This window comes from Salmo trutta, chromosome 27 (assembly GCF_901001165.1).
Source record: "Salmo trutta chromosome 27, fSalTru1.1, whole genome shotgun sequence".
NCBI lineage: Eukaryota > Metazoa > Chordata > Actinopteri > Salmoniformes > Salmonidae > Salmo > Salmo trutta.
Window position 1 is genome coordinate 23,631,900 of NC_042983.1, and position 140,933 is coordinate 23,772,832.

Here is a 140,933-nt window from a genome sequence, read left to right on the forward strand (position 1 = left end):
TCCAGTGCTTGAAATAAGGGCGTCCTGTTGTCCCTGGGACGATAAATGTCTACGGTTCAAAACAGACTAAAAAAAGCAATGAGGCTGATACAACAGATCAGACCGTTTAGCTTAAAATTGACATTTTGTTTTTTTACATTTTAGTCATTTAGCAGACGCTCTTATCCAGAGCAACTTACAGTACTGAATGCATACATTTCATGCATTTATTTTTTTATTTTTTTGTACTGGCCCCCGTGGGAATCAAACCCACAACCCTGGCGTTGCACACACCATGCTGGCGTTGCAAACACAATGATGCTCTACCAACTGAGCCACAGGGAAGTGTTGATTAAGTATTATTTTTTTCATATTATCAGCTCAACAATGCGCACATGGCTATGCTATGTGTGAAGGTTCCAAAATGCAATTAGTGGGAAAACAGTTGCCAAAAGTGCACTGCACGTGTGAGTGGTTTCATGTGACAGAGAAAAAATATCTGTTAGAAATTAAGAGGGGAGATCTAAAGATGCATCAACTAGCATCGGTTACTTATATGACTAGGATTATGCCTTTCCTGCTCGACAATACAATTAAAATAATGTGAAAACCAATAGAACATTTGGCATGTTAGGTGTTTATAAAATAATGACTTCAACATTTCTATGGTTGTATTTTGGCTAGGCTACTTTTAAACAAGGTAAGCCATGCTTCATAAAATAACATAAAACATCCAGGTTTTAAACAAGTTTATGGTTAAATAGTTAAAATGCTGACCACCTCTGCTCAGATTCAAGGTGGGTGATGTGTGGTGCGCAACAGGCACTGTGCTTCACACTCCGGTCTTTTTTTATTTTATTTCACCTTTATTTAACTAGGTAGGCCAGTTGAGAACAAGTTCTCATTTGCAAGTACGACCTGGCCAAGATAAAGCATAGCAATTCAACACACAACAACACAGAGTTATACATGGAATAAACAAAACATACAGTAGAACAAAAGAAAAAAAGTCTATATACAGTGAGTGCAAATGAGGTAAGATAAGGGAGTTAAGGCAATAAATAGGCCATGGTGGCGAAGTAATTGCAATATAGAAATTAAACACTGGAATGTTAGATGTGCAGAAAATGAATGTGCAAGTAGGGATACTGGGGTGCAAAGGAGCAAGATAAATAAATACAGTATGGGGATGAGGTAGGTAGATAGATGGCCTATGTTCAGGTGCAGTGATCTGTCAGTCTCCAGCTTGTGACCATTTGATCTGAACAAACTGCGCCTCAAGCCTTTAAACGTTAATGTTAATTTTCCTTCATTATATTTGTCAAAAATGACTGGTGTTTGCCTATGTTTATGTAATTAACAGTCTCGTTAAGTTTGGCTACATTTTACGGAGCCTCCCTCTTGTCAGCATCGGTTTGGACATGAAGCTGCAGCCAATATGCATATCACCTAGACTTTGACATGTAGGCTTTTTTTATTTATGTACATGAAAAATAGATTAGAACGTTATTCCAATGTTGGCCCCTCTGATTTAATTCTGATCTGAGTAATTGTTTGATATTGTGCTAAAAAAAAACTATTTACTTGTCAATTCAGACAACTCCAAATCTATATTATTCTTCTCTGCCTTTTTTTTTTTTACTTTTTTTTTAAAAACTTGTCCCGGACAAGAGGATAAGCCTTAATGTTCGAGCCCTGGAGTGTTTTGAATCCTTTGAGGGTTTACATGGTATTCAATCACATTGTTTCTCTAACTTGTGTTTCCCACTTAACGGTACATAGCTTGGTTTGCATCTGGTGAAAGGACACCTCTGAAAGGTTATGTGAAATAGTACAGAGTGATTTAGTTAGTTAGTTTGCCAACACTGAGGGACCTGGTAATTAAACAAATTCTCAAACGAGTGGGACAGGTCCCGAATCAGGAACATGTCTGAATTGTCACAGAGATGCATGTAGTGTAGTCCTTTGTCATGGTCACTGCCTTTTCCATTCATGACTGTGCATGCCTTCTTTTGATTCACCAAAGTGTTTTGTGTTGTAGAATTTTGTTCTATAAAACTCCCAGCAATCCTCTGTTCATAACACTGTGATTGATATAATTTAGTTTTTTAACTCCCAGTGTTGGTGCTGGAGTGATTAAGTACTCGGTCAAGATATAACGTAAACATCAGAAGTTATCCCAATACAATGTGTCATTAGAATGAATAACCGGAAGGGCCTAAGCATTTTTTATTTACTATTTATGTAAAGTCCTCATGGAAAGACTGCTGGATTCTTTTAGTATATTGGAATATAAATGTAGGACTTACACGTGTGTGTGTGTCAGCTATCCATAGCTACACAGCTACCTAGAAGGTTAGAAAGTGAGGGGAGTTAGAAAGAACTAGTTATGTTACACATCTTTTGCTAAGGCCAACCAAGATTGTCAGTGGTAGCCTAAATTGAAACTGGCTTTGAGTAGAAACCTTAAGAGCAGCCTTAACAATTATTTTATTGCATTAAATTATGATTTTCCCAGAGAAAAGTGTTTCTAAAAGCCAGCTCCCCAAATTAGTTTGAAAAGTGTGCAATCAGTCAAATCAACATGATGTAAAAACAGTGGGCTTGCACCAGTCTTAATTATGATCTATATTTACTGTGCACATGTGAGTATCTATAGATGTGTGTACATGTTTCACTATTGGGAATATTTTTCCTCTTTCCCATCTCCCCATGAAATAATCTTTTTTTAAGTTGAGGCCTTTTTTTGTCTGATCCCTTTGATTTCCTTTCCAAAGCTGTTTAAAAAAAACTTGCCTTAAAGTGGACTGCAGCATTTTGTTATTACTAATCTCTAAGGTGTCCCACGGCCATATCCATATGTCCTTCAATACAGTTAGCCTGGAAGTCAGTAGCTGCATGTTTGCATTGTTTTTGTGTGTGTCTAACTGCCTCTGTATCAGGAACATAGCTCTTTCCATGAGGGACAAATCTTTTACCAAGCCTATTACTTGCCTCTCCACACTTGTCATTGGTTTTATACTTGCTGAATACTTGACAAATAGATGATCCTGGTGTTTTAAATTCTCTCTCACTCTTGTGGTTTCCCTCTCCATGTTCCATGCTGTTGTGGGAAAAAAACAGCAAGGGAGAGGTTACAATACTTGGTCAGCTGATAGTTGTTTGGCTTGTTTTGTATAAAAAATACATTTAAAAAAAGAAACAGTCCGTATCTAATAAGAAAGAAGCACCTTTGTTACTCATTTGAAAAAAATTTAAAAATATATTATTTAATTCAGTACCAAAGTTATAATCTTTTGTTGGCTAATTGAAATCGCTTCACAGTTGCGGGTGTATATACTGTAAGGTACAAAATCACATTTATTGTAGTGTGGCAGCGGTTATTTTCTAATCTAAATATTGTTATTATTGAGGTGTTTTTAATGGTTAATTTTAAAGAAGACTGGCATTTCTGCTGGGGATAACTTACAACGGTGGCACTGTAGAAAAGAAGAGGTCTTGACTGACTGTCAGGAAGAGAGGAGATTGGTGAAGCATGGAATTTTTTACATGTATTTGTATAGTTTAAGAAAGGGGTTTAATCTGAAATTTGCTTAATGACTAAAGGATTTGTAGCTTTATTTTTTTTCTCAGGACCTGTTTTGTTTTAGTGGTGTGACTACTTGGTTTATTTTCAAAGCATTTGTCTGTCATTTGTTGTGTGAAAATTTTATTTTAATTGAATCCCTGTTGCCTTGAATTTGAATACAGGTGTGCATTATCATTGTCAGCTTTGAGGTTCCTTTTTTTTGGTGTGCTTTTGATTTCTTCATTGGATGTTTCATTTTTTATTTTTTTTCCCCCACCAAAGTCCTAGTGTGCAAAAATCCTAACCTTACTTGAGCTCACCTAAGATAAGAACCAAATACTTGCTACACCACTCTCTCCCATTAGCCCTACTGAGGTGCAGACGGAACAACCATACACTCTTGTGCAGTCCACACACAATCTTATGAATCACAGAATGAGAGTATGAATTAATTAGTGTGAATGTGAGAGAAAGCGATCAATGTCAATAAGGAATTCTACTCTACTTATTGATTTCTCCCACCCCATGAGGGCTTCATGCAGCAGGTGGACTGATGGAGTCCTTTGAGATGCCCCCTCCATACTCAGTTGTGGCTCTACAAATAACATCTAAGTGGGAACTGCTGATAAATGCTGTCTCTTTTTTTAATAAATGTGCTATTTTATCTAACTGGTGTTCTGGCAAATGTTTTCCATATGATTCATCTCATGTTTTACTATCCTTGGGGTTATTGTAGTACCCCTCATGTAACTGAACTGTTCAACATGCTGTATATCGCTGAGATACTGTAGTCATAAGTAATGGGGAAACCCTAGAAGTAGAATGAGATTATGTTTATATTGGGGAGACATGTAGAGAGAAATGACAGTAATGGAGATGAGAGATGTAAGAAGAGACGTTAAATTTTATATAAATGTAGTGCATGGGCAAATTACATAAGTATGCTCAAATTGCTCAATATACTAATGAAGTTGGACCATACACAGCTGCGCGTTCAGCAGGACACAACGTTTTGGAACGTTAAGATAGAAATATGAGGAATCAAGGAATCATGTTGGCTCGATTAGTGGCATTTCTATCTGCAACGTTTGGCAACTGAACGTGACCGCTGGTGTTCTCTAATTGGAATTCAATTTACTCGCTACGTTTCTAAACAGTCCGCCCTACTGGTAACTATGGTAACCACCTAGCGTTTTAAGCCAATTACAATCGACTATTCTCAGCATATGTTCTCCGTAGAGACGCTTCGCCATCTTGAATTTAGTAAAAGTTGCAGACAGCCATCGACACAGTCGCCTTAATAAACACAAAACAACCAAGATATGAGTGGCTCTAACTCTCGAAACAAGACTGCAGCCACAGTCAAAGGACCGGACACCGATATCGGCCCAACTGCAAATTCCAGGGAGCGAAAGTCGGGTGGAGGTGTACTGAAGAGACTCAAATCGCGACGAAATCAAACTGATAAACAGCGGCCTGTTATTACAGAAGAAGAGCTAAGGGCGCTAGGAAGACACATCACACCGGACGAAGTCCTTGGTCTGCGTGCTGTTACACGGGGTATGTATGCCTTAGCTGATTGGAGTTGATGGGATTTGGATAAGATTCAAGTTAATGTATTCTAGCTAACGTTCCCTTTGGTGCAAATTTAGCTTGCTAGTTCACTAACAATGGTTTGAGGTAACCAAACAAAGAATCCTTCAACACACCAGATTCCCTGTCTGTATGTGCTTCTAACTACGAATTTCCTTCCAGATTATCTATGTAATCCTGAGGACAATGTCTACAATATTGACTTCACACGTTTCAAGATTAGAGATCTGGAGACTGGGACAGTGCTCTTTGAGATTGCTAAACCTCACAACTGTGGTAAACTCAAATGTCTTGCCCAGCATCAAGTTTCAACTTTTCCACCACACTTTGGCACACCATAAATAGCTTGGATAGGCCACATCTTAAAGGTAAACTCAGCAATATGACATCATTATACACATTGGAGCGTATTCCTACTTATAGAAATCAAGTCCAGGGCACCAGGCTCAATCTGTAAAACAGCCTAGTTGGAAAAACCACTGCTGACGGTGCACTCATGTTGTTAGGTTGGGGTGCAAAACTAATGCTCAAATCTGCCACTATATTTTCTCTTTCCAATGAGGACTTGCCTCATTAGAAGGTATAAATGAGAAACCCCATAGTCTTGGCAGATTTTAGCATTAGTTTAGTAAGCAGGAAGTTGCCCCGCTGTGTGTGATGTAGTATCGCTAAGTCTACTTAGAAGGGCCCAGACCAAATGAATTGGTCTATTATTTCAAGAAAGGCCTAACACACGCCAAGTTATTCCCTCTATGATAATTGATGTAGTCCTTACACAAATGTTGTAGATACAATTTTAGGTTGAAATCAGAGATGACATGTTGACACTTATTTGGATGTCAATCACAGTTGAATTTATGTTCTCTATCAGACCCTGAAGATGAGGAAGAAGAGAATGGAGACGTAGACACCAGTGCTGGACGCTTTGTGCGGTATCAGTTTACGCCGGCCTTCCTCAGACTGCGGACTGTTGGTGCAACGTAAATCAGTGGATTAAACAGGAAACACCACATGCATTATCATTATTAGAAATCATATAACTCGTAGTTGAAAAACCACATACTGTGGTTATACTTAAATGTTCCATAATATATGTGCTTTCTGCTTTCCAATATGGCAGGATTACCTCAAGCTCTAGTATGCTGTTAGCACCCTCAAATTCTGTTCAGGTCCATTGCTTATAACTCAGCAGTTACTTATGCAGACGAATCATGATCTCAGTTTCATGCTCAATTTTGTTTGCTGGTGTGGCTTTGCAGCTCTGGCAACCAATCCAACTGTGGTGACAGAGAGGATTTAGCAGAGCCCTGACACCACACTTAATGCTTTTCTCCTAAAGTTGTATCACATGGCTGGCAACAATACAATTGAAATAATCATCCTTCTATTTGACTTTTAGAAATATAGATGGTTAATGAATAAAGCTTCAATTCTAGTAGCTTAAGCCATTTCATGCAGTTATGTTCAGCATGTCCCTACTAGTATCTCAAGTGCCTCTCTTTCTTCCCCGCTTTCAGTGTCGAGTTCACCGTGGGGGATCGGCCTGTTAACAGCTTTCGCATGATAGAGAGGCATTATTTCCAGGATAAAGTTCTCAAGAACTTTGACTTTGACTTTGGATTCTGCATCCCAAACAGCTGCAACACTTGCGAACATATCTATGAGTTTCCCCAGCTCCCTGAGGACCTCAGTAAGTCTACTAGTAGTAGGAGCGTACCAACAATGACCCCTCTCACTTTGTTTATCATCTTTGTTTTAGCCTGTGTCCTACAAGCTAAAGTTCAGACTGGCCACAACATAGCTAGCCAAGTCTGTATACGAAACACATCCATACAGAGCCAGTCAGGCCACTCAAATTGTAAGATAAGTAATGTGGTACTAGACAGTCACATGGATCCCCTTCAGGAGTAATTTACTGTAAGCCAGGCTAATGTGCATTCTGCTGTTCCTTATGAAGTTATTTCCAAACTGAAATCCCTTGTTTGTTTGTTTTTTCCCTCTCTTTTGAAGTTTGCCTAATGGTTGAGCACCCATATGAGACCAGGTCAGACAGCTTCTACTTTGTGGACAACAAACTGATCATGCACAATAAGGCAGACTACGCCTACGATGGGGGCGAGTAGTGCCTGAATATTAGCCTCTTGTGTGCAATGCAACACAGCGGTCACATTGCCCCAGAACACAACCACAATATAGCCCTTTTGGGAACAGGAGTATACTTCTTCCACTTCAGACATTCCAACAAACTTTACCAGCCCCAGGTTTGGGAAAACAGGACCAGATCTGCCTTCAAAACAAGTTGCTCATTTATTTGATACCTCATACCCTTCTGTTGCTGGGACTCATAGGAAACTCTTGTCAATCACTCTTTTGTAATGTTGAACATGTTTTTCTTTTAATCTTTTAAAATGTTTTCATGTTTAAATGGTTACTTTTAATGCGTATTATTTTAATCTGCCTTGAGTTAGTTAGTTTGGTATTTGTTGCAATATCCTTGTTTTCTGTTGGAATACATTTAGGCATGTCTTGTGGGTTTGTGTAACTCTTATCAGCCTAATGATCTAATACACTCGTTGAAATTGAATAATATTAGTTTCAATTTCTCAAGTTGTCAATTTTTTCAGGGTTGCCATCTCCCTGGTGAAAGGCCACTCTGTTACCAAACGGCTCTACAGAGGAAATCTTGAACTTTACATGATCCCAAAGTGAATCTTGAATATTGGATATTTTTTGCCCGTAAGATGGACACTGGTTGAAGTTGATCATGTTTTGTGTTATTTTGTCTATACAACAATCGTTGACAGATGGCAAGCCAATTACAACTGTTTGATACCACCTAATTTGATTGAACAAGTAAATACATTTTCGCTACTCATTGCGCTCTAGTAACAATCATTATCCTTTGCTGTGTCTTCCCTCCTCAGATAGTCTCAAAGCTGAATATTTAGCCCACTAACAAATGCTCCATGACTTAGAAATCTTGCCTTGATAGAAGCTGTATTATTCATATTGGGTGTCCCATGTCACCTCTAGCAGTATATTCAACCAATAACCCCTGTTGACTATGAGACATTTTTGTATTAACTGCCATTGGTAGTAAGTCACAGACAGCACCCCTGGCCTTTAAGTTGTTAGCATTTGTGACAGTGCTGTAAATTTACTTATAGTGTGTTTGTGCCTGCTGGAGCCTCCCAACACTAAATTAAACCTCCCCATGGGCCTTTGTATTCAGACTGTTAAACTCGAGGCTTTGTGTGTGTGAGAGAAATCCCTGTCAAGTCCAGCTGTCGATCAGCTATGCTCCGCTACACATCTCTCCAACAACACTCATCAACAGTTGTCAAAAGCAGGCTGGAAGAGATTTTGTGAAGTAAATATTTTTCAACTATGAAATGATAACTACAGGTCAATGCTCAGTGGAAGGTGTGATGTTAATCACTTTCTAGACTTGTGATATGTGTATAATTTTTTTTTTTTTACAGTTACTGATGGAAAGTTGTGATGGCATCTACCACTTTAAATTCTGTATTTCTAATAGCGCCCTCAAATGGCGCCGAAGAGAATAGCTGACGTTTTACATGCCCGTAACCAATTGTGCTGTTTTTTTGGCGTTTAACTTCAGTAAAAAATTATTTTGTACATAATGTTGCTGCTACTGTCTCTTGTGACCGAAAATAACTTCAGGACATCAGAACTGGGATTACTCACCACGAACTGGAAGAAGCTTTTTCCTTTAACGGGTCCGACGAGAAGGATATATACTGCTCTCCCGGGAACAGGCCCAGATCTCCGTCATTTGCGTGAAGAAAAGACAGAGGAAGCAGATCGGTCTGTCATTTGAGAATCTGTAGGCGAATGAGTAAACTCCCATTGCCATCAATTCTACTTGCTAACATGCAATCACTGGAAAATAAAATTGAAGACTTACGATATTCCTACCAAAAGGAAATTAAGAACTGTAATATCTTACGCTTCACCGAGTCATGGCTGAACGACGAAACGGATAATATCGAGCTGGGGGATTTTCAATACACCGGCAGAACAGAGAAGCTACGTCTGGTAAGACAAGGGTTGGGGGTGTGTCTTTCTGTCAATAATAGCTGCTGCGCAATGTCTAATATTAAAGAAGTCTTGAGGTATTGCTCGCATGAGGTAGAGTACCTTATGATGAGCTGTAGACGGCAATATCTACCAAGAGAGTTCTCATCTATTATTTGTAGCCGTCTATTTACCACCATAGACCGATGCTGGCACTAAGACAGCACTCAATGAGCTGTATACCGCCATAAGCAAACAAGAAAATGCTCACCCAGAAGTGGTGCTCCTAGTGGCCGGGGACTTTAATGCAGGCAAACAAATCAGTTTTACCACATTTTTACCAGCATGTCACATATGCACCAGAGGGGGGAAAAAAACTCTAGACCACCTTTACTCCACACACAGAGATGCATACAAAGCTCTCCCCGCCCTCCATTTGGCAAATCTGACCATAATTATATCCTCCTGATTCCTGCTTACAAGCAAAAACTAAAGGAGGAAGTACCAGTGACTCGCTCAATACGGAAGTGGTCAGATGATGCGGATGCTACGCTACAGGACTGTTTTGTTAGCACAGACTGGAATATGTTCCGGGATTCATCCAATGGCACTGAGGAGTATACCACCTCAGTCATCGGCTTCATCAATAAGTGCATTGATGACATCGTCCCCACAGTGACCATACGTACATATCCCAACCAGAAGCCATGGATTACAGGCAACATCCGTATCAAGCTAAAGGTTAAAGCTGCCGGTTTCAAGGAGCGGGACACTACAGTCGTGGCCAAGGTTTTGAGAATGACACAAATATTAATTTCCACAATGTTTGCTGCTTCAGTGTCTTTAGATATTTTTGTCAGATGTTACTATGGAATACTGAAGTATAATTACAAGCATTTCATAAGTGTCAAAAGCTTTTATTGACAATTACATGAAGTTGATGCAAAGAGTCAATATTTGCAGTGTTGACCCTTCTTTTTCAAGACCTCTGCAATCCGCCCTGGCATGCTGTCAATTAACTTCTGGGCCACATCCTGACTGATGGCAGCCCATTGTTGTATAATCAATCCTTGGAGTTTGTCAGAATTTGTGGGTTTTTGTTTGTCCACCCGCCTCTTGAGGATTGACCACAAGTTCTCAATGGGATTAAGGTCTGGGGAGTTTCCTGACCATGGACCCAAAATATTGATGTTTTGTTCCCCGAGCCACTTATCACTTTTGCCTTATGGCAAGGTGCTCCATCATGCTGGAAAAGGCAGTGTTCGTCACCAAACTGTTCCTGGCTGGTTGGAAGAAGTTGCTCTTGGAGGATGTGTTGGTACCATTCTTTATTCATGGCTGTGTTCTTAGGCAAAATTGTGAGTGAGCCCACTCCCTTGGCTGAGAAGCAACCCCACACATGAATGGTCTCAGTATGCTTTACTGTTGGCATGACACAGGACTGATGGTAGCGCTCACCTTGTCTTCTCCGGACAAGCTGTTTTCCGGATGCCCCAAACAATTGGAAAGGGGATTCATCAGAGAAAATGACTTTACCCCAGTCTTCAGCAGTCCAATCCCTGTACCTTTTGCAGAATATCAGTCTATCCCTGATGTTTTTCCTAGAGAGAAGTGGCTTCTTTGCTGCCCTTCTTGACACCAGGCCATCCTCCAAAAGTCTTCGCCTCACTGTGCGTGCAGATGCACTCACACCTGCCTGCTGCCATTCCTGAGCAAGCCCTGTACTGGTGGTGCCCCGATCCCGCAGCTGAATCAACTGTAGGAGACGGTCCTGGCGCTTGCTGGACTTTCTTGGGCGCCCTGAAGCCTTCTTCACAACAATTGAACCGCTCTCCTTGAACTTCTTGATGATCCGATAAATGGTTGATTTAGGTGCAATCTTACTGGCAGCAATATCCTTGCCTGTGAAGCCCTTTTTGTGCAAATCAATGATGACGGCACGTGTTTCCTTGCAGGTAACCATGTTTGGCAGAGGAAGAACAAGGATTCCATGCACCACCCTCCTTTTTGAAGCTTCCAGTCTGTTATTCGAACTCAATCAGCATTACAGAGTGATCTCCAGCCTTGTCCTCGTCAACACTCACACCTGTGTTAACGAGAGAATCACTGACATGATGTCAGCTGGTCCTTTTGTGGCAGGGCTGAAATGCAGTGGAAATGTTTTTGGGTGATTCAGTTCATTTGCATGGCAAAGAGGGACTTTGCAGTTAATTGCAATTCATCTGATCACTCTTCATAACATTCTGGAGTATATGCAAATTACCATCATACAAACTGAGGCAGCAGACTTTGAAAATTCATATTTGTGTCATTCTCAAAACTTTTGGCCACGGCTGTAATCCGGACGCCTATAAGAAATCCCGCTATGCCCTCAGACAAACCATCAAACAAGCAAAGCGTCAATACAGGATTAAGATCGAATCGTACTACACCGGCTCTGACGCTCGTCGGATGTAGCAGGGCTTGGAAACTATTACGGACTACAAAGGGAAACCCAGAGGTGAGCTGCCAAGTGACGCGAGCCTACCAGACGAGCTAAATACCTTTTTTATGCACGCTTCGAGGCATTCAATACTGAAGCATGCACGAGAGCACCAGCTGTTCTGGATGACTGTGTGATAATGCTCTCAATAGCCGATGTGAGCAAGACCTTTAAACAGGTCAACATTCACAAAGCCGCGGGGCAGGATGGATTACCAGGACGTGTACTCAAAGCATGTACAGACCAACTGGCAAATATCTTCACTGACATTTTCAATCTCTCCCTGACTGAGTCTGTAATACCTACATGTTTCAAGCAGACCACCATAGTCCCTGTGCCCAAGGAAGCAAAGGTAACCTGCCTAAATGATTACTGCCCCGTAGCCATGAAGTGCTTTGAAAGGCTGGTCATGGCTCACATCAACGGCATCCTCCCCGGATACCCTAGACCTACTCCAATTCGCATACCGCCTCAACAGATCCACAGATGATGCAATCTCTATTGCACTCCACACTTCCCTTTTCCGACCTGGACAAAAGGAACACCTATGTGAGAGTGCTGTTCATTGACTACAGCTCAGCATTCAACACCATTGTGCCCACGTAGCTCATCACTAAGCTAAGGACCCTGGGACTAAACACCTCCCTCTGCAACTGGGTCCTGGACTTCCTGAAGGGCCGCCCCCAGGTGGTAAAGGTAGGCAACAACACGTCTGCCACGTCTGATCCTCAACACTGGAGACCCTCAGGGGTGTGTACTTAGTCCCCTCCTGTACTCCCTGTTCACCCACGACTGCGTGGCCAAACACGACTCCAACACCATCATTAAGTTTGCTTATGACACAACAGTGGTAGGCCTGATCACCGACAACGATGAGACGGCTTATAGGGAGGAGGTCAGAGAACTGGCAGTGTGGTGCCAGGACAACAACCTCTCCCTTAATGTGAGCAAGACAAAGGAGCTGATTGTGGACTACAGGTTAAGGCGGGGCGAATAGGCCTCATTAACATCAACGGGGCTGTACTGGAGCGGGTTGAGAGTTTTAAGTTCCTTGGTGTCCACATCATCAACACACTATCATGGTCAAATCACACCAAGACAGTCGTGAAGAGGGCATGACAAAACCTTTTCCCTTTCAGGAGACTGAAAAGATTTGGCATGGGTCCCCAAATCCTCAAAGTTCTACAGCTGCACCATTGAAAGCATCCTGACCGGTACATCATCGCCTGGTATGGCAACTGCTCGGCATCTGACCGTAAGGCGCTACAGAGGGTAGTGCATACGGCCTAGTACATCACTGGGGCCAAGCTTCCTGCAATCCAGGACCTATATAATAGGCGGTGTCAGAGGAAAGGCCATAAAATTGTCAGACTCTCCAGTCATCCAAGTCATGGACTGACTGGAGAGTAAGGCTCCTTAACAGCTTCTACCCCCAAGCCATTAGAACAATTAATCAGATGGCCACTGAACTATTACATTGACACCCCCCCCCCCCCATTTGCTTTGTACACTGCTGCTACTCACTGTTTATTATCTATGCAAAGTCACTTCACCCCCACCTACATGTACAAATTACCTCTAACCTGTATCCCCGCACACTGACTCGATGCCTGTGCCACCTGTATATAGCCTCGTTATTGTGTTACTTTTATTTTTTACTTTCTTTTATTTGTTCAAAATTTTCTTAACTCTTCTTGAACTGCATTGTTGGTTAAGAGCTTGTAAGTAAGCACTTCACGGTAAGGTCTACACTTGTATTCGGCGCATGTGGCAAAGTTTGATTTGAAATTAACACTAATTATGGCTTTTACAACATGATCGCTACTGATATAATTTTTCAGTCTTATTTAGTTGGACCCACATACTGAGTAAATTGAAACCCCGTTGATTTTTATTGAACATATTGTACTTTTGCCTATAGATGAATGTGTTTTATGACAAGACATCTCAATGACTACAAAGTGTGGTGTCTTGAATGTTACATTTCAGGTATCATAGACTCTGTCAAATACTATTGTTTACATCTTTGGCTGTGTACTTGGTGAGTATCTGGTAAGAACTAGAAGCCCACCTAACATTGCCAATTATATTCTGCAGAAACAAAAGCAATTGAAGAAAAATGTTGACTTCACTCGTCAAACTCTGGTCTGCCCTTGTCGCCACTAGTTACCACAGTCACAAAGTCATAATTATGGCTATACCACGCCCATTTCTACAATTTATCATCTTAAAATAATATTTAAACCAAACCTTAACCACGCTGCAAACATTATGCCTAATCTTAAATTAAGACCAAAAAGTTAATTTGTGTTTTCATAAATGTTTACGATACATAGCCAATTTGGACTTTGTGGCTGGGGTATCTAGTGACAACCGTTTGCCCTGAAATAATTAATTACCCATAGTGCATTGCTTTGTAGCCACACGTGCTCGATCCAACATGTCAGCGCCTGTTGGGACGATGGCCGAAGACGCAAGCAGTGAAGATGAAGATCTAGAACATTTTAAGGAAGCAGCTTGGAGTTTTGGCACATATGGAACTAATGGTACACACAATGCCAACCCGGCAGGTAAATTCAGCCGAACTTTAAGTGTACCATTTGCTTTCGCTAAGACCCAGGGTGTAGTTAGTTAGCTAACAGTTAGTCATAACAAATGTGGGGTGGGAGATGGCTAGCTAAGTGTGTGAAATCTTGAGCCAACGAGCAAATCTATTATACCCCAAAACGACAGCAAAGTCCTAACAGTAACTAACGTTACTGTTGTTTTAGATGGGGTAAGCAATGTCAAGCAATCCCGTCGGTAAGTTTTAATTTACTCTGAAATCATGCTATCCCCTCTCTATTTTTGACTCATCATGAATAGAGGTTTTGTTTCAAGCTTGGCTTTACCAGCTACACTTATACTGTTTTATGGTATACCATGGTCAACAGTGTGGCTGTATCTAAACATGAACATGATGGGAACGAGTTGCAGACGACCCCGGAGTTCCGTGCGCACGTTGCAAAGAAATTAGGGGCTATGCTTGACAGGTATTTATTTTATATTTATTATATGTATATATTAATTTAGGGGGTGGATCAGCTTTAATATTGTGGATAGAGTTTTGCTTCCATCAATGTAATTGGTCATTTCCAATCCCCCATATATTTTTGGGGTATACAGTGGGGGGGGGGGGGGGGGGGGGGAGTATTTGATCCCCTGCTGATTTTGTACGTTTGCCCACTTACAAAGAAATTATCAGTCTATAATTTTAATGGTAGGTTTATATGAACAGTGAGAGACAAAATAACAACAATAAAATCCAGAAAAACGCATGTCAAAAATTAGAGGTTGACTGATTATGATTTTAACGCCGGTACCGGTTATTGGCGGGCCAAAAAAGCCGATGCCGATTAATCGGCCGATTTATTATTATGCTTTTTTTTAAATATGTGTATATATATATATATACACACACACACACACACACACACACACAGCTCTGAAGTGACAACGATACTGAAGAGTCTGCTTAGGAGACAAATACTCTCAACTGTTTGAATAATAAAAATAGAGTTTCAGTTACCTGTGATGAATGCTGAAAACAAAAACTGTAATTTCTATATGCCGGAAATCCTATTTTAATAATGGGCATGGTAAGAAATGACTGCCAAAGCGCGAGTCACAATTCCCATGACACCTTCTAGCAAAATCTGAAAAGCGGTTCCTTCATTTATTTCATAGGATATTTTTAGATTAACTTAAAATAAGGTCTGTGTTTGGTTTAGGCTTACACCACCTTGCCAATTTTATAACTGTGTAGATATCCATAGGATATAACTCTGATCAATATAAGCGAAGCTCATTTTTTTGTAGAGTGGATTTATGAAAATGTGTTGACAAACGTTACCTAGTGAAATTTACACGGGTATCAAAACGCCGAGGCGGTTTAAGCACAAAACACAGACCTTATTTTAAGTAGATCAAGACATTCTCTATGGAAGACATGAACGGTAAAATAACGAAGGAACCCCTTGCAAGTTATAACAGGAATTATGACGCGTCCACTATTTCTCTCTAAACCATATATCTTTGACTATTACGAGCCTGCTGCTGCCTACCACCGCTCAGTCAGACTGCTCTATCAAATATCAAATCATAAACTAAACTATAATATAATAAACCTTAGGTCATTAATATGGTCAAATCCGGAAACTATCATCTCGAATACATTATTCTTTCAGTGACATATGGAACCATTCCGTATTTTATCTAAATATTTTATCTAAATGTTCCTGTTACATCGCACAACCTACAATGTTATTTCATAGTTCCGTAAAATTCTGGCAAATTAGTTCGCAACGAGCCAGATTCTGTATACCCTGATTCTGCGTGCAACGAACGCAAGAGAACTGACACAATTTCACCTGGTTAATATTGCCTGCTAACCTGGATTTCTTTTAGCTAAATATGCAGGTTTAAAAATATATACTTCTGTGTATTGATTTTAATAAAGGCATTGATGTTTATGGTTAGGTATAGTCGTGCAACGATTGTGCTTTTTTTTGCAAATGCGCTTTTGTTAAATCATCCCCGTTTGGCGAAGTCTGCTGTCTTTCTTAGGAAGAAATAGTCTTCACAGTTCGCAACAAGCCAGGCGGCCCAAACTGATGCATATACCATGACTCTGTTTGCAAGAGAAGTGACACATTTTTCCTAGTTAAAAGAAATTCATGTTAGCAGGCAATATTAACTAAATATGCAGGTTTATAAATATATACTTGTGTATTGATTTTAAGAAAGGCATTGATGTTTATGGTTAGGTACACATTGGTGCAACGACAGTGCTTTTTTTCGCGAATGCGCTTGTTAAATCATCAGCCGTTTGGCAAAGTAGGCTGTGATTCGATGAGAAATTAACACGCACCGCATCGATTATATGCAATGCAGGATACGCTAGATAACTACACATGGTTGATGATATTACTAGTTTAACGATTGATTGTTTTTTATAAGATAAGTTTAATGCTAGCTAGCAACTTACCTTGGCTTCTTGCTGCCCTCGCGTAACAGGTAGTCAGCCTGCCATGCAGGCTCCTCGGGGAGTGCAATGTAAGGCAGGTGGTTAGAGCGTTGGACTAGTAACCGGAAGGTTGCAAAAATGAACCCCCGAGCTGACAAGGTAAAAATCTGTCGTTCTGCCCCTGAACAAGGCAGTTAACCCACCGTTCCTAGGCCGTCATTGAAAATAATGTGTTCTTAACTGACTTGCCTAGTTAAATAAAGGAGTAAAAAAAATAACGATTGTTATGAAAACTTGAAATCTGACCTAATTAATCAGCCATTCTGATTAATCGGTCGACCTCTAATTAATATATATATATATATATATATATCACACACACACACACACACACACACACACACTTAGAATATAATTTAGAATATACCTTTATTATTCTCTGCAAACCCTACCCGCCCTTCCCACAATTGGAGTAAACTAATAAACAATAACACTTAGGCTTACCTTCAGTTTATACATGCTATACACATTTTACAGACACAATCTATTTTACAATAGTTATATTTTGTTTGTTTTTAGTCATGGCCTTCCTCTATTTCTGATGTCCATCCAGTTTGATTTCTATTGTAACTGTGCTATTTCACAAAAGTTCTGAACCTATATACTTTTTACAGACCCCATATCTTTTACATTTGTTTTCTTGTTGTTATTAGTCCCACCCTTTAGCTCCATTCAAGCTCTCCCATCTATCCCTTAACACTATCCATTTTGGATTTCTATTTGCCATATATTTTTCAACTGTGCTGTGATGCTTCACAAAAGTACTGAACCTTTCTATTCTCATCGTTTCTACAGATTGTAAATTAAGGAAACATTTTTTCTAAAATAATTATTATATTATTGGTCGATTGACTATGACTTTTCAAATCACCCAGTATTGCTATCTGCAGCGTTAGTTCTAGGTAAATGTTGCAATTCTTCAGCCATTCCTGGACCTGACAGGTATTTCTTATATGTCATGGGAAAATGTTAATAAACATCAGTTTTGCTATTTTAGCTAGCTACATCAAACTGTTATAGCCTTTGCCTCATGTTACCATCACCTGTCTACTTTTCAGTCGCCTACTTTAATCCAACTATGAAATTTGATGTTCAGTTGTATTTCAGTGATCTCTGCAGAAACATCAAGACCCTGCACAGAGTCAACCAAATGTGAAGATGGTAAGGGTTTATCCATAAATTGGTTTGCATTGAAACTGATACAGGAATTACAAAATGTGTGATGTGTTGTCAGATGTGATGTAGATGCTGGATGTGGTCTTGATCTTATTTCTTGGTTTTGAAGGTTTCCGGCTGTTCACCACATCTGTCCCAGGAGAGTTTACTATTGAGCCCCCTCCTCCTGTAAGGCGCAGGCCCATCCCCAGCTCAAGGTGATGCTTGTTCTATTTAGGCCTGGCCTTTTAACCATTGGGATGTGTGAGGTGGTTTGATGTCACCTTCATTTCTACATTGGGAGGAATCCTTATACAGTAGCATTGCATACTGTAATAAATGTTTGTTTCTGCAATGTTATTCTAGTGACAGTGACAGTGAAATGGAAATGAGACTGAGAGAGGCAGCAGTGTCAGTCACAGACCTCCTATCAGCAGCTCTCCCCAGCGCGGTTACACATTCCCTGCCGGAATCCCCCAGCTCAGAGAAAATGATGATGAAGAACAACAACAACAAAGGAGATGAGGCAGAAAGAGAGGACCATAATAACAGCCCTGTCCCAAAGAAAAATAAGAAAAGGAAAGCTCTCCAGGGGGAGTGTGGAGAGGTAGAGCACTGTGGAGAATCCTCACCTAATGCTAAGACCGATGAGGAGCAGAAGAGGCCAGAAGAGGACATTCTACCCCTGAAGAAGAAGAAGAAGAAGAAAAAGAAAAAGGCACAGATGATAGATGGAGTATAAAAGCACTGAGAGACTTGTGGGCTGTGATTTGGGATGTTGGCTGTTTGTTCTGTACTTGTGAGACCTGTTGTACTTGGGAATCTTATCACTGATTATAACATGGTCAGGTCATACACTCATATCACAGCAATGTTGTACTGCTTTGTAGATTGCATTCCAGAAAATAACAATGTGATCTTTCAGAAATGTGAAAGAAGTCTTTCACCAGATATTTGATGACCTTTTTCTCTACCCAATTTGTTCTATCCCTTGTTTTTCTTAAAGGAAGTAGTTTACACTGAATTCGACTTACATGTACATTTATGAGCAGAATGCTATACAAGAATTGAGAGCATTTTTATTAACACTTCTCCGTTGATAACGTACACATACTGGCAACTTTATTTGGTACAACACCCTGTTCACAAAAATGGATCGCTTGTACAGTGAGTCACTTGGCTGTGGCTTGGTATATAAGACGGGCATCAAGGCATTCAGTTACTGTTCAATTGAATGTTAGAATGGGCAAAACGAGTGACCTAAGTAACTTTGAGAGTGGTATGATCATCTGTGCCAGGTGCACCGGTTCCAGTATCTCAGAAACAGCCACTCTCCTGGGCTATTCACACGACAGTGTCTAGGGTTTACAGAGAATGGTGCAACAAACAAAAACATCCAGTCAGCGGTAGCCCTGTGGGCAAAAACAGCTTGTTGATGAGATCGGTCGAAGGAAAATGGCAAGAATCGTGCAAGCTAACAGGCGGGCCACAAACAGACATATAACGGCGCAGAAGGGCATCTCGGAACGCACAACTTGTCAATCCTTGCCACGAATGGGCTATTGCAACAGACGACTACACTGGGTTCCTTTCCTTATCAGCTAAAAACAAGAAGAAGCAGCTCCAGTGGGGATGCAATCACCGACAAATGCTGTTGTGTTATGCTGATGGCAGAGTCAGGATTTGGTGTAAGCAGCATGAATCCATGGACCCATCATGCCTGGTGCAGGGGCGGAAATCCCGGGGGGGACACGACCCCCCCATCCTTGGAAAAATATTTGTCCCCCCCAATATATCACTGAAACATAACTATGTAATTTAAATAATATTAATAATACGCAATGAAAGCAATTGTGCTGATTATAGACACTTAATAGCGCGTTTTTAAGTTTCAAAAGATTGCGACCCCCCCCCACCCTTTGCCTCACAATGTTTTGATCCACTGCCAGTTCCTTAGTTGGCAAGGTAACAGAGGGGTCGTATCTACTGTCTGAAAGGCACTCAATGAACGTAACTGAAGTGAGGTTAATCCAGTCAATCTCGCACACACACTAGCTGAATATGCAGAGCTAGCGCGCAAATATTAACTATTAAGCTAGCTAGTACCTATTCCATTTATGTGGCCTCGTCAAAGATGGAATCTTTGCTATCGTCAATTTATTCCAAGATCAGCATGCAGATGATGTAAGTTAGTGCTTCAAAGTCCCTGCGATAAGGTTAGCGATAAACTGAAGTCCAAACTGAACAGAACTACACTCTCTTCTACCATTGTCTTAAATATATTTAATGGTCTCGTTGCAAAAGCTAAATTGTCGCAAGGGAACTTTTATTTATTTATTTTATTTCACCTTTATTTAACCCGGGTAGCAAAGATTATAGCAAACACCACTGAAACGGAATTGGTGCTCGCTAGCTTTGCAAATTCAGCTATTGTTGGAAGCCAGCCAATATGAAACAAACTATTAAAATTACAAAAGGTTGCAGCATATGTTGTGTAAATGGTGAACTCATACAGCTGTCAACTCTTGTCAGTTTAATCTGTTTCACATTTGCTAGCTACCTTTTAGATCGAAGCCCAAATAGAATGATAAAAGATAAGATGATAGAAGCCCATCTCCTACTGTAAATAACCTACACACTGTGTGTGTGTGTGTGTGTGTGTAGCCAGCCAGCCAGGTAGAAAAATGGCAGAAAAATAAAAGACGGACATCAGAGTATTTTTCAGTACACCAAAACGCAAAGTAAGAACCCTAGTAGCCAAATATCTCAAAGACTAGTTGATAAAATGTTCATAAGAAAGAAATGAAATTCTAATGGAAATGTTTCACAATGATGTCATTAGGCAGAGCATGCAACAGATGGCACACAGACAGCAGAGTTGGGGACAGATATGCAGGGACAGACTGGCAGAGACAGGGAGTCTCAGGTAAGTTTGTTGAGTCTTTGTTTGGCAACATTATGAAAGGTTCTCAATTTTTTTGACTTGTAAAATAGGAACATAATTGGAAAATGCCATGGATACCCCCACTCTCAACTTAAACTGGTGACTGAACTAAGATTTGTTAAAGGCAATGGTTTTGCTGTTGTGATTAGTTGTGTAGTTTTGGGTACCGGTAGGAGTACGGCAAACATCTTATTTCTTTGGTTCCTCAATATACATTTACCATATTACAATGTAGGCTATGTGTTACAGCACTACTTTTGGTGTCCCCCTCAGGAATTGCTCTTGAGAAAATTTCATGTAATTGTCCCCTCCAAAGTTGATATCAGATTTTCGCCCCTGGCCTGGTGTCAACGGTACAGGCCGGTGGCGGTAGTGTACTGGTGTGGGGAATGTTTTCCTGGCACACGTTAGGTCTCTTGTTACCAATTGAGCAACCAAATATTCTGACACCTAATAGAATTAAAATTCAGTCTGTCCTGGAGGCAAAGGGGGTTTGAACCGGCACTAGATGGGTGCAGTGCTTAATTTGAGTCAGATCTTGCCAGAACAGGATCCGGCACCTCTCCGTTTTGGACTATTTCGCTGCGCAGCCTATTTGGCCGGATCCGGTACCTCTCATGGCATGAACAATTATTTATCTGATTTATTGAAATACATTTACCAAAGTTATAGAATTACTGTTGTCTGTTCAGAAAGAAATGAAATAATTCAGAATACTACACAATGAAAAGGACTACACTGCGTGCAGAATTATTAGGCAAGTGAGTATTCTGGTCTTATCATTATTTCTATGCACATTTTCCAATTCCAAACCATGTAAACTTGAATGCTTATTGGATTTAATCATTTTCAGGTGACATATTTGTGTAATGAGGGAGGGTGTGGCGAACGTGAATAACACCTTATATCAAGGTGTGCATAATTATTAGGCAGCTTCATTACCTCAGGTAAAATGGGCCAAAAAAGAGATTTAACTGACACTGAAAAGTCAAAAATTGTAAAATACCTTTCAGACGGAAGCAACACTCGAAATAGCTAAACTATTGAGGTGTGACCACCGGACAATCAAACGTTTTGTTTGCGAATAGTCAACTGGGGCGCAAAAAAACGCATTGGAGAAGAAAAGGCGCTAATTAACTGCAAAAGACTTGAGAAGAATTAAACGTCAAGCTACCAGGAACCCATTATCCTCCAGTGCCACCATATTCCAGAACTGCAACCTACCTGGAGTGTCCAGAAGTACAAGGTGTCAAGTGCTCAGAGACATGGCCAAGGTCGAGAAGGCTGAACCATGACCACCACTGAATAATATTCACAAGTTGAAGTGTCAAGATTGGGCAAAGAAATACCTGAAGACAGATTTGTCAAAGGTTTTATGGATAGATGAAATGAGAGTGACTCTTGATGGATGGGCCTGTGGCTGGATCAGTAACGGACACAGGGCACCACTTCGAGACAGGCGCCAGCAAGGTGGAGGAGGGTTACTGGTATAGGCTGCTCTCATTAAGGATGAGGTAGTTGGACCTTTTCGGGTTGAAGATGGAAACTGCATGTATCTGGCAGAGTGTGTCCACACTTTTGACTGGTACTGCATGTATCTGGCAGAATGGGAAATATGGCTTCTCTGGAAAATGTTACTGCAGAGGTAGTTTTTCAGCAAATTTCGTGAATTTGTGTTGCATCTTTATTACAGTTCTCTACCTACTGTAAAACATTTAGTTTCACCTCCTCTACCCCCACCCCTTCACATTACATAGTAGTTACATTCTGTTGCTACTGTGCAGTAGAGATCATATGTTCAGGAATGTAGGAGTTGATGTCTGCCGCCAGAGAGGAGGTGAGGTGGATGAGTTTCATGGAGGATACAACTCTAAGTTCCCAGAGGAAACTAGAAAAAAGCGATAGTAAGTTATTAGTTTCCAGTTTCTCTACTAACATTCCAATTACAAACCTGCATTTAAAATTCCCTATTTTCACTGCCACCTAGATAATATCATGGGCTATATTTACCCCTAAGTGATGTTAAACGACTTTGAAATATGTGTTACGCTAAGTTGTTTTTTTTATGTCTTGAATCTATGTCAAACTGCATCTTCACGGAAATGTGTGATATGTTTCTTACCTGGCACAGGTGAAGCGGATTGCAGGTGTAGGGAGTCATCCTGGATGGGTTGTTCTGTCTCCTCCTCGGGGTCTGTTGTCAGAATCTAACCAATGCAAAAGTCATTATCAGATTCAATCAACATTAATACTATTTCTGATCATTAGCTGGTGAGTCTAGACTTTTCTGTACCTTTATCCTATAACTTAGCCTATATGTAAGCGATTATTAATGGTATCACTTTTCATATTGGTAAATATTTGGCTTCACAGTACCTCTCCGACTGCGCTTAGACTGATCAGTGTTCCAAGGCTGCTGCTGTCAGTGACAACCATGGCTTGGGACAGTAGGCTGGACGGAGGGTAGGGAGACATATTGGACTTGCTGTACACTGCAATGGAGAAATTGAGAGCAGAGATACTTTATGAAACCCTTGTTAGTTCTAGCTGTTCTATTATGTCACTTATTCCTTGTTTAATACATGTATTTATGTCAACAGGGCAAATGAAGGAATAACATGCTGCCACTGTGGCCTTACTGTGACATGGAAGCCCTGTCATGGTTGCCATGAAAGGACTGTGGCCCATATGATTCTGAAACTGCTGTGTGAGTTGCTGCTGGAAAGAGATTGGTTGAAGGGTGGTGAACCCGCCTACCACGTTGTTGATGACAGGTTCTGTTTGACCTGTTGACCAACATAGGCCAGGAAAACATGGATTAGGCTACTTTGTAAATGTCAATTAAAGTTGATATCTGACAGCTTTCTGATCATCACTGAAAAAGTAAACGATACACTACAGTGGATATATTTTGAAATGATAATTTGATAATATGCACAGACTTTTAGCCATTTGAGAGGAGGGTACAATGTGTAGGATTTGTATTTACAGTTAAGTCGAAAGTTTACATACACCGTAGCCAAATACATTTAAACTCCGTTTTTCACAATTTCTGACATTTAATCCTAGTAAAAAATTTCAGTTAGGATCACCACTTCCTTTTAAGAATGTGAAATGTCAGAATAATAGAAGAGACAATGATTTATTTCAGCTTTTATTTCTTTCATCACATCCCCAGTGGGTCAGAAGTTTACATACACTCAATTAGTATTTGGTAGCATTGCCTTTAAATTGTTTAACATGGGTCAAACGTTTCAGGTAGCCTTCCACAAGCTTCCCACAATAAATTGGGTGAGTTTTGGCCCATTCCTCCTGACATAGCTGGTGTAACTGAGTCAGGTTTGTAGGCCTCCTTGCTCGCACACGCTTTTTCAGTTCTGCCCACAAATTTTCTACGGGACTGAGGTCAGGGCTTTGTGATGGCCACTCCAATACCTTGACTTTGTTGTCCTTAAGCCATTTTGCCAAAACTTTGGAAGTATGCTTGGGGTCATTGTCCATTTGGAAGACCCATTTGCGACCAAGCTTTAACTTCCTGACTGATGTCTTGACATGTTGCTTCAATATATCCACATCATTTTCTTTCCTCATGATGCCATCTATTTTGTGAAGTGCACCAGTCCCTCCTGCATCAAAGCACCCCCACAACATGATGCTGCAAGCCACCCCCCGTGCTTCACAGTTGGGATGGTGTTCTTCGGCTTGCAAGCATCCCCCTTTGTCCTCCAAATATAATGATGGTCATTATGGCCAAACAGTTCTATTTTTGTTTCATCAGACCAGAGGACATTTCTCCAAAAAGTATGATATTTTTCCCCATGTGCAGTTGCAAACCGTAGTCTGGCTTTTTTATGACGGTTTTGGAGCAGTGGCTTCTTCCTTGCTGAGAAGCCTTTCAGGTTATGTCGAAATAGGACTCGTTTTACTGTGGATAGAGATACTTTTGTACCGGTTTCCTCCAGCATCTTCACAAGGTCCTTTGCTGTTGTTCTAGGATTGATTTGCACTTCACACCAAAGTACGTTAATCTCTAGGAGACAGAACGCGCCTCCTTCCTGAGCGGTATGACGGCTGCGTGGTCCCATGGTGTTTATACTTGCATACTATTGTTTGTACAGATGAACGTGGTACCTTCATGCGTTTGGAAACTGCTCCCAAGGATGAACCAGACTTGTGGAGGTCTACCATTTTTTTCTGAGGTCTTGGCTGATTATTTTTGATTTTCCCATGATGTCAAGCAAAGAGGCACTGAGTTTGAAGGGAGGCCTTGAAATTCATCCACAGGTACACCTCCAATTGATTCAAATCATGTCAATTAGCCAATCAGAAGCTTCTAAAGCCATGACATAATTTTCTGGAATTTTCCAAGCTGTTTAAAGGCACAGTCAACTTAGTGTATGTAAACTTCTGACCCACTGGAATTGTGATGCAGTGAATTATAAGTGAAATAATCTGTCTGTAAACAATTGTTGGAAAAATTACTTGTGTCATGCACAAAGTAGATGTCCTAACCGACTTGCCAAAACTATAGTTTGTTAACAAGAAATGTGTGGAGTGGTTGAAAAATGAGTTTTAATGACTCCAACCTAAGTGTATGTAAACTACCGACTTCAACTGTATTAAGGATCCCCATTAGCTGCTACTAAGGCAGCAGCTACTCTTCCTGGGGTCCAGCAACATTAAGGCAGTAATGTTCTGAGCCAATTGTCATTTTCTGAGGTCCCTCTTTGTGGCATCTGACCACACGACTGAACAGTAGTCCATGTGTGACAAAACTAGGGCCTGTAGGACCTGCCTTGTTGATAGTGTTGTTAAAAAGGAAGAGCAGCGCTTTATTGACAGACTTCTCCCCATTTTAGCTACTGTTGTATCAACATGTTTTGACCATGACGGTTTACATTCCAGGGTTACTCCAAGCAGTTTAGTCACCTAAACTTGTTCAATTTCCACATTATTTAGTGCAAGATTAAGTTGAGGTTTAGTGAACGATTTGTCCCAAATACAATGCTTTTAGTTTTTGAAATATTTAGAACCAACTTATTTCTTGCCACCCATTCTGAAACTAACTGCAGGTCTTTGTTAAGTGTTGCAGTGATTTCACTCTCTGTAGTAGCTGATGTGTATAGTGTTGTGTCATCCGCATACATAGGGCACACTGGCTTTACTCAGAGCCAGTGGCATGTCAATAGTAAAGATTGAAAAAAGTAAAGGGCCTAGACAACTGCCCTGGGGAATTCCTGATTCTGGAGTGGCTTCCATTAAAGAACACCCTCTGTGTTCTGTTAGACAGGTAACTTTTTATCCACAATATAGCAGGGGGTGTAAAGCCATTGCACATATGTTTTTCCAGCAGCAGACTATGATCGATAATGTCATAAGTTACCTATGAGGAGAGAGAACTCTCCCAGACTCATGGCACTGGGCAAGGAGGCCATGTTAAGTCCCTGGGGGGGAGAAGGCGAGGCAGACAGACTGTGCAGTGAGGTCAGGGTGCTTACTGGGGGCAGTGAACCACCTCCTGATACCTGAGATGGGAAAGAGGGTGGTTGGCAGATAGTGACAGCCATAGATTATTGTGAGGATTGAGATGCTTTGTAAACTCAAAGGTTTATGATGGTGGGAAGTATTGTACAATCTTACTAGTTTGATGCGATATGGCTTTGTAATTTCACTGGCTTACATGATGATCTATCACTTGTGATGATATGGATTGCGATCTCATTGGCTTATATTATGATGTAATAAATATGGTTTGCGATCTCATTGGCTTATTATGATGTTATATGAGTTGTGATTGCATTTGCTTATTATGATATGTGGTTTGTGATATAATTGGCTTATTATGATATAATATTATTTGTGATCACACTGGTTTGCATGATGCAGTTAATAATCTCTGTATTGTGATTATGTGAACATATTTGCTGATCTCTGGTTTGTGAAAATGGGACGTTGTTTGTGATCTCACTGGTTGGTGACAATGTGTGTCGGTGTGAGATATGGTTAATGATTATACAGTGCATTCGGAAAGTATTCAGATCCCTTGATTTTTTTCCCCACATTTTATTACGTAACAGCCTTATTCTAAAATTGATTAAATCGTTTTTTTCCCTCATCAATTTACACACAATACCCCATATTGACAAAGCAAAAACATGTTTTTAGACATATTAGAAATGTAAATATCACATTTACGTAAGTATTCAGACCCTTTACTCAGTACTTTGTTGAAGCACCTTTGGCAGTGATTACAGCCTCGATTTTTCTTGGGTATGACACTTCAAGCTTGGCACACCTGTATTTGGGGAGTTTCTCCCATTTTTCTCTGCAGATCCTCTCAATCTCTGTCAGGTTGGATGGGGAGTATTGCTGCACAGCTATTTTTAGGTCTCACCAGAGATGTTTGATCGGGTTCAAGTCCGGGTTCTGGCTGGGCCACTCAAGGACATTCAGAGACTTTTCCCGAAGCCACTCCTGCGTTGGCTGTGTGCTTAGGGTCGATGTCCTGTTGGAAGGTCAACCTTCACCCCAGTCTGCGATCCTGAGTGCTCATTAGCAGGTTTTCATCAAGGATCTCTCTGTACATTGCTCCGTTCATCTTTCCCTCGATCCTGACTAGTCTCCCAGTCCCTACCAATGAAAAACATCCCCACAGCATGATGCTGCCACCACCATGCTTCACCGTAGGGATGGTGCCAGGTTTCCAGGTTTCCTCCAGACGTGACGCTTGGTTGAGTCTTGGTTTCATCAGACCAGAGAATCTTGTTTCTCATGGTCTGAGAGTTCTTTAGGTGCCTTTTGGCAAACTCCAAGCGGGCTGTCATGTGCCTTTTACTGAGGAGTGGCTTCCGTCTGGCCACTCTACCATAAAGGCCTGATTGGTGGAGTGCTGCAGAGATGGTTGTCCTTTTGGAAGGTTCTCCCATCTCCACAGAGGAACTCTAGAGCTCTGTCAGAGTGACCATCGGGTTCGTAACAAAATGTGGAAAAAGGGAAGGGGTCTGAATACTTTCCGAATGCACTGTATAATGGTAGGTGATCTCACTAGATAGTGTGTTTCCAGGAGTGTGTGGCTGGGCTCAAGTTGGATGGGGCTGGCCAGGCGGCCTCCCAAGCCTCGGTCTCCACTGTGCCCCTCTCGCTGATCCCAGACTGTCACATGGGATTTGCTGGCTGTACTTCATAACTGGAAGAGAGGAAGAGTGTTAGGATGAGTTAAGATCAGGTGTTTCCTGGTATAATGACATTTTGCACCCTGGCAGTCTTGGTTCTGTTGCTCTGTATCACGGTACTAATAATAGTACATAACAGAACATCTGAGGACAACATGAATGATTAATTATGCTGTTTGTGGATTCAATTCATTAATATTTTTATTCACTTTGGTCTTAGTGACTGATACCTTGCACAGGGCTGTGTGCGAGAGTGCGGTTGGTGGTGCTTGCTGATTGGCTGGTGTAAGGCGTATCGAGAGCCAGTTTATGGCGGAATGCCTCCTCCTTTCGGCGGTTAGCAAACCAGTTGTACACTCGTACATCTGTCACCAGGTTAGAGCCCAGTCCAGCCAGCTGGGACGAAGACACACCCCTCTGGAGACACTCAGCCCTGAGGGAGAGACAGAAAGGCCCCAGAGCAAGAAAAACGTGTTTAAAAGGGACACGCTAAAATGACAATGACAGCTCCTATAAGCCACAGTGTGTTATATGTGCAAAAGTACTATCTCACAACACAATGAAACCTTCACTCTTGCGCAGACATTTAGAAACAAAACAGGCCAATTTGGAAAATAAGCCACGGGAGTTTTTTGAGCGAGAATTAAGACTTTCAAGTTGTAAGACGTGTATAAAAGCAACAGATACCATTAATAAGAAGGGGCTAGAAGCGTCTTATATGGTGAACTACCGAGTGGCTAGGACAGGCAAGCCCCATACTATTGTGGAGGACCTAATTCTTCCTGCTGCCGCGGATATGGCAGGGACAATGCTGGGGGAAAAGGCCCAAAAAACTATACAGACAATGACTTCATCAAACAATACTGTTTCAGGACGCATCAGTGACATGGCAGGAGATGTTTTGAAACAATTACTCCTTTGCATACAAGCCAGTGAATTTTGTGCGTTACAGCTGGATGAGTCAACAGACGTGGCGGGCCTGGCACAGCTCCTGGTATATGTCCGTTACATTTATGGGAGGTTAATTAAGGAAGACGTCTTCTGCAAACCACTGGAAACCAGGACAACAGGAGAGGATATTTTTAAAGTACATAAACAGCTTTGTGACATCAAATGGACTTTGGTGGTCAAGATGTGTTGGTGTCTGTACTGATGGCGCAAAAGCCATTACAGGGAGACATAGTGGAGTGGTAACGCGCATGCAAGCAGTTGCTCCAGACGCCACTTTGGTACACTGCAGCATCCACTGAGAGGCTCTCACTGCCAAGGGAATGCCTGACAGCTTGAAAGACGTTTTGGACACTACAGTGAAAATGGTTTACTTTGTTAAAGCAAAGCCCCTGAACTCTCGTGTATTTTCTGCACTATGCAATGATATGGGCAGTAACCATTTAACACTTTTACAACATACAGTGCTGGTTATCAAGGGGCAAAGTATTAACACGTTTTTTTTAATTGAGAGACGAGCTTAAAGTTTTCTTTACTGACCATGATTTTCACTTGTCTGACCGCTTGCATGATGACGAGTTTCTCACACGACTGGCCTATCTGGGTGATGCTTTTTCTCACCTGAATGATCTGAATCTAGGATTACAGGGACTTTCCGCAACTATATTCAATGTGCGGGACAAAATTGAGGCTATGATTAAGAAGTTGGAGCTCTTCTCTGTCTGCATTAACAAGGACAACACACAGGTCTTTCCATCATTGTATGATTTTTTTGTGTGCAAATGAACTCAAGTTTACGGACAATGTCAAATGTGAGTGAGTTGGGTGCGCAATTACGCAGGTACTTTCCCAAAACGGATGACACAAACAACTGGATTCGTTATCCCTTTCATGCCCTGCCTCCAGTCCACTTATATCTGAACAAGATAGCCTCATCGAAATTGCAACAAGCGGTTCTGTGAAAATTGAATTTAATCAGAAGCCACTGACTGGTTTCTGGATTGGGCTGCGCTCAGAGTATCCTGCCTTGGCAAATCGCGCTGTTAAGACACTTATGCCCTTTGCAACCATGTACCTTTGTGAGAGTGTGTTCTCGGCCCTCACTAGCATGAAAACAAAATACAGGCACAGACTGTGTGTGGAAAATTATTTAAGACTGAGACTCTCTCCAATACAACACAACATTGCAGAGTTATGTGCATCCTTTCAAGCACACCCTTCTCATTAACCTGTGGTGAGTTATTCACAATTTCCGATGTACAAATAAGGTTTTATATGTAAGATGGTTAAATAAAGAGCCAAATTATTCATTATTATTATATTATTATTTGTGCCCTGGTGATATAAGAGCTCTTTATCACTTCCCACGAGCCGGGTCGTGACATAAACTCACACTCATTCTTATGTTTAATAAAGGTATCATATAGTGTGTGTTGTGGCAGGCTTACAATGGTGGCAAAAAACAACATTTGAGAGTGCGCTGACCCTGGTGCTAGAGGGGGTACGCAGCTGGAGGTTGAATGTTTGAAGGGGTACGGGACTATAAGAGTTTGGGAACCACTGAACTAGATTCATCTGCGGGCCGATTTTTATCTTGAGCGGCTAGTCGGGGTCCGGAACATAATTACAAATAATTTGTAGACTGCAAATTGACCACAAGAAGCCCACACAGATATAATCTTTGACTAAAACATTTTCATTTCAAACCTTGCTTACATTTGTATACTGTCACATGTCTCTATTATGCATGGAAATACTTGGAAACAAATTCCTTAAATGAAAATCACTTCATTTCCTGGTGTTTTTACAGTCTTTTAAGTCCAACAATGGAAGAAATAAATTGGGTCAGAAGACTTGCAGGGCCAAATAAAACCATTTGTCCCACGGGTCGCTAGTTTGGGAACCCTACTTTATAGCCTATATGGTTAATTGTGGCTGGCATTGGTTACAATCTGCCACAATGTTGCCAGTTAAGGTATAAGAGGGGATAGTAGGCCTAGTTGGACAAGGCTATCTGAATGTGCACATGATGGAAGTTAGAGGTAGCCTAAATATTCATAATTTGATCTAAAACAAATGCGTTGACTATTATGTGACAAAAACTAGACTAAAATTGTCCAGAGTTTTAGTCGACTAGTAATAACTAAAACTAAGGACGGATAAAATGACCCAAATATGATTGACTAAAAGGTATTTTTAGACTAAAACTAAGACTAAAACAAAATCTAAAATAGCTGCCAAAATGAACACTGTGACATGGGCTAATTGAGAGACTGTCAGTGACTGACATAAGAAGAGAAAAACTGCTGATGCACAACCAAATTTCGAAATTGCACCTTGTGTATTCTGCTATTCTAACACTATTCTAACCCGACTGAGTTCCTATTTTTTTTTATAAGAATCATTTGGGTCGGGGGGCCCCTAATGAGTGGCGCAGCAGTCTAAGGCACTGCATCTCAGTACAAGAGGCGTCACTACAGTCCCTGGTTCGAATCCAGGCTGAATCACATCCGGACGGGATTGGGAGTCCCATAGGGCGATGCACAATTGGCCCAGCGTCATCCGGGATTGGCCGGGGTAGGCCGTCATTGTAAATAAGAATTTGTTCTTAACTGACTTGCCTAGTTAAATAAAGGTTAAAAAAATAAAAAATTGTGGCCACGGGGCCCTAAGTGATCGCTTATGTAGCTTATACCTGGAACCAGCCCTGACATCATGGGTCTCGGATCTGTAAGCTACTATACAGAAATGCATAATTATGGATATGAATATCATTCTCTTCATGTTGATGTATCCTGAATAGGTACACATGTGGGTATTATTCTACACAATGGCAATTATTGTAATGAGCTCCGGCCCCAAACAAGACCACATTTGGTTGGTCCGGACCAGACTAAATCTTAAACAATCATAGACGTCTATGTTTCACAAGTTTGGACATCATAGTACAGCACAGTAGAGTACAGTAGAGTACAGTACAATACAGTACAACACAGTAGAGTACAAAAAAGTAGATATGTTCAGTACAGTATACTGTACCCTACTCTAGTGTGCTCTACTGTACTGTGCTCTCCAAACTTGAGAAACATCGTCTATGATTGGTTCAGATTTGGTCAGGCAAGGGCGGGCTGACCAAATTTCAACTGCTTTTCAACGCCCATGGACGTGCTTATTACAGTAAATGGAAAGAGGGTAGGTGGTAGGTGCCAGTATGAGCCGGGAGAGGTGGCATTAACTGGAGAGAGTAGAGCGAGAGAGTGGCAGAGTGAGAGGAAGGGGTTGTCCAGACTTCTTTCACAGTCTTGTTTTGACCACAAAATGACAGAAAGAGAGAAAAAGCTATGAGCTGAACATAACAGTATGCCAGTGGAAGGGAGGACAGTGGCAGCTGAGATCCAACTGTGGTTTGTGACTACTATGATTTCCCATTGTAGCCTATTCAATTTGCAACGAGGGAAGCAAGTTCAGGGAGTGCATCATTTAATAAACAAAACAAGAAACATGAACAACGCACAGACAGGAAACTGAAACAAACAATAACGCCTGGGGAAGGAACCAAAGGGAGTGACATATATAGGGCAGGTAATCAAGGAGGTGATGGAGTCCAGGTGAGTCTGATGGCGCGCAGGTGCACATAACGATGGTGACAGATGTGCGCCATAACGAGCAGCCTGGTGACCTAGAGCCCGGGGAATCGGAGCGGACCGGTCGAAACCTGACAAACCGGCTGAGGCTTGAGAGCCTGATGAGCTGGTTGAGATCTCCCCGGTTACCTCGGCTGAGGCACGGGAGCCTATCGAGCCCGCTGAGGCACGGGAGCCTATCGAGCCCCGCTGAGGCACGGGAGCCTATCGAGGCACGGGAGCCTATCGAGCCCCGCTGAGGCACGGGAGCCTATCGATCCCGCTGAGGCACGGGAGCCTATCGAGCCCGCTGAGGCACGGGAGCCTATCGAGCCCGCTGAGGCACGGGTGCCTATCGAGCCCGCTGAGGCACGGGAGCCTATGGAGCCCGCTGAGGTACGGGAGCCTATGGAGCCCGCTGAGGCACGGGAGCCTATCGAGCCCGCTGAGGCAGGGGAACCCGATAAACCGGCTGAGGCCTCCCAGGTAGCTCCGGTTCGGACCTGACATCACCTCCCACACAAAAAAAGAAAAAACACCCCATGAGGCTTCCCTTTGGTAAGGCATTATTCTGTAACGAGTGCACTGGGAGTCGGGAAGCAAGTTCAGGGAGTGCATAATTTAATGAAAGAAACATGAACAACGCACAGACAGAAAACTCAAACAATAATGCCTGGGGAAGGAGCCAAAGGGAGTGACATATATAGGGAAGGTAATCAGGGAAGTGATGGAGTCCAGGTGAGTCTGATGACGTGCATGTGCGCGTAACAGGTGTGCGCCATAACGAGCAGCCTGGTGACCTAGAGGCCGGAGAGGGAGGACACGTGACACAATTGCAGTAATTCCGTTAAAGATTTGGTAACAGAATTGAGTTTTAATGACTTAATAATTCATAAACAAACTTGATATCAGCAAAAATACCAACTAATTGGTACCTTTACTTTACCTACCTTTACTTGCTACTTCTGTGAACTTTCATCATCTAGAAAATATCTTAGAGATATATAGGTTTTTGGTAATGGAATCACAAGTAAATGTTTCTTAAACTTACAGAAGGCATGTCATTTCGCAAAACAAAATATAAGTCTTGATATTAGTTGGCAAGGGGTTTTACTTCAACATTATGTTTTGATTTACTCATTTGTAATACTTTTAAATACTTTTTCTGGTAGATGTTGTCTAAGATCCCTTTTACATCTGTTTGACCAGAAATCAAAGCCTTTGATTATTCCTACATTTTAGGATTGGAAATTGTTGAAAATGTATATATAAAATGTATATAGGTTTCATGTGACACCCAATTTGACATGCTCCAATGAACTTCAAGTTGGTGATCATGGCAGTGGTCCATTGGTCAGCTGTTTGTTCACCCCCACACCTGCCTGCAATTGTTAATAACCCAAATGCAACTGCCAGACTATTTGTGATAAAGTGAAAATCTGAGGCCCACACCTGTCCCAAACCCGCTAGTATAGAAAATGCTCTGTAGGCAGTCAGAGACAGCAGATACGTTTTTTGACAGGGGGTGCCTGATTTAGATATGTTTCTGCTTATAATTTCCTTCATTTTGGTAGGCTGTTTGTTAGTCAACTTGTATATTATTAGATACATGCAGTTTCTCTTCTGTCATTAGGCTATATGTTGCCCTAGAAGACTAAATAAAACCTTGCTCTCCAGAATAATGTCATTGATCGATAGAATGAATGCTTCAATCTAGTTGACATCGGTGAAGTTCTAAGTCATCTCTGCTTCTTTTGCTGAGCAAAGACGTTTAGGGACCAGGAAGAAAATGCAATAAATAACAACAAAAAAGCTTTTCTATGCAAAGTTTCCAAATGACATCAGTTTGACCGGTTGTAAGGAAATAGAGAGCTGTGAAAACGAACCAACATGTTTCTGATAAGATTTCAGTTTGGCTTGAATGCATATTTTATGTGGTTGAGTTGTCAGCGTTTATGATGCTGATAAAGATGTCACATCCAACAGACGGTAACTAACTGCACATTCGAATTCTCTCAAGATGCTGAAAGAAAGAAATCATATTTCTCCATTCCTTTTCCTGAGTCAAAATTTAGCCTACATTTGGTGTCATTTTACTGCAAGAAATAATTTATTCTGCAGGAGTTTATATTAAGGCTATATTAGAGGTTATAGACCTATAGTCAGTGTCCAGATTTCAGTTTCCATTTAACCCATCTGAACAGTATAGGCTACAGTTCCCTTGACGTGCCATAGGCCTATTTGAAGTCCCTATCTTGTGACTTTAGAATGCCTCACATAACATAGCCAGCACTGCTATCATCCTCTTTTACCACTTCACCAAATCTTTCCCAAACAGTCTATTTTTTCTGGCCCTCCCTTCTCTTTATTTTAAACTCTCAACTTCACAGCTTTTATCTTATTGAGTTAAACTCAGATTGTTATTTTTGCCTCAGTGGATGAACATTAACTTTTTCTACCTGTAGCTTAATTAGGCTTATAGGCTTCACACTAACGCCATATAGCCTCAATATAGCCTATAAATTGCACAACAATTATACATTTATGTTCTGAGGGCAAAAAGGGGGGGGGGTATTCAATGTTTTGTATACTCAATGTAGATTTATGGTAATTATTGTGAATATTAATGAATGAGGTAGTCATAATTTGACATACACTACCGTTCAAAAGTTTGGGCTCAGTTAGAAATGTCCTTGTTTTCCATGAAAACATACATGAAATTAGTTGCAAAATGAATAGGGAATATATTCAAGATGTTGACAAGGTTGTAAATTATTATTTTTAATTGAAATAATAATTGTGTCCTTGAAACTTTGCTTTCGTCAAAGATTCCTCCATTTGCAGCAATTACAGCCTTGCAGACCTTTGGCATTCTAGTTGTCAATTTGTTGAGGTAATCTTAAGAGATTTCACCCCATGCTTCCTGAAGCACCTCCCACAAGTTGGATTGGCTTGATGGGCACTTTTTACGTACCATACAGTCAAGCTGCTCCCACAACAGCTCAATAGGGTTGAGATCCGGTAACTGTGCTGGCCACTCCATTATAGACAGAATACCAGCTGACTGCTTCTTCCCTAAATAGTTCTTGCATAGTTTGGAGCTGTGCTTTGGGTCATTGTCCTCTTGTAGGAGGAAATTTGCTCCAATTAAGTGCCGTCCACATAGTATGGCATGGCATTGCAAAATGGAATGATAGCCTTCCTTCTTCAAGATCCCTTTTACCCTGTACAAATCTCCCACTTTACCACCCCCAACCATCACATTGCCTCCACCATGCTTGACAGATGGCGTCAAGCACTTCTCCTGCATCTTTTCCTTTTTTCTGTGTCTCACGAATGTTCTTCTTTTGATCCGAACACCTCAAACTTAGATTCGTCTGTCCTTAACACTTTTTTCCAATCTTCCTCTGTCCAGTGTCTGTGTTCTTTTGCCCATCTTAATCTTTTATTTTTATTGGCCAATCTGAGATATGGCTTATTCTTTGCAACTCTGCCTAGAAGGCCAGCATCCCGGAGTCGCCTCTTCACTGTTGACATTGAGACTGGTGTTTTGCGGGTACTATTTAATGAAGCTGCCAGTTGAGGACTTTCTCATACTAGACAATCTAATGTACTTGTCCCGGTGCACAGCTGAGCAAGAGGGCCTCCCACTACTCTTTCTATTCTGGTTAGAGCCAGTTTGCTCTGTTCTGTGAAGGGAGTAGTACACAGCGTCGTACGAGATCTACAGTTTCTTGGCAATTTATTGCATGGAACAGCCTTCATTTCTCAGAACAAGAATAGACTGACGAGTTTCAGAAGAACGTTCTTTGTTTCTGGCCATTTTGAGCCTGTAATCGAACCCACAAATGCTGATGTTCCAGATACTCAACTAGTCTAAAGAAGGACAGTTTTATTGCTACTTTAATCAGAACAACAGTTTTCAGCTGTGCTAACATAATTGCAAAAGGGTTTTCTAATGATCAATTAGCCTTTTAAAATGATAAACTTGGATTAGCTGACACAACTTGCCATTGGAACACAGGAGTGATGGTTGGTGATAATGGGACTCTGTACGCCTATGTAGATATTCCATCAAAACGAATCAGCCATTTCCAGCTACAAGAGTAATTTACAACATTAACAATGTCTACACTGTATTTCTGACATTTTTTTATGTTATTTTAATGGACAAAAAAATGGCTTTTCTTTCAAAAACAAGGACATTTCTAAGTGACCCCAAACTTTTGAACGGTAGTGTAAATGTCCATATTGTAATGTCATATTGCAGTACAGGCAGGGTCAGCTTATCAGCTGGCCAAATACTCACGCTGGCTAATCTTGCCCTGCTTCCTGACATACCAGCTGTATAGAGCAGCCCGTTTCTGGTTCTTCATGGGCGTGCCTTTGTTGAGGTGCTGGGAGAGATGGGACTGGTTGAGGCCTGTGGACTCTACCAGCTCTCTCTGGGGGAGGTTATGCTGCTGCATGTAGCTCTTCACCAGTTTTGCCACATGCCATGGATCCTCCCTATCACAGACAGACACATACACATGCGCATAAAGGGAGGGAGGGAAAGAGAGGGATGTTGGCAAGAGATAATGGGACGCACAGTAGGGCAAAGTCCAGCTCTCTCCGGTCACTTGAAATAATACCCAGAAACATACCCTACTTGCTGTGACACAAACCTTAACGGCTAGTAATAGTACATAACATAGCTATTATGTATTTTAAAATATACAAAAGCATTATCTATGTTTGATACATTTTGATACTAAGGCATGATTGGTCAAGTTCTGTGTTTTCATGCTAATTGTTGTACAATTGCCAACTTTAAGCTATATACAATGAGCAGTTATACCATAATCTGAGGTATTTGTTGTAGTTTGAATGTGGTGAAAATTAAATGGCCTTCCAAGTTGTAGTAAATATTGACTAACATCTGTTCTCACACACTCACACGCGCGCCCACACACACACAGTAAGTACACACACACAGCACATTTCTGTTCATCTTAACCCATGCATGTAGTTCATTCAGCGATGGAAATGGCCAGAGAATAATGCTGGGTAATTAGTAATCAGGAAAGGAGGAACCCTCCTTTAAATCCACCTCAGAAGCCGAGAGAGATCTCACAAAGAGGAAGAGGGGGCAGGAGAATGAGGGAGGACGGGGGGAGTGGGGGCAGGAAAATGAAGGAGGAAGTGAGGAGTGGGGGCAGGAGAATGAGGGAGGAAGGGGGGAGTGGAGCAGGAAAATGAGGTGGGGAGTGGGGGCAGGAGAATGAGGGTGGAAGGGGGGAGTGGAGCAGGAAAATGAGGGAGGAAATGGGGAGTGGGGGCAGGAGAATGAGGGAGGAAATAGGGAGTGGAGTAGGCAAATGAGGCAGGAAGGGGGAGTGAAGCAGGAGAGTGAAGGAGGAAGGGGGTAGTGGAGCAGGAGAATGAGGGAGGAAGGGGGGAGTGGGGGCAGGAGAATGAGGGAGGGGGTGGAGCAGGAAAATGAGGGAGGAAGTGGGGATTGGGGGCAGGAGAATGAGGGAGGAAGTGGGGAGTGGAGCAGGAGAATGAGGGAGGAAGGGGGAGTGGGGGCAGGAGAATGAGGGAGGGAGTAGAGCAGGAAAATGAGGGAGGAAGTGGGAAGTGGGGAGTGGGGGCAGGAGAATGAGGGAGGAAGTGGGGAGTGGAGTTGGCAAATGAGGCAGGAAGGGGGAGTGAAGCAGAAGCATGAGGGTGGAAGGGGGGAGTGGGGGACTAAATTTGATAAAGACCAAGAACAACTGACTTATTTGTACTCTTTTCTTGGTGAGAAAACATCAGGAAAAGATGGCAGAAAAGAAAGAGAATGGGAAACGGAATCAAGTAACCACCCTAAAATGTATTTGTTTTTTAAATAATTTTTACCAAATGAGTTGGACATTGTTTTGAGAAATTAAAGCTTGTATGAGAGAATAAAACCACAGCAAAGGGATGTGGCAATTTTTTGTTGTATTAATAGTTGAGGTTTGATTAAATGAAGAGATTGATGTGTATGTTGTTCAGGAGAGGATAGGTGCGGAGGGCAGAGATTTGGGAGCTACTTACTGCAGCAGTTGGTCGACCAGAGCCCTCTCTCTGGCTGCCTCCTCTGGGGGTAGTGCCTCCAGCTCCTGGAATATTGGGGGTGGAAAATCCATTTCTCCCTCCTCCGAACTCTCTCCATCTCCCCTGTCCCCCTTCTCTGCTCCAGGGGTGACCCTCTCTTGCTCCAGTTCTTCCAGTGCTTGGACCAGGACCTCCCGGGACAGTCCAGAGCCCAGCAGTGCCCAGATAAGCTCATTCTGGAGATTAGTCAGACGCCCAGAGCCCCATTTCCTCTCCCTCCATTACACTGTTGCCTAAACCTTACCCCACTAACACAACACACAGACTACGCAGAACACAGGTCACAAACATACACATATTCACACACTAAGACAGACACACTGCAGTCATGCGCTTACAGAAAATACAAATAATTGTGGCTTCTGGAGTCATTACCTTTCTGTCTTTCTTCAGTTCAGGAAAAAACAAAGTTTGCTTTCATTTTCCCCCGTTCGATTCTCTTCTCGTCTCGTTCTGAGCTGTCTGGTTTAAGCCCTCCACCTGCTGTTAAGCTTTCAATTATTTTTTTAAACATTTTTTACCTTCCTCCCCCTTACTCTCCATGTGCTCTCTTTGAACTTTGTCCATCCCTAAAAGTGAGCAATGTGCAATCAAAAACTCTAAATGAAAATAAACTTTCTGTCACATGCACATTCATACAGGTTCCTTCCTGTATAACACACATACGTGAAAGGTTACAAAAATAATACAACCATTACAAATTATAATGTTAATTTTGTCAATATATTCAAAACTGACACAATTCTTTATGACACTTACAGATATTCATTTTAGGATCCAAAAAGGATGACAGCAAAATTGATATTTGGCCTGCCTTAATGTAATTTACGGCTGGTTACACTATACTATACTATTTCAAATAAATTGTAATGTATAGGCCCAATGGAATGGATGTTGTAGCTTAACGTTTATCATGAACACCTGATAGGTGTCTTTTGAGACATGTTTGGAATGAATTGGACAGAGGAAATGAAAGTAGGTATTGTCCTGCACAGCACAAGAGAGCACTATTGTGTAATCTTAGACAGATGAGGTCGGATTGAGGTAGCTTTTAGATGCCATACATGTGCTGTATTATTGTCATGATTTTGTCTAACTTTATGCTTACTTCTGAATCAGTAATACTTAAGAACCCCTGCAGGTGGCATTGTAGCTATGCTGTATTGGTAGTGTTGCTTTCAGTGTGGCTTCAACTCCAATAACCCTCTCCTCTCCCCTTCTCTCTCCCTCCCCCTCTCTTACCTTATGCCTTCCCCCAGTTCAGCCTATCACCGGCCTTTTTGTGTTGAGCTCTCTCTCCTCTCACCCCGCCCTACCCTAGGGAAGATGGCATTATACAGTATTTGAAAGGGGGGAAACTCTGAGAAACAGGGCTCCCTCTATCTTTCTGACCAGTAATTAAGTCCCATTGTGCCTTAGTTTGCACTGTTCAGAGGACAGCCTAGCGAGGGAAACGGGGCAGGGTAGTGTGTCTTGTACTGCATTTAAATTCCATACAGTGCGTTATATCACACATTCTAGCATGCATTTGGCGTGAGAAAGTAAATATGCAGTTATGTCATTTTATTATTATATAAAAAAAGTGTGCTGTGTTAATATGTAACCTACTGTATTTTCTGTTTCTAGAAATAACGAACCACAGAACCAGTTTACACGTTCTTTACTTGAAAAGGGAACAGAGCTACTGTTTTCCTGTTGTCCTCCTCATAGTCTCATTAATCAACCTCTCTCCCTATTTCTGCCCCCTCCTCTCTCAGCATTGTGTCCATACCGCCCCAGCACCCCCCTCTACCCCACACGCTATTCAACCCCATTGATCATGCATGCAGAAATTTAACACACCCCTTAGTTCCTGCCCGAATAGGCCCTGTCCCACTTTTGGAGATTCCTCTGCTGAGGACAGAGGCTGTGTAGTCTACACTGGGTGTCTTCAACAACATCCAACAACTCACCCAGTATAAACCTCATGGACACTTCACACACAGGGTTTATCATCCAGATCACAAACAAATAAACCGTTTCAAAACCAGTCAACAGACATGGCAATAGGAATGTAAGAAAGTTTGCCGTTTCACATGTTGAGCGATATTCTCGTTCTTAATGTCATGAGTGCACCCCCTAATGGAACAAGCTGCATGTGTAAAGGGGAGTTGAAGAACCAGAGGCTTGTTTGATAATACAGTAGTTATGGTTAGTCAATTTGAAGTTTTAATGCAGATTATACTTCCCAGAGTTCCAACAGTCTTTCAGAGGCATGTGAATCAACAGCATTGTTTACCTTTATCACTCTAGGCATTGGTGCTAATGTTCTGAGAAGCGACATTGTGATCGGCCTCCAAACGGTTAACGAGTCACATGTTGAGTCGGTGTTGGAGAGGAGATTAGGTGGAGCTGGCTTTGGGACTAATTAAATACTTAAGACCCAGCAGTGAATGAGCAAGCACACTGCCCAAAATCACTTCCTATATGAAACACAACCCTCATCAGGGGGTTATGGGGGGGGGGTCCTGCCAAAGTGAGGGACTGTCTTACTGATGCTAGTGTTAGGAGTAGGCGAACCAAGGCCTGGAGACACTGACACAGAATTTAAAACTATGTGGACACTGATATGATGGTCTGTCTTTCAAAGAACATCAATTAGGCCTAAAAGTTTCATTTTCTCAATCCATTATGTATTTATTTTGACAAAAAAGGGCACATTTTCATGATAGGCTATACTGTAGTTGTACAATGGTATGTTTTGTGAGATTGATTAAAAGTGGAGAGCAGATTTATAAAGGCAAGCTACTGTACATAGTTCTATATTTAGTAATGCAGTGGTCAGAAAGCTAACAAACAACTACTATACATGACCATATACATGACCTACTGTGAAACAAAATATAATTCTAAGCTTGTAGGCTGTAGAGGGTTGGAAACAATATGGATTAGTTTGAGCGCCATTTGGTGTTAATGTTCATCAAACCTAGTAATTTGTTTTGTTGACTATGTCTTGTAAAGTTTTGCAGCAACTTATGTCACCTTAGTGAGTTGGGTGAACTCAAGCACATGTATTAGGCCTGTGGGCCAGTTCATTCAATCCTGTTATCCAACTGAATGAAGCGATGCTAGCACATTCAATTTAGGATTGTTTCATTGCAAACCATTTGTCAAACTAATAAAAAAGGACTCTCTTTTCAAGACACGTGTTGAAAGAGAATCCCAGTTAAAGCTAGTGGGGGGGAGCACCCACAGTGGGGTTTGAACCAGAAACCCTGAGGTTATAGGGAGAGTGCACTACCTCCTGCGCGTTAGAGACAAATCTCTTGGAAGAGGCCAGTACATTTTCATCTATCAAGGAGCGGGCACACAAGTTTAATAAATCCAATGCTTACAAAAGGACATGTGAAACTCTTGAAATATCCCATCACTGACACCACTGTAGAGATTGAGGGGAAACATCCATCATGGTCCAGTGGTCATGCAGTAACTGGGCAAGCTCCATCTCTCCTGTGGCATAAAGGCCCAGACCTCTTGGCAGAAGTCATAGTAGCACACGTTACACGTCTACTTCTATTTTCAAATATTAATATGGCCAAGCTTAACACCTTAACACCTGATATTTGGAGCCCAGACCAACACAAAAATTAGAATTCCAATTATTTCATACAATATTATTATTTATCCAAATTAGAATACCTTTATTGATATCTCTATTTGTATCTTTTACACGTTTTAAGAAATTGTTGTATTTATTTATATGCGTAAAATAAGCGTGCGTAATTTCGAAATAATGTATGGGATAGAGCCGTGCACCGCTGACGCGGATGAGGGGAACTAGCCCGCACAGCGAGAGGAGGAGTCTACCAGCTCTCCTTGAGCCCGATATACTCCACCCTTCTCTCTGCAACAGCTCGTTCCCCCCTTAAAACCCTTGGCCAAACCCCCGCCCCATCACTCCACTCTGCCTGTTTTTCCATACGGTACAGTCTGAACACACGGGCACGGAATGGAGATGGAAAGGAGCCAGAGCAGCCTGTCATCCACGGACTCCCCTCACGATCCCTGGTAAACTTACCTTCCCCGTCGGCTCTACCTGGTCCTGAGAGCGGATACACCTTCAAGACAAACCCATGAGTTGAAAGAAACTTCCTATTGGAGTATTGAGATGAAGGAGAGCATGCTCGCACTTTTTGTGTTGTTGGTAGCAGTGCTCATCTTCTGAGAGACCGCTCATTCATAGTATTTTTGTGGACAGAGAAAATATATTTTGGTTTTAGTAACGATGTTATAACTTATAATAACTTATATAACGGGTCGACATTTCTAAATAATTGAACTGTCCTCGTTACCTAACATCAAAGCTTACATGTTACATTTACACTTGCATGTGTTTGTTTTTTTGTTTTTTAGCAAAATGTTCATAGGCGGTCTCAGCTGGCAGACGACACAAGGTAAGCTTATTATCGCCTCAAAACTTTATCAAACTTTAAGCCGTTTATTCTCTTATAAAATTCTCAGTCATGAAGCTGTTTAAAATACAAAGTGAGAGTTGGAAATAAGAATCTGTAAAAATCATTGTTTTGATTCAAGATTTCTAAAAGTGATGAATGAGTTGTGCTACTTGTAGACTACTACTCTCGCTTGCCGTCTATATAAATCAAATCTGTGGTCCAATGCTGAAATCAAAGCGCTCATTCAACACAGATCAGAAGCCTACAGGGGGATATAATAAAGAATGCCAAGTTGAAAATAAACCAATCCTAAAGTAATTAGAAAAAACTACCACTGACCTTAGGCTGTAAATCCGTGAAAAATGTGTGTAAACTCCTTTTCCAAAAGTTCTGATCAATAAACCTTGGCAACAGGCTATTGTTCAAGACAACAATTGCACACTTATAACATGGTAAGAGAGGTTTTCTAGCATCTCTTGAGTGATGAGTTATGTCCAGATTCTGTCATTGGATCATAATTGACTCTTATGCGGTATGTAGGTTGATGTAACTTTAAGAGAGCATGTTCTGTATAGGCTGTCATTGTCAACTTTAAACATCCCTTATTTTACGTTCTCATTTCTGGACACTGGACTGTAGCATTGTTGATGTCTGAAGACAATCACAGACTGCGACCATCAGAAAGTTTAACAATGGTGGCTGCAATTTTGCCGTAGTATCAGTGCAATAGTAGTCACACACCACCTGCTGTAGGCTTTTGCTACGGACATACAAAAAAAAATAGCGCACAATTTCTTACTATTCTTTCTTTCAGAGGGATTGAAAGAGTACTTTTGCAAGTATGGCGAGGTGAAAGAGTGCATGGTGATGCGGGATCCAGTTACTAAGCGCTCGAGGTGAGGGAGGCGTCCGCAGTGCAGCGCCCTAACAGAAAAGCTCACAACACAACAGTTCAACTGCTAGTCATGACATAGGTCTAGTTCATTCATATTCAGATTATTATCTGTGTCGATACTTTGTGTTAAATGATTGTATATTCTGATATTTTTTTTGAAGGGGTTTTGGATTTGTCACTTTTGTTGACCAGGCCGGTGTGGATTCAGTTTCGGCAGTAACCAGGCATGAGTTGGATTCAAAAACAGTGAGTTATTAAACCACTAAAAGCATTCATGTTGACGAGCATACTCTTCTAGTCTTATCACTTCCATTTCACCCAATACTACAAGACATGTTTCCATTCTCAAGAACTAACTGAAACATTATTGCAAATGGCTGTAGCAGTTTGATCACTTTGAATAGTCTTTTAGACACTACTTGTTCTACTTTTTTCAAGTTCTTACATTATCTCTGGGAAATAAGTTGAATATAAATAAAAAATAATGTAAATATAGATAGGCCTACATTATTGCCTTTATATGGCACTATTAAAGAAGTTGCCATTACTAACTTTAATTTAAACTGGACTAATAAACGAGGCTACTTGTAAAATACTTTGGAATGCTGTTCCCATTATGATGTGCAAGTGTTCTTCACACGTGAAGTGTAATGGGATCTAAAATCTACATGTTGAACCATGGAGGAAAGCTCAGGAATAGACTGGGCTACAGAATGTGCTCTCTCTCCCCTCACCCTCCCACAGTGAAACGGTCAAGAAAGTGTTACTCAGTGTCAATTTCCATGGTAACTGGGGGACCCAGACAGGGTTGTGCTCAATAGCACAGTCTCTGCTTCATAGCAAACTCATCATCAAACTTTCCGCATGCTGTTTTGTGTTTCAGTTTACAAGTATGTCTTATGTGAACAAATGAATGAATGAATTAGTGCCTCTGCACCCTGAAACCAGTAAGCTACAGATGTTGATGTAGTTGGGGCAAGATAGTGATTTTCCTAACATCATATAGGTGCTATTCCATAGGGAGTGTCAGAGTAACCACTACCATATGGAATGGCATTATGATCACTTGTGGGAAAACTAAAAGACATTTCAGAACTTCATTAGCAAAATCAAAGATTGCCCCATTGTTTCAGACATAACCTGTTTCTATGTGTACATGTGCGTGAGGGAATGCGTGTAACTTGTGTTTGTAAAACTCTGTGGTGTGTGTGTGTCTTTGTAAGTAATGAATGTGGGCTGGTCTGGGAACAATGCTGCCCGTTGGTCGCCATAGGGACGGCTGAGTTCCCCCTTACTGGGTGGGAGTGGTGACGGCTGTGGGTAGATCAGTGATGGCTGGGGGTAGATCAGTGATGGCTGGGGGTAGATCAGTGATGGCTGGGGGTAGATCAGTGTATTGAAATTTATTGAGGCCCTTTCTCCCATTTTTGTGTTTGGAGTGGGACACCATCTCAACATATCTACAGATACACACAAGGAAGATTTGTAGACACTTAAGAGGACACCACTCAGGAAGGAAGGAAGGATTAAAAGGGGTCATAGTCAGGGTGGAGCACTTTATGGGATGGGAACGGGACAGTTTCAAAGTAGTACAGTAGTTTTGCACAAGCATTCTGTACAGAAGTATGGAAAGTGGTTTGTAGATAAACAATAGACCAAAGTCTGACCAAATCAAAAGTTACTGCAGCAGTCTGATTTGGCATGATGATAACCTAGAATGGGGACTTTAATGGTTAGTCGCCATGGCTTTTTTGTCTCCATTATACTTCCCTCCAAAGAAAATGGACACAAAACCAACATCTTTGAAAATGATAATTTCTTCAATACCAAACTAGCCAACAGTTTAAGCTCATAGCAAAACCCTAGAGCAGTAATAGGTTAGATCAATGTGATGTCAGCTGGAGGGAGCTTGGCTGACTGGTTGGTAACAGGGTGGGACTGTGCTCTGCATGGATGGTACTCTGTGGCATCTTTAGAGTGTGTGTTTCTGGCAAGGAGAAGGCTCAGTGACCAGCGGCAGGGGTGGGATGGTGAGTAGAGTAGGCTTTAGTTTAGAGAGAATACCCTGCCCCCTCTCCTCTCTCGCAGCCACAGGCAGGTTATCCTGTTAGAGAGTTCTCCAGTGGCAACAGAAAGAATGTGCCCTGCTCTGACAGACTGAACTGCTCCAGGACAACAATGGAGAGAGGTTTACTCAGACGGGAGAGTAGAGGGCAACTATTCTCAGAGTTGGAGAGGAATTAATGGACTTTTATTTGTAGCTGCTAGCACACTGTCTGCTAGTGACTTGAGTAGCCCATCTACCCATCTATGCAGAATTATTATATTATGTTGTTGTAAGATTATACTAGCTCCCCATGGTGTCTACAACAAAATGTTCTTGGGTCCTAGTTGACACAAGTTGACGGAGCGGGATAGACTGGCTGGCTGCTATGGGATTTTGATAGAGAGTGCCCTATCTGAGTGACGTTGGACATTAAAGGTTTAGAATAGTGTTTGAGGGAAAATTAGTTTTACAAGATATTATGTCATCCTACATTTCTTCAGCATAGCTTTAGCACAAGGATACTTCAATAGGCAGATATACAGTATACTGATGATAACAACAGTAGTTCAATCCCAAGTGCTTCAAGTTACAGAGTGTTAAAGACCCCTGCAGCTTGTAGAACATATTCTGTCTAAACATGGAGAACTGTGTCAGTCGGACTCAGTCCTGAATATGGACATTGGTGCTGTCCCACACCTGCTATGCACCCACAAGGCAGGTGCTCAGTCCTAAGAAAAGGAAAATATTAACCTGTCCTAAATATTGTCCAGGTCAGATCAAAGCAGTTTGAGACATCCTAAAATCAATAATTCTATTGATTATAGAATACGATGTTTCAGTTCACCCTAATGTGAAGAGACTAACAAGCTGACCCAGAAGGAAGAAGATGAGGAGGAGGAAGGGAGGGAAGGTGGCAGGAGGGATCACCCCATCTGTGATTAGTATGGCTCTACAAAGCAGCTAATAGGATTGAAGGAAAAATGCTTGGGTTGTACTTCTGAGTCACAGATATTTTACTTGACAGTGTGTTTGACCCCTGAGTTTGTGTGCGTTGCTAACTAAGGCCGGGTTGTGCACCTCACCAACTGTTGCCTATGGTTGGACAGTAATTGATCAAAGGCATTGTTCTGATTTGATAAACCCCCTTGCCTTCTTCTTAGACTCAGCTCTGTGGACGGTGGGGGGGAGCCTGGGTTACGGCCTGGCCTGTCTCTCCAACACCTCTGCCACGTTTAGCATTCTGGAACTGTTACCATCTAATAAATATGTGATCATTAGATTTTTTATTCAATTTGCATGATCATGTCTGTTATTTTGTCATAAATATAGAAGAAAGGGGGCATTTCATTTTTTCTAAAATGAATTGTTTATGCGGGTCATTCATTTTGTTTTTAAAAATACTTTTATTAAAAAGTTACCTCACCTGTCTAATGTCCATATTTCCCCCCATGGATGTGTGTTGGTTGCTCTATGTTGATTTTGTCTGTTTGTTTGTTTTTGAATGTGCACAGGAGTGTTGGACATCAGGAGGGTTGGTGACCGGAGGTGACTATCAGAGTAGTCTAGAGACCATAGAACTAAACAGTAGACTGCATCCGATACTCCGTCCAGTCTAGCCTAGCCTTCTCACACTGCTCTATAGAACCTACACTACACATGTAGACTAAACACTGTACTTTACTCTGGTAAACACACGTGGTTTACCATAGAGGCTCTAGCGGTTTACTGTAGTTCTGCTCTACCCCGTCATGGTTACGGACTAATATAGTGCTCTTAGCACTGTACTGTCTTACTGTCTCGTAGCATAACAACAGTACTGCGTGGAGTAGTCTAGTCATTCTTTAGTTCTGTTAGATAAGTATAGACTAATACTATAGCTAGAGGTCTCCAATTGCTGTACTATAGTCTCTATAGTTGCATCTTTTTGGCATGGTGTAGTTGCTCTTTATCCAATCAGAGTAAATGACTATATTGTAAATGTATGAATTCAAATGGGTTTTGCTTTTGTGTGACACATATCATGGTGAATCTACAATTGACCTGACAGTTTATGTAGTTGCATTGTTATTATATTTATTTAGTATTATTATTATCGTCATCATATTTCAGTCTCTGCACTGTAAGTGATAGCTTAGCTCTCACGTTTACTGATGCTGTTAGAGCAGAGGTCAACACAGTGGAAGAACTGTGTGATGAAAACACTATGAAATGTTGATTTTTAAATAGCGCACAAGATTATCATATTGTCTTAGCGGGAGAGGGAGGCAAAAACAAACAAACACAAACAAAATGAGGCTGATGTGCTGTCAGTGTGTGAGGTTGATGGCTCTCTCCTCTGTTTGCGTCCGTCCATTCTCCCTCCTTGTCTTCCTCTTGTTCTGTACTGTTTCTCCCTTTCTTCAGCTCACTGTGTCTCTTTCTCTGTCCTTTTTTGCGGAGGTGAGATGTGTTTGTAATTGTAGTGCCTGTGTGAGATTCCAGGAGATCACATGTCACATGTTGGTGACGAGAGGAGGAGAGGGCTTAGGAAGGCAGGCCAGAGAGGAGAGGCACCTCTGTGCTTCTGTCACTCCAACATTCCCACACATTCTACCTGCACAAGTACACCAATAGACCAGCACTTCTGAGGTTGGAGCAGTATTCAGCTCTGGCCAGTGCACGGTGTAGGCCAATTGGGTTATTGTTAGAATGAAGTTAGATTTGGAACTAAGTCATTCTCATTTTATCAGCAGATTCTTTCAATTCAAAACGTTTTATTAGTCACATGCTTCGTAAACAACAGGTGTAGACTAACAGTGAGATGGTTACTTACGGGTCCTTTTCCAACAATGCTGAGAAGAGAACATTTCTTCAAAGAGAAAGCACATTTTATACTCAACATTTTTTTCACCTTCTATGCCCCACCTTGTGGAAACAATTACCCCTCTATCTATCCTCTACTTGTCTTATTCCTCTAGGTCTCATAATGACCTATGTACTGGTGTAGCGTTATAACCCAAACACCCATGCTAAGGAACCCTTACAGGATGAGGCAAGGAGCACCATCAAAGAGACCATAACCATGGACTTGGTTCACACAGATTCACCTGATTGCATGGGCTAGTTTATCTGTATTGAGCTGTGTGTGTAAACAGGCCTTTCTCCTCTTAACTCCCTCCTCTAGATTGATCCGAAAGTTGCGTTCCCGCGTAGAGCCCAGCCCAAGGTGAGTGAGCCAGTCTAGCCATTATTTGTCAGGGCTTAATCAGTCCAGTGTGAATGACATTGCTGGGAGGGAGCAGGTTAGCCTGTGCTTGCTGTGTTTAGCTTTTCACATTCTATCTGGGCTAATGCCTTGTAATGAGATGAACATGACTGCTGCTGTGACATCACTGTGCTCCGTACACTCTTATGTGATCAAGTGGCTTTTGTTAACACCTTATACAGCACAATAATGTCCATGGTATATTCTCAAGAGCCTAAAGTGTATATGGCAAGTTCACCGGCATTAATGCTGATTGTGGTAGCAGAAGTAATTTTCTACATAAGCAGTGCAATAGTATGTTAATAATGTACTGTACTGTTGGTCGTGATGGCATAAAGATCAACATAAAGTCTATGACCATTTTGTGGTTATACATGGGCAGAGCTATTTCATCTGATTCCTTTACTTGTCATGCAAAGTGGCCTTTTAGGGGCTTTAGGGGAAATTGGAAACATGCCTGTTGGTGGTTTTTCCATTAGCACCTGAATTATTTGATCATTTAGACGAAACACATGAGATGATAACACAAACATATGATGGACAATACCAGGCTACCCAACGACAGCCACCATTAATGGTTGATCTTAACCCTTGGTTTGATCACAGTTACTCATTCATGAATCCATTCTCCATCCATTAATAAACTGACCCATTTCTCCTTGCAGCTAGTGACTCGGACCAAGAAGATCTTTGTTGGAGGTCTGTCCGTGAACACGACCATCGAGGATGTTAAGGCGTATTTCGACCAGTTCGGAAAGGTAAGCAGCATGTAAGCTAGTATTGCTATTGAATGTGACTTTTTAAAATGTTTTATTTAGCTAGCTAGGTAGTTAACATTAGCTAGCGCTAGTCGGTTGTACCGGCACCAACACTTAGGTATTTCTCCTCCTATAGCTTGGCCTCAAGCTTCTTTTTAAATGGTGTGCCAACATGTAATTAATGTGAATTTTTTATCATTATAAGCTGTGATACACATACAGTGCATTCGGAAAGTATTCATATCGCTTGACTTTTTCCACATTTTGTTACATTACAGTTTTATTCTAAAATGTATTAAATTGTTTTTTTTACCCCCTCATCAATCTACACACAATACCCCAAAATGACAAAGCTAAAAAGTTTTTTTTAAATAATAAAAAAATACAAAAAATATGAAATATTACATTTACATAAGTATTCAGACCCTTTACTCAGTACTTTGTTGAAGCATGTTTAGCAACGATTACAGCCTTGAGTCTTCTTGGATATGACGCTACAAGCTTGGCACACCGGTATTAGGGGAGTTTCTCCCATTCTTCTCTGCAGATCCTCTCAAGCTCTGTCAGGTTGGATTGGGAGAGTCACTGCACAGCTATTTTCAGGTCTTTCCAGAGATGTCCGATCAGGTTCAAGTTGGTATTCAGGCCAAAGAGTTCAATCTTGGTTTCATCAGACCAGAGAATCTTGTTTCTCATGGTCTGAGAGTCCTTTAGGTGCCTTTTGGCAAACTCCAAGCGGGCTGTCATGTGCCTTTTACTGAGGAGTGGCTTCCTTCTTGCCACTCTACCATAAAGGCCTGATTGGTATAGTGCTGCAGAGATGGTTGTCCTTCTGGAAGGTTCTCCCATTGCCACAGAGGAACTCTGGAGTTCTGTCAGAGTGACCATCAGGTTCTTCGTCACTTCCCTGACCAAGGCCTTTCTCTCCAGATTGCTCAGTTTGGCCGGGGGGACAGCTCTAGGAAGAGTCTTGGTGGTTCAAAACTTCTTACATTTAAGAATGATGGAGGCCACTGTGTTCTTGGAGACCTTCAATGCTGCAGAAATGTTTGGGTACCCTTCCCCAGATCTGTGCCTTGACACAATCCTGTCTCGGAGCTCTACGGACAATTCCTTCGACCTCATGGCTTGGTTTTTGCTCTGACTTGCACTGTCAACTGTGGGACCTTATATAGACTATGTGCCTTTCCAAATCATGTCCAATTAATTGAATTTACCACAGGTGGACTCCAATCAAGTTGTAGAAACATCTCAAGGATGATCAATGGAAACAGGATACACCTGAGCTCAATTTCGAGTCTCATAGCAAAGGGTCTAAATACTTAGGTAAATAAGGTATTTAGGTTTTTTATTTTTAATACAAATTCATAAAACCTGTTTTGGCTTTGTCTTTATGGGGTATTGTGTATAGATTAATGAGTAAAAAAATATTTAATCCAAGTTTAGAATAAGGCTGTAACATAACAAAATATGGGAAAAAGTGAAGTGGTCTGAATACTTTCCAAATGCCCTGTAGAATCGCAATACATATTGTATCTGCACCTGAGTATTGTGACAATTTTATAGCATGATGTCCCTGGCAATTCCCAGCCCTAGTACAGTGGTTCCCAAACTGTGGGGCACGCCCCCCTAGGGTCGACAGGGGCGGTGCGGGGGTCCAGCTTTCAACTTAATCTTGAAAGTTGTAATAGTAGAATGCACAAGGTGCAATTTCAAAATCCTCAGTTTTCCTCTTGTCATGTTAGTCATTGTATACCTTGGAGAGACATTTATAACTTGTCAGAAATGTCCAGATCAACTAGCCCAGGTCAGCTAATGTTTTTTAGCTAGGTTTTTTTAGCCCAAAGATTTTGTTGGAATGTTTGAGTCACTTAAATATCACATGAATACACATTAGACATGGCAAAATGTATAGAATTGTAAGAAAATGTACTTTAAAACTGCACAATATCTCTGCACCCATGACAAAATGTGTAGAATTGCAGGAAAAAAGCTTTAAACCTGCAAAATGTTCTCTCTGCCAACAACAGTTTGTGTTATGAACAGTGCCTATAGAAATCGACGTGGCGGGTGCACGCGCAGGGGTGGTGTGGGATGTTCCCCAATGCTGGAAGGGGGGACTGAGTGAAAAGGTTTGGGAACCCCTGTCCTAGTAAACGTGTCTGGATCTCATAGCCATTAAAACCAGTAGATAGTAATAGCGCTGACGTCATTCACGAATTCCTATGGAAAACTCTTGATGGCGCATGAAACCGGAAGTATTTGAATTTGAAGGGCGCCATATTGCTGAATGGGGCTGAATGGCACCAAAAAATCTTTACATATCATTGTGAAAGTGGCCGTAGCTAGCAAAGGATCATGGTCGATGTAGTCATTTTCATCCTGCCTGAGAGAGTCAACCGGCAGCCTTCTCGTAGCCTGCCGACCCGTGATTGGTCTGTGTCAGCAAGTGGTCCTGTGTGACGACAAATGTAGTAGTCGGATTGGATCACTATTTAATTAAATATATCGATTTGTAGCGAACTTTTAAATAATTCACCTTGGGGATTTATGCCGATCGTAATTTACATAGGCTTTCCTGCCTGGCTTTTGGCACGGCTAGGTTGCTACACAGTAGCCGACCAACAGAGCTCCAGACCGGACACAGGTGGGCTGGTGGATCTGTTTCTTAGACTGTGTTGTTGAGGGGAGGAGGGAGTGGAGATGAGTGGGATGATGCATCCTCCTCCATGGCAGTGTTTCCTCAACACGTCTCACATCTTTGTTGTTTAGATGAAACTGATTGCTGAGGTAAGGCTAAACATTAAGTGGAATAGAAGAGTTGCTTTGGAAGAAAGGAGAGTTACTTGTGGGAGGGGTGGAGGGGAAGAGGGATAGAGAGAGTAGAACCAGAGTGGACAGGCTTAGGGAGGTATGGAGCACTAGGCTAAGTTAGGGAAAATAGGGAGCAAAAAGTTTTGGAGTGAGTGTGTGTGGCAATGGTGGGGAGGGATTATCAGAATCTGAATTAATCTGATGTAACAGCTGCTTCTACCCCAACCCCCTCCTGGCCCATTACCGTGGTGACCCGGCTTGCCCATTGTCCCCAAGTAATTCAGCGGGCAAGGGGTTTTGTGTTGAGGGTGGGGGGGGTGTGTCAACCCAGAAGTTGTGTAGCAATAACACTCGTCGACCAACGGTCAAAACAGACCCAAACCAACATACTTTTCACTTCCAGTCTGTCATCAGTTCATAGATATTTATTTGAATATCCGTAGTGTACTGTTTTTCTCTTCCCACCATAGATTCCAAGGGTCTTGAAATGCAGACTGGAGAGAATAAATGAAGGGTGAGTGATAGAGAGAGAGAGAGAAAGGAACTAGGCCAGAGAGATGGGGTGCAGGGATTTAGTGGGACTATTAGGTATTTGAACAAAGCTAGGCAAATATTTAGTTAGTTTGTACAGGAGTTTAGTATTTACAAGGATGAGCACTTTGAATCTTTAAAATATTCTTACTTGTTGACACTGTACCTATTTTAAACAGGCAAAACTTAAAATAGTGGCCGCAGGTAACCTACAGAAGTAGGTAAGTTGCAATTCAATAGGAAATCAGATAAACCAATGAGCCTGGATGCTAACTAGATTAGCTTTCAACCCCAGTAATAGGCTGAGGCAAAGCTCATTTATATAGTTTAGTCAGCCATTAGTAAGTCTAGTCTAGCCAGTCAGGGCAGAGTTTGATTATGTAATATTACATTTGAAGTCTTGATAGTTGAAATGGTACTTCCTGTATCTATCATATACAATACTGTATGTGACACATGAAATGCTTCACTCCCAATCATAAAACAGCATGAATGGAATGAGAGAGATGGATGGATTGAGAAATGTAGGCTCCAGCCATCCATGGAAGTTCCTGATTATACTGCCTCACTGGACCTTTTGTATTCTGTCCTGCTCTGGACAAGGGGGTGGAGAGAGAGATGGGGAGAGAATGACAGGGAGGATGAGCGGTGGAAGAGGGAAATATTGTCCAGTGCGCCATTAAAATGTCCCGTGTTTGAAATATCTAGGTTTAAAGGACAGTTATTGATTTAGAAACATTTTGTTAAATGAGGACATTATTGCCGTTTTAACTTTTAATTGCACTGGGTGCTTGTGGTTAATCTCTGTTGATAACTCTATAGCACATGTGAATAACATATCTTAAGTGTTAGTTCTGCCTTTTTGCGAGTTGTAGATTTCAGCATATAATTCAGCTTCTAATTCAGTCCAGTTTGGTGGTGTAAACCGTGGAGTGACGTTGTCTGTGGTGTTCCATTGCTGTGTCATGGGGCTTGGCCTAGAAAGAGGCAGTCCTGGTTAGGGAGACAGGAGGGGTGATAGGGAAATGTCAGAGTGGAAGGAGTCAGTGATTTGAGAGGGCTAAGACCAACAGGTCTTCTTTCACACTGGCTGGAGGCACTCCTCCCTCACCCTTGACCTTTCTGCGTGCAAGCTGCCCAGTGATATCCCCAAGCACGAACACACACTCACTCTGACACACACTCACTCTGACACACACTCACTGACACTAACACAATGTACCAGTTCTGGGTGGAACCGTATAGGCTTGTCAATGGTTCTGGCAAAAAGTTAGGTGGAACCATGTACACCTGTCAATGGCTTTATAACAAACCGAAACACATTTTATGTGGAAAACTCAGATTCATTTAGGAGTTTATTTGAATTTAGGAGTTTATTTCAATTATAATAGGTGTGTGATATTTCATGCTTTTTTTATTAGATTTTGTATTGAAAGGTATTAGTCTGGGTTCAGTTGAAGGATATACCTGGGACTCTTCACTTTGAAGGGGGGGGGGCAGAGAGGGAGAGAGAAAGGGCACAAGTAGAGGAGGAGTTATGGCTGGCTGTGCCAACAGACAAAGCCTCCACACCTCTTTGTTCTCTTGCTCCCATTCTTTGTCTCTCTCTGTTCTCCTCCCTCCCTATTTTGTCCCATACTTTCTGTCTCCACCTTTATCTCACGACACTGTATCTTCTCTCTCACTCTCTCACACACACTCATCTCTACCTCACTATGGTCTATACCCGTGTTCTCTCCCCAGTCCCTCTTCTTGTCATCAACTCTATACTTGCCCACATTTTTACTTTACTTATTGTACCCCCTACCACTCTCTCTGTTTCTCTCTCTCTCTCTCACCCTCTTGTCTCTCTCTCGTACACATTCTCTCTCTCTTCACAAATAGTGCTTGTTGCCCGATAAAGCTCTTTAGGAGAACTTCTTGCACAATTGCCATGGGAAGGGCAAACTTTCGAAAGTAGGGGGAATGAGGATGGATTATGTCTTCTTTTTCAAAGAGGTTGCGACAATGCAGTTCAGAGGCAGGAAATCTAACAGTGAAGGGTTTCTAATTTTGTCATGAATCAAACCTTTCCTAGCGACCATCTTGTGCCCATGCACCACAAATGTCCCCTCAAGATTTTTTCCGTTTTTTTCCTTATTATCCTTCCCTCTCCTCCTCTGTAACCCCCCTCCTCCTCATTCTGCCCTTTCCATCCATCTGTTGCTGAGCCTCCCTGCAGAACTTGAGAAGGGATGAGGTCAGACAATATGGTGCGAGGGTGCGTTATTTGAGGTGATGTGTGTACAACTCTGTGTTTGTCTCGTCTAGGTTGACGATGCCATGCTCATGTTTGACAAGACCACCAACAGACACAGAGGTGAGACTCTATCTCTATATCCTCAACAACAATTTTTTTTTAAACATTTTGGTCATTTAGCAGACACTTTTATAGTTAGTGCATCCATCTTAATGTAGCTAGCTAGGTTAGACAACCACGTATCACAATCGGAGTAAGTAAAACTTTTCTCCAGAAAGAAACTATCAGCAAAGTCAATGCTAGTAGGAAAAAACCACTACCCCCCCATAGGCTGAGCAGGAAGAACTGAGCATGAGGAGAGGAACGAGGCTAGGCTAATTAGTCCCTTAATCGGGATCAGGATAAAGCCTCCTTAAGCTCCTCCTCCCCACCCTGGGACTGATCGATTATGACAGCCCACCAGCTTTACTGGGCTGAGGGAGGAGGGGAGGCTCTCTGGCCTAGCCAGGAGGGATGGGAGGGAGGAGGGGATGAGCCAGGAACAGCACCCCAGAGGGGGGAGGGTGCCAACATTCTAAGCAGTTATTACAGGACCTAATACAGGAGGGGGTTAGCAGCAGTGCATTAGCCCCACACTCTAACCCCCTAGAGACAGTGGAAGGGATTTACCCAAACTTGGGTCTGATATGTTCAGTAATGGGAACAAGAGCTTTAATCCATTGTGTCGTGCACAATGCTTCATGAGTTGAACCTCCTCACATACATTATTTGTATTTTGTCTACTCCAGGATTTGGCTTTGTCACGTTTGAGAATGAGGACGTGGTAGATAAAGTGTGTGAGATCCACTTCCATGAGATAAATAACAAAATGGTGAGCTAAGAAGGCCGTATATCAATCCTTCGTAATTCAATACACAATGTAATTGTGAGAGGTGTAGTTGTTGACTGTTTGTTCCCCCTCGTGTGTTTCTGACAGGTGGAGTGTAAGAAGGCTCAGCCCAAGGAAGTGATGTCACCCATGGGCTCGGCCAGGGGGCGCTCTCGGGTGATGCCCTATGGCATGGACGCTTTCATGCTGGGTATCGGCATGCTGGGTAAGCTCATAGTGACGATGAGGACGACAGTAATGCCAGCGATGATGATGTGGCCTTTTATATCTTGTTACTCCATATCGTCAAATGACTGTGAAACACTGTAAAGAATCTTCTCGTAATATCATATTTTACATCATGTGGAGATAATTTACCACAGAAAGTACAACCGCTAGGGGACAGATGTCATACTCTTTATAGGATCATCTCCCCATAATAAGATCATTCCATACTTGAGCCTGCCAACTGAAAAGTCTATTAAAACATGTACTACCAAATTAGTTTAAGTGGTACCCTGGAATGTATGCAATCTATGGTATTAGGGTAAAGTAGTGCTTGTATGTGTGTTATATTGCTATTTATGAAATCCCAAATGACACATTGGCTTCCTTACCCTGTAAGCAGTCAATGGACAAGGTATGACAGCAATCCATGCTTTGGCTTAGTTTCCCTGGCACTGTTTCCAAATGCTAACGCTTTAGCATTTGTGGCAAAAGTCCCATTGAAGTTATGGTACCGATATTAGCATTTTTCACCAATGCATGGATTGCTGTTATACCCTATCCTTAGACTGCTTACAGGGTAAGGAAATCAGCATGTCATTTTGTCATTTGGCGTTAAATGACACCACCATCATCTACTGTTCAGTCTGAGAACTGCAATATTCACAATGACATTGGCAGGACAAGGGGAATTATAGTCAAGGGTACAGTTGTTAAGTTAGATCAACTGTGGGCTGAGCATACATACACTAAATATCCTATTGGCTGATCTAGACTAGAGAATGTAATTGACTGCATTGTTTCTATGAACCTGTTGTTACATTGACAGTATCCTCTTTCACAGGCAGGGGGCAGCACTGTTTCACTCAAACACAGACCCATGACTGTCCTTTCGCCATAGGTTACCCAGGGTTCCAGGCAGCTACGTATGCTAGTCGAAGTTACACTGGCATCACCCCTGGATATACCTATCAATTCCCTGGTAAGAAGCTACTCCTCCACCCATTCATACTCCCTTGAGTCAATCATGGCCATTTTGCCCGTTCCTTGGACCATCACTGAGCAGTAGAGGAGTCCAATCATTTGACGATGGTTGTGTAATTCTTAGGGTTTATTCATTTCCAGTTGGTGTGTGTTTAGACTCTTCATAATGCATATAGCTCCCACAAAATACAGACAAACTCTTTAACCAATACACACACATGCCTCCATGGAAGCTCATAAAGCACTCTGTGTGTGTCATTGGCTGCTTGTAAATATCAGGGAGTGGAATTACATATGCTTTGCATGCTTTGTGTGTGGTTGTATGTGTTAGTAAGAGAAAGAGAGAGAGTGGGTGTGTTTGTGAGGGCCAGTATATTCTTAATCCATCCTAATGTATTAGGCTTGTACGACCAGTTAAGCAAATGAATTCTTCGGCTACGTCAATCTGCCACTTCCCATTCCCTCTCTTCTTTCATTTCTTCCTCTTACTGCATCTCTCCAGCTCAGTGTTGTGTTCCCCTGTTGTCACCCTAGTTGTGTGTTCTCTGCAGGTGTGTGTATGTGTACGGATGAGTGTGTCCCTTGCTTCACTGGTGGTGTGTTTCAACAGCACTCTGATGTTTTTGTTCTAGAATTCCATTTAGAGAGGACCCCCCTTCTGACATCATCCCACCCCCCTGAGCTCACAGGTCAGTCCCTCCTCTGGCCTTTACAAGCAGCTTGCTGTCAGTCTGCTACACACCCCTTTACTGTGCTGCAAACTAGTTATTACACAGTGACACCAGTAATTACGCAGTAATTACACACTACAGAGTCGTGGGCTTGCACTCATCAGTGTTTTTGTTAATATACACTACCGTTCAAAAGTTTGGGGTCACTTAGAAATTTCCTTGTTTTTGGAAGAAAAGCACATTTTTTTGTCAATAAAATAACATCAAATTGATCAGAAATACAGTGTAGACATTGGTAATGTTGTAAATGACTATTGTAGCTGGAAACGGCAGATTTTTTATGGACTATCTACATAGGTGTACAAGAGGCCCATCATCAGCAACCATCACTCCTGTGTTCCAATGGCAAGTTGTGTTAGCTAATCCAAGTTTATCATTTTAAAAGGCTAATTGAGCATTAGAAAACCCTTTTGCAATTATGTTAGCACAGCTGAAAACGGTTGTTCGGATTAAAGAAGCAATAAAACTGGCCTTCTTTAGCCTAGTTGAGTATCTGGAGCATCAGCATTTGTGGGTTCGATTACAGGCTCAAAATGGCCAAAAGCAAACAGACGCCTCACAAGTCCTTAACTGGCAGCTTCATTAAATAGTAGTCGCAAAACACCAGTCTCAACATCAACAGTGAAGAGGTGACTCTGGGATGCTGGCCTTCTAGGCAGAGTCCCTCTGTCCAGTGTCTGTGTTATTTTGCCCATCTTAATCTTTTATTTTTATTGGCCAGTCTGAGATATGGCTTTTTATTTACAACTCTGCCTAGAAGGCCAGCATCCCGGAGTCGCCTCTTCAATATTGACGTTGAGACTGGTGTTTTGCGAGTACTATTTAATGAAACTGCCAGCTGAGGACTTGTGAGGCATCTGTTTCTCAAACTAGACACTCTAATGTACTTGTCCTCTTGCTCAGTTGTGCACCGGGGCCTCCCACTCCTCTTTCTATTCTGGTTAGAGACAGCTTGCGCTGTTCTGTGAAGAGAGTAGTACACAGCGTTTGTCATGGATCCCTCTGGAACTTTCATTGTGCACACCTGGCCCCTATTCCCACTGATTGTATTTGTATATATGTGCCCTTTCTTCACCATGGTGCGGTCGATTATTGTTACAATGTCCGTTGGTGCGTGCGAGTACCTGTGCTGTGTGTTTTGGGCTTTCGTGCCCTTGTGGATTACGCAGATGATTACGGGTCTCGTCCCGTGTGTTAATCATTGTGCTAGTATGTTATTTATTTGAGGTATTCCTCACTCTTTTGTTTGGGTTTCAACCCTGTGTTTTGTGTACGTGTTTGTTTGGTCTTCGTCCCCGTGCCTTTACACGGCACGCCGTAATTTGGGCTGAATAAAAAACGCATTCCTGCGCCTGTCCCCCGAATCTCTTCATGCCGACGTGACAGAATAATCGACCATTGAGGGAGACAGCGGGAATGGCCCATCCGACGACGCTGCAACTGGTCCATCCGGCACCGCCGCAACTTCGGCAGCTGCAACTGGGTTGTCTGACGTCGCCACAACGGGTCCGTCCGACGATGGGATGCTACAACAGCAGCTACAACTGGCCCGTCCGCCGCCGCCACAACCGGACCATCCGACGCCACTGCCACTGGTCCGTCTGACGCCACCACAACTTCAGCAGCGGCAATTGGCCCATCCGACGACGACGCTACTTCGGCAGCTGCATCGGGTCCTGTTCGACCCGCGCTGCGTTCCTGTGATCGTCCCGGTGTCGGGGGGGTACTCTCATGGATCCCTCCGGAACTTTCATCACGCACACCTAACCCCTATTCCCACTGATTAGTATTTGTATATACAGTTGAAGTCAGAAGTTTACATACACTTAGGTTGGAGTCCTTAAAACTCATTTTTCAACCACTCCACAAATTTCTTGTTTACAAACTATAGTTTTTGGCAAGTCGGTTAGGACATCTACTTTGTGCATGACACAAGTCATTTTTCCAACAATTGTTTACAGACAGATTATTTGACATATAATTCACTGTATCACAATTCCAGTGGGTCAGAAGTTTACATACACTAAGTTGACTGTGCTTTTAAACAGCTTGGAAAATTACAGAAAATGATGACATGGCTTTAGAAGCTTTGGATAGGCTAATTGACATCATTTGAGTCAATTGGAGGTGGACCTGTGGATGTATTTCAAGGCCTACTTTCAAACTCAGTGCCTCTTTGCTTGACATCACGGGAAAATCATGGGACAATCAAAGGAAATCAGCCAAGACTTCAGAAAAACATTGTAGACCTCCACAAGTCTGGTTCTTCCTTGGGAGCAATTTCCAAATGCCTGAAGGTACCAAGTTCATCTGTACAAACAATAGTACGCAAGTATAAACACCATGGGACCACGCAGCCACCATCCCGCTCAGGAAGGAGACACCTTCTGTCTTCTAGAGATGAACGTACTTTGGTGCGAAAATTGCAAATCAATCCCAGAACAACAGCAAAGGACCTTGTGAAGATGCTGGAGGAAACCGGTACAAAAGTATCTATATCCACAGTAAAACGAGTCCTATATCGACATAACCTGAAACGCCTCTCAGCAAGGAAGAAGCCACTGCTCCAAAACCGTCATAAAAAAGCCAGACTACTGTTTGCAACAGCACATGGGGACAAATATTGTACTTTTTGGAGAAATGTCCTCTGGTCTGGTGAAACAAAAATAGAACTGTTTGGCCATAATGACCATCGTTATGTTAGGAGGAAAAAGGGGGAGGCTTGCAAGCCGAAGAACCCCATCCCAACCGTGAAGCAGAGGGGGGCAGCATCATGTTGTGGGGGTGATTTGCTGCAGGAGAGACTGGTGCACTTCACAAAATAGATGGCATCATGAGGAGGAAAATTATGTGGATATATTGAAGCAACATATCAAGACATCAGTCAGGAAGCTAAAGCTTGGCTGCAAATGGGTCTTCCAAATGGACAATGACCCCAAGCATACTTCCAAAGTTTTGGCAAAATGGCTTAAGGACAACAAAGTCAAGGTATTGGAGTGGCCATTACAAAGCCAGGACCTCAATTCCATTGAAAATTTGTGATCAGAACTGAAAAAGTGTGTGCAAGCAAGGAGGCCTACGAACCTGACTCAGTTACACCAGCTCTGTCAGGAGGAATGGGCCAAAATTCACCCAACTTATTGTGGGAAGCTTGTGGTCTTCAACCCGAAATATTTGACCCATGTTAAACAATTAAAAGGCAATGCTACCAAATACTTATTGAGTGTATGTAAACTTCTGACCCACTGGGAATGCGATGAAAGAAATAAAACCTGAAATAAATCATTCTCTCTGCTATTTGTCTGACATTTCACATTCTTAAAATAAAGTGGTGATCCTAACTGACCTAAAACAGGGAATTATTACTAGGATTAAATGTCAGGATTTGTGAAAAACTGACTTTAAATGTATTTGACAAAGGTGTATGTAAACTTCCGACTTCAACTGTATGTGCCCTTTGGTTTCCATGGTCTTGTCGATTATTGTTACTATGTCTGTTGGTGCGTGTGAGTACCTGTGCTGTCTGTTTTGGCTTTCGTGCCATTATGGATTGCGCAGATGATTACGGGTCTGGTCCCGTGTATTAATCATTGTGCGCGTGTGTATTTATTTGAAGTACTCCTCGCTCAGTTGTTTGGGTTTCAACCCTGTGTTTTTGTTACGTGTTTGTTTGGTCTTCGTCCCCGTGCCTTTACACAGCACGCCGTAATTTGGGCTGAATAAAAAAAACTATTACGCATTCCTGCGCCTGTCTCCCGGATCATTCATGCCAATGTGACAGCGTTGTACAAGATCTTCAGTTTCTTGGCAATTTCTCTTATGGAATTGCCTTCATTTCTCAGAACAAGAATAGACTGACGAGTTTCAGAAGAAAGTTCTTTGTTTCTGGCCATTTTGAGCCTGTAATTGAAACCCACAAATGCTGATGCAGATTTGGCATGGGTCCTCAGATCCTCAAAAAGTTCTACAGCTGCGTCATTGAGAGTATGCTAACTGGTTGCATCACTGCCTGGTATGGCAACTGCTTGCCTCCGACCGCAAGGCACTACAGAGGCTAGTGCGAACAGCCCAGTACATTACTGGGGCCAAGCTTCCTGCCATCCAGGACCTCTACCAGCCGGTGTCAGAGGAAAGCCTAAAAATTGTCAAAGACTCCAGCCACCCTAGTCATAGACTGTTCTCTCTGCTACCGCACTGCAAGTGGTACCGGAGCGCCAAGTCTAGGTCCAAGAGGCTTCTAAACAGCTTCTACCCCCAAGCCATAAGACTCCTGAACATCTAATCAAATGGCCACCCAGACTATTTGCATTGCCCCTCCCCTCTCCACACCAATGCCACTCTCTGTTGTCATCTATGCATAGTCACTTTAATTAACTTTACCTAAATGTACATAGTACCTCAACTAATCGGTGCCCCCTCACATTGACTCTGTACCGGCACCCCCTGTATATATTGTTATTTTTACTGATGCTTTTTAATTACTTGTTACTTTTATCTCTTTTTCTTATCCGTATCTTTTGAAACTGCACTGTTGGTTAGGGGCTTGTAAGTAAGCATTTCACTGTAAGGTCTACACCTGTTGTATTCGGCGCATGTGTCTAATAAAATTTGATTTTGATTTGATGCTCCAGATACTCAACTAGTCTAAAGAAGGCCAGTTTTATTACTTCTTTAATCAGAACAACCGTTTTCAGCTATGCTAACATAGTTGCAAAAGGGTTTTCTAATGATCAATTAGCCTTTTAAAATGATAAACTTGGATTAGCTAACACAACTTGCCATTGGAACACAGGAGTGATGGTTGCTGATAACGGGCCTCTGTACACCTATGTAGATATTCCATAAAAAATATGCCGTTTCCAGCTACAATAGTCATTTACAACATTAACAAAGTCTACACTGTATTTCTGATCAATTTGATGTTATTTTAATGGACAAAAAATGTGCTTTTCTTTCAAAACAAGGACATTTCTAAGTGACCCCAAACTTTTGAACGGTAGTGTACCTTGCGCTATGTAGCTCCATATGTTAGAGTTTTGACATGATGTTGATGATAATGGTAAAACTCATTTTCTGACTGACTTGTCTAGAGAGGTCATGTATGTTTTTGTAGCCTGAGCTGGATGTGTAACCTGTTGTACCTCCTCTTCCCTATCAGCCATTCCTCTGTCGGCATACGGACCAATGGCAGCAGCGGCAGCAGCAGTAGCTAGAGGTATGTCGGTGCTGTTTAAGATGAGGGAGGACGATTTTTCTTCTATTACAGCATATTGGATGACTGTCATTCATATTCCATTCACCCAGTTCAATGTAACAGTGATAGATTTAGGCTACTACATGATACTCAGATTCTCCCTATACACATCATGAGGTTGCTACAACATAGCCTAAGAATAAACATTTACAATGTAGGTGCACAGGTCAAGAGACAAATTTGAGTAATCAAGGTGAAAGACAGTGACACGTTCAATATCGTCTTGCACGTCAAGCTCAAGGATGGGCAACTGGCGGCATGCGTACCAATTAAAAACTATAACTTACTGTTGAGAGTTAGAATAATAGAATACACAAGGTGCAATTTTTTCACTCAATTAGATCATGTCAACTAAAATGTTTTTGATTGGTAAGTTAGTCTAGCGGCCAGCTATCTAAACTTTTAGTAAGCATGGTCGAATTACTGACCGGTATGGGGCCCTTTGATCATCAGTTATCATATTAAAAACGGTAAACATTTGCCTCCACCCCATGGCAAAATGTGTAGAATTGCAGCAAACTTGCTTTAAAATGGCAACATTTTCTCTACGCCCCATGGCAAAATGTGCAGAATTTAAGGAAATTAACTTTAAAACTTTTTTCTCTCTCTTCGCTGTCATGAGGGTGGCCACTAAAATGTTCTAGATTCATTCTCTGATCCTTTGATTGGGTGGATTACACGTCAGTTCATGCTGCAAGAGCTCTGATAGGTTGGAGGACGTCCTCCGGAAGTTGTCGTAATTACTGTGTAAGTCTATGGAAAGGGGTGAGAACCATGAGATTTTGTATTGAAGTCAATGTACCCAGAGGAGGACGGAAACTAGCTGTCCTCCGGCTACACCATGGTGCTACCCTACTGTTGATTCTACTGTAGACCTTCATTGTAAAACAGTGTGTTTTAATTAATTATATGGTTACGTGAATATATTTAGTACAGTTTTATCAAAAAAGGAACACTTTTTTAATGTTTCACAATTTTTCTGAAATTCACTGAGGAGGATGGTCCTCCCCTTCCTCCTCTGAGGAGCCTCCACTGGTATGAGGGGTTGAAAGACTGAAAACCTCTCTCATCTGTATCTCTGCCAGGGTATGACTGAATGGAGAAATTGTCTGTTTGTTGTACAGTATTTCTTGTGTGTACTTAATTCTGTGACTGTCCACTTATTTGCATCTGTATTTGATATATTAGGCTCCACCCCCTCTCGTTCAGGAGGGTTCCTGGGAACCAGCAGCCCTGGCCCAATGGCAGACTTGTATGCAGCAGCCAATCAGGAGTCTGCTGTCAGCAGCTACCTCAGCGCTGCAAGCCCCTCCCCAAGCACTGGGTTTGGCCACAGTCTGGGGGTAAGACACAGCCCTTATCACGTAGGTATTTTAGACCCTATTCATTTTTGGTAATGCAAACTATCTGTTCAGTTTGTCATAGGAAGAATATCTATGCCTCATAGCAGTGCTTCTAAGATGTTGAGTGCAATATCAAATAAAATCTACGTTTATTGGTCATGTACACAGATTTGCAGATGTTATCACAGGTGCAGCGAAATTATTGTTTTTCTAGCTCTAACAGTGCAGTAATACAAAACAATACACACACAATCCAAAAAGTTAAAAGAAAGAAATGTTGAAATCAATTCAGTTAACAACCCAAATAGCACTGTAACAGTAATCCAAACGCAATCTATGCATATGTACACTGGATTAATTTATACAAGATATACTAGGAATGATATGTATAGCAGTAGATATGTTAGAATGAACTATGTCAAGAATCCACTATATACAGTACATTCAGAAAGTATTCAGACCCATTGACTTTTTCCATATTTTGTTACGTTACAGCCTTATTCTAAAATTGATTAAATAAAAATGTTTCCTCATCAATCTACACACAATTCCCCATAATGACAAAGGGAAACAGGTTTTTAGAAATGTTTGATAATTTATAACAAATAAAAAACATAAGTATTCAGACCCTTTGCTATGAGATATTGAGCTCAGGTGTATCCTGTTTCCATTGATCATCCTTGAGATGTTTCTACAACTTGATTGGAGTCCATGATTGGTAAATTCAATTGATTGCACATGATTTGGAAAGGCACACACCTGTCTATATAAGGTCCCACAGTTGACAGTGCATGTCAGAGCAAAAACCCAAGCCATTAGAGCGAAGGAATTGTCTGTAGAGCTTCGAGACAGGATTGTGTTGAGGCACAGATCTGGGAAAAGGTACCAAAAGATATCTGCAGCATTGAATGTCCCCGAAAACACAGTGGCCTCCATCATTCTTAAATGGAAGAAGTTTGGAACCACCAAGACTCTTCCTAGAGCCAAACTGAGCAATCAGGGGAGAAGGGCCTTGGTCAGGGAGGTGACCAAGGCTTCAGAGCGCTCAGAACCTCGGAAGGTGAACCTTCGCACCAGTCTAACAGGAAAACGACCCTAAGCACACAGCCAAGACAATGCAGGAGTTGCTTCAGGGCAAGTCTCTGAATGTCCTTGAGTGGCCCAGCCAGAGCCCGGACTTGTACCTGATCGAGCATCTCTGGAGAGACCTGAAAATAGCTGTGCAGCGACGCTCCCCATCCAACCTGACAGAACTTGAGAGGATCTGCAGAGAAGAATGGGAGAAACTCCCCAAATACAGGTGTGCCAAGCTTGAAGCGTCATACCCAAGAAGACTGGAGGCTGTGGTGCTTGAAGCGTCATACCCAAGAAGACTGGAGGCTGTGGTGCTTGAAGCGTCATACCCAAGAAGACTGGAGGCTGTGGTGCTTGAAGCGTCATACCCAAGAAGACTGGAGGCTGTGGTGCTTGAAGCGTCATACCCAAGAAGACTGGAGGCTGTGGTGCTTGAAGCGTCATACCCAAGAAGACTAGAGGCTGTGGTGCTTGAAGCGTCATACCCAAGAAGACTGGAGGCTGTGGTGCTTGAAGCGTCATACCCAGGAAGACTGGAGGCTGTGGTGCTTGAAGCGTCATACCCAAGAAGACTAGAGGCTGTGGTGCTTGAACAAGGTATTTAGTAAAGGTTCCGAATACTTATGTAAATGTGATATTTCAGTTTTGTATTTTTTATACATTTGCAAAAATTTTTAAAAACCTGTTTTTGCTTTGTCATTATGGGGAATTCTGTGTAGATAGATGAAAAAAAACCAATGTAATAATTTTTAGAATAAGGCTGTAACGTAACAAAATGTGGAAAAAGTCAAGGGGTCTGAATACTTTCTGACTGCACTGTAAATACATATCCGGTGTATAAACAGTGTAACTAAAATGCAATGTACAGTAGTAGAAATAGTGTATAGACAGTATGGTCAGTATGTGAATAAAAAAGGTGTGTGTATAGCATATAGGGTGAGTTGAATACATTATATACATATAAAGTGCAGAAAACAATATGTTAACATTATTAAAGTGACCGGTGTTCTATTTACATAGGGCAGCGGTCTCTAAGGTGCATACTGGGTGGTAGCTGGCTAGTGACAGTGTCTGAGTGTCCATTCCTTTGTTATGACTGTATGAGCATCTGTCTGTCATTGTGTAACTGATAAAAAAAGGTCAAATGAACAAGTAATGTTGCTCTCGTGTAATGAGAGCCTATCTACACTGTCTATTTTGACAGACTTGTCTGGCAGATTTGGTGAGGGTTGTGTTATTGTATTGTTGAGTGTGATGTTGGTGGTTGTGTTGTGTTGTGATGACTGGGCGCTCCCTCTAATCACTCCTGTGTGTCTGACTGCTCCCTACAGGGCCCTCTGATTGCTACGGCTTTCACTAACGGCTACCACTGAGAGAGTGAGTCTGCTGATACACCCACCCACAGCATCACATACTCAAAAGTGTCATGTTCCATTCAAATGAATCACTCTAATTTACTGTACATTTATTGTAACTAATGTGTGGTCTAATATATGTGGTCTAATAGAAACATGAAAATAAAATAAACATTGTCTCTATTTCTCTGCAGGTCTGTGATCTGAGAGATGGAAGGAGTTGAAGCTGCTTTGAGCTGATCCGACTCTCTATGGTTACTCCTCTCTGGCTGTGTGACCCTGCAGTTTGGACCCTGACCCTTGACCCCTGATGTCCCCGCCCCTCCTCCCACTGAGGATCTCTCTTCTTCAGACTTCCTGTGTTCTGTCTTAACATCACCTCCTGTCTAACATGTTACTGTAGTTAGCAGAAAGGAACAACAGCCTTTAAAATGTTTCTGCTTGTATTAGAAAGATGCAGATAATTCTAGCTACTTTTTTCTTTTGTTTTATTTCACTTAAATGTTTTGTGAAAATTGTAATGTAATCTCATATGTCTTGATTCTTTGTTTAGTTTTTGGGAAATATTTTGTCAGAAGGTGTTTTATTGAGAGGCGGAGAGGGAGAAAGAGTGATCTCCAGGTACGAAATATGTGAAGGACTGGAACAATAATTTCTACTGAATAAGTGTATATTTGTCTTTTAGTTCATACTGAATTTTAACAGAAAATGTCTGATTAATGAATTAAATTTTAAAAATGTATTACAATGTTGAAAATGTATATCTTGGTAGGTTTTTAACAAGCATTTGTTATACTAATAATGATCAAAGTAACAAAATTGATAGTCATGAGTCTATTTCCAGTCAGATTGAACCGTGTGATGTCTGTTTTTGTAAAATATTGTAAATATAACTGTATTTTGCATTCTGCAAAAAAATGAAGGGTGTTGGGAGGGCAGGGGAAATGGTACGATGGTATTTGTTTTCAGCAGATGGTTTTATAGTTTCATTGGAAACCCAGACTGGAAATCCAGACTGTTCCATATCATAGTATAATAGAGACGGGAGGTCAGTCATCATCACAGGCATTGTCAGACACAAACTGTGTTTTTGTCAGTCAGTTTTATCATTCTCTTTCCACTGGACAACATTCATGACACTAACATGAAGTTATGATATAGTTTTATGGGAGGGTTTATGTGCTGGTTTATTACTGATGTATTTGTTTGATTCATAATATTTCGTTGTGTTAGTTGTGAGCCTGGCCCAGGTCTGTCAGAGTAAAAGGGTTTTCTCCTATACTGTGAATTCACCCAGGAATCCCTTTTATCAGCACTGGGAGAGAGAAAGCTTGAGATGTTACATTAACGTGGGATACTCCTTTAATATGAGAAAAACTAGCTGTTTCTATCCTCATTACTTGGTACTGTGTTATTTTCTTGTTGTTTTAGAATGATCATTTTTAATATGTAATGGTTGTAAAGGAAAATGAAGGACAAGCATGCAGAAACAAGTCGTAAAACAGTTTCACAATGGTACGATTTTACGACTCAATTCTTCTGCAGATTGTGTTGATGTGTGTGAGTGCGCATTTGTGTGTGTGTGTGTGCATTGTATGGCTATATGTGGTCACACTTATTGGCATCATGTGTGAAATGTATTGTCAGGGAATGGATACATTGGTGGTAAATGTGAATGTATTACTGCTAATTTGGTTTGTTACTGAACTTCCTTGTCTCTTTCGGTGAGTGGAAGGGATTTGTTCATTTCTAAGTGAACACTATCTCAGAGGTGGTCCTGAGGCTCTTCCATGATGAGATTGTATGTATTTCTCAACCCCTCCTCCACACCAACAGAGACACTACATATCTACTGGGTGACACAGACTGTAGCCATGAAACTCATAAGAAGCAATATACTTTTTTAAGAGAACGCAATCGTTTTGTTCAGAAATTTTACGTTGTTGCACTGGGAGGTCAAAATAAAGTGTTTTAATGTTATGGTTAGTTTAAGAAAAAGAGGCACTGTCAATTTCTATCACCAAGTTGTAGATTTTGATATTTTTCTAAGCCTGCTGGTTGCCACGGTGTTGCAGCCTTTGGATTCTGTGTTTACTCTGGAAGGTAATGTTCTTGTCAACACTGTAACCCTCTTTCAGTTATTTTTCTTCCTGTTTTCTCTTTTTTTCTTTGGAAAAAAACTTTTAAAAATTCCTAATAAATTATTTTAAAACATTCCATTTATGCTTTGAGTTGTAACTGTCTTTCCAAACATTGTTTTCATGAAAAGGTTTACAAACAGTATAAGAGGAGGAAGGGAGGGGGAAGTAATGGATTGATTTAAGCTCCAAAAGGTGTAGCTACATAAAAGTAAAAATGGTGACATAACATGACTAGTATACTGTATGTCAGATATAAAGGGATTGCAGTCTCTCCATAGACTACTTTCAAGGTTAGGAAACATTCAAGCAATTTAGTCATTTAGGTTAACTAGCCCCAATGTGTTATGCATCCATATTGGAAATGTAAGCATAACAGAAAAGTATATTTAAAGTAATCAAAGTACTGATTCTTAGGTGAATTGCCATTAAGTTACTCTTCTGAGCCATTTACAATGGGCAGAGGCACACAAACATCATGGTCCATGACTTGTCCATAATCTCCCAACCTCCATCACCATGGGGCTTGTTTGTGTAGTAAGGCTGAAGCACGCGACTGCTGTTGAAAGTTGAAGAGTGAAGTCGGAGGAGGTGCATCTGTATATAGCCAAAAGTCAGACACTGATGTAGTTTTCCAACAGCAAAGCTCAGTGCAATATGGCAGTGTTGCCATTGTTTAAAAAGGCTTTTATTTGTAATGTCGAAATAAACATGTCTCCAACCTCATATCACACACTAAATATGTGCGTAGCCTACATTATACTATCAATTGGGGAGAGAGAGCCTCAAATATCAATTTAATTTGTACATATCCACTGTATACATGTGAATTGCAGCAAAGTTACTTCCTGTTTCAGTCATGTTTTTGGTCCCGTTCGCATGGGTCAAACAAAAACACAAATAGTGCCTCCCACAATGCAGGCGATGGCTGCAAGTTGCCGCTAGTGACGAGCAACTGAAGAAAATGTAAATACACTGCAGGCGAAACTTCAGGACCTTTAATCACATGGTTGTTGTAAAGTTCATGCAGTCGACATGTATGTCACACCCTGATCTGTTTCACCTGTCCTTGTGCTTGTCTCGAACCCCCTTCAGGTGTCACCCATCTTCCCCATTATCCCCTGGGTATTTATACCTGTGTTTTCTCTCTGTCTGTCTGTGTGAGTTTGTTTTGTTCGTTCAAACCTACCAGTGGTTCCCCTTGCATCCTGTCTTTGCGATAGTCCCTGTTTTCTAGTTTTGAGCCTGCCTTGCCCTGAGCCTGCCTTGCCCTGAGCCTGCCTTGCCCTGAGTCTGCCTTGCCCTGAGCCTGCCTGCCTTACCCTGAGCCTGCCTGCCTTACCCTGAGCCTGCCTGCCTTACCCTGAGCCTGCCTGCCTTACCTTGAGCCTGCCTGCCTTACCCTGAGCCTGCCTGCCTTACCCTGAGCCTGCCTGCCTGACCCTGAGCCTGCCTGCCGTCCTGTACCTTTGCCTCTACTCTGGATTACCGACCTCTGCCTGACCTGACCCTAAACTCGCCTGCTGTTCTGGTGCCTTACACTCTCTCTGGATTATTGACCCCTGCCTGCTTGACCTGTCGTTTGCCTGCCCCTGTTTAAGAATAAACTTTTGTTTCTTCAACACTGTCTGCACCTGGGTCATACCTTGAAACGTGATAATGTAGGCACAAGTCGGACAATTTTTATCCCCACAATGCAACACACTGAAAGTTGGTCACCGATTTTTAACATAAGTAATCTGATCGAACGCACCCCATGTCTCACTCCTATCCAATGTTGTATGTAGGCCGTCATTGTAAAATAAGAATTTGTTCTTAACTGATTTGCCTAATTAAATAAAGGTTCAATAATAAATATGCTCTTATGAAGTAAATTACAGTGCATAGAGAATGGTGTTATTTCTATCAGAAAAACATTTATGGCTTTCTTACATTATCCCTAATATTCTGAACCCGTTCTCTCCATATATTCTAGTGAGTCTGTGGGCAACATTCAAACTAAAAGGTACACTGTATTTAAAGGGATGGCTTCAGATAAATGTACTGAAAACCCTATTGAATGAATACTCCATGAGAAAATCTGTTGCAGCAAGTGGGAGGGTTTTCAGCAGTTGAATTACATGTATTCAATGCGTGCAAGGGAACCACGCCTGCAAAGCCCATTAAGCACCTGCACAAGGTAAGTCTGAATACCAACTACTGAGAAGTGTGTAGGAAAGGCGTGCGTAAGAAAGGCATAATTAACTAAATGGGAATCGGGCCCTATGTGCATGCCTTAATCTACTTTCTCTTCACTTTTTCTCTCTTGAACCCTGTTCATCTCACTTTCTTCCCTGTCCCTCCCTCTCTCCGTCCTCTAGTGCCCCTCCTCTCTCAGAAGAAGGATAGTATTCACCCCTGAAAGTAATTAGGTTATCTCTCATCTCTGGCTGGAGCCCCTAGTCTGCTTCAGTCTTCTCACACCTAAGACAGTCTTAAGACACTCGTCCCCAGGTAGGGGTTTTCCTCCCATACATTGGCTTACTTTTTAACCTGGCTCCTCTACTTCCTTTCTGTCCATCTCTGACTGACCAGTGTGACCTGTTTAGCCGGTCCAATGTCTCCAGGGACGCCCCAGCCAACGGAGGTGAAGACCAAGCAGCTGCTGGATGTGAATGCTGACCACTTGGGGGGCAGGGGGGCCCAGGAGATCCCCCCTCTGAAGAACTATGTCTACCTTACCATCCTCACTTGCTTCTGCCCAGCCTGGCCTGTCAACATCGTGGCTCTGGTCTTCTCTGTACTGGTGAGTCTGATCAAGAGTTGGGTCAACATGTCAATGTTGTCTGCCTCTACCTCAATGTTGGTCAAGAGTAGAGTACACGTCTCATCTTTAGACAGGCATGAAGTAATGAGGATGGATCAATGATATGTGACCTCTTATCTCAGGATACTGTTAAGGTATTGAGGACTGGTTATTTTGACTGTGTTTAAAAATGTTTGAGAAACACTGATCATTTTATTAGCAGTATATCATGAGTGAAATCTCAGCCATGACAACTCTTCATGGTAATTTTGTGGCACAACAGTTTATTTGAAGTTATACATGCTGTTCTGTGTGATGCACCTGTCTCAGTGCAAGTGTGTCAGTGGTGTATGATCACTGAATGGCTAATGAGTCAGTGTGCCTGTGAAGTTCAGTCTCATGAGTTACAAAAATAGCCTGTCCACCTCTTTGAACCCCCGTCAGCGTCGCACACACGTACACATAATGCTGACGATGTGTGCTCGGTCATGACTGGAGCTGAAGTCAAGTTCAACTACAGGATAGGATACATGTCCACGACTGTGTCAAATCCCAGATCACAGATGTGTTGGAGGGTTAACATTCCGGGAGAGTTTAAACAACCAAAATAAATGGACACAGCTTTGCACAATACAATGACTGTATTGTGAGTATAGTTTCCCCTCATCAACAGCAGTACTGTAGGGCAGGAAGAGCATACAGTGGATTGAAAAAGTATTCACCCCCTTGGCATTTTTCCTATTTTGTTGCCTTATAACTTGGAATTAAAATTGATTTTTGGGGGGGTTGTATTACTTGATTTAAACAACATATTTTGAAGATGCAAAAGACATTTTATTGTGAAACAAACAAGAAATAAGAACTTGAACTTGAGTGTGCATAACTATTCACCCCCCAAAGTCAATACTTTGTAGAGCCACCTTTTGCAGCAATTACAGCTGCAAGTCTCTTGGAGTATGTCTCTATAAGCTTGGCACATAGAGCCACTGGGATTTTTGCCCATTCTTCAAGGCAAAACTGCTCCAGCTCCTTCAAGTTGGATGAGTTCCGCTGGTGTACAGCAATTTTTAAGTCATACCACAGATTTGAAATTGGATTGAGGTCTGGGCTTTGACTAGGCCATTCCAAAACATTTAAATGTTTCCCTTTAAACCACTGTTGCTTTAGCAGTATGCTTAGGGTCATTGTCCTGCTGGAAGGTAAACCTCCGTCCCAGTCTCAAATCTCTGGAAGACGAAAACAGGTTTCCATCAAGAATTTCCCTGTATTTAGCGCCATCCATCATTCCTTCAATTCTGACCATTTTCCCAGTCCCTGCCGATGAAAACATCCCCACAGCATGATGCTGCCACCACCATGCTTCACTGTGGGGATGGTGTTCTCGGGGTGATGAGAGGTGTTGGGTTTGCATTTTCCTTGATGGCCAAAAAGCTCAATTTTAGTCTCATCTGACCAGAGTACCTTCTTCCATATGTTTGGGGAGTCTCCCATATGCCTTTTGGCGAACACCAAACGTGTTTGCTTATTTTTCTCTTTAAGCAATGGCTTTTTTCTGGCCACTCTTCCGTAAAGCCCAGCTCTTCAGGGTTATCTTTGGTCTCTTTGTTGCTTCGCTGATTAATGCCCTCCTTGCCTGGTCCGTGAGCTTTGGTGGGCAGCCCTCTCTTGGCAGGTTTGTTGTGGTGCCATATTCTTTACATTTTTTAATAATGGATTTAAAAGACCATGCTGACCACCAGGCTGCCATCCTGGATGTCCGCTAGGACGTGAATCAAAAGTCCAAGAAGTTGGAAGACGCCATCTCTAAACTCGAATAGAAATTAGATTCTTACGAACATTTCCAAAAGCGCTCGAAATTGTGATTTCAAGTTTTCCCGGAGGCTGTAGAAGGAATGGATTCCCAAAATTCTGGATCTACCCCCTTCAAATCAAATGATATTTGTCACATGCGTTGAATACAGTAGGTGTAGACCCTACAGTCAAATGCTTACTTACAAGCTCTAACCAACAAAGCAGTTAAAAATAAATAAATACCTTAAAAAATATAAGATATATAAGAAATAAAAGTAACAAATAATTAAAGAGCAGCAGTAAAATAACAATAGCGAGGCTATATACAGGGGGTACCGGTACAGAGTCAATGTGCGGGGGCACCGGTATCAAGGTAATTGAGGTAATATGTACATGTAGGTAGAGTTATTAAAGTGGCTATGCATATATATTAACAAAGAGTAGCAGCAGCGTAGAGAGGGGGGGGGGGCGTGCAAATAGTCTGGGTAGCCATTTGATTAGATGTTCAGGAGTCTTATGAACATGGAGATGATAAAGCAGGAAAGTTGCTGGCTTGGCAGATAAGGCGAGAGGAAGCTCGTAGAGATATTAGCTCTATTAAGCTAACAAATAATACAGTTGTTCAGGGTCCTGAGGAAATTAATCTAGTCTTTAAGGAGTTTTATGAAACATTGTCCAAGTCTGAAGGGGATGCCCCTGCCACAATGCATGAATTTTTGAACAAACTCAATTTACAAGCTTTAACAGATAAGGATAGAGAGTACTATGAGAAAGAGATTACATTTGAGGAAATTAGGGAACACATTTTCAACATTGATGGGGGAAAATCACCAAGATTAGACGGATTCCCTATTGAATTCTAAATATCCTTTTTATCCAAACTATTCGAGCCTCTTTGAGATATGTTTAATTATGACATAGAGACAGAAAAGCTCACAGACACACTTGAATAAGCACTGACCACAGTTTTGTTAAAACCTGGGAAAGATCCTCTGCTTTGTGGGTCGTATAGACCAATAACTTAATTGAACACTTCATATAAGATTCTTGCAAAACTCATAGCTCTTAATTATTGCAAAACTCATAGCTCTTAGACTAGATAAGGTTCTTCCTGACTTGGTTGCTATGGACCAAACAAGCTTTGTAAGAAACCGCTCATCTCCTGATAATATCAGAAGATTATTTAATATTATGCATTATGTAGAGAATGACCAAGAACCTGTATTGGCAGCTTCATTAGGTGCGGAAAAAGCTTTTGACCACATAAAATGGACCTACCTGTTTGAAGTTTTACAGAGGATGAATATTGGACCTAAGTATGTAGGTCTGATTAGATTACTGTACAAATGTCCGGTAGCTCAGATCCTGACTAATGGAAACATTTCCTCGCAGTTCTCCCTATCACGTGGCACAAGACAGGGTTGTCCCGCTAGTCCTCTCCTTCTTTGGCTATAGAGCCACTGGCAGAAGCTTTTAGATCTCATCCATCCATCCATGGTGTTCGTATAGATGGGCGTGAACATCTGGTCTCGCTATATGCTGATACATTTTGCTTAAGCTCACTAAATCAGAAATTTCACTCCGAGCATTAGTTGACATCATGAAAGAATATGGGACCTTTTCAGGGTATAAAATGAACCTATCGAAGAGTATAATTATGTCTTTTAACAGGGCAGCTATGCAGAACCCAATCTTAGACCAGCTGTTTTCTTGGAGACCTCAGAAAATGACATACCTTGGATTGCAAATTCTTTCTGAAATTATTAAGACATATCAACTGAACTATACTCCAATTCTCAAAAAGGTTGGGGAAGAATTGGCGGGATTTACCAATTTCTCTTACTGGGCGGGTCAATTGTGTAAAGATTAATATATTACCAAAATTCTTTGGTACCTTTTTCAAACCTTGCCCTTTCCTATTCCCAAAGTTTTTTTCAAACAACTTAATTGGAAGGTCTCTTCATTTCTGTGGAAAGGGAAACCCCCAAGAGTGAAACTCACAACTTTATCTAAACCATACTCAGAAGTAGGACTTACCCTACCTGACTTCCAGTTGTATTACTGGGCATCTCAGTTAAAGGCTGTGTGGGTATGGCAAAATACAACAAGTTCACCCTCTTGGAGACAGATAGAGGAAGTGTCTTTCCCTTGTAATATTGGCAAATATACCTTACATTAGCCCACCTAAAGTTTTGCTAGGTCGCATAAACAACCCTTTCATTAAAAACACTTATTGTTTGAAGTCCATAAACAAACAGAAGGGTATAAATCTATATATGAACAAACACCTTTCTATAATAACCCCATCTTACCCAAACCCCTGAGAGATGCTATTACATTTTATTGTTTCAACAAAGGAATTAAAACATTTGGTCATCTGTATAGAGAAGCTGAACTACTATCCTTTCAACAACTGGCATCTCATTTTCAATTAACTCAAACTCATTTCTTCAAGTACCTACAGGTTAGGCATTATATTGCCACTCAGCAGGGAGGTAGGATTCAGTCCATGAGTAAACCTGTAACTGATAAACTGTGGCTAAACTGGAACTGACTTGTTGGAAAGGTGGCATCCTATGACGGTGCCATGTTGAAAGTCACTGAGCTCTTTATTCTATTGCCAATGTTTGTTTATGGAGATTGCATGGCTGTGTGCTCGATTTTATACACCTGTCAGCAATGGGTGTGGCTGAAATAGCCAAATCCACTTATTTGAAGGGGTGCCCACTTACTTTTGGCCATGTAGTGTATACTGTATATATTTTTGATTAAATACTGAATTTGGCCTTTACTACTACAGCCATTAGAAACGCATTGAATAACACGTTCATAAATGGCAAAACAGTCAAAAATGTATCATAAGGAATAAGGTTTTGAAGTGTCTGTCCTATATCTAGGAGATATAAGAAAGCTCAGGAGGTATATATAGACACATTTAACCCCTTTTTTTGTTGTCACAAAACGACTTTTATACTTGCATAATTTGTTTAAATTGGTACCGGGTTACCTTTAGACGTGGGTGACCACATTTAAAATACCCAAATGTGGGACAACAGGATGATTTTGCGGGAGATTCGCGGGGTAGTGTAAACTAGACATTCATATTTTTTCACACACAAAAATCTTCCTCCTACTGCACCGAGCCAGCTAATTGAAGCACACGTAGTCTACTCTGTAACGACTGGATCACACCGACAGCATCATCTGGATATGTGTGCAACAAAAGTTCAACATTCACCTTCTGCTACCATTTCTGTCAAGACAGCTACGCATACAGTTTGACGCACACGTTCGATAAATGAAACATATGCACCACACAGAACGCATTGCAAATGCCTCTGCCTGCTGCAAGGCAAATGCAGCGTTCCATTGGAAATGGATGTACTTATGGTCAGTGGCGATTTTAGCATGTAAATCTTGGTGGGGCAAACAAACAAAAAATGTGGGAGGCATGCCAGCAAAGCCACAACACAACACTAAATAATGTATTAATTTCACTATAACTGTGACAAACGGTACCCACAAACTGTTATGGCCTACAAAAAGCTATCCCAACAGCAGAGTCCCAACACCTTACCAGTGCTACACCTGGCTTTCAGCGGAGCCTTGTCTTGCAGCAAAACAGTTCATTCAGCCTCATTTACTGCCTTTTAAAAAAACATAGCCCATACGGCTGACTTGCTTAAATAAAATGTGGTTTCTACTGACAATTGAGATGTGCAAACTATGGCACAAGGGGACGACAAGCGGATAAGAAGCAATCCGTAATTTTGATTAAGACATTAATGAGCAAGCGACGACGGACGTAGTCAATATAACTATTTATTCAGCACTTTTGTACAACAACAGAATTCAGAACTTGGGCCGTTCTTACAGTATTCTCTCTGTACACCAAGTCAGAACCGTAGGATAAATACAGGGGGCATATAAACAGACAATGAAAGCTCTTACAATATTCAATGACTACATTTCTCTAAAACAGGTTATAGGCTACATGTGCACCACCAAGTTAGAACAGTAGGTGAAATGAAGAGGTGAAAATAGACCAAATTATTAGGGTGAGGCACATTGCACGTCATTTGGGTCTTTGAGTGTCAAAAAAGATACACGTCATATAACACTATTTGACACGTTAAGTAAGCTTTTCATTTGACACATCAAATAACACAATTCTATTGTAGAATGTTGTGTGTGCTGAATTTGCATGTGCAAGCCAAGCGCCACCACTACTATCGGTTGCACAGTCGATGCTGTACAAAAAGTAGCACACACCTGCCACGAACGTTTACAATACCGCGTTGGTGAAAATAGACCAAATTATTAGGGTGAGGCACATGGGCACAACAGCTTACTACACAACATACACTTAGTATTACTTTCTTAGCTACAGTATACATATCTCCCTGGTATATTACATCATTTATGCAGCAGCATAGAAGAGATTTTTGGACTCACCTTGTGAAGGTGGTGCGGCAGTCCTTTGTTTGCAAATTTTGTCATAAAAGTCTGGCATTCTCTGGACTTAAGTTGGGAACTCTGGGAAAAAAACAGCCACTCCATTGAATAGCAGGCTAACGTTAGTGGTTGCTTTGCAATGCCTGCAGTTAGCCACTGATTCTTTACAGATGGCTCATTTGTTGAATTTGCGATTTTCAACTTGTTGTGTAATCTTTATGTCCAATGGCCGATGAGCACCGATATGTTTTATCTATAATTTCTCTCCATTATTTATCTTCATATGACAAGGATTAAAAAAGATGTGCTAGTAGATTGTCGACTTAATTCATGATGATGACTGCTAGCTAAGACTTTGAAAGTAAAATCTTGACATCGTCAGTCCAATCAAACTACTGTACATATAACACGATTTGACGTAATTTTATCTGTGGCCAATGACCTTGAGCCTTCTTGGAAGGGCACTTGAAATATAACTCTATGGCAGGACCCAAAGGGCTAAAATTTTGGATGTCTACTCTTACTAAGGACTTAAACTGAGTGACAGAACACTGAGCCAATCACGGCGCAGTGATCCTATTTTCGGTTGGCTCGCCCCACCACCACAGAAAGCACTGAGCTAGGCTGAAACACCTGCATTTTGGAACTGCCTTACTCAAGAAAACAAAAAAGAGACCATGTGTGTATGCAGCTTTATTAACTGTGCCACCTGCCCTGAATGATGGGTCGCCACTGATTATGGTGTACCAAAATACAATGATGCTGTCGGTGTGATCGAGGTGTAACGCCTCAATCAAACCCACCCCGACAGCGTCATTGCATTTTGGTACACCAGAAGTACATTAATTTCCAATGGAAAGCTGCGTTTGTCCTGCAACATTGCGTTGCAGAGGCAGTTGTAGTGCATATGTTGGATTTATCCTTAGAGTTGATCAGTTGCGAAGTTGCTGGATATTGGCGGGAACTGAAACACGCTGTCGTACACGATGATCCAGAGCATCCCAAACATGCTCAATGGGTGACATGTCTGGTGAGTATGCAGGGCATGGAAGAACTGGGACATTTTCAGCTTCCAGGAATTGTGTACAGACCCTTGGGACATGGGGCCATGCATTATCATGCTGAAACATGAGGTGATAGCATCGGATGAATGGCATGACAATGGGCCTCAGAATCTCGTCACAGTATCTCTGTGCATTCAAATAGCCATCGATAAAATGCAATTGTGTTCGTTGTCCGTAGCTTATGCCTGCCCATAACATAACCCCACTGCCACCATGGGGCACTTTGTTCACATTGTTGACATCAGCAAACTGAGCACCATACACGTTGTCTGCCATCTGCCCGGTACAGTTGAAACCGGGATTCTTCAGTGAAGAGCACACTTCTCCAGTGTGCCAGTGGCAATGGAAGGTGAGCTTTTGCTCACTGAAGTTGGTTATGACGCCGAACTGCAGTCAGGTCAAGACCCTGGTGAGGATGACGAGCACGCAAGTGCATAAATTCTTTGGTTGTTTGTACATAAATTCTTTGGTTGTGCAAACCCAGTTTCATCAGCTGTCCGGGTGGCTGGTCTCAGACGATCCTGCAGGTGAAAAAGACAGATGTGGAGGTCCTGGTCTGTGGTTGTGAGGCCGGTTGGAAGTAGTGCCAAATTCTCTAAAACAACATTGTGGTAGAGAAATTAACATTAAATTCTCTGGCAACAGCTTTGGTGAATATTCCTGCAATCAGCATGCCAATTGCACACTCCCTCATAACTTGAGATTTTTGTGGCATTGTATTGTGTGACCAAACTGCACATTTTAGAGTGGCCTTTTATTGTCCCCAGCACAAGGTGCATCTGTATAATGATCATGATATTTAATCAGCTTCTTCATATTCCACAACGGTCAGGTGGATGGATTATCTTGGCAACAGAGAAAGCTCACTAACAGGAATGTCAACAAATTTGTGCACAACATTTGAGAGAAATAAGCTTTTTGTGCATATAGAACATTTCTGGGATCTTTTATTTTATCCTGGGACCAACACTTTACATGTTACATTTATATTTGGGTTTAGTGTATATAAGCTATTTATATTTTGGTTCAGTCTCGATAAGCTACTTATATTTTGGTTCAGTGTAGATAAGCTATTTATATTTTGGTTCAGTGTCGATAAGCTATTTATATTTTGGTTCAGCGTAGTTAAGCTATTTATATTTTGGTTCAGCGTAGTTAAGCTATTTATATTTTGGTTCAGCGTAGTTAAGCTATTTATATTTTGGTTCAGCGTAGATAAGCTATTTATATTTTGGTTCAGCGTAGATAAGCTATTTATATTTTGGTTCAGCGTAGTTAAGCTATTTATATTTTGGTTCAGCATAGTTAAGCTATTTATATTTTGGTTCAGCGTAGTTAAGCTATTTATATTTTGGTTCAGCGTAGTTAAGCTATTTATATTTTGGTTCAGCTTAGTTAAGCTATTTATATTTTGGTTCAGCGTAGTTAAGCTATTTATATTTTGGTTCAGCGTAGTTAAGATATTTATATTTTGGTTCAGCGTAGTTAAGCTATTTATATTTTGGTTCAGCGTAGTTAAGCTATTTATATTTTGGTTCAGCGTAGTTAAGATATTTATATTTTGGTTCAGCATAGTTAAGATATTTATATTTTGGTTCAGTCTCGATAAGCTACTTATATTTTGGTTCAGCGTAGTTAAGATATTTATATTTTGGTTCAGCGTAGTTAAGCTATTTATATTTTGGTTCAGCGTAGTTAAGCTATTTATATTTTGGTTCAGCTTAGTTAAGCTATTTATATTTTGGTTCAGCGTAGTTAAGCTATTTATATTTTGGTTCAGCGTAGTTAAGATATTTATATTTTGGTTCAGCGTAGTTAAGCTATTTATATTTTGGTTCAGCGTAGTTAAGCTATTTATATTTTGGTTCAGCGTAGTTAAGCTATTTATATTTTGGTTCAGCTTAGTTAAGCTATTTATATTTTGGTTCAGCGTAGTTAAGCTATTTATATTTTGGTTCAGCGTAGTTAAGATATTTATATTTTGGTTCAGCGTAGTTAAGCTATTTATATTTTGTTTCAGCATAGTTAAGCTATTTATATTTTGGTTCAGCGTAGTTAAGCTATTTATATTTTGGTTCAGCGTAGTTAAGCTATTTATATTTTGGTTCAGCGTAGTTAAGATATTTATATTTTGGTTCAGCATAGTTAAGATATTTATATTTTGGTTCAGCGTAGTTAAGCTATTTATATTTTGGTTCAGCGTAGTTAAGATATTTATATTTTGGTTCAGCATAGTTAAGCTATTTATATTTTGGTTCAGCGTAGTTAAGCTATTTATATTTTGGTTCAGCGTAGTTAAGCTATTTATATTTTGGTTCAGCGTAGATAAGCTATTTATATTTTGGTTCAGCGTAGTTAAGCTATTTATATTTTGGTTCAGCGTAGTTAAGCTATTTATATTTTGGTTCAGCGTAGTTAAGCTATTTATATTTTGGTTCAGCGTAGTTAAGATATTTATATTTTGGTTCAGCGTAGATAAGCTATTTATATTTTGGTTCAGCATAGTTAAGCTATTTATATTTTGGCTCAGCGTAGTTAAGCTATTTATATTTTGGTTCAGCGTAGATAAGCTATTTATATTTTGGTTCAGCGTAGTTAAGCTATTTATATTTTGGTTCAGCGTAGATAAGCTATTTATATTTTGGTTCAGCGTAGTTAAGATATTTATATTTTGGTTCAGCATAGTTAAGATATTTATATTTTGGTTCAGTCTCGATAAGCTACTTATATTTTGGTTCAGCGTAGTTAAGATATTTATATTTTGGTTCAGCGTAGTTAAGCTATTTATATTTTGGTTCAGCGTAGTTAAGCTATTTATATTTTGGTTCAGCATAGTTAAGATATTTATATTTTGGTTCAGCATAGTTAAGATATTTATATTTTGGTTCAGCGTAGTTAAGCTATTTATATTTTGGTTCAGCGTAGTTAAGCTATTTATATTTTGGTTCAGCGTAGTTAAGATATTTATATTTTGGTTCAGCGTAGTTAAGCTATTTATATTTTGGTTCAGCTTAGTTAAGCTATTTATATTTTGGTTCAGCGTAGTTAAGCTATTTATATTTTGGTTCAGCGTAGTTATGCTATTTATATTTTGGTTCAGCGTAGTTAAGCTATTTATATTTTGGTTCAGCGTAGTTAAGCTATTTATATTTTGGTTCAGCGTAGTTAAGCTATTTATATTTTGGGTCAGCGTAGTTAAGCTATTTCAACTATTTAGCTCTGTGATCCGAACTGAAGCTCAGTTAAACGTAGAACAGGTGGTTCACCTTTTCTATTGACGTTTGTAGGCTACGTCTGAATAATGTAATATCAAATTTCTGGAGGCGACAATATTTCATTGATAAATATAATACAAAATACATATCATAAATATATTTTGCAATGGTTTTCATCTTTTCTGGACATGAGTTCATATTCCCAACGTAGCCATACAACAAATTGCCATGCGCATGTCTAATTTAATTGGGCCTATTCATTTCACGTTTTTCTCTATGGATACAGTAGAATTTAACAGGTGAACAGACAGTTGATAGACAATTGATGCTTTGCATTGAAATGTGTAGGCTACCACTGTAAGTAGGCCAACTGTAGTTTTCATATTTTTCAGAGTAGACAATGTTTCAGAATTCGCAGGCAGTGCAACATATTTAGGTTCGAAAAGTTATTGAAATCAAACAGTGTGCTTACAGGTCGACAACAATTTGCAATTGTTTTGTCTTTCAGAAACGGTCAGTTAGACTACACCAAATATCACTGCAAAAGAAAACATTCTCCAAAAACATTTGATAAACTCTGCCATTGCTATTTCCTTTAGACAGTGTCTTAGCCTAATTCCAATACTTCCAAAGTATACAGCAAATAAGGACATTATTGTCACCATAAAAGGTGAATGATGGGTAATTTTTAGGTGGAGTTATAATGCTCGTTCACGTGCACAGTTTTACGACAGGTCTGATTTATAACGGAAAAATACATAGGCTATGTATGGTGTGTGCTAACTTTATTAATCTCAATATTGTGTGCATAGGCAGTCTTTTCAGAAATGGTGCAAGCAGATATCTAGTATAAAATGTACGCAACGGTTTTAAATGAGGCCCTAGTCTGACAAACAATGCTGTAGCTCTGCCACTTTCCACAGCAGATGAGGAAGGCAAACAGGCAGATGTGGTGGATTGAGATGCAGCCCATACAAATAAACAGATATCTCTAGCTTAAACAGACTGCTTTTGATGGATTTATTTTATTAGATTAATTAGATCGACTTAAGGATCCGTTAAACCTAACGTGTGCCAACGGCAGCTGTTGCAGCTTTGTGGCTGTGAGAAACAAGATGAGGAGCACATGACACTGAGTAATCCACAGCACTCTGACAAACCTTAATATAAACATGAATTTAAGGTGCCACCCAAGGCAGGGACGAAGTGAGAAACAGAAGTTCAGCAAGAGCATTTTCTCTTCAACCGAGTGCCGAGAAGTGTACTGATCAGTGCCCATAAGGGTTTCCCATAAAAATGATTTAGTGTTCACAGGTCCAGTCCAGCCTTTTCATCTGACTCACCAATGATACAGCGTCACTCTTCCCTCCATTCGTAGTATTATGATCTCTTTAACTGGTGTGTCCCCCTCTGAATCACTGGCTAAATATTAGATGGTTTATTGGCTGGGATGAAACCTACCTGTATCTCCCCAGTGTCCACTAATAGTGTACACTGTTACAGTAATGGTTATTGATGAATACTTATAGAAAACTTTACACCATTTATTGATGAATGGTTCTAATTGTTTAAAAGTGATATTTTCTGTTGCTCTGCCTCAACTGTACTCTCCTCTCACCCATTGTTCTTGTCCTCCCTCCCTCTCTCTCTGTTTCTCCCTCTCCTGTCTTCTGAAGTCTCAGAACAGTTATGATGAGGAGGACTATGAGGGTTCCGAGAGACTCGGTAGGAAAGCCTTTCACATGGCGATAGCCTCCATGATCATTGGCCTCCTGATCATCCTGATCTTATCCATAGTGCACTTTACCACGGTATGATTACAACCATCAGTGTACCTGATTCTATACTCATAATAATGTTTTTCTTGCTTCATTTACAATTCTAGGGAGATCTTAATAATGAACTATGTTGTGCTTTTCTATCTCTGTTCAATTCCATAGCATGCTGTATGAGTGCTGGAGGATGAAAGATGGCAACATTCACCAGGAGTGATCATCTCCTGGGGAAGGATCCTCTCTGGACACTTTCATGATCAGACCAGACATTCTTCAGAGCATCATCTGCTGATCGGGTTTGAACCTTTGAATCCTGGGTTGGATCGTCTTGTCTGTATTCCTATTATGATAACCCTCACATCAGTTTACTTTGTAGTGAAAACAGAAACTAACATTCAGCAGTCTTATTGTAATGTACAGTATGCTGTTGGCCGCATCTGATGGAACATGCAGTCTATGGAACCAGCCCACAGATCGTTTTCTGACGTAAACCTTAAAAAAGCATTATATTGTCAGTATTGTACAGTAACATTTTATACAATTTTTATGAATGCTTATTGTTTATACATACCAAAAACACAAAAGTACTGTACACTAGCCTAAAGGGCATAAGCAAATAAATTGTGCTCAGATGGTTAAAGGTGCATAATTCCTGTCATTCTCTTCTATGTGTGTATGTTTTGCATTTTATAGATCTAGACATAGTATAATCTATGTAGGGTTGTTTAAAGGACAAACAGTTGTTGATGCACTGAGAGCTTGCAGGATCCTAATGACATTTGAATACAGATAGGGCTCAATACATAAATGCCACACCCTGGGGTGTTCTCCTGTATCATAACCTGATGTTGTCTTACAGCTGCACTGTCTTTTATTTTATCATCTGATGGAAAAGTTCAAAAAATGAAATAGAACTGATGAATGTAGAATTTACTATGTGCTCATATTGTCTTACTTTTACTATGGAACTGAAATGGATGTTCGGCCACTTGTGGTAAAGAACGTGTGTGTTGTATTCCAATAAATGTTGTCCAATTTTAAAGTTATCGTTTGATTTTGACATTCTACCTGCATGACCTCTCTCTCTTTCTCTCTCTCTCACACAGACACACACACACAAGCATACATGCACTTATTCATACACCAAGAGGGCCTCTGCAAGCCAAAAGTGATTTTTTTCACAGGTTAAGGCACTGATGGGTGAGATGTTTGTTTGGCTGATTGCCTTCCTTACTCCCCCCTCATGCCCCATGTCCCACATTCCCACGTATCCTTCACAGCCTTTGCAATCTGCAGAGTCTGGAGTATCCTGTACTCTGATATGTAATAATATCATCATTAAAGGCTATAAATAGAGGCCTGGCACTTAGCTGGTACCTTAACGATGGCTTCAACAACCCAACATCCCTTAGTCATTATTTGGATGATACAAGGGTGGTGGTAATGACAATGTTGACGATGGTGAAGATGAGAACGATGACCATTAATCTTTTATTTAATTTCAGTCAAGAATTTAAGGATTCAACATTGAGCAGTGCACAGCAAACTGAATCCATGCGCAAAACAGTAACTTTTTTTACACCTCAGGGTCAAAACTGTAAATTGTCAATTTTGTTAATTTGTATGACTGTGTGCAGTGCTCCCTTGTTAAAGAAGTATTGGTCTCAATAGGATTTCCTGTTTAAATAAGGTTAAAAAATTAAAATACAAATACAAACCTGCTAAGACTGCTTTTCACACCCCAGTCAGTGTTTATCTAAGTGGGTACACTTTTTGGAGCCTATGATGAAAGATTTGGGACTGGTTTCCCAGTGTATATTTTGGTGTGGCCCAGTTGTGAGACGGTGAAACTGGATAGCCGTGTGAAAGCATTAGAGGAATAATTCAACCTGCAATGGTTGAGCAGGGATACCGTAGGATATCTAAATCAGGAGTCATATGTGTAGACAGACCATAGAGGAATCTAGTTCCCAAAAGTCTGTTTTAACATCAGCAGCCCCATTGAGGACTTTCACCATTTTGAAGTAGTCAGCTGGGTGGGACTTCCTATGGGTTAAGGAATGATAACATAATTCCATCCAGGTCATCAGAAGGGATCAGCCAATGAATTATACTTGTAAACAAACATTTCATAACTGCAGTTGGCAGTAAGTCGCCAACCTTGGCGTTATACCTGTTCAAACAACACACTCCAGTATGCACCCTTTCAGTTTGTTTACCAACTCATAGAAGTCATAGAAGAAGAAAATGTACTACTTTAAAATGGAGATGGCCTCAATGGTGCTGGCCATGCTCTCAGAGATGCCATAATGGGACAGATACAATGTTACGTCGTCCAACTATCTCTGAGACAGACACATGATATTAGTCTTCTAAAACTTGACTGATAAGTGCCAAATATGTTTTATCAGTGTAAACCCCACTTGCACAGCATTTCCATATTTATTTATTTTAGGCTATCAAAAACTTGATTCAATGTTATTAAAAATAAAAGGAATATGTATCTATTCAGTATGGCTAGGCTATATGCCAGGGGTCTGTCATGCCAAATAGTGTCCCACGGCCAAATAGTGTCCCCCTCTACGTCCTCTAGTGAGGAGGAGAAGGAGGCCGTTCTGACCGAGATGCATGCTGCCCATTTCGGAGTGAAGTGCATGATTGCCAAAATCAACCTACGCTTCTTTTGCCGGGGAATTGTCAAGGAGGTGGACAGCTGGGCAAGTGAAATAATATTTTGTTTATCAATCACATTCTATTATATCTGAAATTATTATGATTTCAATGAATGTCATATCAGAGAGCACAAAATGTTTCAATTTGTCACTTTTTGCTTAAAGGTCAGTACCCTGTCTAGCCTGCCAGAAGTTTGAGGGTGAGTGTGGCGCCGGAGTTGAAATAAATCAAAGTTGTTTCACCATGGCCCATGATCAGTAAGTGTCAAATTTTGCCCTGATAAGTTGTTTTGTAATGGTTTCTTTATTTGACCACAGCAGAGTTCAATATTATAGCATGTGTGTGTGTGTGTGTGTGTGTGTGTGTGTGTGTGTGTGTGTGTGTGTGTGTGTGTGTGTGTGTGTGTGTGTGTCAGTATCATTACAAATATGAAAATCTGCATACTGTATGACACAGATACTGGTAAGAATAAAGTAATCTTCTCTCTAACACTTTAAATGTTAGTGGTTGACCTCATTGGACCCTTCACGAAATCCAGGAATGGCAACAGCTGGTGTCTGATGGCGACCGATCACTTTACCAAGTGGGTGGAGGCAATACCCATTCAGGTCAGTAAAGGAAGAGTACGTGCTTAACTCTCAATTCCCTTCTGTAACCCATTAAAAAGGGTGCTTGGAACCAAAAATAAATGTTGCTTTGTATGATACCCATCAATGACGAGACTAGCTAGGCCACCTCCAAGGTGATGGTGGACATCTTCAACACCCACGGTTCTCCCGAGGTCATCTTGAGTGACCGAGATCATGAACGCTGGAACAGGTATGGATGTTATAGGTTATATTCTGTCACCAATGGTTTGTTTTATTTATTTTGTACACATTCCATGGTACATTATCAGACATATTTCAATATCTTACATTGTCAATAGATATCGCTTTCCTACCTCTGAGTACAATGCAATTTTATATACAATTATTGTATATGCTGTAGTCTTTCAAATGTGTGATTGACTTAGTGTTGTTGTTTGTCTATTGCTATGTTTGTATAACGTACTTTCAGATCACTGAAACCCCACCGGATGTGGTGGAAGTTGTGGAACCAGATCAGAACACCTTGGAGTACCATCTACCTTCAGGCACGGACTGAGAAGGATGTGGAGGTTTTTGACCAGGTAAAAATGATTGTCTGCTGTTCATTTATTTTCTGGCCCTCCAAGAGATATGTAAGAAATGTATTTGTAATATGAAATATAATTGCATGTATTTCTGTCATCAATCAAGGTGAGACTGAACATGGACAAGACGCAGGAGAAACAGAAGGAGAGCTACTGGAGCCGAATCAAGAAGGGGACCAAGTGCTACGACATCCGGGCGAATTACTTGGTTTGGAAGAAGGACGAAAGGAAGGTGTGACCGGGGAAACCTCGCTGCTCTTTTGCTCCTAGCTGGGGTCACCGTCTGATAAAGTGAGTATAAAAAATATCATCACTATTTGCATTTGCACACAAAATAACCTGGGGCTAGTTTTAGTTTCCCTAACACTGATATTTTTCTCTTTGTCTTCCTAGGGTTACCTGAGTGGAAGCCAACAATCTTCTGCAGTTGGAGCAGTTGGACGGTCGACCACTGGAAGCACTGACGCCCTACACTTCAATGAAGCCCAATAGACAAAGTATGTTAAGCTTTGGTTGACATTTGAGTAAGCAAGAAATGGTAGTTATGCTAAGCTTATAAAAATGTACCTCTTCAATTTACCTCTCCAAATGACTTTAGGACCATTGACTGTCCGAGCCACCCAGGAGGTATCCCATCCACCAGAACCAGCGAGTTCAGATCAGTCTGATTCTCTGTGCTCTGAGTCGGAGGGGGACCAGCTTGAGATAGGCTATACCTTCCAAAAGTGTTGAAAAGTACATATCTCGCATTTATAAGACAGCACTAATCCATCAAATTTTGTCACGGTAAAGTGTAACCTGTGTGTTTGCTTGTTTACGTCTCTGTCTCCTACCCTGTTCCCTTTAACTCTGCTCCTGTTCTCCAGGACCTAGGGGTTCTGCCCAACACCCAGAAGCTAATAGTTTATCGAATCCCATTGTGACGTAGAGGGGGACACTATTTGGCCGGGGGACATTATTTGGCATGACAGGCCCCCAAAGTGGCGGCAGGTACTTTCTGGATCGAATCCCCAAGCTGACAAGGTAAAAATCTGTCGTTCTGCCCCTGAACAAGGCAGTTAACCCACTGTTCCCGGTAGGCTGTCATTGTAAATAAGAATTTGTTCTTAACTGACTTGCCTAGTTTAATAAAAGTTTAAAAAATAAAAGTTTTGATTAAAACAAATAATAATAATAATTTAAAAAAAGACTAGATAGAATCACCAGAATCACCAGGTATTCATCCAAAAATAAAATCATTCAGGAAATCTGTTCCCAAGTATTCACACAAATAAAAAAAGAGAATGTGATCGTTTATCAATGCAATCCAGGTATGAAATTATTGTTATTTTCAAATTCAATCTCTTTTTCGGTTTAGTTGTCATCCATTTGTAGTGTACAAATTACTATAATTATTTTACAACCATTCGCTGCAATAAAAATAATCCCAAGGCTGAATCAAATGTCCTATCCCTGGGCTGCGTTCAGTACATACAAATGTAATAGAACGGAAATGGTGCTGTACTGAACGACTAGTTGAAAAACGGGGAGGGGTTGGGTTGTGGGCTCAAACAGGGGCGGAAATCCCGGGGGGGACGGGGATGACACGACCCCCCATCCTGGGAAAAATATGATTCGTACCCCCCAATATATAACTGAAACATAACTATGTAATTTAAATAATATTAATAATACGCAATGAAAGCAATTGTGCTGATTATAGACACTTAATAGCGCGTTTTTAAGTTTCAAAAGATTGCGACCCCCCCACCCTTTGCCTCAATGGTTTGATCCACTGCCAGTTCCTTAGTTGGCAAGGTAACAGAGGGGTCGTGTCTACTGTCTGAAAGGCACTCAATGCACGTAACTGAGGTGAGGTTAATCCAGTCAATCGCGCACACACACTAGCTGAATATGCAGAGCTAGCGCGCAAATATTAACTTTTAAGCTAGCTAGTACCTATTCCATTTATGTGGCGTCGTCAAAGATGGAATCTTTGCTATCGTCAATTTATTCCAAGATCAGCATGCAGAGGATGTAAGTTAGTGCTTCAAAGTCCCTGTGATAAGGTTAGCGATAAACTGAAGTCCAAACTGAACAGAACTACACTCTCTTCTACCATTGTCTTAAATATATTTAATGGTCTCGTTGCAAAAGCTAAATTGTCGCAAGGGAACTTTTATTTATTTATTTTATTTCAACTTTATTTAACCCGGGTAGCAAAGATTATAGCAAACGCCACTGAAACTGAATTGGTGCTCGCTAGCTTTGCAAATTCAGCTATTGTTGGAAGCCAGCCAATATGAAACAAACTATTAAAATTACAAAAGGTTGCAGCATATGTTGTGTAAATGGTGAACTCATACAGCTGTCAACTCTTGTCATTTTAATCCGTTTCACATTTGCTATTTACCTTTTAGATCGAAGCCCAAATAGAATGATAGAAGATGATAGAAGCCCATCTCCTACTGTAAATAACCTACACACTGTGTGTGTGTGTAGCCAGCCAGCCCGCCAGGTAGAAAAATGGCAGAAAAATAAAAGACGGACATCAGAGTATTTTTCAATACACCAAAACGCATAGTAAGAACCCTAGTAGCCTAATATCTCAAAGACTAGTTGATAAAATGTTCATAAGAAAGAAATTAAATTCTAATGGAAATGTTTCACAATGATGTCATTAGGCAGAGCATGCAACAGATGGCACACAGACAGCAGAGTTGGGGACAGATATGCAGGGACAGACTGGCAGAGACAGGGAGTCTCAGGTAAGTTTGTTGAGTCTTTGTTTGGCAACATTATGAAAGGTTCTCAATTTTTTTGACTTGTAAAATAGGAACATAATTGGAAAATGCCATGGATACCCCCACTCTCAACTTAAACTGGTGACTGAACTAAGATTTGTTAAAGGCAATGGTATTGCTGTTGTGATTAGTTGTGTAGTTTTGGGTACCGGTAGTTAGGAGTACGGCAAACACCTTATTTCTTTGGTTCCTCAATATACATTTACCATATTACAATGTAGGCTATGTGTTACAGCACTACTTTTGGTGTCCCCCTCAGGAATTGCTCTTGAGAAAATTTCATGTAATTGTCCCCTCCAAAGTTGATATCAGATTTTCGCCCCTGGGCTCAAATTGCACATCTGTCTTTTAAATACGTCACTCATTGCTTCAAGCCACACCCCGACACACCCACCGAACAGAGAAAACTTTTCTCAAAGTCTGTTCAAGAACCCACATAACGTTTTGGAAAAACGTGTAGTTCAGCACAAACCGCAACGTAGCATAAGTTCAAGCGACACAACCCAGGTCTGTTCTTGGACCTACCCATTGATTCTTGAATGCCTCATGAACTTTGTATAACTGTCATACCACATCAGAGCCCGACATATAAGCTTGTTTTACTCCAATATTGGTAAACAAAGTAAATGTAAACAAACACTATATAGCCCCAAAACATGGTTAAAACTATAATTGTGGTATCATGGTTGGTCAGTCCTTGCATCCATAGCTGTCTATGAATTTGAGACTTGTTACATTTCTCCAGTCCCATTCCTTGGCTTTTTACCGAAACAGGAGCGGATTCACGTGTTGTTGTTTCAAATGCTGATTGCCACTTTAAGGCTAAATTCTATGGTTCTGAAATTCATTTAGGTTTAAGATGCTTTTGCGAAACCGGGCCCTGAACGTTTCCTTTTTTAAACCTAGGAATCCATCATGGCCAATCCTAAAATTTGCTCCAGCGTCACATTTTGTTTGTTAAATCAGAGTAGTGTTTTCTGTTGTGACCTAGAAAAGGTTACACTAGTTTTTGAAATTGAATTGTACTCAATGGTCTGAAAAATCATTCCGAGACAGGCGTGACTTCAAATGCGAGAAAACAGGAAGAGGTGTGTGCTTGTGCAGCCTACTGTCTGTCTGTCTTTGGGTTAGGTTACAATTTACCCTTTCTGGGGAAAATGGCGATAGGAAATACAATAGCGTAGATTCCCAGTATTACAATTTCCAGAAATTAAACGAAGGTAAGAAAAGTGAAAACAATTAGGCCTACTTCAATGTTACTTTGGCATGGATCTTCCGGATGTGATGTGTTTTTAAGTTTGAGTAACGAGGCAGTTTTTCCCATAGGTGGTATATATAGTAGGTCATATGGTTTTTGCTTATGCACGGAAACGCAAACCTAATGTCAGTGTGTGTCTGCGCCGGTGTTTGTTTTTGCGAGCAAGTTTGTGTTGGGGTAGGGGTATTGGTCATGTCAGGAAACGGGGATCTTTTATCAAATGCTTACATTTTGGTCTTGGCCATTTCTCAATCAATTACAATAGGCTTTGGTGGAGGATTCGCCAGCAGATTCGATCCTGCTTATTTACAGCTGCACTACGGTCAGACAGCATCCCTGTGTATATTAAGGCACGGTGGAGCCTGCGCGAGATATGGCTTGGAAACATAGGCCCCTACCTCAATCAGGGATGAGAAATGGGCTGTACTCCGAATTGTCCCATTATCCGAACTGTTACACCGAGTAGATTGAACGACGGATAGTTTTTAAGTAAACTGCCGTTTTTTTGTCCTAGTTAGCAATTCTGAGCACAACCCATTTCCCATCCCTGGATTGAGGTATGTTTTCCGAGCCATATCTCACGTCGGCACTGTGCACGGGTCTTAATGTACACAGGAACGCTGCTGTCCCACCCTGGTGCAAGCGGGTCTGTTCAACAAGGAAATGCTCAGAATGATTAAATGTTCAACCAGGCCAGCTTCATGTAAATGTCAGATATTAGAAGATATATTTATATTACATTATGTCAATGTTCCTTGTATATAACAGGGCTGGTGTGTACTATATTGACTGTATTATTATTGTTGTTGATAATTTGTTCATACTTGTGTGTTGATGAACAGTGCAGTGGTTGTTGCTGAGTCAGAATGGGCAACAACAGCAGCAGTGGTGAGCGGGCCAGTGCAGGTCAGGGTGAGAGGCCCTATCAGCGTGATGATGGACAAGGTGCCAAGGATGGTGCACTGCCCAAGATTCTCATGGACAGCACAGATGATGCTGACCTGTTTAACCCCCGAGAGGCTAAAAACGTACAGAAATATAGATAGTGAAGTCTAAAGGGGTTAATTCATTCACATTTACATTAAAGTATTTACAAGTTTGCCTGTAGGGCAGGCTATACCCAACTTTTGTTTTCTGTGGGCCTCAATGTGTAGTGATGTTGTTAATGTGAGTCCAATTGTGCCAGGCTCCTCAGGAGATCCAGGAGTTTCTAGCCTGGCAGCGGGACCTTGAGAGTGACAGTAAATGTCCCAGTCAGGCCAAGCCCACTGTGTTCCGTTGGACAGGCGCTGGCAAAGAGATCTTTGTGTCTGGATCATTCAACAACTGGACCACCAAGATTCCCCTCAACAAAAGGTGAGCAGGTTTGGGGAAAACCCCAACAAAGCACTTTAATTTGGCAAAATGTGAATAGTTGATACTGATTGAAATTGAATGATGTTTCCTGCTCAATATTGATTGTATTGTGATATTTTTCTGATCCAGCCAGAACAACTTTGCAGCGGTTGTGGACTTGCCTGAGGGAGAGCACCAGTATAAGTTCTGTGTAGATGGACAGTGGACCCTCGACCCGACAGGGGTGAGTACAAACCCTCTGTCGGAATGATATAATACCATTCCCTCTGTGTTCAGTCTTTCAACTGCATTTCATCCTTCACAGGCTGTGTTGACGACCAAAACTGGCACTGTCAATAATGTCATTCAGGTGAAGAGGACTGACTTTGAGGTGTTTGATGCCCTCATGATTGATTCTCAGGAATGTGCAGACATGTCAGGTACTGATGCTTGATTACCATCATAATTTATGTGTTTTACCAATAACAACTCCATTTAGGGATGAAGGCCATTTAATTCCTGATGATAAATTAATTAAGGTGCCTAATTTCACCTGGGGGTTTACTGCACATTGAATCATTGTGTGTGTCCCTGTGATTTCAGACCTCTCGAGTTCCCCTCCGGGACCCTACCAGCAGGACCCATACTTAACCAAGACGAGCGACAAGCTCAAGAACCCCCCCATCCTGCCACCACACTTGCTGCAAGTCCTACTCAATAAGGACACTGGCGTGTCTGTGAGTGATGGTTCAGAGGCTGGAGAACACCTTCATTGGGAGTCATGATGGTGGAAATATGTTTTTATTTTCTCTGATTGGTGTCATTTTCTTAGTGCTAATTGTTTATTTTCTATATCCTGAACAGTGTGACCCAGCCCTTCTTCCAGAGCCCAACCATGTGATGCTCAACCATCTCTATGCCCTCTCCATCAAGGTAAATCATTGCTGCTCTCAACTCATTTGTTTCCTCACTAGACCAGACACCTCAGCAGAGATGGGGTCAATTACATTCCCTGTTGTCAGTTGAATTTGACATAGAATAGAGCAATTCAAATCCTGTGTTAAATAGACCTCAACTCTGCATCTCAAGACATTCCTGCCTGATCCATGTCTATTTTATTTTCTTTCAGGATGGGGTGATGGTTCTTAGCGCAACGCACCGGTACAAAAAGAAGTATGTGACCACACTTCTGTACAAGCCGATCTAATCATGCCATCATGTGCTTCATGCCTAGAAACGTTTGAAATCTATTCTTGTATAATTCTGTTTTTTATATAGATGATTAAACTTCTCTCTATCTCAGATGATTTGTAAATAGTATGACCACTTGACCTTTAAGAGTTAAAATGTTCTGTTCAGATATCTTCATATTAGCTCATGGAAAAATACCTGCATTTGCCAAACAGACACTTATCATGCTAGTTCATGGAAAAGTATCATTGTGTAATGGTGAGACAAAACCAGCTGCTACAAAACTACACCAGAAAGTGGAAGATAGCCATATAAATACACAAACCAAGGTGGACAAAAAGTTATTGGATTCAGTCCAGAAATGACCTTGTTAGACTTCTTTTGCATATTGATTCTTGGTCTAACACCTTTTGATCTCACTTCCACTCGTACACTCCAATAACTATATTACAGTGCGTTCGGAAAGGATTCAGACCCTTGACTTTTTCCACATTTTGTTATTCGAAAATTGATTAAATCGTTTTTTTCCCCTCGTCAATCTACAGACTACCCCATAATGACAAAGCAAAAACAGGTTTTTAGAAATTTTAGCAATGTATAAAAAAAGAATAACGGATATCACATTTACATAAGTATACAGAAACTTTACTCAGTACTTTGTTGAAGCACCTTTGGCAGCAATTACAGCCTCAAATCAAATTTTAATAGTCACATGTGCCGATAGTCACATTAATAGTCACATTTCACCTTACAGTGAAATTCTTACTTACAAGCCCCTAACCAACAATGCATTTATAAAACTATCAATAAGAAATAAAAGTAACAAGTGGTTAAAGAGCAGCAGTAAAATAACAAGACTATATACGGGGGTACCGGTACAGAGTCAATGTGTGGGGGCACCAGTTAGTCAAGGTAATTGAGGTTAATATGTACATGTAGGTAGAGTTATTCTTGGGTATGACGCTACAAGCTTGGCACCTGTATTTGGGGAGTTTATCCCATTATTCTCTGCAGATCCTCTCAAGCTCTGTTAGGATGGATGGGGAGTATCACTGTACAGCTATTTTCAGGTTTCACCAGAGACGTTCGATCGGGTTCAAGTCTGGGCTCTGGCTGGACCACTCAAGGCCAATCAGAGATTTGTCCTGAAGCCACTCCTGCGTTGTCCTGGCTGTGTGCTTAGGGTTGTTGTTCTGTTGGAATGTGAACCTTTGCACCACTCTGAGGTCCTGAGCGCTCTGAAGCAGGTTTTCATCAATGAACTCTGTACTTTGCTCTGTTCATCTTTCCCTCGCTCCTTACTAGTCTCCCAGTCCCTGCCGCTGAAAAACATCCCGACAGGATGATGCTGCTGTTACCAACATGCTTCACCGTAGGGATGGTGCCAGGTTTCTTCCAGATGTGACGCTTGGCATTCAGGCCAAAGAGTTCAATCTTGGTTTCATCAGACCAGAGAATCTTGTTTCTCATGGTCAGAGTCCTATAGGTGCCTTTTTGTAAACTCCAAGCGGGCTGTCATGTGCCTTTTACTAAGGAGTGGATTCCGTCTCTACCATAAAGGCCTGATTGGTGGAGTGCTCTAGAGATGGTTGTCCTTCCGGAAGGTTCTCCCATCTCCACAGAGGAGCTCTGTCAGAGTGACCATCGGGTTCTTGGTCACCTCTGACCAAGGCCCTTCTCCCCCAATTGCTCAGTTTGGCTAGGCGGTCTGCACTAGGAAGAGTCCTGGTGATTCAAAACTTCTTCAATTTAAGAATGATGGAGGCCACTGTGTTCTTGGGAACCTTCAATGCTGCAGACATCTTTGGTACTGTTCCCCAGACCTGTGCCTCGACACAATCCTGCCTCGGAGCTCTACAGAAAATGTATTCGACCTCATGGTTTGGTTTTTGCTCTGACATGCACTGTCAACTGTGGGATTTTACATAGACAGGTGTGCGCCTTTCCAAATCATGTCCAATTAGTTTAATATACCACAGATGGACTCCCAAGTTGTAGAAACATCTTAAGGATGATCAATACCCTCTGTAGCACCTTACGGTCAGATACCGAGCGGTTGCCATACCAGGTAATGATGCAACCGGTCAGGATGCTCTCGATGGTGCAGCTGTAGAACTTTTTGAGGATCTGGGGACTCATGACAAATTATTTGTCTCCTGAGTGGGAATATGTGTTGTCGTTTCCTCTTCACAATTGTCTTGGTATGTTTTAGACCATGATCGTGTGTTGATGTGGACAACAAGGAACTTGACACGCTGCACTTCAGCCCCGTCGTTGTAAATTGGGGCCTGTTCGGCCCTCCATTTCCTGTAGTCCAAGATAATTTCCTTTATCTTGCTCACATTGAGGTAGAGGGTGTTGGCCTGGCACCACACTGACAGGTCTTTGACTTTCCTATAGGCTGTCTCATTGTTGTCGGTGATCAGGCCTACCACTGTTGTGTCATCAGCAAACTTAATGATGGTGTTGGAGTCGTGCTTGGCCACGCAGTCATGGGTGAACAGGGAGTACAGGAGAAGACTAAGCACGAACCCCTGAGGGGAACCAGTGTTGAGGATCAGTGTGGCAGATGTGTTGTTGCCTACCCTTACCACCCGGGGGTGCCCGTCAGGAAGTCCAGGATCCAGTTGCAGAGGGAGGTGTTTTGTCCCAGGGTCCTTAGCTTAGTGATGAGCTTCGTGGACACAATGGTGTTGAACGCTGAGCTGTAGTCAATGAACAGCATTCTCACATAGGTGTTCCTTTTGTCCAGGTGGGAAAGGGCAGAATGGAGTGCGATTGAGATTGCGCAATCTGTGGATCTGTTGGGGCGGTATGCGAATTGGAGTGGGTCTAGGGTTTCTGGGATGATGATGTTGGTGTGAGCCATGACCAACCTTTCAAAGCACTTCATGGCTACAGATGTGAGGGCTACAGGGCGGTAGTCATTTAGGCAGGTTACCTTCGCATTCCTGGGCACAGGGATTATGGTGGTCTGCTTGAAACGTGGGTATTACAGACTAGGTCAGGGAGAGGTTGAAAATATCAGTGAAGACACTTGCCAGTTCAAGGGCTTTCCTTTGTTTTTACTATTTTCTACATCAAACCTATGAAATAAAGCATATGAAATCATCTGGTAACCAAAAGTGTTAAATAAATCAAAATAGATTTTATGCTTGAGATTCTTTATAGTAGCCACCCTTTGCCTTGATGACAGTTGGCATTCTCTCAACCAGCTTCTTAAGGTAGTCACCTGGAATGCATTTCAATTAACAGGTGTACCTTAAGTTAATTTGTGGAATTTCTTTCCTTAATGCATTTGAGCCAATCACTTGTGTTTTGACAAGTTAGGGGTGGTATACAGAAGATAGCCTATTTGGTAAAAGACCAAGGCTGTATTATGGCAAGAACAGCGCAAATAGGCAAAGAGAAAAGACAGTCCATCATTACTTTAAGACATGAAGGTCAATCAATACGGAAATTTCAAGAACTTTCAAAGTTTCTTCAAGTGCAGTCACAAAAACCATCAGGCGCTATGATGAAACTGTCTCTCATGAGGACCGCCACAGGAAAGGAAGACCCAGAGTTACCTCTGCTGCAGAGGAAAAGTTCATTAGAGTTACCAGCCTCAGATTGCAGCCCAAATAAATGTTTCACAGAGTTCAAGTAACAGACACATCTCAACATCAACTGTTCAGAGGAGACTGCGCGAATCAGGCCTTCATGGTCAAATTGCTGCAAAGGAACCACTACTAAAAGACACCAATAAGAAGAAGAGACTTGCTTGGGCCAAGAAACACGAGCAATGGAAATTAGACCGGTGGAAATCTGTCATTTGGTCTGATGAGTTCAAATTTGAGATTTTTAGTTCCAACCGCCGTGTCTTTGTGAGACGCAGAGTAGGTGAACGGATGATCTCCGCATGTGTAGTTCCCACCGTGAAGCATGGAGGAGGAGGTGTGATGGTGTTTGGGGTGCTTTACTGGTGACCCTGTCTGTGATTTATTTAGAATTCAAGGCACACTTAACCAGCGTAGCTACTACAGCAATCTGCAGCGTTACGCCATCCCATCTGGTTTGGACTTAGTGGGACTATCATTTGTTTTTCAACAGGACAATGACTCAACACACCTCCAGGCTGTGTAAGGGCTATTTGACCAAGAAGAAGAGTGATGGAGTGCTGCATCAGATGACCTGGCCTCCACAATCACCTGACCTCAACCCAATTGAGATGGTTTGGGATGAGTTGGACTGCAGAGTGAAGGAAAAGCAGCCAACAAGTGCTCAGCACTCCTTCAAGACTGTTGGAAAAGCATTCCAGGTGAAGCTGTTTGAGAGAATGCGAAGAGTAAGCAATGCTGTCATCAAGGCAAAGGGTGGCTACTTTGAAGAATCTAACATAAAATATATTTTGATTTGTTTAACACTTTTTTGGTTATGTGATTCCATATGTGTTATTTCATAGTTTTGATGTCTTCACTATTATTCTACAATGTAGACAATAGTAAAAATAAACCCTTGAGTAGGTGTGTCCAAACTTTTGACTGGTACTGTATGTAAATAAGGTATTTCTGTTTTGTGTACATTTGCAAACATTTCTAAAAACCTGTTTTTGCTTTGTCATTATGAGGTATTGTGTGTGTAGATTGACTAAAATGTTTTATTTAATCCGTTTTAGAATAAGACTGTAAAGTAACAAAATGTGGAAATAGTCAAGGGGTCTGATTTCTTTCTGAATGCACTGTATACAGGTATTCCCCAGTTATTACTTACACAGAATTCTATGTGTTCAATACAAATACAGAACTAACAAACACATACTCAAAAGAAAGCCATTCAATCATTTAATAGGTCAACAGTTTAATTGGCACAGTAAATTCCATTCCAGCAAACATGACACACATCCATGAATCAGGATTCATAAACATTCAGTGAATCTACAGTTGTGAATATCTCTGTAGTTTCAGATGTTCGTACTGCTTCCAGAGGATTTGTCTTGGCTCAGGTGATACAGTGGGTTTTGGGGTCTAGGTTATTGTTCTCAGGGTTGTAGGTGGACTGGGCGAAGCAGTTGGCAGCGACTCGGTCACACTCGCACACTGAGGCCTGGCACACATCGTTGGAAGCTGAGGCGTGAGGAAACAGGTTTAGGCTCATGATAAACATTAGTTGCAGTTATAATCAGAAAGCTGAAACCTCACCTTTACTTCAAAACATCATTGCATCTGACAATATCATAGAGCTTGGGCAGATTGTATAGTTTATTGCAAATGTATGTCCACAAATGATTCTATTGTTTCTACAATTCAGTTGTTACCTGAACAGGAGACCTGCCCATTCGTGCAAGAGAATATGTACACCTTGATGTAAGGGACGTCAATGATGGGACGGCACTCTGGAAGATGCCTGCTCGCTCGGTAGCAGAGGTCGTGGACCTCACAACACCTGAGAGAAGAAAGTAATGAGTTTTCTGAGATACACAGAAAAACCTGGTCATGATGTCTTAACACAAGTGGAATGAAATCCAGTTACCTATCCAGGTCATCCCTGGGAGTCCCAGTCCCCCCCAAGCCACACCAACAGCCATAGTTATTGTACATGAAGGGGTTGACATCAGGCTGGGTGCATGTGATCATTCTGCCAAATTGCCACAGAGCCTGGGGCTGCAGTGAACCATGGGCTGCATATGCTGGCAGAGGAGGGAGGTGAAGCTATCAGTCACACTACTGCACATATTCCTGACATTGAGGTTCCAAATAAGAGTTACAGAGGGAACACATGATTATTATTCTCTCTGAAATCATGTCTGACTGTATATTCTTAGGCAAGTGAAAAAGTGGACAACAAGCTTCGAATCAATATTCAAATGTGACAGACGTACCAGTCAGCAGCAACAGGAGGGATTCTGGATGCATGACAGAGGAAACAGTGAGGGTATCCACCAACCTTACCTCCTCTTATATTAGATGAAGGGAGGTCAAGGAGAACAAGTGCTAAAATGGGAGGTAAACTGGGAGGGGTTGTGTCATACAGCCAGGAATATGAATGATATCTCAGCTAAAATGCTTTCCTCAGGTTCTAAACTTGTTTACACAAGATTGCTACTGCTATCACGGATACAAATTCAAAACAGAAACATGAGATATGACACATAATGGAAAACATGGGTTGAATGTGATTTCCACATGACACTAAAATGACAGAGGATCTGTTATGCTATTGAGTAATACCAGCCTCGGGTCTATAAAGTAGAGTTTAAGTAAGTCAAATCCTAGCTGAAATAGTGGCTGGTGGATGTTTTATGCCTGGATTAAATAAATATTTAAATTCTCTATGGTATATCCAATCAAATTATACTGAATTATGTCATTTTTCCTCTTTTATATTGCTTTCTTAAAGCAGTCATTGTTAGGGTTGAAATACCAGCATTGCCCGCTATCATATCATTTGCTAATACTCTGAAAGGTACATTTTGCATTTCCCCTGATGTTCTTCCAAAGTACATTCCTGCAGACAGCTGTGTAAATGACAAAACACATGCTTACATTCCCACACATTTCCATTACACAACTCCAGTCAAGCCTTGTACAATGACCCAATGAGTCTCCTGTATTTCTGCATATTATCCTATCGCTCTTGAAAAAGATTTTTAATCAGTGAGATTAACCTGGTTAAATTAAGGTTAAATAAATGAAACATGGAACCGGTATTGAAATGTGATTCAATGCACCTTTATCACTATACACAAGTGTTTATTAAAATATGTCTATGCAGTTTACTGTGCACTGTGTATCTCACCTTATCTAATCATCCAACGCCTGCCCCTAAAGGCCATGATTCTATATATATCAGTTGCGTTCCAGATCAGTGATACTCTTCATCACCAAAATGAGGTCTTCTCACACTCTGCTGCTGTTAGCCTTCTGTCTGCCTGTCTGTAAGTATTCTTAATTACACTGTATTTTAAGACAGAGCTTTGATGCTGTCTATGCTTTTTAATAACAGAGCAGTGTACAGTCTCCTGTCATAGCTTTCTTGGCAGAAAATATTCCTTTAGTTAAGTCAGTGTGCACTGCAAAATATTTGACTCACAGCTGGTTATGCAAAATACATTTACATTAAGCAATAAGGGCTCACCAGTCAGTTGCCTAGAATGTGACGTTGCCCAGTTCAACCATGATGCTGTATGGTTCCATTTGAGTGATTCACTTGTTTTTATTTGTTTCTGATATAAAAATGGTAATGTCCGGTGTAGATATTTGAATGTGCTCTGTCTGTCTGAGATGTGGCCCCTCGTGTGTTTCAGTGCTGGCGGTGCATGAACCCAGCCCATGGGCACTATGGCAGTTCAGAGCGATGATCGTCTGTGTCAACCCTAGCAGCTGGCCTGTGCTGGACTACGCTGACTACGGCTGCTACTGTGGGAAGGGAGGCTCAGGCACACCTGTGGATGATCTGGACAGGTACGCAGTCATGGAGGGGAAGATGGGGTCAGGGGTGTTGAACACGGAAAGAATCTGAGAAGAGGAGGAATTTGAAGCTGGAGGTTGTGTACACGGTGTAGGTGGATGGCGGGAGTTATACAGTGTGTGTGTGTGTGGGGGGGGGGGTATATACATTAGCTTTAACGGGAAGTCAGTCATTATACTTGTATTGAAACAGATGCCCTCTGTGTGTTCCAGATGCTGTCAGGTTCATGACTACTGCTACTCTGATTCCATGCAGCATGAGGATTGCTGGGGCATCTTTGACAACCCTTACACTGAAATATATAGCTACCAATGTGACAGAGCCTCTAAGACTGTCACCTGCAAAGGCGAGTGTGATCAGCCTAACTATAGGATTCAAAAACAGTCCCTTTGTCAAAATATAACTTTTATTCTGCAACAGCACCCTCTTTAGGATGGTCTAGTCCTCTGCATCTTTTAAATTGGAGAAGCTCTATTTTCCTTCCCCCTTGAAAACCATTTACCATTACCCATCTTTCTCCTTCTCAATTTCCCCTCTTCTTCCCCTCCCGCCTCCTTACTTTTTCTTCTGTCTCTCTCTCATACAGAAAACAACAATCCATGTGAGATGTTTATCTGCGAGTGTGACAGAAAAGCAGCCATGTGCTTTGACAAGGCGGGGTACAACCCAGAGCATGCGCACCTTCCCAGTGAGCACTGCTAGTATGGAAATGCATGGGAAACCAGGACATAACCTGCAGATCCAATATGTGCCTCTGTAATGGTTATTGCTATTCATATACACCCACAGATAGAGTGGATGCTGAACTGGAAAAATATCTGATGAAAAGACCTCCAAGAAAGCTATTACATTCTGACATACCAAGGTTTAATTAAACATTATTCTGTATAACCTCACGTTATACACTGTGTGCTTCTTATGCTCAATACCATCATTTGTGATTGTTATACAGTCACTGAAAGAAAACCATCCTTTCTCCTGTATCCTGAGACTGTCATGTTATATCAGTCAGGCAGCACTGGCATAGCTTACAGCTCATGTGTCAATGGCAAGCATGGGTCTACTGTTTCTCATTTCCCCTTTGCCTCACAGATGTAATTGTACATTAGGTTGCAGTCTGCATCATTCCAAAGCTTGCGTCGTCTGTGTGGACCGTCATGAAGCTGTCAACAGTCCTGGCTGCCCTTTATCCCAGAAGCTGAGCAAAGACAGTAGAGGGAAGGATATTACCTATTATAAACTGGGTGGTTCGAGCCCTGAATGCTGATTGGCTGACAGCCGTGGTATACCACTTGTATGCCAAAACATATATTTTTACTGCTCTGGTTAGGTTGGTAACCAGTTTATAATAGCAATAAGGCATCTCGGGGGTTTGTGGTATATGGCCAAAATACCACAGCTAAGGGCTGTACCCAGTCACTCTGCGTTGCGTCGTGCATAAGAACAGCCCTTAGCTGTGGTATATTGGCCATATATCACATCCCGTTAGGCCTTATTGCTTAATTATAATGTCTGATGACTGTGTTTTTAGGATGTAATACAAATATCCCTACTCCAGAGGAGGCTGGTGGGGGGAGCTATAGGAGGATGGGCTCACTGTAATGGCTGGAATGGAATCAATAGAATGGAGTCAAACAAGTTTTTTTTCATGTGTTTGATGTGTGTGGTGTGTTTGGTACCATTCCATTCCAGTCATTACACTGAGCCTGTCCTCCCACCAGCCTCCGCTGCCCTACTCTCATCATCCCAGTACTCCCTTACTGTGGAGCTGATTTGTAGTCAGTTCCATCCACCCAGGTCTTGTGTTCTCTCCACAAGCCCAACCCAGTATCTCTCTCCTGCATCAATCACTTGAGAGATGTAGTCCTAAACAGCACAAATAGAGAACATTTAACATAGCCCACAGCTCTTGATATGAGACCAATACTGCTTCACCTCCTTGGCCTTACCAGCTCATCCTCACTGTTAAGAACAAGCAGGTGTGCTCCCAGCTCAATACATTTTTCCTCTGCACTGTTCCAGTTGAGCTTCCTTTTTGATGCCAGTTAGCAGCTATCCTGGAAAGACGACCATTCTTCACTACAAGTTCCTGAGGAGGACACAATGTTTTGCAGAATGGATAGGGATGGACTTTATCTACCAATCACTAGCGGTTCTGGGGGGGGGGGGGGGGGGGCAGTGCCCCTGTGACAGCAATTTTGGACCCCCTTGTGGCCCCCCTAAATGTGGAGTATGAAATCATTTTTACATAACAAATTTTTGCTATCGTTCTTTTATTACATCCGTTATTAGACAGTGGCAACGATGATGATTATGAACATGGTATTTTGCCTGCTAATGCCTGCAATGCAGTGAAGAAAACGATATGACAACAATAACGTCTAATGTAACTGGCCCCTCTAATAGTACAACTGGCCCCAGCTTGGCCCCCCCAGTTGAAATGGTCAAGAACCGCCACTGCTACCAATAAGTCACTTACCTCTCACTGGAAACTGATATTCATCATAATAGTGATGGTTGATAGTAGCTGGGTCTGAAAGGGACAAGAGTAAGATAATGAATGAAGGAAGGAGTGAGAGATTATGAACAAAGCATCTACAATGTTATCCACTGATATACAGTGCCTTCGGAAAGTATTCAGACCCCCTGACTTTTTCCACATTTCTTACGTTACAGCCTTATTATAAAATTGATAAAATTGTTTTTTTCCCCTCATCAATCTGACAGAGCAAAAATAGGTTTTTAGACATTTTTGCAAATGTATTACAAATAAAAACAGATATACCCTATTTCCATAAGTATTCAGACCCTTTACTTGTTGAAGCACCTTTGGCAGCGATTACAGTCTTGAGTCCTCTTGGGTATGACGCTAAAAGCTTGGCACAACTGTGTTTGGGGAGTTTCTCCCATTTTTCTCTGCAGATCCTCTCAAGCTCTGTCAGGATGGATGGGGAGCGTCGCTGCACAGCTATTTTCAGGTTTCTCCAGAGATGTTTGATCGGGTTCAAGTCCGGGCTGTAGCTGGGCCACTCAAGGACATTCAGAGACTTGTCCCGAAGCCACTCTTGCGTTGTCTTGCCTGTGTCCTTAGGGTCATTGTCCTGTTGGAAGGTGAACCTTCACCCCAGTCTGAGGTCTTGCGCAGGTTTTCATCAAGGATCTCTCGGTACATTGCGCCATTTTTAAAAACCTTTATTTAACTAGACAAGTCAGTTAAGAACAAATTCTTATTTACAATGAAAGCCTACCGGAAAACAGTGGGTTAACTGCCTTGTTCAGGGGCAGAACAACAGATTTTTACCTTGTCAGCTCGGGGATTCGATCCAACAACCTTCCGGTTACTGGCCCAACACTCTAACCACTAAGCTACCTGCCGCCCCTCTTGTTCATCTTTGCCTCGATCCTGACTAGTCAAACAAAAAACATCCAGTCCACGGCAGTCCTGTGGGCAAAAACAGCTAGTTGATGAGAGGTCAAAGGAGAATGGCAAGAATCGTGCAAGCTAACAGGCGGGCCACAAATAGGCAAATAACGGCACAGTACTACAACGGTGTGCAGAATGGCATCTCAGAATTCACAACTCCTCGGTCCTTATATTAGGTCCCACCATTGACAGTGCATGTCAGAGCAAAAACCAAGCCATGAGGTTGAAGGAATTGTCCGTAGAGCTCCGAGACAGGATTGTGTCAAGGCACAGATCTGGGGAAGGGTACCAAAACATTTCTGCAGCTTTGAAGGTCAACTAAGAACCCAATGGCCTCCATCATTCTTAAATGGAAGAAGTTTGGAACCACCATGACTCTTCCTACAGTTGTCTGCCCGGCCAAACTGAGCAATAGGGGGAGAAGGGCCTTGGTCAGAGAGGTGACCAAGAACCCGATGGTCACTCTGACAGAGCTCCAGAGTTCCTCTGTGGAGATGGGAGAACCTTCCAGAAGGTTTATAATCTCTGCAGCAATCCTCCTGTAGAAAGGCCCATGGAGTTGGTGGAATCGTTCCTTTAATTCATGGCCACTTGCTCAGCTGGGCCAGGGGCGCTTTAATTAGGTCAGGTGGAAATGTCCGACAGATCTCAACTCATTAAAAGGAGGGAATCGCCATCGCCAGACCTCGCTGCTTTCTCTTCCTTAACTCCGTCTAATCCAGACATTCTGTGCGTACATGAATCAACGTGAATCTACCGAATCTGTTACCTTTCATCTGAACTATCTGTTGCGATCGAGAGAGCGGGCCATCAGTTATTGTTTATAGTTATTACCGTGGAGCGCGGCTTGGAGCACATGCTTCAAACCTATTGTGTTATGTCAATGGACAATGATCACGGCATTACAGATCATCACAGGCCAATTATGCCATTGACATATGGTTGAAATGTAACGAACTTACATGTATATATGAAGACAAACCTGAAAGAATGAAATATGAAACGTCATTATTGTTTGCTGAACTGATCAATTCTGATATCAAACTGATGGAGATTATAGATTAAATAACCGATAACTGATTGAATTATTTGTATTATTATTCTCATGATTATGATGAACAGTTATGAGCCGAAATGACTCAATGACGATTCCTATTGACTTCTTATTGAACTGAATTGCTGAATTACCTAATTATGTTAATAATGAGAATGATTGTTATGATTTGACCTTTGTGATTATGAATTTGATTGGATACATGTTATTCTGTTTCCTTTGTTATGCAGCACAGACAAACTACCCAGTAAATATACCACTTTATGGTTAAAGGAATTCCTGCCTCAGTCTCATCCATTCCTCTGTCACCTGACACATGACCACCTGTTCACCTTCAATGTCAGTCATTCTACCTGTCCAGCTACCCACACAGATTCCAATCATCTTTCCCCACCAATCACGCCATTATGGTAGAGTGGCCAGACGGAAGACACTCCTCAGTAAAAGGCACATGACTGCCCGCTTGGAATTCGCCAAAAGGCACCTAAAGACTCTCAAACCATGAGAAACAAGATTATCTGGTCTGATGAAACCAAGATTGAACTCTTTGGCCTGAATGCCAAGTGTCACATCTGGAAGAAACCAGGCACTGCTCATCACCTGGCCAATACCATCCCTACGGTGAAGCATGGTGGTGGCAGCATCATACTGTGCAGATGTTTTTCTGCGGCAGGGACTGGGAGACGAGTCAGGATCGAGGGAAAGATGAACAGAGCAAAGTACAGAGAGAACCTGCTCCAGAGCGCTCAGGACTTATCTAAATGTCATATTTCAATTTTTTTCTAAAAGCCTGTTTTTGCTTTGACATTATGGGGTATTATGTGTAGTTTGATGAGGGAAAACAACTATTTAATCAATTTTAGAATAAGGCTGTAAAGTAACAAAAATGTGAAAACAGTCAAGGGGTCTGAATACTTTCCAAATGCACTGTATGTGTCTAAAAAACAAAAATAATTCCTGAGCTTTCTTATATATTCTAGATATAGGACAGACAATTCAAAACCTAATTTCTTATTATTTATTTTTGGACTGTCTGTTTTGCCATTTATGAATGTATTATTCAATGTGTTTCCATGGTCTACAGTAGTAAAGGCCAAATTCAATATTTTATCAAATAATCTAAAATAAGTATATACAGTTGAAGTCGGAAGTACATACACTTAGGTTTGAGTTATTAAAACTCGTTTTTCAACCACTCCACAAATTTCATGTTTACAAACTATGGTTTTGGCAAGTCAGTTAAGACATTTACTTTGTGCATGACACAAACAATATTTCATTTATAATTCAATGTATTACAATTCCAGTGGATCAGAAGTTTACATACACTAAGTTGACTGTGCCTTTAAACAGCTTGGAAAATTCCAGAAAATTATGTCATGACTTTAGAAGCTTCTGATAGGCTAATTGACATCATTTGAGTCAATTGGAGGTGTACCTGTGGATGTATTTCAAGGCCTACCTTCAAACTCAGTGCCTCTTTTCTTGACATCATGGGAAAATCACAAGAAATCAGCCAAAACCTCAGAAAAAGAAATTGTAGACCTCCACAAGTCTGGTTCATCCTTGGGAGAAATTTCCAAACGCCTGAAGGTACCACGTGCATCTGTACAAACAATAGTATGCAAGTATAAACATCATGGGACCATGCAGCCGCCATACCGCTCAGGAAGGAGACACGTTCTGTCTCCTAGAGATGAACATACTTTGGTGCGAAAAGTGCAAATCAATCCCAGAACAACAGCAAAGGACCTTGTGAGATGCTGGAGGAAACAGGTTCCAAAGTATCTATAGCCACAGTAAATCGAGTCCTATATCGACATAACCTGAAAGGCCGCTCAGCAAGGAAGAAGCCACTGCTCCGAAACTGCCATAAAAAAGCCAGACTACAGTTTGCAACTGCACATGGGGACAAAGATTGTACTTCTTTGAGAAATATCCTCTGGTCTGATGAAACAAAAATAGAACTGTTTGGAAATAATGACAATCGTTATGTTTGGAGGAAAAAGGGGGATGCTTGCAAGCCGAAGAACCCCATCCCAACCGTGAAGCATGGGGGTGGCAGCATCATGTTGTGGGGGTGATTTGCTGCAGGAGGGACTGGTGCACTTCACAAAATAGATGGCATCATGAGGGAAGAAAATTATGTGGATATATTGAAGCAACATCTCAAGACATCAGTCAGGAAGTTAAAGCTTGGTCGCAAATGGGTCTTCCAAATGAACAATGACCCCAAGCATACTTCCAAAGTTGTGGCAAAATGGCTTAAGGACAACAAAGTCAAGGTATTGGAGTGGCCATCACAAAGCCCTGACCTCCACCCTATAGAAAATTTGTGGGCAGAACTGAAAAAGTGTGTGTGAGCAAGGAGGCCTACAAACCTGACTCAGTTACACCAGCTCTGTCAGGAGGAATGGGCCAAAATTCACCCGACTTATTGTGGGAAGCTTGTGGAAGGTTACCCGAAACGTTTTATCCAAGTTAAACAATTTAAAGGCAATGCTACCAAATACTAATTGAGTGTATGTAAACTTCTGACCCACTGGGAATGTGATGAAAGAAATAAAAGCTGAAATAAATCATTCTCTCTACTATTATTCTGACATTTCACATTCTTAAAATAAAATGGTGATCTTAACTGACCTAAAATAGAGAATTTTTAACAGGATTAAATGTCAGGAATTGTGAAAAACTGAGATTAAATGTATTTGGCTAAGGTGTCTGTAAACTTCCGACTTCAACTGTATATACCTACAGGGCTCCTAAAATTCGCTATCTAAATGATCTATGGTATCACCATTTTAAACAATTCCATATGTTAGCTTAGTACACACATTCCCCATGTACACATACAAATCAGGTCATGTCTGAAACAATGGGGCTAATGGAGTTCTGAAATATAATTTTCTTCCCACAGGTGATCATAATGCCATTCCATATGTTAGTGGTTGTTCTGACACTCCCTATGGAATAGTACATACAGTGAGCTCCAAAAGTATTGGGACAGTGACACATTTTTTGTTGTTTTGGCTCTGTATTCCAGCACTTTGGATTTGAAATGATACTGTCTGAAAGTGCAGACTGTCAGCTTTAATGTTAGGGTATTTACAGCAGTTTTTGTACATAGTCCCCCCATTTTAGGGGAGGAATTTTGGTCAAATTCACGTATGTGTATTAAAGTAGTCAAAAGTGTACTATTTGGTCCCATATTCCTAGCAGGCAATTATTACATCAAACTTGTGACTCTACAAACGTGTTGAATCCATTTGCTGTTTGTTTTGGTTATGTTTTAAGATTATTTGGTGCCCAATAAAATAAATAATAATAATAAATACTGTGTAATTTTGGAGTCACTTTTATTGTAAATAATAATATAGTATGTTTCTAAACACATAATGTGGATGCTACCATGATTAAGGATTGTCCTGAATGAATCGTGAATAATGATAAGTGAGAATGTTACACAAATATCATACCCCGTAGACATGCTAACCGCTTACCATTACAATAACAGGGGTTATTGATCTTTGTGCCTCTGTAACTTTCTTACTCACCATTATTCACGATTATCCATAATCATGGTAGCATCCACATTAATAAAGAACTGTTCCAAAACATATTTTAGTCTCATAATAAAAGTGACTCCAAAATGACACAATACATGATTCTCCATTCAGTTCTTATTGGGCAAAACATATTCTGAAACAGAAACACAACCAAAACAAACTGCAAATGCATCCAACAAGTTTGTAGTCAAAAGCTTGCCAGGAATATGGGACCAAGTACTACACTTCTGACTACTTTAATGCACTAGAAGTGAATTTGTTCAAATACTTATGAATACTTCAAATGAGGGGACTAGATACATAAAGTGCTTTTATTTCTAAAAGGTAAAACAAATATGTATGAAAATACCCTCAGATACAGTATAAGGGGATATTCTGTACTGCCGCCTCATATGAAACATTTGATCTCAAATCCAAAATACTGGGTTAGAGTATTTTTTTTTTTATAGCTTCACTGTCCAAATAAATACACGAGGGGAGTGTACATGTCTAATATAATATATATCCCTTCAACAAGACTCTGAGGTTTATTAGTCCTTTAGTAATAAAAGCCTTTAAACATCACTGTACCTGAACTGGAAGATGTGGCACAAGCACTCATCACAGTCTTGTTCAGGGACTCAAGGTAAAGATGGACATCAACTATCGCTTGGTTTAACTGAGAGACTTAGGAAAACGGAGGAAGAATTGATTGAAGAAAAAAAAGATGAAATTATGAATTGGTGGAAATTAAATAGAGAGTTTAACAATACAATTTGATTTGTATTTTGGTCCCCTTGAATGATAAATGAACTGTACAATTTAGCAAGCCTTACATTTAAGTCCAGTTATCAGCAGTAGTATCAACAGGAGAAGCACCAAGACACCATAAAGGAGATGAACCACCCTGCTCTGCATACCTGAAAAAATATACAGTGGGAAGAAAAAGTATTTGAACCCTTTAGAATTACCAGGATTTCTGCATAAATTGGTCATAACATTTTATCTGATCTTCATCTAAGTCACAACAATAGACAAACACAGTCTGCTTAAATTAATAACACACAAACAATTATAATTGTTCATGTCTTTAATGAACACACTGTGTAAACATTCACAGTGCAGGTTGGAAAAAGTACATGAACCCTTGGATTTAATAACAGGTTAACCCTCTTTTGGCAGCAATAACCTGAACCAAACGTTTTCTGTAGTTGCGGATCAGACCTGCACAACGCTCAGGAGGAATTTTGGACCATTCCTCTTTACAAAACTTTATCAGTTCCACAATATTCTTGGGATGTCTGGTGTGAACCACTCTCTTGAGGTCCTGCCACAGCATCTCAATCGGGTTGAGGTCAGGACTGACTGGGCCACTTCTGTTCAAGCCATTCTATTGTTGATTTACTTCTGTCTTTTGGGTTGTTGTCCAGTTGCATCACCTAACTTCTGTTGAGCTTCAATTGGCTAACAGATAGCCTTACATTCTCCTGCAAAATGTCTTGATAAACTTGGGAATTCATTTTTCCATCGATGATAGCAAGCTGTCCAGGCCCTGAGGCAGCAAAGCAGCCCTACCATAGTTTACAGTTTTGGTGAGGTGTTGATGTTGGTGTGCTGTGCTTTTTTTCTCCACACATAGTCTTGTGTGTTCCTTCCAAACAACACAACTTTAGTTTAATCTGTCCAAAGAATATTTTGCCAGTAGCACTGAGGAACATCCAGGTGCTCTTTTGCGAACTTCAGACGTGCAGCAATGTTTTTTTTGGACAGCAGTGGCTTCTTCCGTGGAGTCCTCCAATGAACACCAGTCTTGTTTAGTGTTTTTGTAATCGTCGTCGTGAACACAGGACCAAAACGCAGCGGGAATGTGAATGCTCATCTTTTTTAATATTTAAGAAAAGTGAACACTTACAAAATAACAAAACAACGACTACACAGTTCCATAAGGCAAAGTAGCTATACAGAAAACATCTACCCACCAAAACCCAAAGGAAAAACAGGCTGCCTAAGTATGACTCCCAATCAGCAACAACGATATACAGCTGTTCCTGATTGAGAGTCATACCCGGCCGAAACAAAGAAATCCCAAACATAGAAACACGGACATAGAATGCCCACCCAAATCACACCCTGATCAAACCTAAATAGAGACATAAAAATGCTCTCTCAGGTCAGGGCGTGACAGTTTTACGTATCGTAGACTCGTCAACAGAGATGTTAGCATCTTCCAGAGATTTCTGTGTCTTTAGCTGACACTTTACAGTGAGGGAAAAAATTATTTGATCCCCTGCTGATTTTGTACGTTTGCCCACTGATAAAGAAATGATCAGTCTATCATTTTAATGGTAGGTTTATTTGAACAGTGAGAGACAGAATAACAACAACAAAATCCAGAAAAACACATGTAAAAATGTTATAAATTGATTTGCATTTTAATGAGGGAAATAAGTATTTGACCCCTCTGCAAAACATGACTTAGTACTTGGTGGCAAAACCCTTGTTGGCAATCACAGAGGTCAGACGTTTCTTGTAGTTGGCCACCAGGTTTGCACACATCTCAGGAGGGATTTTGTCCCACTACTCTTTGCAGATCTTCTCCAAGTCATTAAGGTTTCGAGGCTGACGTTTGGCAACTCGAACTTTCAGCTCCCTCCACAGATTTTCTATGGGATTAAGGTCTGGAGACTGGCTAGGCCACTCCAGGACCTTAATGTGCTTCTTCTTGAGCCACTCCTTTGTTGCCTTGGCCGTGTGTTTTGGGTCATTGTCATGCTGGAATACCCATCCACGACCCATTTTCAATGCCCTGGCTGAGGGAAGGAGGTTCTCACCCAAGATTTGACGGTACATGGCCCCGTCCATTATCCCTTTGATGCGGTGAAGTTGTCCTGTCCCCTTATCAGAAAAACACCCCCAAAGCATAATGTTTCCACCTCCATGTTTGACGGTGGGGATGGTGTTCTTGGGGTCATAGGCTGCATTCCTCCTCCTCCAAACACGGCGAGTTGAGTTGATGCCAAAGAGCTCCATTTTGGTCTCATCTGACCACAACACTTTCACCCAGTTGTCCTCTGAATCATTCAGATGTTCATTGGCAAACTTCAGACGGGCATGTATATGTGCTTTCTTGAGCAGGGGGACCTTGCTGGCGCTGCAGGATTTCAGTCCTTCACGGCTTAGTGTGTTACCAATTGTTTTCTTGGTGACTATGGTCTCAGCTGTCTTGAGATCATTGTCAAGATCCTCCCGTGTAGTTCTGGGTTGATTCCTCACCGTTCTCATGATCATTGCAACTCCACGAGGTGAGATCTTGCATGGAGCCCCAGGCCGAGGGAGATTGATAGTTCTTTTGTGTTTCTTCCATTTGCGAATAATCGCACCAACTGTTGCCACCTTCTCACCAAGCTGCTTGGCGATGGTCTTGTAGCCCATTCCAGCCTTGTGTAGGTCTACAATCTTGTCCCTGAATCCTTGGAGAGCTCTTTGGTCTTGGCCATGGTGGAGAGTTTGGAATCTGATTGATTGATTGCTTCTGTGGACAGGTGTCTTTTATACAGGTAACAAGCTGAGATTAGGAGCACTCCCTTTAAGAGTGTGCTCCTAATCTCAGCTCGTTACCTGTATAAAAGACACCTGGGAGACAGAAATCTTTCTAATTGAGAGGGGGTCAAATACTTATTTCCCTCATTAAAATGCAAATCCATTTATAACATTTTTGACATGCGTTTTTCTGAATTTTTTGTTGTTGTTATTCTGCCTCTCACTTTTCAAATAAACCTACCATTAAAATTATAGACTGATCATTACTTTGTCAGTGGGCAAACGTACAAAATCAGCAGGGGATCAAATACTTTTTCCCTCCCTGTAGGATTCTTCTTAACCTCATTGAGCATTCTGCGCTGTGCTCTTGCAGTCATCTTTGCAGGAATGCCACTGCAAAGATGACTGTGCTGAAATTTCTCAATTTATAGACAATTTGTCTTACCGTAGACTGTCTTTTAGAGATACTTTTGTAACCCTTTCCAGTTTTATGCAAGACAACAATTCTTAATCTTAGGTCTTCTGAGATCTCTTTTGTTCGAGGTATGGTTCACATCAGGCAATGCTTTTTGTGAATAACAAACTTAAATTTTGTGAGTGTTTTTTAATGGGGCTCTAACCAAAATCTCCAATCTCGTCTCATTGATTCGACTCTAGGTTAGTTGACTCCAATTCGCTTTTGGAGAAGTCATTAGCCGAGGGGTTCACATACTTTTTCCAACCTACACTGTGAATGTTTAAATGATGTATTCAACATAGACAAGAAAAGTACAATAATATGTGTGTTATTAGTTTAAGCACACTGTGTTTGTCTATTATTGTGACTTAGATGAAGATCAGACACAATTTTATGTAAAATTTATGCAGAAATCCAGGTAATTCCAAAGGGTTCACATACTTTTTCTTGCCACTGTTCCTGGAGAAAATTACATGGAATATGAAGGCACATTAACAGATATTGATTAAAATAGATTAGTTTACCTCTTTGTGGGATGATTTTCCTCCGACTGTGGTTACTTTCAATGTCAGACGTACCAAATTGATCATACTGAATGGAATCAAATTCTGGAGGAGAGATTTCCATTTTGAAAATGAACTGAGGTCTTTAGTGCTTTTGTCAGCAATATGCCCTGACTCAAAATGAAACATGTCACTCATCGCGTCCAGACATTTGCAATTTAGAGACAGAAAAGCTGGTAATCCGTAATGCATCTAAAGTTCTAATGTCCCAAATTAACCTGTGCTGTGGTAGTGAATTTATTCGTGCCAGGACATTAAAGCAAATGAAAAGACAGATGATAGGAGCTCTTGTGTTTTAAGGTCATAGACTAAATAGTTTAATATTAACCTCTCAATCAATAGTCTCTATGCTAACCTGCATCTCACAATCACATGAAATACAGACACCATGATGACTGATTTCCCAATTTGAATTATTATGTGTCTAAATCTCAACACACAGACTAGAGGAAAGTAGATAATGATGTATTTAGAAAAAATCTGATTAAGTTCAGATATGATATGATTATTCAATAAAAGTCCAGATTCGAAATGTACTAGGCTACATACATATCATATCCTAAATGTTTAGGCTAAATCTGATGATGGTGAGAATGATTTTGCTGCCTACTACCAAACACAAACCCCCCAAAATCTTGGGGGGTTTATTCCTTACCTCACTCCTGTTATGTTCATGGAAATGTGAACACCTCTCAGCTGATCTATCAGTCTGTCCAGTCTTCTTCTGGTATTTGACCAAAGGTTCAAAGTTGTGTTTGTGTCTAGTCCTCCCACTGAGTTTGTTATGTGTGATATTGAACAAAGAACACAAACAATTCTGAGAAGTAACCAATCCAAGCTTGATATAAAGAACAATATAGAAGATTTGATAGCATAGGCCTAGGCTATATAAGAAGTTAAGATTATTATGAACTCATTCAGACAGAGTAGAATTTGCCATACGGTTCATACAGTTGGGTCCGTATTTGGTGATTTAGTTTACTGTAGATGCAAAACTGAAGAATCTGGTACAATGTTGGTTAGGGTCATTTTCTCACATAGTCTCTGCATGGGGCTATAGCTAGTAGGCTCCTGTAAAAAAGTATAGTTAAAATCTCACTTTTAGGCCTCACTTTTAAGGCACTGCATCACTACAGATCCTGGTTCGATCCCAGACTGTGTCGCAGCCGGCCGTGACCTTAAGACCCATGAGGCGTTACACAATTGGCCCATTGTTGTCCGGGTTAGGGGAGGGTTTAGTGTACTGTGCTTCCTCCGACCCATTGGTGCCTCTGGCTTCCGGATTAAGCGAGCGTTGTGTCAAGAAGCAGTGAGGCTTGGCGGGGTCATGTTTGGGAGGAGGCACTGCTCTCGACCTTCGCCTCTCCCGAGTCCGTACGGATGTTGCAGCGATGGGACAAGACTGTAACTACCAATTGGATAACACGGGGTACAAAATTAAAAACGGGGTACAAATGTAATGATTAAAAAAATCTTGCTTTTAAAAGTGAATATTCTGTTAACTCATACCCAAATAATGTTGTTGACTTATCCTATACTCCAGTCTAGGCTGCTGAGCAGAGGACTGCTCATAATAATGGCCAGAACAAAGCGAATGGAATAGCATCAATACCATTCCATTAATTCCTGAGTGCTCCCAAATGGCGCAGTTGTCTAAGCCACTGCATCTCGGTGCAAGAGGCATCACTACAGTTCCTGGTTTGAATCCAGACTGTATCACATCTGGCTGTGATTGGGAGTCCCATAGGGTGGCAAACAATTGGCCCAGCGCCGTCTGGGTTTGGCCGGGGTAGGCCGTCATTGTAAATAAGAATTTGTTCTTAACTGACTTGCCTAGTTAAATAAAGGTTACATTTTAAAATACAATTTTAAAAAATTCTGCTCCAACCATTACCACAAACCCATCCTCCCCAATTAAGGTGCCACCAACCTCCTGTGCCATACTCGTATTTTTGGCCAAAGCATAAATTAGAGGGGGGAAAAAGCACTTCAGAAACCCCACCTCAAACTTGTATCTCAAACATGAACATAAAAATGCTTACTATTTCCTCATATAGGATGATGTCATCACCCTGAGGAGGATGAGCGGGCCAATCAGCGGTCTACTTGCGTTCATATTTTTAATGACCAGTATAAGCCCACACCACCCTGTTGTTGGGGTACGCCCACACCATTCCAATACAAAACAAAGCCGCTTTTTTGCATACTTCATAGACATTTTTTGGAAAGAAAAGTATTTCACTCGTATTGTATTGTGTCATTGACATTTTTTGGAAAGAAAAGTATTTAACTCTTATTGTATTGTACCTCTCTTTTCAGATGACCGTTCTAGGTGGCCTGGTTGTTGATTTAAGCAGAGCACGTTTCCCCTACATCACTTCCGTTTTTCGAGTCAGAGAGACAGTGAAGATGGCGGCCTTCGGACGAATTTCTCAAACTCTCCTGCGGTCCTCATTGATCCAGACTCGTCAACTCTCTGCCACAGCGGCCCATGGTCATGGAGAGCAAACAGGTAATGCCACACAAACATTGCTCAAAGGACACGATATACGAATGACAAAACCGTAAACATATTCTTGGAGGACGTGGTACCTTCGTGACCTTGCTAGCTAACGTCGGCGCGAAGCAGCATACAGCTGCTGTATTGGTTAACTAGCTAGGTTAGAGAACTCAACCAAATACCTAGCTACACAGAACTCGTTGGCAATTGCTAAATCCCCAGTCTATACTAGCCAGGTGGCTGGATTAACACAATGTTAGACTAGTTAGCTAACTAGAGCTCATTTGCAGAAGAGACCTTGGTCTCAACATGACTCCCTGTTGAATTAAATGTTAACTACGATAGCTGTTTTTATTTAACGTTTAGATATCTAGCGTTAGATATCTAGTTAACTGCACACTCTTGCTAGCTTTCAAACCTACCAAACATCTGTCTAGGTTGTGTTTTGAATGTCCCATCTCATATTTAGCTAGCCAAAGTTAGCGCAGTGTGAAGGCAATGAAGAAACCAATTATTTAATCAGTTTCAAAATTGTGATTAACAATGTCGATGTCATGGAGATCAGTAGGCAAGCTCAAAGCCGTAGTGCGTTAAAGGTGTTCACTCATTTCGACCATAACTTAGGCCTTCAGGGGTAGGGGGTAGCTCTCCTGTTTGCTCTCCATGACCATGGGGGGTAGGAAACCTTGTACCTGGAGGGCTGCCAGTACTGCAGGACTTTGTCAACCGAGCATGACACCTTATTCATCTGAACCTCTTTACCAACAGTAATTTGCTAAATTCTTCACATCTGTTCTCCCAGGTCAGCAAAATGTTAAATCTAAAAGATGAAGTGCTGTGGCACTCAACTGTGTGCAGTACAAATGTGGTTAAATACTCTACTGAAACGTTTTTATTAATTTAACCTTTATTTAACTAGGCAAGTCAGTTAAGAACAAATACTTATTTTCAATGACGGCCTAGGAACAGTGGGTTAACTGCGTTGTTCAGGGGCAGAACCTCTGTAAACTGTACTTCAGTGGGCACACCATTTCAAATGCTTCATGCAGTGATCACATCAAAGTATGTGATTAGCTAAGTTAGAGGCTCTTTGGAAATGGAAACTCAACAGTACACAACCTGCACCTGTTGCACTTTGGTGGTTGACATTGACATGTGTAGATTTAAAAAATGTTTTAACCTTTATTTAACTAGGCAAGTCAGTTAAGAACATTCTTATTTTCAATGACGGCCTAGGAACAGTGGGTTAACTGCCTTGTTCAGGGGCAGAACGACAGATTTGTACTTTGTCAGCTTGAGGATTCGATCTTGCAACCTTTCAGTTACTAGTCCAATGCTCTAACCACTAGTCTACGCTGCCGCCCCTGATTGAGATACTTAGGATCTCAGCGGCGCACACATTCAAAGGAAAAGGGAAGTTACGCATTTAGCATTCCAGTGACCTCAAAGTAGCTATGTTAGTTTTCAATATGTCTGTCACATCACAATGAATTTGAACATAAAGGTTAAATGTATTAACTATAACTGGCTTAAGTGTAAATGAAGCCTTTGTTGCTCGTCAAACAACAATGTATTTTTTTTGGTGTCCTTTGTTTCTTCTTCAGCCAGAACATGGAAGATCCTCTCCTTTGTGGTTGCCCTTCCGGGAGTTGCAGTGTGCATGTTGAACATGTACCTGAAAATGCAGCACCATGCTGCACACCATGTGGAGCCAGAGTTTGTCCCTTACAGCCATCTGCGCATTCGCAGCAAGGTCTGATCAATTATGGCAAGATCCTAAATAGTTATTGTTGCAAAACGTATTTCTTTGATTAAATACTTTTTTGCATTGTCTAATTTTGCCTTGAGTAGTTACATTTGAATTTGCCCCCTGTTAATTGACTTTGTCATTATGTTAACTTGCTTCTTCTCACCAGCGTTTCCCTTGGGGTGATGGCAACAAGAGCCTGTTCCACAACTCTGAAGTGAATGCCCTCCCTGATGGCTATGAGGGACGTGATGAGTGATCTCTCCCTCAGACCACCTCACACACTGGGACCAGTCTCTTTCCTCAACTCATTACTGTTATTGGACCACACTCCCCAAACCGTTTACTCTTCTCTATTCTATTATGTTTACCTCTGTGCACCTGCCACAAGGGACCCAAAATGTTACTTACATTTTTCTGGACCATTAACACCATTTCTGCTTAAACTTAAATAAAATAAATAATTACCGAAATACATTGGTGTTTGTATCTCAACTTGACACAATATGGTTTCTAATGTCTGTTTCTCCAAATGTGTTTTAGAATAACGAAAGGAGTTTAGAACTTCATGTTTCAGAACGACGCACTGTTTGACCCTATTACACCTGTACTTTCACATGACTAACTTGTGATTTGCATTACTCTTGCAAACCAGTAGGGTTGTCACTAGTTACCACAGCCACAAAGTCAAAATGGTCTATGAAAATGTATAACACATTTACATTTGTATTAAAGTTGAGCCATAAGGTTAGCAGTGTGGTTAAGCTTAGGCTTGAAATGAGATTAAGAGATTGTAGAAATAGGTGGGGTTTAGCCATAATTATGGCTGTGGTAACTAGTGATGACCTGTTAGTAAATCTGTTTTTCAGTTGTAAAATTGTCTGAAACAGTCTTGCAAAGAAAGTTTATGAAATTTGAAAGTATTCTGCTGAGATGACTTTAATGTGTTATCTTGAAAAATGGTGAGGAAGAGTGCGTGAACTTCATTTGGAGCAAGATTGTTGGGTAAGCTAAACGTCAGCCAGCTGGTAGCTTGCTTGACATGGCACATGCTACAAAGTGAAATTATGTTTTCCACTAATACTTTTAAGCTGTTCTGATCAGTTTGCTTTATTTAAAAAATAAATAAAAAAGTCTCCAATTGCCAGCAACAGTTGGTTCAATAGTGAATGCATGGCAAATCAACATACAGTATGCCTACCTATGCATTTTACCTAGGATCTAACTCAAATTCGAATTAATCCACTCTTAATCTGACTATAAATGTAGGGCGAGGGATGAATGTGGAAGACAGCCTTTGAGCGAAGCAGTATAACCTGCTGACAGCTGTGGTTGAGATCACTGCCTGACTCAAGGTGGGACTGTCACCTTATCTGAGGTTCTATTCTCCTGTATTAAATTGGGCTTCTATCCTTAGTCGGCCATTCTATAGTCCCTACTTTTCTATTGGTAGTATTGATATGGTGTTATGTAATTTTACACTGATTTCTTGGTGATTTGCAAATGCATGAACAACTTGTATGATGGGTCAAAGGTGAGGGTGACTACAAGAGCTGGAATCTGATACTTCTATCCTGAAGAGGTAGGGACATCAAAGATGTGTTCCCTAGGTGAGATTATTGATACTAACTGCGTACCAAGAATGATCCCTGTTTTTATTGATGATCCCATACCCATATGACGGCCCGTAAGACATCTTGAAATGTTTGACGCTTACAGATAAAGTGCAATGGTCTGATACATTCACCCACATCTCAGATGTATAGACCATTGTAATGAGAATGCTCATCCACTAAACCAGTTAAAATGCCACAGGGTTGTTTAGTGATGTTTTTGTGTCTCCATCCCCCGTGTAGATGTCATAATTACTCTCCATGCTGCTGTCGCTCAGGCCTTAAGCTGTTATGTGGAAATACCAGACGTCAGTATCTGTGACTTCCTCAATCAGCTTATAAATCACTTTAGTTTTTATAACGGCCCTATCCGCCAGAGTTACAAGGTACAGTCATCTCTAACACTTATTTTAGCTGTGTACAGCAATCTGTCATATCCATATCAAATTGTATTAGTCACAAGCACTGAATACAACAGATGTAGACCTTAGTGAAATGCTTACTTACGAGCCCTTAACCAACAATGCAGTTAAAAAAGTCTTAATTTCACATAGATGTATGTTAATCAAGGATTATTTTTTTGCTAATGCTAAATATGTCTCCCTCTGATTTGCCTTGCATTTAGATCTACAGTCAGGAAGATTTTGCAGTTCAATGGGAACAGTACCTCTACCACTTACAAGGAGGCTTCACTGAACTCCACCACATCTTCAGTTGCTTGAGCACCATTGACTCTACACATGTAAGTAATAAGGAGTTTGTTGATATATCAATACCTATTTCATTCATTACTTATGTTTATTAACTTCTGGCCTAGCCTGGCAATATTTTCCTTGTTTCATGTGTGACATTTTGATTCTCAGATATTGACCCACTTCTCCTACTCAAGGCTGCCCTAATTCTGCAGGCCTGTCAGCGCTGCCCTCTAGTGTTAACTGGTTGTTTACTCTATCGGTGGTGGTAAACTGTCTGACCAAAGGACTAGAATAGTTAACCACAGATTAAAAAACAAGTCTTTGCTCCACAGGGTTGACAGCACACAGATGCCCCCTAATCTCACAGTGAAAGTCCTGGTTCATTTTTTTAATCCTTTATTTAACTAGGCAGGTCAGTTAAGAACAAATTCTTATTTTCAATGACGGCCTAGGAACAGTGAACGACTGATTTTTACCTTGTCAGCTCAGGGACGCTCTAACCACTAGGCTACCTGCCACCCCATGAAACTGAAACGTTCAACCAGTGGCTGATCATTTAGGTGCTTCTCTCCTTTGAGATTTTAGAAATCATCTTGTGATCATCTTAATTTGTTGAGGTTCCTTCTAAGTTGGGTTGTTGTATTATGCATCACTATCTGAATACAAAAGCTATGCTTTAGATTGTTTTACGAAGTCAGCAGTTTAAGTAACAGGCCTTGCCATACATTTTTGCTTATACTTTGCCTTAGGACCAGAGACCCGATGGACTGAGTTCTTTCAGCTCTTCTGGCAGCACCTCTCTATTTAGCGCAGTGACCTCCACTGTGTTCCTGACCGCCGCTGAACTACAGTATCTGCTCTCCTCTCCTGTGTACAGAGCATCCAGGTACTTCACCCCCCTCAGGAAGAAACCCACCTCCATCCTCCACTGTAGAAACACTTTCCTTCGTAACACTTTATTTGGATAGTCCATCTGTAGATGCTTTACAGACTATCAGTAACATTTCAACTATCTATCTACTAACCTCAGCTCTAACCCTAACCTTACCAAGCAGTTCCTTATCAACGCATAGTTTGTTGATAGTATGACTATCCGGACTATCCAGATGAAGTGTGACCCTTTTCTGGTAAACACTCTTACTCGAGTGAGTTATGTGTTCCGTCCTGATACAGTAATCTCAAAGCCAAGTGAAAGTTAGGGTTAGACACGTTTGGAATGGTCGCAACCCTGATGTGAGTGTAAATTGTTGAGACTCTTTGTCCTACAGATCCCGATCTACTCCAAGGGAGTGACCCCGGAAGTCCCGGCTCCTGTCAAGAACCCTATCTGACACACCGACCACTGATCCATCTGACCTGGACCCCACACACTATCTCTCCGCTATCCCTCCACTAGTTGCTATTTAGCCCAAGTCCTTCATTTCACACTCCTGGCCCTCTCAGCCCCTCACCTATCAAGGTCGCTCCAGAGACCTCTCATCATACCTTGTCCAATGGAAAGCTGTCCCATGAGGTGGAAGAGAGTGTCACAGGAGGTTCGTACGACCACAGTTTTAACAACATAAAGGGTGGGAGCAATGAGTCAGGTCTTGCAGGAGAAGGCAAGTCAATGCAAAACAACGACAGACGTCACGTCAATGGACAGAATGGAGGTAGTATTGCACTGGGTGGAGAAAAGTCTGCAGCCCACAGGTTCAGCGGTGAGGAGTCCCGAGCGCCTGGCAGTCAGAGGATGGGGAATGTGGGAGATAAGGCGTTTAGGGTGAAGGAACGACACGGGAGTAAAGTCCAGCAGGTGGCTTGCCCCCCACCTCCCCCTTGCCCTGTGAGAACTCTACAGATGCCCCCTTTCTCCCCACGGCACTACCAGCACAGGGTGAGAGGGCTGGTACTGGCCCTACTGGTAGAGACACAATTCCACAGCGACACTGCAGCCACAAAGGAAGTGGTGAGGAACTGTTGGGGAATATGGGAGGGATATGAATGTTTGTTCATGTATGAGTGTTCCACAAGAGATTCCCCTGTCTGGACAACCACATGTTCAACTGTTAGAAAATTAAATAGAATATCTCCACTATTGTCCTACATGTTATTACTGCAGTTTGATATTTTGTCAAACCATTTAATCAGCTATCACCCTGTGGTTTATCCCCAGTATCTCAGAAGCCTGGCATCTCTGAATGGACTGGAGGCACATCTGAGGACTACTGCTCCGGGGGCCTCTGGCCCTCAGGGACACTACACACTGACTGTATACAGAACACGCTCACAAGTGAGGCTCTAATATTCTCAGAGCTCTCTGAAATGTTGTCAAAACCACGGTATATTCCATAGCTCTATTTGTTTTCTCTAGCTGTCCTATCTGACTTTTACCTTTTTTCCTCTCTCTATTTGTCTGTTGCTTATGATATTTGTGGAACTCTGTCTCCCAGCGTTGACCTTACTGCTGGAGTGAGTAGTAAACTCGGTGCTTTGCAGTAGCTGATTGGGATGTTTTGGGACATTTTGTGGAGCTGTGGTGCCTTGTGAAAATTTGTTTTAGCTGATTGTGGAATCTTGGGGCATTTGTAGTACTTAGTGGTGATTTGAGTTAGTAAGATGCTGTATAGTGTATATACCACCTCTGTCTTTTACTTTCATGGTCATCCATGTTTGTGTGGTATTTGTAATGAGTGCCTATGCTGTGTCCCTGCAGGCAACCTGTCTGGTAGGCCAGGACCATTCTTTTGTGAGAGCCACATCGCTGCTCCACTCGCATTTCTCTCACACTGAAGCTCTGCAGGAGGCTATTGTCAGGCCAGTATGACTGGCAGGGGGCTCTCTCAACATGCATTACTCCTCCTCAAGTCAGATGATGGGGGAGGGGGAACAGGCCATCATTATGCAGTTTGTATTATCTTAAAATAAATCCCTGAGTGTTTCCATTGAGTTGTAATGTGTCTTACGTTTATAATACAGGAGTGCGGGTGCAGCTGTGTACGGGACTCGCAGTGTGGCCCAGGAGACGTACTTCCTGCAGCAAGGCGGAGCGGTGAGAAACTCGGGCATCCCCGACCACCAGGACAATGCTTTCTCTCTGCCCAGCAAGGCCCGACACAGATTACTGAAACACAGGGTTAACCTGCTCTGACTGACTGACAAGAAGTTCCACCAGAACCACTGTCTACTCAGTCACTTCTCTGAATATGGTTCTCTCTAAATTAATTTCAAACAATGAACTTACTGAACATTTTTCTAAGATAAACACTGTGTAAAGAGTTTTAGGAAGTACAATTATTTACACGAGCATTGGTCAAGTCCTATAGTGTGTTGTATTAATGTGCAGAGGACCATGATCTCTGTCAACACTGCAAAGACATTTTGTACAATATATAAAATGAAATTCCAAACCAACACACCACATGAAATATGAGCTTATAGAGATGTTGTGTAACAAATATTCAATGTACAAACATCATGAAGACATCATGGCTGCTGGGTTTCCTAATCACTGTAATCCTTTTCATTTGGATAAAGATAATCAGCTACCACTGAATCCTTTACCACCACCACCAATGTATATATCTTTTTTGAAATATGTTGTACCTAATGACATACCATATGTAGGAAAAACGTATTGTATATAATTACAGATATCATGTAATATATATTTTTTTAATCTAATATTCTGTCCTGAGAGTGTACTCTTGGGTTTTCATTGTAGAGTTGATTTTGACCACCTCTGAAATCAAGCCAAAAGCCATTGAATACACTAAATGTGATACTCTCTGATTAATGGGGCACATGAATCATTTGCCAATAATATTCTGTAAGGTTGTTTACAAAGATTGACTATGTTTGTAACAACAACAAAAATAATGAATGGCTGATTCTTAACACACAAAAAATGCCTTGGTCAAAAAAATGTTTTGGTCATATGGCAAGCATTTTCCTTCCAAGCATTGCAAATACATTCATTCAAATATGATTATTTAGCATATATCCACTCTAAATTAACACCGATGTATGGATATTGTCTTCTCTAAATGAGCTGCACATTGTACTCTAAACTACAGGGGCAATCGTGGTCCCTATAGTGCCATAACCATAGTAGTACTGTAGCATCAGGCACACAGCTCAAGCTAAGCATAAATACGGCGCCCACAGTACTTTACAAACACTAAAGTACGAACACTCGCCCCAATTGTTATCATGGTAATTATATTGCTTTGGGTGAAGGGGACGAACAATGCCTAAATGTAAGTTTTCATGAAATTTAAGATAGCTGGACTCTACGTGCGTAAATATATCCAAATAGAAAGTAACCTCTGTTTCTGTGCCTAGTGTCCTGGAAATAAGTAGTCTCGAAAACCCAACCCTAAGAAACAATCACTGTGTTGCCTATGGTTGGGTTTTCGAGACTATCAAATGAGACCTTTCTTGATGGTCCAAATATAGTGTAATTAGGGTCATTAGATACGCGGTAGCTGAATTTGAATGACTGGAGTCGGTGTTTTCGGAGTGCCTTATTATGCAAACTCATTTTATGGGTCAGTGGGGTGCAAATGGGTAGTTAGGGGCACGAACAAAACAGGGGGGTGGAGAAACAGAATTAAAATTCTAAGTGGCAGAATGCCCCATTGTCAGTGGAGGGGCATACCATATAAACCACGCAGATAAGCGGTCCTTTTCAGATACACCGCACCACTGGACGGAGCTGGTACAACTAGTGGAGCTCTCCAACTACGGACCCATCACCATGGCTTCTACCACATGCTCTTGGATTGCCTTCATTTTCTTATCTGTGTCTACTAATTTCATTGGAGTACAGTGTCGCGCGGTGCAGGAGATACTGTCAAAGTCCTCCGCTTTTCAGGATGGTCCCAATACTTTAACCACAGGTATCTTGAGACGATGGCGACGGGAGAGCGATGAGACGCAGCGGCAACATTGCGCATTGTTGTCAGCGCCTTGGATGGAAACCAGCGCGTACCCGATGGAATTGGCACTGCTACATCGTCTCCGGGTGCGTTCAATGGCCCAAGGAGGTTTACGGCGCACAGTCTTTCCTGAGCAACCACTATTCCATTTTGTCAGACGCGTCTATCATTGCTGTCAGTTAGGTTTTCATTGCAGAGGCGTCAAAGGGATTCAGGGTAGTATCAGTGGAGGTAAGAATCTAAATCCTAAGTCATTTGAAGTAGATTCTTAGCCATGTATTAAGAGTACTCTTGGACTAAATTAGTATTTAGGCCTACTGTAAAGAATCTCCATTTTAAAGTGCCTTTAGACTTGGTTTTATAGAATATATAAATGATTCTACTAAGGAATGGGGCCACTGTCACATTCTCAGTAGTGCTTATTTCATTTAGGCCTTACATTATTTTGTTGATCTTTTCCCACCCTAGATACAGATTTGGAGTTCCTTCTCAGTCAGGATGTTCTGTCAGTGACAGTCATGAGAGCTGAGATTCATCTCTATGTGTTGAATCCTCAACACCTGAACATAGAGCCTGTTCTTCCATACATGGCAAAACGCAAGCTTCCCACACGGTAAGAGTCCTGGTTGACATGATGGCACACTCACTTAGCTGTCATACCTCAACTTTTTATATGACTTTATTCCATATCTATGGAAACTGAAAGTTGTAATTATTAGGCTAAAGTACTGTGGGGCCTGTCTTAACCTTTTATTCCACAGATACCGTTTTGGGTCAAAGGAGAATGTCCTGGAGCTTCGAGTGGATCTGCTGTTCCTATTCCAAGGTCTTCAGGAGGCAGCTGGGGGTGCCAGAGGGGAGCCAAGTCTGGTTGACATGCGGAAAGTGGGGGAGCTTTCAAGCGGGGGTCCACGAGAAAGGCCAGGAGCTCCATGTTCTCTGCAGGACACCAATGCTGATCTGTTGGGGGAGGGGGTGGGCCCCCTGCTGACGGCCATGGAGCTGGGCCTGGCCCTGAATTGTGACAGGGGGGGAGTGGAGGTGTCTTGTGAGCACAATGGAGTCCACCTATTACACGCTCCATTCATTGCTCTCTCCTACAGATAAAGATGACACAAACCAGGATTGTACACACTATCACATTTTACCTTGAGTTGCACCATGACCCCATCTCCATGTTGTCTCTAATGTCCTCAAGTCTATGAAGCTGCATTTATCTCTCGGAGGGCAACATGTCAACTTTTATTATTGATATGTGAAGGAAGTGGATCTGATGTCTTAACTACATAACTTTTGCAATAACCCTTTGCAAAATAAAACATTGTCTTTAATGTTATGATGCAAAATATTTGTTTTTATATACATAATACCCCAACCTGTATGTGGTTCTGTGCACTTCAGCAAATGCTTGAATATATTAACTTATCAGTGTTGTGTTTTGTAAGAAAGAAATACATTTGTAAAGATGTAAATAGTGTATATTATCACATATGTTTATTGGAAAATTGTTTTTGGTTTTCCTTTATTGAAACTCAATTTATTAAATTTGTGAAACTATGGGTGGTGTCTTTTTGTTGTTGCATTAACCTAAAGCGGTTCATAAAGGAGTAAATCCTTTACAATGTGACCACCTTAGCTTTATCTTGTTTCTTATGTATCTGTTTCTCTTGTTTTCCTTGTTTTACTCTGCAGTTTTCAAGTTACAGGTGGTGGTTTCCTCTCTCAGCCAAAAGACTACCAGATCAAAATAATGACCTTGTCTTGCTAGACTTTACAACTTTTGACAGTTGGTGTGAAAAACGTGGTGCAGAAAAACCACCACCTGGACCACTATCATCAGAAACCAACAACTAGCAAATACTGTGCATCTATACTGAGTTGCTGACACTTTCTTGTGCATGGTCTGGCTAATAAACGGTTATGACGAAAAAGAAAAAAAACACTTGTCAATTTAAACTACATTTCAGTCAATGGGCAAAACAATGCATATCGAGATAAACATGTAAATGGTATTACAGTAGTAATTTATTCTCTTGGGAGAAAGCCAAGCAAAAGGTTGCCTGTACTCGCACGCCTCACAGCATGCATCTGCACAGTACAATTATTTTGGTAAACGTAAGCGATGGGTTTATCATGATGTCAATCTTAAACCCCGCCATCCGCAACTTGTCATTCGTTAAATTACACAACACGGAAGAATACATCTATTTTCATTGACATTTGTGGAACGAGAAGGTGTGACTGAAATCCAGGAAAAAAATATCTCGTATTCACAAGTCTGAAGTTCTCTCTTCTGTCGCCTACAGATCACACTTTCATCACAGATATTTGCTTTGTGTAGTTTGCGTATCAGATCGAAGTAATCTGTCACTGGTAGATGACCGAGCCACTCTACACTGCAGCCAAAATAGCAGTGTCTCGAGTGCACGGTGACCATGGCGCTGCACTGTCCAGCCTTGGTTTCTCAGGTATTGATGAAGGGAATTAGTCCAGATTGTGTTGGACAATGTGATTTATCACTTGAGTAAAATACGCAATAGCATATGTAACAGTGTAGGTTCCGTCCCTCTCTTCGCCCCAACATCGGACCCTTGCACACATCAACAACTTACACCCACGAAGCATCGTTACCCATCGCGCCACAAAAGCCGCAGCCCTTGCAACGCAAGGGGAAAAACCACTTCAGGTCTCAGAGCGAGTGACGTCACCGACTGAAACGCTTTTAGCGCGCACCACCGCTAACTAACTAGCCATTTCACATCGGTTACACATACACTTGAAAGGGGGTTGTAGCCCACTATGCTAGACTTGTAGAACTACCTTGGTTTACGATCGCATTTTAGATTAATGTCAGAGATTAAAGTTATAGCCTGACATTAGATGTGTGATATTGTGGTACGAACTACTACTGTTGTCTTTAAACAAGCCAATTAACTACATTCATAAAAGTAATTTTAGGAAAAAATATTCGGTGAAATATCTGAATGCCCACACTGTAATTGTGTTCCTGTACTGTCAGAAAAGCCACTAAAGACTCGTCTTGTCTGCTTTGCCCTTCATCACAACTCTAGAGAATCGAGGGGAAAGAGCAGTGGTGTAAAGTACTTAAGGGAAACTACTTTAAAGTACTACTTAAATAGTATTTTGGGGGCTATCTGCACTTTACTATTTATATTTTTGACAACTTTTACTTTTACTTCACTACATTCCTAAAGAAAATAATGTACTTTTTACTCTATACATTTTCCCTGACATCCAAAAGTACTCGTTACATTTTGAATGCTTAGCAGGACAGGAAAATTGTCTAATTCACACACTTAGCAAGAGAACATCCCTACTGCCTCTGATCTGGCAGACTCACTAAACACAAATGCTTAGTTTGTTATTTATTTCTGAGTGATGAACTGCGCCCCTGGCTTGCCATAAATAATAATAATTTAAAACAGAAAATCGTATCGTCTGGTTTGCTCAATATAAGAAATGTTAAATAATTTATACTTAAGTACATTTCAAACCAAATACTTTTAGACTTAGTATTTTAGTATTTTAAAGTAGTATTTCACTGGGTGACTTTCACTTTTACTTGAGTCATTATCTTTTAAGGTATCTTTACTTTTACTCAAGTATGAAAATTGAGAAAGAGTGCCATGTTTTCTGAACTGTTTGCATGTGGGAGGTAAGACAGACCAACTTCCCATTGCATGAACAACTTGTAACTGATGTTTGGGATGTAAAAGTGACACGAACACAAACGGCATACCAATACAGTGCATTCGGAAAGTATTCAGACCCCTTGACTTTCCCACATTGTTACATGACAGCCTTATTCTAAAATTGATTAAATAGACGTCCCTTGAGCTCTGTCAGAGTGACCATCGTGTTCTTGGTCACCTCCCTGACCAAGGCCCTTCTCCCCCAATTGCTCAGTTTGTCCGGTCGGCCAGCTCTAGGAGCTCTTGGTGGTTCCAAACTTCTTCCATTTAAGAATGATGGAGGCTCCTGTGTTCTTGGGGACCTTCAATGCTGCAAACATTTTTGGTACCCTTCCCCAGATTTGTGCCTCGGCACAATCCTGTCTCTGAGCTCTACGGACAATTCCTTTTACCTCATTGCTTGGTTTTTGCTCTGACATACACTGTCAACTGTGGGACCTTGTATAGACAGGTGGGTGCCTTTCCAAATCATGTTCAATCGATTTAATTTAAGCTGTAGAAACTTCTCAAGGATGATCAATGGAAACATGTTGCACCTGAGCTCAATTTCGAGTCTCATAGCAAAGGGTCTGAATATTTATGTAAATAAGTTATTTCTGTTTTTTATTTGTTATAAATTAGCATACATTTCTAAACCTGGTTTCACTTTGTCATTATGGGGTATTGTGCGTAGATTGATGAGGAAAAAATGTATTCAATCAGTTTTAGAATAAGGCTGTAATGTAACAAAATGGGGAAAAGTCAAGGGGTCTGAATACTTTCCCAAGGCACTGTATCAGTGGAGGCTGCTGAGGGGAGGACAGCTCACAATAATGGCTGGAACGGAGAAACTATGTATTTAATACCAAGTGACCCTAACCCTAAAATTACTCTATTGCTACTCGCAGTGAATCTCATCTGAGGGAAGCCACCGTAAATCCCAAGACACTACAGGTAGGTCTGTTATTGGGCTGATACTGGGCTCCTGACAGAATAGCACCTGCTGCTTCAATGCAGCTCTTGTAGTGTGAATGCAGCTCAGTTTGGAGCGAATTAAAACAAAGCAAATAAAATATGGGACAAATGAAATGTACATAAATAGTTGTTATTTCTGTTATGTTTGTAATTAATACACAATGTTACTTCTGCTCTTTTGTATATTTTTTAAAAGCAAAATAATACTCTCTTCACAATGGGATTCGATAAACTATTAGCATCCGTTGCTATATCAAAGGTGTAATAACCTAATGCATCGAATTTTGGAGATCATTACAGCCGAAATTACGTTCTTTTCATCCTCACTATGCAAACAAAGCTGATTTCTGCAACAATTTAGCTGTTTAAAAGAGTTTTGTTTAGCTAATAAGATGCAAACGGTACTTCAAACTACTTTTGGGTACCTTGTTAACATTTCAACATGAAATCCATGTCTTAAAAGTTGCAGAATAGGTGCCGGAGAAGAATACAGACATTTTACGTGTCCCCAACCGATTGTGTTTCTTTGTTTGTTTATTTGCGTTTTTTGTAACTTATTTTTTTACTTATTTTGTACATAATGTTGCCGCTACCGTCTCTTATGACCGAAAATAACTTCTAGACATCAGGACAGTGATTACTCACCACAGAGTGGCAGAATCCTTTTTTTCCTTTAACGAGTCTGACGAGCCCGACGCAAATTAAATACTGGTTTCTCGGGAACAGGTCCAAATCCATGTGATTTCCCCGAAGAGGAGGCGGAGAAAAAGGGGCCGGAGGGCGGGCAGCCTTCTGAGAATTCGTAGGCGATCAAATAAACCCCCACTTCCTTCCATTCTGCTAGCAAACGTGCAATCTTTGGAGAATAAAATCGATGACCTACGCGCAAGTTTAAACTACCAACGGGACATTCAAAACTGTAATATCTTATGCTTCACGGAGTCGTGGCTGAATGACGACACTATCAACATACAGCTGGCTGTACACCACATCAGTCACTGGCTTCGTCAATAAGTGCATCGATGACGTCGTCCCCACAGTGACCGTACATACCCCAACCAGAAGCCATGGATTACAGGCAACATCCGCACTGAGCTAAAGGTTAGAGCTACCGATTTCAAGGAGCGGGACTCCAACCTGGAAGCTTATAAGAAATCCCGCTATGCCCTCCGACGAACCATCAAACAGGCAAATCGTCAATACAGGACTAAGATTGAATCATACTACACCGGCTCTGAAGCTCGTTGGATGTGGCAGGGCTTGCAAACCATTACAGACTACAAAGGGAAGCACAGCTGAGAGCTGCCCATTGACACGAGCCTACAAGACGAGCTAAATTAATTCTATGCTCACTTCGAGGCAAATAACACTGAAACCTGGATGAGAGCACCAGCTGTTCCGGAAGACTGTGTGATCATGCTCTCCGCAGCCAATGTGAGTAAGACATTTAAACAGGTCAACATTCACAAGGCCGCATGCGCTGACCAACTGGCAAGTGTCTTCACTGACATTTTCAACCTCTCCCTGTCCGAGTCTGTAATACCAACATGTTTTAAGCAGACCACCATAGTGCCTGTGCCCAAGAACACTAAGGTGACCTGCCTAAATTACTACTGACCCGTAGCACTCACGTCTGTAGCCATGAAGTGCTTTGAAAGGCTGGTCATGGCTCACATCAACACCATTATCTCAGAAACCCTACATCCACTCCAATTTGTATACCGCCGCAACAGATCCACAGCTGATGCAATCTCTGCACTCCACACTGCCCTTTCCCACCTGGACAAAAGGAAAACCTATTCATTGTCTACAGCTCAGCGTTCAACACCATAGTGCCCTCAAAGCTCATCAATAAGCTAAGGACCCTGGGACTAAACACCTCCCTCTGCAACTGGATCCTGGACTTCCTGACGGGCCGCCCCCAGGTGGTAAGGGTAGGTAACAACATACCCGCCACGCTGATCCTCAACACAGGTGCCTCTCAGGGGTGCGTGCTCAGTCCCCTCCTGTACTCCCTGTTCACTGATGACTGCATGGCCAGGCACGACTCCAACACCATCATTAAGTTTGCCGATGACACAACAGTGGTAGGCCTGATCACCGACAACGAAGAGACAGCCTATAGGGAGTAGGTCAGAGACCTGACCGTGTGGTGCCAGGACAACAACCTCTCCTTCAACGTGATCAAGACAAATGAGATGATTATGGACTACAGGAAAAAGAGAACCGAGCACGCCCCCATTCTCATCGACAGAGCTGCAGTGGAGCAGGTTGAGCGCTTCAAGTTCCTTGGTGTCCATATCACCAACAAACTAGCATGGTCCAAGCACACCAAGACAGTCGTGAAGAGCGCACAACAAAACCTATTCCCCCTCAGGAGACTGAAAAGATTTGGCATGGGTCCTCAGATCCTCAAAAGGTTCTACAGCTGCAGCATCTACAGCTGCACCATCCTGACTGATTGCATCACTGCCTGGTATGGCAACTGCTCGGCCTCCGACCACAAGGCACCACAGAGGGTAGTGCATACGGCCCAGTACATCACTGGGGCCAAGCTTCCTGCCATCCAGGACCTCTATACCAGGCGGTGTCAGAGGAAGGCCCTAAAAATGGTCAAAGACTCCAGCCACCCTAGTCATAGACTGTACTCTCTGCTACCGCACGGCAAGCGGTACCGGAGCGCCAAGTCTAGGTTCAAGAGGCTTCTAAACAGCTTCTACCCCCAAGCCATAAGACTTCTGAACAACTAATCAAATGGCTACACAGACTATTTGCATTCCCCCCTCTTTTACACCGCTGCTACTCTCTGTTGTTATCATCTATGCATAGTCACTTCAATAACTCTACCTACATGTTCATATTACCTCAACTAACCGGTGCCCCCACACATTGACTCTGTACCGGTACCCCCCTGTATATAGTCTAGCTATTGTTATTTTACTGCTGCTTTTTAATTACTTGTTACTTTTATTTCTTATCCATATTTTTTTGAAACTGCATTGTTAGTTAGGGGCTTGTAAGTAAGCATTTCACTGTAAGGTCTACACCTGTTGTATTTGGCACATGTGACTAATACAATTTGATATAGCAAAGAAAACTTGTAATCTGTTTGACACATTGTTACTTATCTTACAGATCACAGTCAGCTAATTTCCCCTCCATTCATATGCAAATATGTTTGATTCATTTACTGGCTTGTCTGGCTGACATATTTCTATTTTAAGCTACACATTTTAAGCTACACAGAAATAATATTTTACTAGGCCTTTATTATGCTTCATTCTTTCTCTCTCGCATAGCTCATTAATACACCCTCGTGGTTGAATATATCTATTGTAGGTTCCAAGATAGAACAATGAATAATGTTGAACTAACAAATACCATCAAGGGATACCTTACAAATTACAGTAATGAACACCTTGTGAAACAGCTGTGAAAACCAGCCTGGCAATATTTAAGATTTAAATATAAACTTTGACCTTTTTAAGGGTACAGTTGTGTCATTAATTTATTTTCACAGATTTTGTTGTTGTTGTACACTCACATGGCAAACATATACTGAAATCTGGTGAGTTGAATAGAGAGGAGGTGGGTGCTGTGTGGGTGCGAGGTTCTCACTGTCACTTGTTCTCAACAGGCAGCCAGTCTCGGAAAGGGGACTTGAAGAGGGATACTGCAAAGTCTAGGCTGCTGCCCTCTTTGTTCTGAGTGTTTTCAGTGCTAGTGTTTTTAATTTGTCTGTGTATCTCACATTATGTGCCCAGTATGATAGAGCAGTATGAGAACTTTCTTAGCAGATGATAACAACAAGACAATAACAGTAGCTGTAGATGATGTAATGAAAAGTTGGAGGGTGGTTGGTAATGGAGGACATCAGGTAGATCCATGTCTGGGTGTTGGGCAGAACCCCTAGGTCCTGGAGAACAGGAGTTAAAGGGAACAGGGTAGGAGACCGCGACATAAACAAGAAAACACACAGGTTACTCTTTAGTTGAGAATATTTGATGGATTAGTGCAGTGTCATAAATGGGAGATATGTACTTTTCAACAGTTTTTGAAGGTATAGCCTACCTGAAGCTGGTCCCCCTCCGACTCAGAGCACAGAGAATCAGACTGATCTGAACTCGCTGGTTCTGGTGGATGGGATACCTCCTGGGTGGCTCAGACAGTCAATGGTCCTAAAGTCATTTGGAGAGGTAAATTGAAGAGGTACATTTTTATAACCTTAGCATAACTACCCTAACCACCTTCAAATCCTGAAAAGGTTCTATAGCTGTACCATTGAGAGCATATTGACTGGCTGCATCACTGCTTGGTATGGTAATAGCACTGCACTCGATCGCATGGTGCTACAGAGTGTTGTGAGGACAGCCCAGTACATCACTGGGGCCGAGCTCCCTGCCATCCAGGACCTCTATATCAGGCGGTGTGAAAAGAAGGCCCAGAAAATCGTCAAAGACTTCAACCACCCAAGCCATAAACTTTTCTCTGCTGTCACACGGCAAGAGGTACCAGTACATCAAGTCTGACACCAACAAGCTCTTGAACGGCTTCTATCCCCAAGCAATATGACTGATAAATACTTAACAAAATAGCAAAACGGGCCGAGTTTACCTTGAATCTTTATTGACCTCTTCCCATGGCGGTCTTGTGGGTCTGGTTGGTTCGTTCATCCAAACCTGGAGGAGGGGGTAAGAAAGGGATATATATTGGCAATGTAAGATATTGAAATATGTCTCATTATGTACCATGGTAAAACAAATATTCATTGTAAAATAAGCTAAAACAAACCATTGGTGACGGAATATAACCTATAACATCCATAAATGGTTCCAGAGTTCACGACCTCAGTCACTCAAGATGACCTCAGGAGAACCGTGGGTGTTGAAGATGTCCATCATCACCTTGGAGGTGGCATAGACAGATTCTATAATATTTCACTCTGCTGTGGTCAAATAAAGCAACCATTACAAAACAACTTATCAGGGCAAAATTTGAATTGTGACATTTACCGATCATTGTCCATTGTAATACAACTTTCATGGATTTCAACTCCGGCGCCACACTCACCCTCAAACTTCTGGCAGGCTAGACAGGGTACGGACCTTTAAGCATGAAAGTGACAAATTGAAACATTGGGTGCTCCCTGATATGACATTCATTGAAATCAAAATAATTTCAGATATAATAGAATGTGATTGATAAAAGTTTCTCACTTGCCCAGCTGTCCACCTCCTTGACAATTCCCCGGCAAAAGAAGCGTAGGTTGATTTTGGCAATCATGCGTTTCACTCCGAAATGGCCAGCATGCATCTCGGTCTGAACGGCCTCCTTTTCCTTCGTGAAAATCACCCTCCTGTGTGGCTGGCCATTCACTGTAGGTACATGTTATTGCCTAACAAGTTGGAAGAGAAGAGTTGTTGAAATACTCAAGTCTAAGTAAATTTGCACTGCTGTCTTTCTCTCTCTCTCCATCTGTCTTCCACTTACTTCCCACCACTCTCTCGCTCTCATCCTTTCTTTCTCACTTTCTTCCTCTCCCCCCTCTCTGTGTTTAGCAAAGACACCAAGTTAAGGGCAGTTGGGATTACGATAATTGCTTACACCTATCCATTTTATTGATCAGGGTTAACTTATATCTAGATACCTCAATATGACAGACATACTGTATAACTATATGTATAGCTAGCAACATGTAGATGACCAACTAGCTAGATGGAAATGGTTGTTGAAAAATGGTTGTACATAATCTAACAGAAGTTGACTGCTTAAGCATTGAGGATAGCATTTTGTTGACAACATGGTGGTTTACACTATGTCTACTGTGTGTGAATGATGGAAGAATCTTACCCCAGCTGTAGGCCCATTTGAGTGTGTGTGGTCACTCAGCCCTGCACATCAACCAGTACAGGGACCATTGGAGACTTGCTCAACAAAGAGCTGCTTGAATGTCTTTAAGTACAAAATGGAGGAAGTTAACAATCTGTGGCTTAGATTGAATTCAAAGTTGAGACAAATTATGAACTAAGCAATACGATGCAACAAACTACAACACATATAAAATACTGTACCACACAGGCTAGTACAACAGCATACACATAGAAAGGAACCTAAAGGCACATGCAGTACCAAACAGTACTACCCGACAGACAGGGCAGGTGTGGACCAGTGTTGTCTTGGCTACAGTCTTCTGGTTCACAGCTGCTTTTAAATTAATACCAATTCATTTAAAACCCACCATAGTAGTAAGACTAAATAAGATTACATAACCTTTCCTACTAGCTATATGAATGATCTGCTGTCCAGAGGGTAACAACAAACATATCAATATTTTCCCGCAGTAAAGTAAGCACATGGTTGACTCGAGAGGATGCTAATCAGTCCATCTCTGAAACCACTCAAAAAGACAGACTAAAATAATACAGCTAACTAGGGTAGCTACAAGTCAAGCAGTACTAGAAGTAGGCTACCCACCGCTCACCCACAGACACAAACAAACATTATCAAGAACACCTAGCTCTAGCTTATCTAGCAAGTTAACTAGCAAGCTAGACTTTTGGTTTATAAAAGGCAAAGAAAGCTAAACTCGTTTTTATGAATTTCTCATGCATTTAAATGGCTAGACAAACAGACAGCTAATGTAACCTCGATTTGGCAGTCTCATCCAGATCATCATGGCCCTGGTGAGTAACGTGAAGCTTCAGACAGGAATTTGTTGTTCTGCATGACAGCCGCATTAGCAGCTAATTAGGATTTCATTTTTTTGGGGGGGGGGGGATTAAATACCAGCAAATATATTGATAAAAGTCACCTTGTCCGAGAGTGATTAACATGGTCATAAAACAAAACACAGCCCTTATTTGAAATGTTTCTAACATCCCCAATGGATAGTCCTGTGTGGCTCAGTTGGTAGAGCATGGTGTTTGCAACGCCAGGGTTGTGGGTTTGATTCCCACGGGGGACCAGTACGGGAAAAAAAAATGTATGAAATGTATTCACTACTGTAAGTTGCTCTGGATAAGAGCGTCTGCTAAATGGATAAATTGAATGGTGGAAAACTATTGGAACCATTTCTGTGTTTGACTGCTAGGTTTTATGGGTATTATGACTCAATTAATGTGGCACGATAGGAGAACTAATGTGGCAGGTTAGGAGAATTAACGCAGCAGGCTAAGAGAATTAATGTGTCAGGTTAGGAGAATGAGGTTACATTTAGGAAACTCTAGTTAAGCCATGGAATGAGAGAGGCCTCTAGTGGCCAAAAGGCTGTTTTTAGAATGGGCAGCGCCATTGAGGGCTTCCAGCATACTTCAGACATTTTAAAGTAGTACTCAACTGGGTGGGGATTCCTATAGGTTGTAGCCTCAATGGCGCTGCCCATGCAGTCACAGACGTTATAATGGTAGAGATAAATATGAGTCCTCTATCTATCTCTGTGGGTTAGGCTTAGTTAAAATACTACACTGGCATATCTAGTTGTCCACGCAATCAGCCACGGAAAACGGTGTCAACAAATCTGCCCAATTAGCTGATTCGCTTTCCATATTCCCACGTCTGTTGATCCACCCACTTCTTTCGCAATGCCCACTTTCAGACACACTCCACTTATATAGTTACCCATGACTCAACATTTTAAAGACAGCATGAAGTGTTCGAGCAGTAAGCCTAACAAAGCCGACTTCTTCATATACGTCTATATTGGTCCACTAATACAGGACTAGTAAAGGCCCAGTGCAGTACTTTTGTGAATTAAAAAAAACTAGATGTATTTGAGTGTTTACAAGCATTTGTGACTTGAATCTTATAATTATCTGTACAAAACAGTTAATCTGATAATACTTGTGTAATATAGAAATACTTGCTTTCCAGTTTCTTGAAATACTTTGCAAATGTAACTTAATTCAATGTGAAAACTGAAATGGTTTACTCATTCCTTTTCAGTAAATGCTCTTATCCAGAGCGGCTTACAGTAGTGAGTGCATACATTTTCATACTAGTTCCCCATGGGAATTGAACCCACGACCCTAATATTGCAAGTACCACACTCTACCAACTGAGCTACATCATCACAAATGACTTTAAGTTTGAATACACTCAATTACTGTATTGTTCTTCTTCATGGTGATGGAAAGTCCACAGGTACAAAACTAGATGACCAGCCTATGTACAACCTATGTACAATACAGTAACGTACATTTACATTAAGGGGTAGGTAAGGATGGTAAAATAATACTGCACAAAAAGTGGTTGTTGTCCATGTTATTTGATCAAGAAAAATATTTAATTTGATGTGGATGTTTTGTGTCTTTTCCCATAACTTTGCACCTTTGATGTAGATGTTTGAGGACAAAGTTTTGTTCTTTATGGATTCTATTAAAATGACAATAGCAGAGAAAAGGACAGAGCAACAACTCTTACACTTCCAACTATTGAATCCTGCAAGATACTGTTCGTAATTATACAACTACCTTTTTTGCCAAGGTGGAGATGCTTAAAAAATATTTTTGCTCACGCTACAGACATCTATATCGGTCCCCTAATATCTCTGTATCATTTAAAAAAATGATTTTTCAGGGGGTGCTGCAGCACCCTCAGCACCCCATACTTCCGGCTTCTATGGTTTTGTACACCAGCTTCAAACAGCTGAAAATACAATATTTTTGGTTATGGAAAAGATATTTCACATTGGTTTAGATTGTACAATGATTCTAAACACTAAACTGAAATTAGGCGAACCATTAGAATTTTAGCAACCAGGAAATTGTGGATCGATTTCTGCATAGTGCATCTTTAATTGGTTATAGAAAGCAGAGAGGTCTTTGGCCACATTCAAACAAAAACATCCTATTGATTGATTGACAAATAGTGCCTCCCACAATGCAGGTGATGGCTGCATCACTGCATCATTGGTTAGAAGCAACTGTAGCAACTTCATCAAAACCTGCATGACCTTTAATCACATGATTTTGTCAAGTTCATGCAGTCCACATGTAGTCACAAGTTGGACAATTTTAATCCCTGTGTTTTTATCCTGTGTAGCTCAGTTGGTAGAGCATGGCAATGCCAGGGTTGTGGATTTGATTCCCACGGGGGACCAGTATGAAAAAGTATTAAAATGTATGCCCTCACTACAGTAAATCACTCTGGATAAGAGTGTCTGCTAAATGACTAAAATGTAATGCAACACACTTTGAAAGGTGGTCTTGACAAGTGTCATCTGCTTTAATGTGCCTGAAGTCCCTGAATCATGTAGGGTTTTTTTGTTTTCATTTTGAAAGTAAAAATGAGAATACTAGCAGCAGAAATGTTAATTCTATTTAACAGTGAATTGTCTCCCCCTCATCAGGGGCGGACTGGCCATCTGGCATTTCGGGCCAATGTTTTGCAGAGTGGGTCTGTCATGCCAAATAGTGTGTCCCCCTGCGTCACAATGGGATTCGATGAGTTATAGCTTCGGTTGCTAGGGCTGTTGCTAGAACTTGCAAAAATTCTGACCGACCCACGTAATGAACCAAAGCGGTCTTTGTTATACTGGTTGCTTAGCTCTATTTTACCTCGTAGCGGTCATGGAGGTCGCGGGCAGATCTAGTTTTATTTCACCTCATAAGCCCTCGCTCATTCTGCGCAAAATTATTACC

General features: G+C 41.4%; 8 protein-coding genes and 2 pseudogenes across 22 annotated transcripts; 8 read left to right on the plus strand and 2 right to left on the minus strand.

The window, feature by feature from the left end:
• The first annotated feature begins 4,782 nt into the window (after positions 1 to 4,782).
• Positions 4,783 to 8,371, plus strand: unc119b (unc-119 lipid binding chaperone B). The gene is made up of 5 exons (XM_029717327.1): positions 4,783 to 5,107; positions 5,303 to 5,416; positions 6,012 to 6,120; positions 6,658 to 6,830; positions 7,151 to 8,371. Exons 1-5 carry the CDS (start codon positions 4,870 to 4,872, stop codon positions 7,261 to 7,263), a joined length of 747 nt encoding a protein of 248 aa, XP_029573187.1. The 5' UTR covers positions 4,783 to 4,869; the 3' UTR covers positions 7,264 to 8,371.
• A 5,707-nt stretch (positions 8,372 to 14,078) lies between these two features.
• LOC115164638 (protein CUSTOS) lies at positions 14,079 to 18,987 on the plus strand. Of its 2 annotated transcripts, XM_029717328.1 has the most exons (6): positions 14,079 to 14,230; positions 14,432 to 14,462; positions 14,594 to 14,692; positions 17,822 to 17,886; positions 18,011 to 18,098; positions 18,247 to 18,987. In XM_029717328.1, exons 1-6 carry the CDS (start codon positions 14,101 to 14,103, stop codon positions 18,620 to 18,622), a joined length of 789 nt encoding a protein of 262 aa, XP_029573188.1. In that variant the 5' UTR covers positions 14,079 to 14,100; the 3' UTR covers positions 18,623 to 18,987. The 2 variants fall into 2 exon arrangements, with proteins under 2 accessions (XP_029573188.1, XP_029573189.1); XM_029717329.1 differs by lacking the exons at positions 14,432 to 14,462; positions 14,594 to 14,692 and having other exon boundaries at positions 17,833 to 17,886.
• Positions 18,988 to 22,485: 3,498 nt separating this feature from the next.
• LOC115164070 (hepatocyte nuclear factor 1-alpha-like) lies at positions 22,486 to 38,911 on the minus strand (annotated as a pseudogene).
• Positions 38,912 to 42,575: 3,664 nt separating this feature from the next.
• On the plus strand, positions 42,576 to 69,704 carry LOC115164639 (RNA-binding protein Musashi homolog 1). 12 transcript variants are annotated; one of them, XM_029717331.1, is made up of 15 exons: positions 42,577 to 42,737; positions 43,083 to 43,123; positions 43,938 to 44,019; positions 44,180 to 44,264; positions 49,229 to 49,270; positions 49,975 to 50,067; positions 55,723 to 55,771; positions 56,440 to 56,522; positions 56,628 to 56,745; positions 57,589 to 57,726; positions 58,361 to 58,417; positions 63,618 to 63,674; positions 64,902 to 65,081; positions 67,462 to 67,507; positions 67,680 to 69,704. In XM_029717331.1, exons 1-14 carry the CDS (start codon positions 42,679 to 42,681, stop codon positions 67,488 to 67,490), a joined length of 1,113 nt encoding a protein of 370 aa, XP_029573191.1. In that variant the 5' UTR covers positions 42,577 to 42,678; the 3' UTR covers positions 67,491 to 67,507; positions 67,680 to 69,704. The 12 variants fall into 12 exon arrangements, with proteins under 12 accessions (XP_029573198.1, XP_029573191.1, XP_029573192.1 ...); XM_029717332.1 differs by having other exon boundaries at positions 64,902 to 65,056; XM_029717333.1 differs by having other exon boundaries at positions 64,923 to 65,077.
• Positions 69,705 to 92,418: 22,714 nt separating this feature from the next.
• LOC115164642 (5'-AMP-activated protein kinase subunit beta-1) lies at positions 92,419 to 95,233 on the plus strand. Its single transcript, XM_029717343.1, has 8 exons — positions 92,419 to 92,558; positions 93,439 to 93,624; positions 93,783 to 93,952; positions 94,082 to 94,175; positions 94,257 to 94,371; positions 94,535 to 94,668; positions 94,796 to 94,864; positions 95,061 to 95,233. Exons 2-8 carry the CDS (start codon positions 93,463 to 93,465, stop codon positions 95,136 to 95,138), a joined length of 822 nt encoding a protein of 273 aa, XP_029573203.1. The 5' UTR covers positions 92,419 to 92,558; positions 93,439 to 93,462; the 3' UTR covers positions 95,139 to 95,233.
• A 4,699-nt stretch (positions 95,234 to 99,932) lies between these two features.
• LOC115164643 (phospholipase A2, minor isoenzyme) lies at positions 99,933 to 115,890 on the minus strand. 3 transcript variants are annotated; one of them, XM_029717346.1, is made up of 9 exons: positions 115,810 to 115,890; positions 115,116 to 115,199; positions 111,431 to 111,514; positions 111,186 to 111,281; positions 105,051 to 105,104; positions 100,983 to 101,057; positions 100,634 to 100,790; positions 100,419 to 100,546; positions 99,933 to 100,227 (listed from the first exon to the last, which is right to left on the minus strand). In XM_029717346.1, the coding sequence occupies exons 3-9, from the start codon at positions 111,510 to 111,512 to the stop codon at positions 100,103 to 100,105; spliced, it is 717 nt and encodes a 238-aa protein (XP_029573206.1). In that variant the 5' UTR covers positions 111,513 to 111,514; positions 115,116 to 115,199; positions 115,810 to 115,890; the 3' UTR covers positions 99,933 to 100,102. The 3 variants fall into 3 exon arrangements, with proteins under 3 accessions (XP_029573206.1, XP_029573204.1, XP_029573205.1); XM_029717344.1 differs by lacking the exon at positions 115,810 to 115,890 and having other exon boundaries at positions 115,116 to 115,599; XM_029717345.1 differs by lacking the exons at positions 111,186 to 111,281; positions 115,810 to 115,890 and having other exon boundaries at positions 115,116 to 115,602.
• On the plus strand, positions 101,049 to 103,467 carry LOC115164645 (phospholipase A2). The gene is made up of 4 exons (XM_029717347.1): positions 101,049 to 102,038; positions 102,408 to 102,564; positions 102,784 to 102,917; positions 103,158 to 103,467. The coding sequence occupies exons 1-4, from the start codon at positions 101,990 to 101,992 to the stop codon at positions 103,271 to 103,273; spliced, it is 456 nt and encodes a 151-aa protein (XP_029573207.1). The 5' UTR covers positions 101,049 to 101,989; the 3' UTR covers positions 103,274 to 103,467.
• A 1,618-nt stretch (positions 115,891 to 117,508) lies between the features above and the next one.
• LOC115164647 (cytochrome c oxidase subunit 6A, mitochondrial) lies at positions 117,509 to 119,862 on the plus strand. The gene is made up of 3 exons (XM_029717348.1): positions 117,509 to 117,666; positions 119,259 to 119,407; positions 119,571 to 119,862. Exons 1-3 carry the CDS (start codon positions 117,564 to 117,566, stop codon positions 119,658 to 119,660), a joined length of 342 nt encoding a protein of 113 aa, XP_029573208.1. The 5' UTR covers positions 117,509 to 117,563; the 3' UTR covers positions 119,661 to 119,862.
• Positions 119,863 to 121,235: 1,373 nt separating this feature from the next.
• Positions 121,236 to 124,839, plus strand: LOC115164646 (Hermansky-Pudlak syndrome 4 protein homolog; annotated as a pseudogene).
• Positions 124,840 to 126,677: 1,838 nt separating this feature from the next.
• Positions 126,678 to 127,735, plus strand: LOC115165181 (uncharacterized). The gene is made up of 3 exons (XM_029718203.1): positions 126,678 to 126,859; positions 127,097 to 127,241; positions 127,390 to 127,735. Exons 1-3 carry the CDS (start codon positions 126,685 to 126,687, stop codon positions 127,733 to 127,735), a joined length of 666 nt encoding a protein of 221 aa, XP_029574063.1. The 5' UTR covers positions 126,678 to 126,684.
• The last annotated feature ends 13,198 nt before the right edge of the window (positions 127,736 to 140,933 follow it).

Excerpts from the sequence above, each read along its gene's own strand:
- unc119b (XM_029717327.1), top strand. The coding sequence starts at position 4,870 with ATGAGTGGCTCTAACTCTCGAAACAAGACTGCAGCCACAGTCAAAGGA. Across the intron at positions 6,121-6,657 it reads CTGCGGACTGTTGGTGCAAC|TGTCGAGTTCACCGTGGGGG; the intron begins GTAAATCAGTGG and ends CCCCGCTTTCAG. Across the intron at positions 6,831-7,150 it reads CCAGCTCCCTGAGGACCTCA|TTTGCCTAATGGTTGAGCAC; the intron begins GTAAGTCTACTA and ends TCTCTTTTGAAG.
- LOC115164638 (XM_029717328.1), top strand. The coding sequence starts at position 14,101 with ATGTCAGCGCCTGTTGGGACGATGGCCGAAGACGCAAGCAGTGAAGAT. Across the intron at positions 14,463-14,593 it reads AATGTCAAGCAATCCCGTCG|TGTGGCTGTATCTAAACATG; the intron begins GTAAGTTTTAAT and ends CATGGTCAACAG. Across the intron at positions 14,693-17,821 it reads TTAGGGGCTATGCTTGACAG|TTGTATTTCAGTGATCTCTG; the intron begins GTATTTATTTTA and ends TTTGATGTTCAG.
- LOC115164639 (XM_029717330.1), top strand. The coding sequence starts at position 42,679 with ATGGAGATGGAAAGGAGCCAGAGCAGCCTGTCATCCACGGACTCCCCT. Across the intron at positions 43,124-43,937 it reads CAGCTGGCAGACGACACAAG|AGGGATTGAAAGAGTACTTT; the intron begins GTAAGCTTATTA and ends TCTTTCTTTCAG. Across the intron at positions 65,078-67,461 it reads TAAGACACAGCCCTTATCAC|GGCCCTCTGATTGCTACGGC; the intron begins GTAGGTATTTTA and ends TGCTCCCTACAG.
- LOC115164642 (XM_029717343.1), top strand. The coding sequence starts at position 93,463 with ATGGGCAACAACAGCAGCAGTGGTGAGCGGGCCAGTGCAGGTCAGGGT. Across the intron at positions 93,953-94,081 it reads AAGATTCCCCTCAACAAAAG|CCAGAACAACTTTGCAGCGG; the intron begins GTGAGCAGGTTT and ends TTTCTGATCCAG. Across the intron at positions 94,176-94,256 it reads GGACCCTCGACCCGACAGGG|GCTGTGTTGACGACCAAAAC; the intron begins GTGAGTACAAAC and ends CATCCTTCACAG.
- LOC115164645 (XM_029717347.1), top strand. The coding sequence starts at position 101,990 with ATGAGGTCTTCTCACACTCTGCTGCTGTTAGCCTTCTGTCTGCCTGTC. Across the intron at positions 102,565-102,783 it reads CCTGTGGATGATCTGGACAG|ATGCTGTCAGGTTCATGACT; the intron begins GTACGCAGTCAT and ends TGTGTGTTCCAG. Across the intron at positions 102,918-103,157 it reads TAAGACTGTCACCTGCAAAG|AAAACAACAATCCATGTGAG; the intron begins GCGAGTGTGATC and ends TCTCTCATACAG.
- LOC115164643 (XM_029717344.1), bottom strand. The coding sequence starts at position 115,218 with ATGGAAATCTCTCCTCCAGAATTTGATTCCATTCAGTATGATCAATTT. Across the intron at positions 105,105-111,185 it reads TGCCACATCTTCCAGTTCAG|ACCCAGCTACTATCAACCAT; the intron begins GTACAGTGATGT and ends TGTCCCTTTCAG. Across the intron at positions 100,228-100,418 it reads TGGGCAGGTCTCCTGTTCAG|CTTCCAACGATGTGTGCCAG; the intron begins GTAACAACTGAA and ends CTCACGCCTCAG.
- LOC115164647 (XM_029717348.1), top strand. The coding sequence starts at position 117,564 with ATGGCGGCCTTCGGACGAATTTCTCAAACTCTCCTGCGGTCCTCATTG. Across the intron at positions 117,667-119,258 it reads TGGTCATGGAGAGCAAACAG|CCAGAACATGGAAGATCCTC; the intron begins GTAATGCCACAC and ends TTTCTTCTTCAG. Across the intron at positions 119,408-119,570 it reads ATCTGCGCATTCGCAGCAAG|CGTTTCCCTTGGGGTGATGG; the intron begins GTCTGATCAATT and ends TCTTCTCACCAG.
- LOC115165181 (XM_029718203.1), top strand. The coding sequence starts at position 126,685 with ATGGAATTGGCACTGCTACATCGTCTCCGGGTGCGTTCAATGGCCCAA. Across the intron at positions 126,860-127,096 it reads TCAGGGTAGTATCAGTGGAG|ATACAGATTTGGAGTTCCTT; the intron begins GTAAGAATCTAA and ends TTCCCACCCTAG. Across the intron at positions 127,242-127,389 it reads AAACGCAAGCTTCCCACACG|ATACCGTTTTGGGTCAAAGG; the intron begins GTAAGAGTCCTG and ends TTTATTCCACAG.